Source organism: Schistocerca americana, chromosome 1, assembly GCF_021461395.2.
Source record: "Schistocerca americana isolate TAMUIC-IGC-003095 chromosome 1, iqSchAmer2.1, whole genome shotgun sequence".
NCBI lineage: Eukaryota > Metazoa > Arthropoda > Insecta > Orthoptera > Acrididae > Schistocerca > Schistocerca americana.
In genome coordinates this window covers 769,822,726-769,966,904 of record NC_060119.1, presented here as the reverse complement: position 1 = coordinate 769,966,904, position 144,179 = coordinate 769,822,726, and the positions used below count along the sequence as shown (strand labels likewise).

The 144,179-nt window shown below is 40.3% G+C and overlaps 1 protein-coding gene and 1 pseudogene across 2 annotated transcripts; both read left to right on the top strand.

Annotated features, from left to right (window-relative positions):
• The first annotated feature begins 37,264 nt into the window (after positions 1-37,264).
• LOC124545451 (differentially expressed in FDCP 8 homolog A) lies at positions 37,265-121,277 on the top strand. Of its 2 annotated transcripts, XM_047124379.1 has the most exons (7): positions 37,265-37,626; positions 37,699-38,011; positions 38,098-38,262; positions 38,342-38,386; positions 73,127-73,368; positions 91,073-91,294; positions 120,867-121,277. In XM_047124379.1, the coding sequence occupies exons 1-7, from the start codon at positions 37,429-37,431 to the stop codon at positions 121,068-121,070; spliced, it is 1,389 nt and encodes a 462-aa protein (XP_046980335.1). In that variant the 5' UTR covers positions 37,265-37,428; the 3' UTR covers positions 121,071-121,277. The 2 variants fall into 2 exon arrangements, with proteins under 2 accessions (XP_046980335.1, XP_046980343.1); XM_047124387.1 differs by lacking the exon at positions 38,342-38,386 and having other exon boundaries at positions 120,867-121,276.
• Positions 114,258-114,374, top strand: LOC124555393 (annotated as a pseudogene).
• Positions 121,278-144,179: the final 22,902 nt, after the last annotated feature.

Sequence of the window (144,179 nt, the reverse complement as noted above, 5' to 3'; positions counted from 1 at the left end):
TTAACTGGCACAATACGAATTTGTTTTAATACGTGAAAAGGGATCGTAAAACATGCTAGCAGATGGATTTTAATGGATACCAGAAGACTCAACTGCAGTCATTAGGATTGTGGAAGATATCAACGAAGAAGAACAAGACGACCAGCATCTGGTGATTAGTGAAGAGAAGAAATGAGCCATTCTGAAGCAATTCCCCGTTTCGCTGATAGGTGTGTACCAAGGAATCAGCTTCACATATGACAGTATTAAAAGATATAGATCATTGAGAGATATGAAGAAAGACGTATAAGAGTACATTAAAAATTGCGAGAGTGGTCTGAAGAGCAAGGTTACGCAGAATAAGGTGAATATGCCCTTAGGGCTGACAAAATACCTAATTGGGTATTTCTTTGCTGTGATATCGACCTAGTACGACTGCTACATATAACAGAGGAATGGAATATGAGGGACATTCAATACGTAATACAACACTTTTTTATGAAAGCAGGTTGCTTTTAATCAGTGTTTCAATACACCACTATTATTCCCCTTTCTTTTGACTATAAAACCCTATTTTTCAACATAATCTCCGCACAATGCGACGGCCTTACACCACCTTACTAGGAGGATGATAACATTCTACAGGTCGACGTCAGAGCCAAAATCTTGCTGCATCAATGACTTCCCCATCATTCATGTACCGCTTCCTGCCAAGTGCACCGCTCATTGGGCCAAACAGATGTAAGTCAGAAGGTGCGAGACCTGAGCTGTAGGATGGATGAGGAAGTCCAATCCAATGAAGTTCTGTGAACTCCTCTCGGGTGCACAGACTTGTGTGAGGCCTTGCGTTGTCGTAGAGAAGGACAAGTTCGCTTGTACTTCTGTGGTTACAAACACACTGAAGTAGAATTTTCAATTTCCTGAGGGTAGCACAGTACACATCAGAGTTGATCGCTGCACCATGAAGGAGGACATCAAACAGAATAACTCCTTCAGGGTCCCAGAAGACCGTCGCTACGACACTACAGGCTGAGGGTGCGCCTTTGAACTTTTTCTTCGAAGGAGAGGTGATGTGCCGTTTCGTCTCTGGTTTGAAGTGATGAACCCATGTTTCATCGCCTCTGAGGATATTCGAGACGTAATTGCCATGATCACCCTTATAATGCGCAAGCAATTCTGCACAGATGGTCCTTCGTTGCTTTTTATGGTTTTCTGTTAGATTAGATTACACTCCTGGAAATTGAAATAAGAACACCGTGAATTCATTGTCCCAGGAAGGGGAAACTTTATTAACACATTCCTGGGGTCAGATACATCACATGATCACACTGACAGAACCACAGACACATAGACACAGGCAACAGAGCATGCACAATGTCGGCATTAGTACAGTGTATATCCACCTTTCGCAGCAATGCAGGCTGCTATACTCCCATGGAGACGATCGTAGAGATGCTGGATGTAGTCCTGTGGAACGGCTTGCCATGCCATTTCCACCTGGCGCCTCAGTTGGACCAGCGTTCGTGCTGGACGTGCAGACCGCGTGAGACGACGCTTCATCCAGTCCCAAACATGCTCAATGGGGGACAGATCCGGAGATCTTGCTGGCCAGGGTAGTTGACTTACACCTTCTAGAGCACGTTGGGTGGCACGGGATACATGCGGACGTGCATTGTCCAGTTGGAACAGCAAGTTCCCTTGCCGGTTTAGGAATGGTAGAACGATGGGTTCGATGACGGTTTGGATGTACCGTGCACTATTCAGTGTCCCCTCGACGATCACCAGTGGTGTACGGCCAGTGTAGGAGATCGCTCCCCACACCATGATGCCGGGTGTTGGCCCTGTGTGCCTCGGTCGTATGCAGTCCTGATTGTGGCGCTCACCTGCACGGCGCCAAACACGCATACGACCATCATTGGCACCAAGGCAGAAGCGACTCTCATCGCTGAAGACGACACGTCTCCATTCGTCCCTCCATTCACGCCTGTCGCGACACCACTGGAGGCGGGCTGCACGATGTTGGGGCGTGAGCGGAAGACGGCGTAACGGTGTGCGGGACCGTAGCCCAGCTTCATGGAGACGGTTGCGAATGGTCCTCGCCGATACCCCAGGAACAACAGTGTCCCTAATTTGCTGGGAAGTGGCGGTGCGGTCCCCTACGGCACTGCGTAGGATCCTACGGTCTTGGCGTGCATCCATGCGTCGCTGCGGTCCGGTCCCAGGTCGACGGACACGTGCACCTTCCGCCGACCACTGGCGACAACATCGATGTACTGTGGAGACCTCACGCCCCACGTGTTGAGCAATTCGGCGGTACGTCCACCCGGCCTCCCGCATGCCCACTATACGCCCTCGCTCAAAGTCCGTCAACTGCACATACGGTTCACGTCCACGCTGTCGCGGCATGCTACCAGTGTTAAAGACTGCGATGGAGCTCCGTATGCCACGGAAAACTGGCTGACACTGACGGCGACGGTGCACAAATGCTGCGCAGCTAGCGCCATTCGACGGCCAACACCGCGGTTCCTGGTGTGTCCGCTGTGCCGTGCGTGTGATCATTGCTTGTACAGCCCTCTCGCAGTGTCCGGAGCAAGTATGGTGGGTGTGACACACCGGTGTCAATGTGTTCTTTTTTCCATTTCCAGGAGTGTAGATTAGAATAGATTAATACTAGTTCCATGGATCATGAATACGATATTTCGTAATGATGTGGAACGAGTCAAATTTTCCAATACATGACATAATTAAGTTAATTTAACAACATACTTAAGTTAATATAACAACTTTTTTATTTTTTTGTGTTTTTTATTTTTTTATAATTTTTTGTTCGTTTTTTTCTTAATTTATATCTAAAAGTTCCTCTATGGAGTAGAAGGAGTTGTCATTCAGAAATTCTTTTAATTTCTTCTTAAATACTTGTTGGTTATTTTGGTACTATTTGGTAAGTGACCAAAGACTTTAGTGGCAGAATAATTCACCCCTTTCTGTGCCAAAGTTAGATTTAATCTTGAATAGTGAAGATCATCCTTTCTCCTAGTATTGTAGTTATGCACACTGCTATTACTTTTGAATTGGGTTTAGTTGTTAATAACAAATTTCATAAGAGAATATATATACTGAGAAGCTACTGTGAATATCCCTAGATCCTTAAATACATGTCTGCAAGATGATCTTGGGTGGACTCCAGCTATTATTCTGATTACACGCTTTTGTGCAATAAATACTTTATTCTTCAGTGATGAATTATCCCAGAATATGATGCCATATGAAAGCAATGTGTGAAAATAGGTGTAGTAAGCTAATTTACTAAGATGTTTATCACCAAAACTTGTGATGACCCTTGTTGCATAAGTAGCTGAACTCAAACGTTTCAGCAGATCATCAATGTGTTTCTTCCAATTTAATCTCTCATCAATGGACACACCTAAAAATTTGGAATATTCTACCTTAGCTATATGCTTCTGATTAAGGTCTATATTTATTAATGGGGTCATACCATTCACTGTACGGAACTGTATGTACTGTGTCTTATCAAAATTCAGTGAGAGTCCGTTTACAAGGAACCACTTAGTAATTTTCTGAAAGACAGTATTGACAATTTCATCAGTTAATTCTTGTTTGTCAGGTGTGATTACTATACTTGTATCATCAGCAAAGAGAACTAACTTTGCCTCTTCATGAATATAGAATGGCAAGTCATTAATACATACACTCCTGGAAATTGAAATAAGAACACCGTGAATTCATTGTCCCAGGAAGGGGAAACTTTATTGACACATTCCTGGGGTCAGATACATCACATGATCACACTGACAGAACCACAGGCACATAGACACAGGAAACAGAGCATGCACAATGTCGGCACTAGTACAGTGTATATCCACCTTTCGCAGCAATGCAGGCTGCTATTCTCCCATGGAGACGATCGTAGAGATGCTGGATGTAGTCTTGTAGAACGGCTTGCCATGCCATTTCCACCTGGCGCCTCAGTTGGACCAGCGTTCGTGCTGGACGTGCAGACCGCGTGAGACGACGCTTCATCCAGTCCCAAACATGCTCAATGGGGGACAGATCCGGAGATCTTGCTGGCCAGGGTAGTTGACTTACACCTTCTAGAGCACGTTGGGTGGCACGGGATACATGCGGACGTGCATTGTCCTGTTGGAACAGCAAGTTCCGTTGCCGATCTAGGAATGGTAGAACGATGGGTTCGATGACGGTTTGGATGTACCGTGCACTATTCAGTGTCCCCTCGACGATCACCACTGGTGTACGGCCAGTGTAGGAGATCGCTCCCCACACCATGATGCCGGGTGTTGGCACTGTGTGCCTCGGTCGTATGCAGTCCTGATTGTGGCGCTCACCTGCACGGCGCCAAACACGCATACGACCATCATTGGCACCGAGGCAGAAGCGACTCTCATCGCTGAAGACGACACGTCTCCATTCGTCCCTCCATTCACGCCTGTCGCGACACCACTGGAGGCGGGCTGCACGATGTTGGGGCGTGAGCGGAAGACGGCCTAACGGTGTGCGGGACCGTAGCCCAGCTTCATGGAGACGGTTGCGAATGGTCCTCGCCGATACCCCAGGAGCAACAGTGTCCCTAATTTGCTGGGAAGTGGCAGTGCGGTCCCCTACGGCACTGCGTAGGATCCTACGGTCTTGGCATGCATCCGTGCGTCGCTGCGGTCCGGTCCCAGGTCGACGGGCACGTGCACCTTCCGCCGACCACTGGCGACGACATCGATGTACTGTGGAGACCTAACGCCCCACGTGTTGAGCAATTCGGCGGTACGTCCACCCGGCCTCCCGCATGCCCCCTATACGCCCTCGCTCAAAGTCCGTCAACTGCACATACGGTTCACGTCCACGCTGTCGCGGCATGCTACCAGTGTTAAAGACTGCGATGGAGCTCCGTATGCCACGGCAAACTGGCTGACACTGACGGCGGCGGTGCACAAATGCTGCGCAGCTAGCGCCATTCGACGGCCAACACCGCGGTTCCTGGTGTGTCCGCTGTGCCGTGCGTGTGATCATTGCTTGTACAGCCCTCTCGCAGTGTCCGGAGCAAGTATGGTGGGTCTGACACACCGGTGTCAATGTGTTCTTTTTTCCATTTCCAGGAGTGTATTAAGAACAACAAAGGACCCAAGACTGACCCTTGTAGAACCCCATTCTTGATAGTTCCCCAGTTTGAGGAATGTGCTGATCTTTGCATATTATGAGAACTGCTTATTTCAACTTTCTGCACTCGTCCAGTTAGGTACGAATTGAACCATTTGTGCACTGTCCCACTCATGCCACAATATTTGAGCTTGTCTAGCAGAATTTCATGATTTACACAATCAAAAGCCTTTGAGAGATCACAAAAAATCCCAATGGGTGGTGTTCGGTTATTCAGATCATTCAAAATTTGATTGGTGAAAGCATATATGGCATTTTCTGTTGAAAAACCTTTCTGGAAACCAAACTGACATTTTGTTAGTACTTCATTTTTACAGATATGTGAAGCTACTCTTGAATACATTACTTTCTCAAAAATTTTGGATAAAGCTGTTAGAAGGGAGATTGGACGGTAATTGTTGACATCAGATCTATCCCCCTTTTTATGCAAAGGTATAACAATAGCATATTTCAGTCTATCAGGGAAAATGCCCTGTTCCAGAGAGCTATTACACAGGTGGCTGAGAATCTTACTTATCTGTTGAGAACAAGCTTTTAGTATTTTGCTGGAAATGCCATCAATTCCATGTGAGTTTTTGCTTTTAAGCAAGTTTATTATTTTCCTAATTTCAGAGGGAGAAGTGGGTGAGATTTCAATTGTATCAAATTGCATAGGTATGGCCTCTTCCATTAACAGCCTAGCATCTTCTAATGAACACCTGGATCCTACTATATCCACAACATTTAGAAAATGATTATTAAAAATATTTTCAACTTCTGACTTTTTGTTCGTAAAATTTTCATTCAATTTGATGGTAATACTGTCTTCCTGTGCTCTTGGTTGACCTGTTTCTCTTTTAATAATATTCCAAATTGTTTTAATTTTATTATCAGAGTTGCTGGTTTCAGACGTGATACACATACTTCTGGATTTTTTAATAACTTTTCTTAATATAACACAGTAGTTTTTATAACGTTTGATAGTTTCTGGGTCACTACTCTTCCTTGCTGTCAGATAAATTTCCCTTTTCCGGTTACAAGATATTTTTATACCCTTAGTAAGTGGTTTGTTACAAGATTTCTTACGAGTATATTTAACTATTTTCTTGGGGAAGCAGTTTCCAAATGCATTTACAAAAATGTCATGAAATAAATTATATTTTAAATTGGCAACAGGTTCATGGTATACTTCATCCCAGTCTAACTGCTGTAGGCTTTCCCTGAAATTTGCAATTGTTAAATTGTTGACTGAACGTACTACTTTGGAGGACTGTTTAGTATTGCTGAATGGAGCTATGTCATATATTCTAACTAGCTGTGCACCATGATCAGAAAGACCATTCTCAACAGGCTGAGCATTTGTCTGGTTAAACTTATCTTGGTCTATAAAGAAGTTAGCTATCAGTGAGCTGCTATCCTTTATCACCCGAGTAGGAAAATCAATAACGGGTGTCAAATTGAAAGAACCGAGTAATACTTCAAGGTCATTTTTCCTATTACCCTCTTTCAGAGAATCTACATTGAAGTCCCCACAAATAATAATTTGCTTCCCCCTGTCTGACAGATAGCACAACAAGGAGTCCAAATTTTTCAGAAATAGATGAAAATTTCCTGATGGGGACCTATATACAGTTACAATTATAAATGTGCCTTTATTTAATTTAAGCTCACAGACACATGCTTCTATATGTTTCTCTACACAAAACTTTTTTGTTTCTATACTTTTTGCCCAATAATAACTTTTGACATATATGGCAACTCCTCCTTTCTCCATATTTTCTCTCATTACATGTGCAGAGAGCTTATATCCACTTACATTTACCTTATCCATATCAGTAACAATGTGATGCTCAGACAGGCATAGTATATCTATTTCATCCTCAGCTTCTAAATCTTCTAAACAAACCAGAAGCTCATCTATTTTATTCTTTAATCTCCCAATATTTTGATGAAATATACTTACATTATTTTTAATTATAGTTGTATGAGAACCTTTCCTTACTCTAACATTTGCAGTACTCTCGTGTCTGAGTTTCTCATTGTGCTTAGACCTAGTTCCTATACCAGTGGTCACATGGTGTTCGGAGAGGCAGATTATGTTAACTGGGTTGGGTGACTTTAATTCATCAATGCAATTACCTAGGACTGAGATACAACTTGGTGGAGATAAAATTTCTGGTGATTGGTGAAAATTTATAATTGACAGCTGTGATTGGTGATCCAATGTGCTAGAATTGTGCTGTTTAATTTCTTTCCTAAACTGAAGATTTATTTCAATCCTGACCTCTCGTAGAACTTGACATCTTTCTGTCTTACCTATCCTAAAAAAGGTGCTGCTCCAACACCTGTAACCACTGGTATTTTACCATTCATGGCAGTGGCTCCCCCCCTTAAATTTCCTGCTATTACCCCAGCCAGTTTCCCCTTCCCTATCCTGTTGAGATGTAGGCCGTGCCTGGTATAGTCCCACCTACTGAGAGAATCAACAGGAACCACACCAATATGAGCCCCCGCACCCGACCCAAGCAGCCGTTCCAACTCCAAATTAACTCTCCCAACAGAAGAGTTCAAATGAGGCCGGTCATGGCGTCTCAGGACAGATACAAATTCAACATTGGTGTGTCTCGATGCTGACGCGATCTTTACCAGGTCACACTCTATACTGTACCCAGGATCTCTGTCGATGCTGTTCCCTGGCCCTCCCACAATAACCACGGTGTCTTCCCTGGTAAATCCTTTACAGAGTGAACCTAAATCTTCTGTCACCTGATCCAGACAAGCACTTGGTTTGAAAAAATTTGTGACCTGGTATTCTGGTCCTAATTCCTCCTGCAGAAGTTGGCCTACACCTCTGGCATGAGAACTGCCTAACAACAAAACTTTCTTCCTTTTCGATGACTTTCCTACATTATTTTTCAATTTCCTATTGAAAGTTTGTTGTTTCCTGTCTACACCTACCTCTGCTTGAGGCTCATCAGTTTCCAACTGAAGCAACAGGTCAAACTTATTTTTGACATTCACCACAAAACTGTCAGACTTAGTTCTAGGCCTGTTCCTTCTGTTACCTGTTGCCACTTCCCACCTCTCTTTGCCCTTCTCCCTCCTTAACCTGTCCAGATCTTCCCTAGCCTGATCTAGCTCAGCCTGAAGGGCAGCAATTTTCCCCTCCTGTTCCACTATCTTCCTATCTCTGCTGCAAATCCTACATAACCACTGATGAGCCTGATCCACTTCCCCGACACCCACGCCACTGCAGTCCCCCCAGTGAAAGAAACTACTGCATCCATCACAACAAACCCCGGAACTAACAATTCTACGGCAAGTCAGGCACTTCTCACTCATGGCAAAATAATACTTTAGCTAGAATAAATCAATTAAATTACCGAAAATCAAAAAAAGACGCGTCAAGAATTAAGCCTATTCACAAATGTATATAAGCAAGTTTCTGATTTAAAATTCCGCTGTTTTTCTGAGATCTGTATTAAAACAATGAAGGTATACGCTATTTATTATATATTTCACTCGATAGAATGAAGAAAAGGACAATTAAACGAGATACTTTAAGTTTGATTCTGCAAAAACGTTACGAGAATTAGGCCTATAAACAAATGTATATAAGCAAGATTCTGATATAAAGTTAAGCTGTTTTTCTGAAATCTGTTTTAAAACAATGAAGTTATACGCTATTTACGGTAGTTTACTTATTTGTTACCGAGAAACTAGTTAAATTACCGTGAAACAATAAACAAACAGGTTTACAAAATTTAAGCCTAAGCGTGACTTCGCGAAGTTACGATCTTTTCGTGTTTTCCGAAAAAATACGCAAGGAAAAGTCAAACCTTCAACGGCAAGACTAAACGATACTCTAATGCACGTATTTAATTTTTTATCGGCGTTAAACTAAATTATATTCCTGTCTAAATCACTTAACTTTCTGGAAATAGTTTCTGGCGTCACTTACTCGGCGGCCAGGAACACAGCGGGCACACATCTTTGAGTACGCCAACTGTAGTTTGTCAGCACTACCAAGAGAGATGTCCAGTTGTGCAGAGAGGGGTCTAATTGCGATCCGTCAAATGAGAGTGTCCGCATGTTCGAAACTGCAAGAGTCACAACTATGTGCGGCCAGCTGGCGTGTGGGAAATCAGACAGGTTTGCGAGATCTTGTTGGGATGATGGCAGAGGCCTCGCTCAACGACTCATCATGCTTTTGTTCACTTCCAGGTCTCCATAGCGTTCTCCAAGCGCTTATGAATATCTGCGAAGCTCTGGCTTTCCGCCAATAGGAACTCAATGACAGCTGTCCGTTTGGATCGTACCTCTGCTACAGACTACGCTTAAAGCTGCCGCCTATCAGAACTTCATGAAACAATAGGGACTGAAGCGGGAATATTCCACTATGTCCCACAACAAATTCCGTTTTCTTCAACCGAAACGGGCTGAGAAAAAAATGTGTTGCATCTCTTATTGACCGCTACTCGTATATACATCCTATCTCTTCAGCCAGGTCTCACGAATTCGTTGTAGCAGATACTATAGCCGATTTTGACACAACAGCGCTAGTCTTAGCACAGAGAATAATTTGTAATTACGGAATACTAACAGTGTTATTGAGTGACCAAGGAACAATTTGCTAAGTGACATCTTGAAGAGGGTCTGCCGTGTGTTGAAGACGAGAAAATTCCATCTTGTGTATATGATCCGCAAACAAACAGAGCACACAAAAGGAAGCATCTACCACTAACATGATATCTACACTATTATATCTGTGCGGATGTGTTTTGCCACATTTGTATATCACACCACACCCCATAACTGTTTCAGTTCATTTGGGTTCTGGCCAAACTACGGGGATTACATAACAGAACTAAAGGAAAGGATGCACCAGATACATCAGATATCTGGTTGTTACTGTAAGGAATGCATGGAGAAGGAAAAGTAGAATTATGATCAAATTGAAAGCCCCAAGGAATTCAAGGCAGGGGATGAGGTATTATTAGATATCGAAAGTGTGAGAAGAGAGTTGGATGAGAAATAAATAATTTTATTGTTCCATAACAATGCTTGTTTTCTTTCTTTCTGTGAGACCCACGTCCTTTGCTAGTAAGTTTATTGGTTATATTGTACCTGAGACACATTCCACTGGAACTGTCTGAGGAACATACCTCAGTCTTTGAACATGGTTTCGCCTGATGAGTAAGGCTACCTGCCTCATTAATAGACGAGCTTTCACCTCACCTGTGTGGAAGCCACTCAAAGTGACAGCTCAGATGCGATGTGTCATGTACCAGCCGAGTGCCTGTGGCCACCAGACCTGAAAGTGACAGTCAGGGGCGATGCATGTGAAGGATTGTCACTGCTGGACGCAGTCCAACGCGTGGTATTCAGAAATTATTGTTTTAAAGCAATCTACCTTATAGGGATGTGCAGTGCAATGTGAATGTACCCACGCCTTGTACACAAATACATTTATCATATTTTAACAAAAAGAATGATGATTGAGTGTTGAAATAATAACTTTCGACATTTTTGTAATAAAATAAGTTAATTTATTATTGAATTCAGAATTTCTTAACTGTGTTTGCGAAATACCAGTTTATACATGCATCACTCAGTTTTCACATTATAACAGTTTACAGATACATGACTGAGATTTACATTTTTTGATGAAAAATATCAAAGTTCTGATATTTGCACATACATGTTTCAGATAAATGATTGGCATTTACATTATATATATATATATAATTTAATTGGGTAGAACTCACATACTTAAAACTATTTATGACTGGATGGCTAGCAGCAGGTGAAACTTACAACTAAAATGTGATCTATAACTACTCACACAGAAGCACATATGAAGTGCAAAAACTTGGTTTTTTTCTTCATATACAGGTACAAATGGAGTGTGAAAACTTGCTTTTTGTTCATATATTAACTAGTAATACGAATGAAAAATATTTACATTAATAGAGACTTCTGTCTAAATAATTTTTCAGTTTTAATATTTTTTTCGTTTTTATCATTTTCTTCAGCAAAATAATCAATATACAGGGTGAGTTGCGTAAGACGTAACACCCCCTTTATTCTGGTGGCGAATGCACAAATTGCATGCAGTTTTCGGCCAATCATAGAGGACTATGGGGCACATACGTTGGTACATGCACAATAATCACAACGTTTATATTGACCGAGATAATGAGGCAAGTACATGTTTTTTAAATTGGACGCTATACTTTTTTTACTGTCATTCGAGCACTCTGGAAAAGACATGTATAGTGATATAACGCATGTTGCTGTAGTGATTTAAACTTTGCTTAAAAGAGGGCGGATGAGGATTTACCTTCATAGCGTAGGCTGTGCATGTTGCATAGAGCACGGCAACATGGCCTGCAGGTCGCGCAAAGCGTGTTTACAGTCTGCAGCCGCTTCCGACCGCCTCGACCTTCAATCGTACAATATTTCCCAGCGTCTTTTAAGCGAAGTTTGAGTCACAATAGCAACATGCGTTACATCACTATACACGTCTTATCCAGAGCGTGCGAATTATGGTAAAAAAAGTATAGTGCCCCATTTAAAAAACATGTACTTGCCTCATTATCTCGGTCAATATAAACGTTGTGATTTTGAGCATGTACCAAAGTATGTGCCCCATAGTCGGCTATGATTCGCTGTACACCGCTTGTCGATACGTGCAATCGCCCCCGGAATAATGGGGGTGTTATGTCTTACGCGACTCACCCTGTATATTTACACAGACATACACTTAACAGAGGCTCCCACACTCATTCGCACACTCAGGCATACATGGAAGCATGCAGACTGATACGTACCACACAACATGCTCATCCAATATTTACACTATGATAAAAGAGCCGTACTATTTCCATGCATAGCCCCCATTCACCATATTCACAAGCCCATTCCCTCTGTCTGTCAATCAATCAGAGTCCACCACCCTTACTTTCGTTTCAAGTAAATAGTGTGAGTGTGGGAGGGTTTCCACCCCATCCTCACAAATTACTCCTTTATCATCTTGAGAAGACAATCTGACTTTAGACTGCAGCACAGTGTACATGTCATGACCTCATGATCGAATGCTAGTTTGTTGAACCATGTGTGGACGAGCACCTTGAATGCTGCGACCATACAGGCATTGCAAATAGTTCTCGACCGTAAGAGCACAAGATGCCATGCATCTAACACCCTTTGCCTGCCTCTGAGTGTATGATATGCATACCTTTTGGATGTCAATCCCACAAACTCTACAATCGGTAAGCCATTCGACTCATCTTTCATGATACTGATAACCTTATTCTTCTGAGGAACAATACCGTAAGGATTATCAGCCCCATAAGAAGACGTGTCGAATTCTTTACCATTGCACCTAATTACTTCATATGAATTGCAGTTCTTGATCCTGTCTGTGTCCGTACAAAGTAACTTTGGTTCTATAAGATGAGGTTTCGCAAACTCATAGTGGAATCAGTACATGTAGAATTTGGAGATATTCAGTATGCTCATCCCCAAACAGATAGGCTTCATAAACTCTGCTGCAGTCTTCGACATCTCCAAAGCAACTAAGTTTTCATTGAAGATTGTGGCACACTTAAAATTTGGCCTCGCCCTTCCCATTCGGTTCGAATCAAAATATCGCGTTCATTTCGTATATTCTGCATAGTTTCCCCGAAAATGGAATAATTCATTAATTTATAAAAGTCTTTTTCAAAATCATTACTCGCGACCGCCCTCTATTCGGTATTTAGTTCGATATACTCCTTCAACCACGGGGATTGCTTGAAGGAGATTGCCTGGGTGACTCTAACAAGCTTCATCCCTAATCTGAGGCATTGCTGGAGGTTACGATAATGAATAATGTACCTCTGCTTATCTCCAACAGTAGCCAACAGTTTAGGGATGGTACTTCATTGCGGAATTTTTTGCTCTGGACATAATAGCAAGTCGCTTGTCTCTCCATGAAAATTACTACGATAAGCGATGTCTGCCTCAATCACATATCCTACAACAGAATCAGCTGCAAGATCCATTATTTGTCTACCTAATCCCTTCAGTTCGTTTTCAGGTACCCATTGAAACCCACCAACCGGTAGTGGCTGCATCATGGCATGCTCATATAAGTTGTTCACGTCTAAGTACAAAATGAAACTAGAATCAGGGGATGCGTTGAACTCGACACCCATCTGCAAGTTATTTGCCTTGGCGTGCCTGTGAACACATTGATAAAGTTCCCCACGTATCCCTCGCTCAAAAAATAGAAGCATTGCAGCATCAGTCAAAAGTTCAATGCTGCGCCCCCTTTTTTTGAGCATAGCGTCCCAGGACAACCCAGGTGCCGTGTAATAAAAGACGGGGTCCAGAGAGTACATGGTCATACATACACTCCAGAACTTTTCGAAAGCATCTGCAAGCAGACGCACGTCTGTGTCCGTGTATAACCTTGCATATTCTCTCGAATTGGGGATGTTGAATTCCCGCCAGACATTCACTGCATCCTCATAATCTGCTGTAGACATGGCATCGCCTGTGGGAGTACTGGTAAATGCAGATATCTCAGGACGCCTGGTTTCATTGAGTTTCGTCATACTATCAACATATAGCGAAGTGCTTAACGAGAAAATGAGCGTCATACTCGCTCAAATTACGAAAAAAGACGGGTATGTGTCTAGGTAACTGATACTTCAAATTGCATGCGTTGTGAGCTGCACCACAGAACTTACGCGTAAGATGACAGTGGTCTCTATGAGGAGTTTCCGCTTTTCTATCTAAGGCCAGGCCGCAGGTATGAAAATAAATTTTCATACGTTTCATCATCTTCTTTTGATTTGGTCATGGAATATTGGTGCTGTAGAGTGTGTCAACTTTCCATGAGAGTTTTTCAAGCTCAGTGAGAAGCCAAACCGCTGGGTTGTTCCCTACATAAGACTGGTAGTTGTTAAGTTTAGAATCACATGCACATACAACTTGGAACACTGCCACATAAGGTACGTGTTTTCGTGTGAAATTTGTGTGTGAGGCTAAGGGGTTCCCATGACGGCGAGTAATAGATACCAGTTGACATTCGAAGTCGGCATACACTACACAAGGACATCGCTGCTGGTGGTGAGCATTTTGAAATTTAATGAAGTTATTTTCCTCAGTAGGCATAATCACATGCACCGCATCCTTTGAAGAACAATCTAATAGATGTATGGCTAATAACTCTTCAGATTAAAAATAATTTAAACACCTTAAACAAATATGCTTTTTATAGTGATTTTTTGATAGTTGGGTGGAAAGGAGTCGGGACATGTCTTTGATCCAGATGTAGTGATAATTATCGCCTACAGTGAAGAGCAGCATGTTTACATGCAACTCTCGCTCACCTGCAAATTTTGAGAAATGGAGGGGACCAACTACTGTGTGCTTCTCTTGCTCATCTGACTTGCTTTTCTTCTTCTTCTCCAGGCCATAAAACGTCAACCAATATTCCAGTATTCTGAGCCTCAAAATTATGTACATCCTGGATCTTTACGTGGAACTCAATACCATCCAAGTTATACTGTCCATGAATATCTTTAAGTTTGTAACTGCTGGGACACTCGGGATGGTCTCTGTAATGACACTTTCTCTCGAAAGCCAGAACTGACCATGCAAAACAAGCATTATCATACTGATTTTCCACATTAATGCATGCCTGCTTATTAGCTATATCTTTAGGGAGTTTAATATACCTGGACCCTCCATTTATTGGATCACAAATGTCGAAGCGTGGTATACAGCTGAGTGGTTTAGCGGACCCATGTACTGCCATCTCGGAAAATCAGGCTATAATAGTGCTCAAGGTAGATTCTCGATACCACTCAGCAATGGATGTGCTCTGAGAAATAACGCCATTATCACCCCATACATAGTGCAGAGTCGTTGTCTCTGTGTCACCTTGATGTTTAGGGTGGGTGACTCAATTCGCAGTATAATACTGCACTGCATTTAATGGCATTAAATCTCGGTTCTTCGAGGACTTTGAGGAGCTCGGTCTCCAAGACAGGGAAGCACGCCTCTAGAAACCCGACAGGGTCGCGAAACCTCCCTCCCGGATACTCAATTCTAGTGAACGAGATGCGTCCCTCAAAAGACCTTGTAACCGCTGAGTATTATTCTGATCGAAATCACTATCGATAGGATGGGCGAGAGCACTACCATAGCCACAGGATAATTACTATTACTATTGCTAATACTACTAGAACTAGGGTTCCAGCCAGTCGAAGATGGGGCCAGCGATGGCACATCATCTATAAGTAGGGGTATGCAGCTAAGCACACGAATGTTGCGTTGGCGGCGGAGGCGAGCTGGTTGAGGAGGATGCGGTGACTGGTGGCTGGAGAAACCGGGCTACAGCAATGGCCCTTGGGGTGCGTTGCTCCTGCTACTGGCCGGTGGGGTGGGAGACCGTTGCATCTGTTGTTGTTCTTCATCCTCTCGTGCCGGTTGCGTTGCCCAGGGGCGCCAGAGGGCTTGAGGTGGTGCAGGGAGCAGTGCTGGTGCAGCTTCTGCTGCTGCCGCATCTCGTGCAGCTCTGATGGGGGCTACACATGGCACCACATGTCTCTGCGGATGTGTGCCCCCTATTCCTGCGCCCACAACCACAGCTCTAGGTATACGGCCTACGCTGTGTGATATACCTGTAACATAAATAAGAAAAAAATATAAGTTTAATGATGTAGATTTAAAGGAGCGTATAAATAATAAGACTAAATAATGGTAATTATTTGCTCTAATGATAATGTTCAAAACTATTCAGCTTCTCCGATCTGGCTCCATGGTTTGAGCAACTCATTGCCACATTCAACCAGGTCTCCCACCCACTCAGGCAGATCGAGCTCCTCCTCCTCCTCCTCTAAAAACTCCATAATTTGATGGTTCTCTGGAGTGGCTGCCATTTGACCCCTGCCTTGCATGCCTTCCTCGGTGCCTGAGTATAATATCGAGTATGGAAGGAAGTCTCTGTAGAGAAAGTGCAATGACTTAAATGGTGCAGCAATCAGCGGTCCAAAACAGATATGGCACGTAACACAGAACACATAGACACAAAATCTGTTAAATGACCTAACAATCTTTATAGAGAGCGGTCCAAAACAGATATAACGCGTAACACAGAACATATAGACACAAACAATCTGTTAAAAGACCTAGCAAACTGTATAGAAAGCGGTCCAAAACAGATAAAACGCTTAACATAGAACACAGAGACACAAACAATCTGTTAAAACACTTGGCAAACTGTATAGAAAGCGGTCCAAAAGAGATATCACATGGAGACACACAGAACATACAGACACATACAATCTGTTAAAAGGCCTGACAAACTGTATAGAGAGTGGTTCAAAACAGATGTAACAGAGACACACAGAACACATAGACACATGAAATCTGTTAGAAGACCTGGCAAACTGTATAGAGAGTGGTCCAAAACAGATATAACAAAGAGACACAGAACACACATAGATATGAGCACACACACACACACACAAACACACACAAAATCTGTTAAAGGACGAAGCATTCTGTATAGAGCGCGATTCAAAAGATATGTAACATACCTACACTGAGTTAAAGGATGCGGATATCAGAACACTGAAAATGTACTTACCAGGTAATGGAACTTCGTGCACACGAGATCGTTTGCTGCTGCTGCTGCCACTGGCACAGTCGCTGGTGCTGCCTGCTCGCTTCACAATGACTGAATGCACAATCACGTCTACATACACACATGTACCGAACGAAGTATTGGAGTAGAGTTGTGTTGTGGTCTGATTTATGTAGGTTCTATGACGTATAGTCCGGTGACTAGCGCAGTAGCTAATAGGAGAGCAGCATTCTAGGGGTGGGGTGTGGTACATCATGAAGGAACACTGCACTCCTAGGGGGAACGTATGAAACTTGTCATTTGGTCACTGAATATCAAAGTGGTACTTAAAATTGAAATGGGGTGAAGTACTTCGGTAATTCATAGGTTACACACGCGATGTGAGTGTTACTTTGGTTAGAATATTTACAGAAGACTATGTCCGGCGCGAGTATAAAGGTCTCGGCTGGTGGGCTGATGCGGCGTGTCTCCAGTTATAAAGCATGGGAAAGAGAGAGCAGAAGATCTTGTGTCATCACCCGACATCCCAGCAGTGCATTTTGGTGGCCATGATATGAACTAAGTCAGTTAGGCTCTGGAGCTCACAGTGAACAGACTGGGTGCAGCCATCTTGAATATGGGTACTTGTGTCATCACCTAACTTCAGGAGAGCGCCCTCTGGTCTCATCGATATGAACTAAGCCAGTTGGAGTCTAGACCCAGTGGGGAACACACCTGATTTAAATTGGTTAAATAATAAAGACAAGTACTTTTTCCCAACATTTTCTTTGCTTAGTAGAGATAAGAGTGGTGTGATGCATTATCCTTCTGGAATTTGAATTCCGTGCCGTATTTCTGGGGGAGGGGGATGTGGCACGCCAAACTTCCTACCAAAATCCGCCATCTTGATTGACATTACAGCCGCCATCTTCGATGGCGTCATCGTTGCCATCTTGGATAATGGTACTGTGGGGTGGTATGAAAGTTGTTCCAATAATCACCTCCTCTCCCCCCTCTCTGATTCCACCCCTCCCTCCCTCTGTATGTCCACCTCATCTTCCCACCTCTATCTGTCTGTTTCCTCTACCCCATTCCCTCATGCTCTCCATCTCTTCCTTCCACTGTTTGTCCATTTACTCCAGCTCCCTCACTCTGACTGTATCTTCCTCTCCCATCCTCTGACCATATGTTCCTCCCTGTCTCTCTTTCCATCATTGCCTCACCATCTTCCATTTCCATCTGCTCACTATCACTCTACGCCAGGGAAGGCAAAGAATTTGGGTCTCGAGACGTGCCCAGCGCGAAAACACTCAGCCTTGCTTAATTTTTCCCCCACCGCCACACTTGCGCTTTCTGAGCAAGATGAGGGGGAGAGGAGAAAATAGCAAACATGCTGCAGTTAAATGGCAGTATAGTCGTAGTGCATATGACATGGTTTTTCATTTTATGTTGCGTAATCTTTACCAACTGCACCAATAATGCTGAAATACATATAAAGTTGAGAATAATTGGAATGAATCCAACCAACTGCAATATTTACATTAATCCCTGTTTCCTTGTGGGGGATATTTAGTTTGCTTTAAGTTATGTCATTAACAGTGAATGAGTAAAGCAGATAGCTTGAAGTCTTAGTTATTTAATAACGATAAAATTTATTAAATAATTTTTAAAGAAACTGTTGCAGCAGAACCAGTAAAGACAATCAAATTATAATTTTCATCAGTTATAGTAATTTCTAAATCCAGAATTCTTATATAATGAACAAACGATATTTTGGTTCTTAAATTATAAGAGTACCAAATTCTAAACTAGGTTTAAAACAAGCAATAATGTTAGTTTCTCGATGAAAATATTCATCTGTTTTTTCACAAACATTCTATCTGCCTTGGTGCCAATGATGGTCGTATGCGTGTTTGGCGCTGTGCAGGTGAGCGCCACAATCAGGACTGCATACGACCAAGGCACACAGGGCCAACACCCGGCATCATGGTGTGGGGAGCGATCTCCTACACTGGCCGTACACCACTGGTGATCGTCGAGGGGACACTGAATAGTGCACGGTACATCCAAACCCTCATCGAACCCATCGTTCTACCATTCCTAGACCGGCAAGGGAACTTGCTGTTCCAACAGGACAATGCACGTCCGCATGTATCCCGTGCCACCCAAAGTGCTCTAGAAGGTGTAACTCAACTACCCTGGCCAGCAAGATCTCCGGATCTGTCCCCCATTGAGCATGTTTGGGACTGGATGAAGCGTCGTCTCACGCGGTCTGCACGTCCAGCACGAACGCTGGTCCAACTGAGGCGCCAGGTGGAAATGGCATGGCAAGCCGTTCCACAGGACTACATCCAGCATCTCTACGATCGTCTCCATGGGAGAATAGCAGCCTGCATTGCTGCGAAAGGTGGATATACACTGTACTAGTGCCGACATTGTGCATGCTCTGTTGCCTGTGTCTATGTGCCTGTGGTTCTGTCAGTGTGATCATGTGATATATCTGACCCCAGGAATGTGTCAATAAAGTTTCCCCTTCCTGGGACAATGAATTCACGGTGTTCTTATTTCAATTTCGGGGGGTGTACATCAGGTTTTTAGACTGACTAATTTTTTCAAAATTTCTTTAACTATTTTGAGAATTAGGAATTTCTATTGTTTCCCATCATAATATCAATTATTAATTTTTGAAGTAATATTTGGAGTTAATAAAGTTGTATTAAATCAGCTATTACAACATTTTTATAAGTGTCTCTTAAAGGAACTTATTATCGTTTTCTGAAAACTGAACACTGCCAATTAAGACAAGTAATTTAATACTAATAAAAATTTATGTTATTAAATGACAGATTAGGATCCAAAAGTAAAATTCAACAAATTAAATTAATAGTGAACAATCTATGCTTTTACCAAAATGTATTCGAAATGACTTAGTGGGATACATGGATGTCAAACATGAACAAAAATTTGAGAAATTTTATAACAAAAAAATCCATAGAATATATCTTGATACATCATGCTCATCAGTTAATAGATAAATTAGTAATCATTCATGTAGAATAATTATCTGGAATTAAGAATTTTCACACTGAAATGTTGGAATAGCAAAAATGTTACCAAATCAATTTAATGTTTTCAATACCAATAATCCTAAAGAAATTCCATATTTAAGTAGAGTTTTGAACTATTTACTCTTTGCTTTTTGTGAATCAGAAAAATATGGGAAAGGATTAGTAAATACATCAATTAGCAAATTACAATTCGAAATACATATTCCTAGAAGCAATTAATGGGGTCCAGGAATAAACTTAGAAGAAAGATTATTTAGAGGAAATACAGGAATAAAACCATTAAACAAAGTTTGTAAAAATGACGAATGTGTTTATAGAGATAATATAGAATCTTTGAAAAAAGACACAAAGCGATATTAATTAAAACCAAAACAAAGGCTGTATGCTTGATTAGGAGAAAAATTAACTACTGTTGTGACTAGAGGAATATTGTTTGGAGAAATAAAATTTGGAATACGTTTGAATGAAAGTAGCTTGCACAATTAAATTTTTAACTAATTTATTTTAAGTAGTTAATTTTTAAAATGTTTATAGAATTTTAATCTGCATCAATGAATAATTTTCCAAGTGATTGTACTTTAATGATAGATGCTAAAACAAAGCCTAAAACGATTCAAATTAAACTAATTAATAAACACATAGTACTGATAATTTTTAGCTGATTATCAAAAGAGAAAGAAAGATTAAAAAATAGGCGGAAATTTGCTTTTAACATCAGTTATTCCATCTGTAAAAAATAATTATTGAGCAGCTTATAAAAAAGAAAAAAAACAGGTTCTGGATTAACAAAACACAAAGGAGACCTTCTTCCATGATTATTGGCTCCATCACATCACTTGGTGCATTACTAGTGGTACAGTGGCATTACATTGTCTGTTCACAATAACCAAAAACCAATAAAAAATTAAAAGAACAAAAAAATAATTTAGAAATACAGAGGAAAGGTTGTGCTTTAAACAAAAAATTTCCAACAAATAATAGAAAATTGTAATAATCCTGTGTGTAATTTTGAGATAGGAAGTGTTGCTGAAGAATAAAAATTAGATATTTTAGCGAAATTAATGAATTACCAAGTGCACTGGAATATCTTAAATATGGAATATAAAAATTTAGATATTTCTTATAATTTTGGTAATTATTGTAATTGTTGTTATAAAACGAAAGATATAAATTTGTTTTTGATTCATTTGGTTCAAGAATATCAAATAAGTTAGTAAATTATTTGGGAAAAATTATATATTTTATAATGCTGAAGGAATAGAAAATTGTAGAGGGTTTATTTGTCGTCTGTCATGTTTATTTGGATAGAAACTAAGATGAGATATCTGCTGGTAAACCTTCCGGGATGTAAGGTCGTGGTTACCAGAAGATATGTCATCCAGTCGTGAAAGCTTTCATATTATGATAAGATGAGATAATCATATGTTTAATCATATTTTGAATCTAATAAAGGGACATTTTCGGCAATGAGATAAATCTGAGAAACACTGAGAAAGTAAACTTAGAAAAACCAAAAAATTATTAGAAAAAAAATAAAGATTTTTCAATCAAATATTAAATAAAAATAAATTGGTATAAAATATAATATAATCAAACACTTCAACAAAAATCTAATTAATATTTAAAATGCATATGTAGAATTATAATAAAAGCTTTTCCATCGTTAATAGATCCAAAAAAATAGAAAGGATACTGAAACAGTTACAAAATTAATCAAGCGGTATTTTGAAAACAATTAAAAGCTATAATGTTTTTAAAGGTATAAGCCATCCAGATACAAAAGATCCTGTAATAATGTTGATACCAAACAATATTTTGGACAAGAATTTAATAATCTAGCTACTAAAGCTGAAAATACAAATATTTTATCGAACATTAATAACTATGTTACTAAACAATAGACAGAAAAGAATTAAAAACTATTTTTACAATTTTTTTAAAAAACAAATAAAACTGATAATAGAAGACGATCATAAAAGGGTAAATAATTTCAATTCAGTACTTCATTATACTTTATATGAATTTAATGAATTTAAAAAAATATGGTCTATGATAATCATATATTCGAATTTTCATGTATAACTGGAAAGTAACAAAAACCACATAGCTCAAATGGCTCTTAGCACTATGGGACTTAACATCTTATGTCATCAGTCACCTAGAACTTAGAACTACTTAAACCTAACTAACCTAAGGACATAACACACATCCATGCCTGAGGCAGGATTCGAACCAGCGACCACCCCTCGGCTGGCTAAAACCGAATGGTTTTGAGTGTGTATTTAACCCGAAAATTTTGTTGTTATTGGTAAAAGTATAGATACAGATATAGTATTTAATAATTTACATATTTCGTTCAATGTGTTTCATTATCTTTAAGAAATAAATACTGACAACCAATCAATACAAACGTTATATAAATTATGTTTTCTAACTGTAAAGTTAAAAGAAAAGTTAAATCTGTTCCAGTACATGTGAAAATAATTTTATTTGGTGTCTAAAAAGTAAAAAAGTTACTTATAGCCATTATTTGAATAGAACAACAACAAAAACTGGCAGACGAACAATTGTGGTCATTTATTCAATACAGAAAATTGAAAAGATTAAATTGGTTAAGTAATTTTCTGGGTAATGGTTTCCAACATAATTATTAATCAATTGCAAAGGGGATGGGGAAAAATTTTAAAAGGAAAATAATGTTTCTTTCGTTATAGGTGATTTATGACAGGCTGATGGAGTAGAAATGAATTGTGAAAATTTAATAGGAATTTGAAAAATAAATAAGGGATATTAATATTTATTAACTGTTATTGTTGTTTTCAATATTTGCTTGAGCTGTTACAGTTAAGGTTCAAACTATTAAAAATACATTTTGAAAAAATATATTTAGGCCAAGAATAGCATTAAATTTATAAACAAGTACTGGAAAAGAATTTTACAATAAAGCATATCAAGAACATATAAAAAAATATAATAGTCATTATTCTAATTTTTACAAAGTTAATAGCATCGTTTGTTCAAAGATTTAATAGAACACTAGACGAAAAATTTGCTCTTCATGTAAATTATCAATGCGTGACTATATTTAATAAATTAATTGACAATTACAATCATACACAGAATATGACAATAAAAATGAGACCTACAGAACTTAAAGAAAAATTATGAAAAGCTTACCTCACATAATTATAATAATAAAAATGAACCAAATTATAAAATACAGATAAAGGTAGAATAAGTAAATTAAATGGGACTTTTAAACAAAATGGGCAATTGGTCAAAATAATTTTTTTAATTTATAAGTCCTAATTACTATAACACAACTACACACAAATTACGTGAATATGGAAGATATTAAAGGAAATTTTTGACAATGAGCATTACAAAAACCATATTTCCGATATCTGGGTACGTCGTAGAAAAAGTTTTAGAAAAGAAAGATTGTAAGTTTTTTGTTAAATGTTTAGCAAATGATACTTCCCATAACAGTTGGATAAATAAAGATATACTTATTTTATAAAAATCATCCTCCTTAAAATATTTTTATTTTTCTAATTTTTTTTATATTATCAAAGTAACAAGTAAAAGGAATCCGTCTTCAGGCCACTAGTGGCCTACCATAAAAAAGTTTTAATGATTATTGATGAAAACATAGTACCTGGTGTAAAACTACAGGTATTGTTCAAATTTTAGAATCTGATAATCCCAAGAAAATGTTTTTGATCATATTAGTGAAAAATATCGCATTAATAATAGTTATTTAGAGATGAACAAATCATTCCCCTTATTATATGATCATACACATGCTATGTTTATTATTTAGCTGGGTCTATACTCATTAATTATGAAATATAAAATAAAACAAAATGAAGAATTTCGAGGTTGAGTTTCCGAAAATATTTTACCATTATTTCGTTAATGTGGAAAATAAACATAGAAAAAGTATTAACAAAACTATGTATGTATTACAGAGATTTATCGAAGTCAAATAACTCATCTGGAGAATTTAAAAAATGAGAGAAGACCACGTGCAAAACTTATGTGAAGTAATTGATACTACTTCAGAAATAATATAAGAAAGAAACACAGAAATAAATAGGTCATTAGCCTGTATTGTTCCTCAAAGTAACAATGAAAATTTAAGACTCACATTCGTTCTCTTAAAATTACTTGATGATGAGTGGAATATAATTATTATCTAATTACAACACTAAGAAAAAAATTTCTAAGAGACTTATATAGAATTGTAGATGGACATACAAATTGTGAATATTGTTAAGACTCATTTATGATCACAATACATGAAATTTATATCTAATAATAAATCAAACTTTAAGAATTGTTTGTTATCATAGTTATTTCAGTACTTCGATTAATTAGTCATAAGAGCAATTAATTAGCAGTATAAATAGACTTCATCAATACAAGTGAATATATAAATTTTTTATAACATTCATAACGACTTTTATAAACATTTAATAACCTGAACACACTAGGTCTATCAATTTCAAGCAGTTCTGATTTACAATTCTCAAATAATTTTTATTTACTTTATTTTCACTAACTTCCACTTGAATATGATAGTGCACACTATCTTCTTTAATATAAACTCAGCAAAATTTAATACTATAATCAATAACAACCAATGTTTTATTTTCTATAACAAACACTATTTATAAAATAAAAGAGTTGTAAACAAATAAATGTTAATAAAAATATTTTTTCGTCATGTGTTAGAGCTTCCAAATCGTAAAGTACTTAAATTTCAAAAATAATATTATTCCTTTTATTTATTTTTCATTTATTATATTTTTAAATGGCATTAGAATTTTTAAAATCCAGTAGTTATTTATTTAATAATGGTGAGTTCTATTAAAGTAATTTGTCCTTTGTGAGAACAAGAAGGATAATTAATAACTAGATTGAAACACCAAAAAACATTTACCTTCGAAAACAAGTTCTATTGACTGCATAAAAGAGAAATGACAAGAATATGGAAAAAAAGAATTTAGAACACATAAAAGGAATTATTGAAATACACAAACCAAAGTTTTATGTGGAAGTTCAATTTGTCTGAAGTAAATTTGTTTCTAGTGGGCATTTGAAAACACAACAAATTGATTCATGATGAAAAAATATCGAAACTATTCATAATTAATTTTTATTTTATAATGTTTCTAATATTATAAACATCACACATATATTCATTACAAAGTAATTAAAATTTTAATTTTAAAATATAAGTATACATATGTAAAGTACGATGTTTTAATTTTTACATTTTATCTTTTTCTGTTTTTCAGTGTTTAGATTTAATTCTTTTACTTTGAAATTTTCATTTGATGAAATATCTATTCTGTTTCCTAATATAAATCTTTTAATATCGTTGGTGGTTAAAACAGTTTTATTACATTCAACAGTATATATTCACGTTTATGAGATCTAATGACATTGACTTTTCTGAATTGTCTTATATTATCTGTAGAACATTCTTATAATCGTTGGAAGAAATTTCTTTATACACTCAAGATTTCTTAGCCAATTTAGTTCTTTATATTCTTAATCCTCTACTCTACAAGAACAAATTTTGGTTTTTAAACCTAAGTTTTCTAACATAATTATATCAGAATTTTCTTGTTCCATTTTCCATACCACTTTTTTATTAATTCGTGGGAACCCATAAACATCGGTTTCTTTAAATTCGCAAATATCAAATCCTTTGTCATTGACTTTATATCCATATAAAAATCATGTGTTCATAAATAATAGTTAAACAGATTTGTGTCCACATAAAACAAACCGATATTTTGGTTTCATAAGATTTATTGTAAATCTTTCATTTTTATTTTTGAAAATCTAAGACATTCGTTCTAATATAAATAGGTTTATTATATTTGATTTGTTTTATTCGTTAATTTTTAAAAATATTTTTCAAAATCCTTTGTTGACATTTTTCCCATTTCAGTACTGAATCAAATTCCTTTTTTTAAACCAGTCAGATTATTCAAAACACAGATACTATTAGTATTTGTTAATTTTAACCCAAGGTTTAGACATGATTTAAGATTTCTATATTGTTAAACATATTTTCTTTATTATTTAGTGTAGTTAATAATTCATTGACTCCTTCTCATGCCAAAGACAAATCTTTATGCAATTCATGTAATTTTTTGGATGTTCAAGATCGACTTCTGTAATATATCCATTTTTATAATTATCTAGTGTATAGAGTATTTTTTTGGAATTATATATTTTAAATCTGACCACTTGAAATATCTAAATAGTAAAGATTTAGACATAGTCCAACTATGTAAATTATTAGGATTTAAATACGCTAGTTGATTAGATAATTTTTGTGGATGAAAATTGTTCATATATTTTATTTGCCTTTACATATCTTTCAATACTTTGAGAAATACCTGCTCAAATTCTTGTTTCTAATATTAAAGTCGTATTGTAATCATTTAATAAATTTTGTTTGATTTTAATCATTTTTAACATTGAATACATAGGTAACTCTGGGACAGAAAAATTCCAAGAAGGGTCTAGTTTATAAGAACTAAAACAAGTAATTTTTTGAAATATTTGCTAATGTTAAGATTTCAAATATATTGTATAAATTACTATGTCCTTCTACATTTTTATGTTAAATTCCAGTAAACTAATTTTGTATTTCGATAATTTTACTTTTATACAAGATTTAGTAAGTCTCAAATAAAATTATTCTTTTTTAGATAATGTTGTTAATTTCAATTTGTCTTTAAAACACATATACATGTGGCTAAACGTCTAGTTTAATAATTATATCTAATAATTCAGCTCCAAATATTTTGCTCATCATCATCTTCTTCATTTCCCCTCTATCCAGTATCTGTCAGGTTGAGGTATCAATGGCGTTACACCACTTTATTCTGTCTTTGCACAATTCTGCTTCCACAATTTGGTTCCATAACATGTTTCTCCTCCTTAAACTCATCTTTATTGCATCACCACATCTTGTTTTCGGTCTTCCACTTGGCCTCTTGCCCTCAGTCAAGAAACTCCATCATTCTTCTTGCTATTCTTCCATCTTCCATCCCCATCACATGCCGAGACCATTTTAATCTAATCTTTTCAATTTTCTCAGGCAACTCCTCCACTCCGATTTTCTTCCTAACATCTTAATTTTTCACTCTGTCTCTCCTCGTCTTCCTTAGCATACTTCTCAGAAACTCCATTTCACTCGATTGTATCCTACTCTCCTCTCTTCTAGTCATAGTGCACGTCTGAACCGTAAATTAGTATGGGTGTGAAGCTGATACTATTTGCTGATGATATTGTGGCGTGGGGAACAAGCAGTAAGGTGGTACGAAAACAAATAGACATCCTAAATGATAAGGTCGAGAAAGATTTAATGAAATTTAGAGTGGACAAAAGCTAAACCATGGTGGTAACCAGAGGGGACTGAGAGGGGAAGGACAAATTCATATTAAGGGACAGGATATTGAAATAGTGGAAAACTTTAAATATTTGGGAAGTGTATTAATGATGAATGCTCCTTTGGAGACAGTAATTAGCAAAAGAATACAACAGAGTAGTACATTTTTCCAGTGTGTGAAGGGCTTGTTGTGGGGAAGGGAAGTGCCTTTGAGGTGGAAGCTGTTTCTCTAAATTCTTTTCTTTGAAGATTTTCAGATATGTATCGATACCTGACAGTAAAAATCTGAAAGTATCGGTAAATTTCAAAGTTACATAATTTTCAAATATTTTACTAAAAGAAATATACTTTTGTTCATTTTTTGATAGAGTGTAAGTGTCTTTATTATCTACCTCTAATTCATTAATAAACAAATGGACATCCAATTTGTTAAATTATGAAGATAAAGTGGACTAAAATTTCGATTTTTTACTATCAATATAATTTTCATCTGTGGCCAAACTACATTACCAAGTTAAATGATGATGATCTCTTACTTTTTTTCCACCAGTGAATATATTTCACACAAAAAAGATTTTTCTGAATTTCTAAAATTTATTTTATCATCTATAGTCATTATTATTGGATGATTTTGTTTATATAATGTGTTTATTTGCTTAGATTTTTGCTTTAACATTTTTGTAGATCTTTGTTGGGTGTCGTTACTAACATATTCTATGGGGGTTTATAATGTAGGTTAGAGTATTTTATATAATAACTAAAGGAAACTGGTAAATGTTTTTGATATTCACTATTATAAGCGTGATGAGGGTTTGCTTTACAAGTACTACTATTTCTAATAAATATTCAAAATCAGTATAAATTACAAAAGGTACACTTAATGAATTGTTATAACTCGTAAATTGACAATCGTTTTCGAGTTCTCTATTTTTTATAACATACAAAATTTAAAAACCTAATAAAAGTATATATTTTTTCTATATGATCAGTTTTTTGTTTTAATTAATTTTGATAAATCTTCTATCTGACAATAATGAGAGGTATTTTGCTTTTGAATTGAAAGAATATTAATAAGTTCTTCTTGTTTGACTTTTGTGTGGTAAAGAGGATATATGGTAATTTTTTCATTAACATAAACATTAATTGAACTATTGGATTTCTTCAAATTTTCCAGTGTCTGTTGACTGTAGATGACTTTTCTTTTCTTTCTCAAAAATTTTAATGTTCCTAGTCCAGTACACCTATAATCTTAAACGCTAGCCACATGACGTTTTTCATTTAAACAGATTTTATTGAATGCAGAAAATTTTTTAATATTGATTAGAACTTTTTATCATAAATTAATTTAAATAAATTGATACACAACGAATCAAAAATGGATTGTATTTAATAATACATAATTCTAAATTATTTATAGCGTATTGAGACAAATCCAATTTCTTCATTTCTATTTCTTCCATTTCTGTCATTTTATTTGTTGACCTTTTGAAATAATCATTTAAAATTCTTGTTCTTAATAAACTTACTTTATTTGTTTTAAAATTATGTTCTTGTATTTCTTTTGTCTCTTAAAACTACAATAATGTCTTATATTAACTTTAAGCAATCTTCTTTGTAATAATTTTCTTCAAATTTTGTAAATACTACTACTTTGATTTCTGTAAAAAAAAACTTGGTTCTAAAATATTATTAGTGTTCTTCTTTCCAAATATTCTAGATTCCAGGCTGTTTTGTTAACTTTTCTACTATTATATTCATTATAATCTTATTTTTAAAAAACATCAACTGATAAATTTTTCTCTTAGCTTTTTGTTTAATGTCTTGATAGTTATCTAATACAAGCTTATGAAAGTAATTATCATTTATTTTGTTGTTACTATTATGTTTAATGTTGTCTCTAATAATATAAGGATTATCATTTTAAATAAAATCAATTGATTTTTGTTTATTATGTTTTTTGACTTTAGTTTCTTAGTTTTATTCTCCAATCCATTATCATTATAATTGATATTATCGGTGCGTTTTTCAAATAAAATTTATAAGATTTGGAAAATTTTTCAAATTTTTAAATTTAGAGTTTGCTTGAACTTTTTTTAATGTTTTATTCTCCAGTTGTTTATTATTAATATTACCCTTAGAAATCACAATAAGATTGATTAAATATTGTTTATTAAGCTTTTTATCTGTTTGTTTCTAAATTTTTTGTAGGTTTTTATAGCATTATACAGCAGTTCAATATCAATATAATTCTTCATTAAATGTTTAATTATAATTTTAATTAATTTTGAGTTTTTAACTTATTAATATCAATTTAAATTATCTAATTAACAATAATCGCGAAGATCGTAAAAAGTGAAATTTTTTGCAAGATAGTTATTCCAATCTGCCAATTTTTTATTTTAGCATTCATTTATTAAGAAAAAATTAGACTTTTTTAAGCTACTTTTATGTTTAGAAATAAAAAATATTAAAAATTGAGGAATTAAAAAGTTAAAAACTAAAAGAGTTTAAAATTTATTTTTTCTTCTAACTGTGATCATTCGTAAAAATATTAAAACTAAAAATGAGTGTTATTGGTATTGATGAAAATTTAAATTCAGTTTTATATCGATTTTGCCATTCATCCTAGATCATAACTATCAATATCTACCTGAGAGAAAGTATGCAAGGTAGATATACTGCACAGTTTAAATGTAAGAAGATATGTAATTAAATCTAGAACTACCTTGTAGTTTGGTCAGTTACATATTCATGGGCACAAGGGTGCGTTCAACTGAAATGGCAAATTGTCTTGAAAACAGCTCAAAAACAGTTGTAAGATTTATAGTATTCTCACAACCTTTATCAAACCATCATTGCAATTCTAGCAAAGCTACAATGAACTCTTCAAACCTTGCACATCTTTAACGCCCGTGAGCTTAGGAAACTAGTTTGTCTTTCTCAAGATGTGTCCTTTCTACACAGCGATTTTCATTTAAATGCCTGTCCATCAAATGAGATGGAACTTACCTTGCAATGTGGGCAGTATGTCGTCAAGTCCACTTAAAGTGCGAAATCTGCAATCCATTCTGGGTGTTCTAATTTTCGTTCTGGTACTCCTTTTTCCTTCAAAAATTCAACAATAGCGATTTTTTATCAAAAACTCGTAACAGGCTTTTCAGTATAGTACAAAGTCTCCCTACTCTTTTTCATTTCCACTGAAAACTGGTGCACCTGAAAATGGAATAATGTGTGTGACTTCAGAAATTTTACTATTCATGCCACCAATTTCTTCTGCTCCCTACCTTCAGATTAAGACAAAGTGCTTCTTGATGTACAGAACAATGAATCCCATCTTTCGATTCTTGTAATTTTTTGCTCTTTCATTGCTAACTGTTTCTGCATGTTACTGCAATGTCGTTTTGTAGCAAATAGGTGGTATGCATTGCTTAAGCGAATTGAGAATTCTCTCCCTCCTTCTGTCATTCCCATTCATTTTAATGTATCATGACAATAGATCGCTAGATTTCCTCTTTTTGTGGTAACAGCCACTGGACCTGTGAATGTCCTTCATACCACAAACAGTGAAGGATAAACAGTGCTGACATCATGATTCTGCCCAAACTCAGAGAGTTGTGCGAACAGCAAAATGCCATACCACAATGCTAAATTAAATGTCACACTGTTCCGGGTTCTTATGAGGAGGACAAATCAAAGCCAATTGACAGGCTGGGCTTTGGTCCGCACACAGCCTGCATATGCTGCACACATGAAATTTGGCATGCTGCAGATGGCCCTGCTCCACAGCTTGCACTTGCCTCATGCATGTCACCTTCCTCCCTCTCTCTGTCGATTTCCTACATCCCCCACCCTCTGTCCATTCCCTCCTCTATCCATCTCAACCTTTTCCCAACCACACTCATCAGCATATATAGCCCCTAGTTCAGTAAAGCAGGCCAATACTACCCCCATCACACACCTCACATCCAGGGCAGGCTACACATCATGGACTTAATCTCCTCCCAAACAGGCCACGAAGGCCCAACGGCACCGACCGCCCGCCATGTCATTCTCAGCCTGTAGGCGTCGTTGGATGCGGATGGGGAGGAGCATGTGGTCAGCACATTGCTCTCCTGACCATATGTCAGTTTCCGACACTGGAGCCGCTGCTTCTCCATGAAGTAGCTCCTCAGTGTGCCTCACAAGGGCTGAGTGCACCCTGCTTGAGAGCAGTGCTCGGTAGACCAGATGGTCGCCCATCCAAGTGCTGACGACAGCGCTTAACTTCGATGATCAGACAGGAAACGGCGTTACGACTGCGACATGGCCGTTGGCACACATCAGGGACTTAAAACACAGTTACTAGCTGTTGACGTAAAGGCTGCCATGCAAAGCAGGTTGAATAAGCAGGCTGATACTACTTCAAGAGGTGTCATGCATAGGAGCCTACAATCGGGGCCCAGAAAACCATTTGTTACCTCTGACACTGAGACTACCCTGTAAAGCAGGTTGTTTTGGCAGGCATATACTGCTCCTATATGGCATACTTGTTGTGCAGGGAAACCTGTATGCCAGGTGGTGGAGAAAGCGTAGGTTCCCATATCTCCCCTCCTATTGGAAATGGTAGGTTGTAAGGCCAGCTGTTCTGTGCCTAATTTGGCTGAAAGTGATCCAGGAGTTTAAGAAGAGATGCAGAAAAACATAACTACACTCTGCTTTACATATATAGCGTATAATATTGTGTCAATATATTGCCCAAAACTGAGAAGCCAACAACGACACAACATTATTGTGCAATATTTATGCCCAGGGATGGATCACTTAGAACTCTGGCTTCATAGTGAACATGTCAGCGCTCGACAATTGTAATTGAATTTCTTGCCTTGCAAACCACATGCAGAAATTATGTAGAACTGGCAAATCAAGTCAGAGAACCTTTCTGTGAATATTTGAATGGATATTCGTAAACCACAAATCAAACATTAGCAGTTCTGCTGATTGAAAGCTTTCATGATCTCATTCGTGTATTGTGACAACTGTTACAAGATAAATAGATGGATATGCTCACTGGGCAGCTCTGATTTGTCAATTCTGAGAAGTACTGCAAAAAAGGTAAATAAACATTTCTACTTACTTTCATGACACTATGTTCTTCAGTTTCCTCTCCTGTTGTGGACAAAGACATATATGGCGTGTACTCGTCAATTAGGAGCTTCATTTCTTTAAAGTATCTCCCAGGGTTCTAGCCCACTTTCTGATTTTTGGCATATACTTTTTTCGCCCTTCACAGACATACATTCAGAGCAAATTAAATTTCTCTCTGTATCAACGCAAACTGACACATATCGCACATACAATCCTTGCATGGTACAATATAAAACAAAATATATTGAAGTAGTGTCAATGTTTCAAAGTTTTACAGTTTTCTTCAAGATATGCAAAACCTGTCAATACCGATCTCAGGTGGTCAGTATTATTGCACGGTACTCTTTATATGCTATAAATTTTTAGCATTTGAGCAGCCCTTAAGACTGACTGACAACACTACACCTCCAAGAATTAATAATGAAAAGAAGTGAGAGCATTTTCACCTTGTTCACGTTGAGACTGAGTATGAAACAGCCACTTTGTTGTGGATGACAGATTCCCACCTATCCACAGGTTTGAAATTTGTGTTGAGAGACAGAAACTATATCTAAAAATGATCTTGCTACCTTGTTAGGACAGACTGGCATTACATTTAAATTAAGGGTTTGTTTTTGTGTATGTGGAATGTAGTTTTGATATGCACAAGACAAGAAGTGGTTGAGCTTCCTCTTGTTTCAAATGTAGTGCCTCTTAATCATCAGAGAATTTATTTACTACTTTGTTTTGCTTGCTTCTGTTGGAAGAGGTTCAGCTTGGTTTTAGGAAAGGTAAAGGCACCAGAGAGTCAGTTCTGATGTTGAGGTTGATAACGGAAGCAAGGCTGTAGAAAAATCAGGACATGCTCATAGGATTTGTTGACCTGAAATATGCCTTGACAATGCGAAATGGCGCAAGATGTTCAAAATTCTGAGAAAACTAGGGGTAAGCTGTTGGGAAAGACAGGTAATATAGACAATAAGACAGAAAACGCGGTGTAACACGAAGGAATTATCTCACTGTGACGAAAGCACGTAGATGTGGCGTACATGTACACACAAACAAATGATTGCAGTTTCAGAAAAATCGAATTATTTATCCAATAGAAAGAGCTTCATGAACCAATAATACGTTGGTCCTCCTCTGGCCCTTTTGCAAGGTGTTAGTCGGCCTATAATTGATCGACAAAGTTGATGGATGTCCTATTGAGTGATTTCGTGCCAAATTCTGTCCAATTGGCGAGTTAGATCGTCAAAATCCCAAGCTGATAAGAGGGTCTTGCCAGTAAAGCTCCAAACGTTTTCAGTTTGGGAGAGATCTGGCTACCATAACGGACAATATAGGGTTTGACAAGCACAAAGACATGCAGTAGACAACCTCGCCATTTGCAGGTAGGCGTTATCATGCTGAAATGTAAGCCCAGATGTCTTGCCATGGAGAGCAACAAAACAGGCGTAGAATATTGTCGATGTACCGCTGTGCCACAAGGGTGCCGCGAATTATAACCAAAGGGTTCCTGCTAAGAAAATACATGGGACCCTAGGCCATCACTCCTGCCTGTCGGGTTATATGGCGGTTCACAGCCAGGTTGGTATCCCAGCACAGTTCGGGGCGTCTACAGGCACATCTGACATGGAATCTCATTGACTGGAGCACAATTATCTTTAGTGACGAGTCCCGCTTCAAACTGATCCCTGATGACCACTGAAGACTTGTCTGGAAACGCCCCAAGCAGAGGTGGGATACCATCCTGTCTGTCATCTGGCATACGATCTCACAACTAAGAATGATGGTCTGGGATGCCGTTTCTTTTAGCAGCACTACCCCTTTGTTTGTCATCCACAGCACCCTTGCAGCACAGCGGTATATCAACGATATTCTATGGCCTCCATGGCAAGCCATCCTGGACTTACATTTCAGCAAGACAACGTTTGCCTGCAGACGGCGAGATTTTCTATGGTTTATCTTCGTGATTTCCAAACCCTACCTGGGCCAGCAACGTCGCCAGATCTCTCTCCAATCGAGAACGTTTGGAACATTATTGACAGGACCCTCCAACTATGTCAGGATTTTGACGATTTAGTGTGCCAGTTCGTAAGAATTTGGAATGATTTCCATCAGGACATATGGTAAATCTATCAATTAATGCCATGCCAAACAACTGCTTGCATAAGGGTCTGAGGTGGACCAATGCATTATTGATTTGGTCAGTTTGTGAAGCTCTTCCTCTTGAATAAATCATCCTACTTTACTGAAATTATAATCATTTGTTTGTCCATACAAGTACATCACGTCTACAGATTCGGATAATTCTTTCACGGTGCTTCATTTTATCTGTGTTAGAGTTTACACTATGTATATGAACCAAGAGGGAAGAAAAACACTGGAAAATACTAAGAATGAAGTATTCAGAGAAAAAAGGCCGTAACACAGGGATGTAATCTTTAGCCAATAGTGTTCAATCTACACAACGAAGAAGCAGTAGTGGAAATAAAATTAATGTTCAAGAGTGGGATTAAAATTCAGTGTGAAAGGATATCAGTGGTAAGATCAGCTGTCGACATTGCAAGTCTCAGTGAAAGTGAATAGAATTACAGGATACGTTCAATGGAACAAACTGTCTGGCTCTGAGCACTATGCGACTTAACATCTATTGTCATCAGCTGAAACAAACTGTCTAATGAGTACAGCATATGGACTGAGTAAAGCGAAGAAAGATGGAAGAAATGAAAAGCATCAGAAATACCTGTAAGAACAACGATCAACTTATCATCAGAATTGAAGATCATGAAGTAGATGAAGTTAAGAAATTCTGCTATGTAGGAAGAAATATAACCCATGATGGATGGAGCAAGGAAGACATAAAAAGCAGACTAGCACAGGCAAAGAGTGAATTTCTGACCAATAGAAGTCTACTAATATCAAACATACGTCTTAATTTGAGGAAGAAATTTCTGAGACTATACATTTGGAGCATAGCGTTGTGCAGTAGTGAAACGTGAACTGTGGGAAACTGGAACAGAAGAAAATCGAAGTGTTTGAGATTTCTTGCTACAGATGAATGTTGAAAATTAGGTGGACTGCAAACGTAAGGAATGAGGGTGTCTCTGCAGAATCGATGAGGAAAGGAATATATGTAAAACACTGACAAGAAAAAGAAACAAGATGGTAGGACATAGTTTAAGACATCAGGGAATAACTTCCATGATTCTACAGGGAGCTGTATATGGCAAAAAATGTAAAGGAAAACAGAGACTGAAATACATCCAGCAAGTAATTGCGAAATTAAGTTGGAGTTGCTACTCTGAGATAAAAACATTGGCACAGGAGAGGAATTCGAGGCGAGCAGCATCAAAATAGTCAGGAGAATGTCGACTCAAAAAAATTGCTTACATCGCTGCTTTGCAGCTAGAGTTTTGAGTGATTTTGTTACATAGTGCTTAAACTACAAAGAATAGAGGGGAATTCTGCTCCTGTACCATGAAGTGAATAAACTAAGGGTTTGATTAAGTATCAATGCAGCCTACTGATTTATAGGCTGCAAGTTTACGCTTTTTCCTTAACTGCAAAATGGTAGTCTCTGAACTGATTAGCATATCAATTTTTTCGCTGAAATAACGTGCGTAGGAAGCAGAAAAAGAAGCAGAAAAAGTTAAAAAGAAAATTCTGATTTAATTCTGTTCAGGAGAGCTAGCTGAATGGTAGTTCCTACTACATACAAAAAAAGACAGGGGAAGAAACTGCCTAATCCTGTGGTTAAAATAACGTTTGAAAAAGAATAAAATTCAATAAATCTTAGTCTGTGGGCAGATAGCATTAAATGTTGCACGAAAGAAACTAATTAAAATAGAATAGGAACAATTACTTGACAGAAAAGGGGCTTGCAGAACTTTTTACTTTGAGTGGGTATCAAAAATAACGTTTAGTTGCGGTACAGATCATTGAACTACGAAGGAATATTTAAAATTAGTGCCGAGGGAAAATTTCTATCTGTTAATGCATTTCAATGACTGCACGAGGACATATCACCATAGAAACTACTTAACTGCGAGAGAGCCATGGAGGTAAAAAAAAAATGGAGATGGTACTATAGACTTACCATTGAGGTAAAAAGAAGAAGCGACATGACGCTATAGACTTGCGCTGAACATTGTTTTGAATCCATAGTGGGTGTGAGCCTGCCACCATCTTAAATAGCCCAAAACATTAGCATACAACTGTTTACGACTGCTTCTTGTTCGTTATTTCTGTCGTGTGCAGCCAACAACGATTTTAAATACTTCAGTGCCTAGATGAACAACATAGCCCAAGACATTAGCATGTAACTGTTTACGACTGCTCCTTGTTAGTTATTTCTGTCGTGTGCAGGCGACAACTGTTTTAAATACTAAACAATTTAGTGCTTAGATGAATAACATAGTCTCAGGAAGGCAATTTCAAACGTTTTTGGTCCTTAAATGCACATTTGCTATAGTAATACGACACATTTGGCCTCATTTTTAATTTCATTTTCATTTCGTTAATGTAACTTGTTTTTTGTTAATATATTTCGAATAACCAAGAAGGGAAGAAAGTGGTATAAAAAGCATTCATTCATAATCCACTTTTGTTGTATTTGTATCGATAGCAAATCAAATTGGAACTCGGAAGCCAATGCTTGTTTGCTCACTCCAGATTTGCGGGGAGTTACAGTCCATAGGCCCACAACTTATCTACGTGGAGGTGATCTGCGCTCACAGATCAGAACAATATTTTCCTTATACCTCTAACTTTACTTTTGCGGGCATGTAATATCTGTGCAAATTTTCGGTCTACACGCTAGGTTATATTTGCGCAGTGTGTTCATTACTTGTTGATTGGTATTTAGCAGCCAACGTACTATCTTCTTCTGCTGTTCTTTGATTCACCCTAGCAGAAAGCAATATGTTATTGTTTGCGAAGTTTGAAGTATTGCATCTGATGTCATAAAGATTGTCGTATATGCTACCTGGTGAAAGTGGCGTGGAAAACTATGCTAGTTTTACGTATCCGTACTGGATGCTTGTCATCTTTTGTTATGTGATAGCCCGTTTATGTGCATTACAAGCATGATTTGCGGAAATACAGAGTGCGAGGAAGGAAATGAGGATCCCATCAATGTCAGTCGCACTCTGGCGTCGACACCATCGTCATCAACATCAGGGTGTATATCCGGGGACGATACGTGGGATGGAAAGTCAACGATTCCGCCAAGTTTAATAAGTGTGGCGAATTGCCTTTCGATTTCAGAGGTATATGATGGATCGACTATGTTGCCTAAACATTGTTGCATTTGTGAGATCTGTAAAACATGATATTTACAGGATGGGCCTGGACTTACCTCAGTGGAAGAGTTGACGAAGGCTGTGGAGCAATGCAAGGATATGGTATTGGAAAGTCCAGAACGCTCGGAGGAGAGAAAGTGGTTGGTGAGGCGCTTAATCGAGCTGCGTTTGCGACTGCAAGAAGCACGAGATGTGGCTGAAGAATTAACCTGTAGCCCTCGGGAAGATGTCAAAGTACGCTTAGGGCATCATTTTGTATTTCAGAACCAGCCCGTTTCTGCATCAAAACAATACTGTGATAGATGTTGTGGTGCTGTCTGGAGTATGATTCAGTCATGGTATCAGTGTAGAGGTACTATATTCTTAATAGAATGTGTCTGTAAATAGAGTTCAGCTACGACCTGTTGTAAGATAAGTAGAAATTGTTTTCTTTTTCAGATTGTTTGTATGTTTGTCACACTAAATGTCTTGCACAAGTATGCAGAATTTGTGCTCATGTTATAGCATCAGAGAATCCACAATACATTAAGGACATATGCCCAGAAGTAGGGCTTTCTGCTCAGTCATACAGATGTGCAGAATGTAAAACACACATAACATTCAGTAAGTGCTAGAACTGTTTCCTCTTGGTAGATAATAAGCTAAATATGTAAATTAATTGCAGTTTTTTTTGTTAATGTAGCCTTCCCAAAAGGACTGACATGTTTTGGACGGCCGTTCACATCAGGTATAATTCAATGCCGTAAAAAAAAAAAAAAAAAAAAAAAAAACAAACACACACACACCACTTTATTGTATATATGTTCATGCACAGTAGGCTCTATGAATGGGGCTGATATCAGTTTAATTTATTTTTGCGAGATATGATTTTCATTTTGCTTCAGAAGCTCATACCTTTTGATCATCTCAGCGGTAATACTGTTACTGATGTTAGAACACATTTTAGCTTTCTGTTCAATATATTCTTCTCTGCACATTTTGGATTAAATAGTCTTATGACTGCATGCCTTAGAGAAAGCTTGTAGAAAGTAATAAGCTACTGCAGAATACTTGCCGCTGATTGAGTTCAAGACGAATGGATGATTTTACTGATAGAGTGATTAGAAAAGGAGAATGAGGAAGGAAATTGACCACATTTTTTTAAAATGGAACGTTCCAGAAATTTGTGTTTAACAGTTCAGTGAAATCCCAGAAAACCTAAATCTTTGTGGCCAGACAGGCATTTGGTATGTCATCTTCTGCTGTGGGACTTTTCTTCTTAGAGATTTCAGTGCCTTTCTGACATCAGAGTCTTTTTTTTACACTTACACACTTAATTGGGTTTTTCAGGTTTCATGGAATGACTTCTCCAGCAATTTCAGTATAGTGTGACATTTTGTTTGTGTTGTAACTTATTAGTATAGTAAATTTCAGAAATGATGCTTCAGGTTGGGTTGTATACTAAACCTACAAATGTATCTTTTGTGTGGTGAAAGACAACTATATAGTAACTCAAAGACTAGATTAGGTTGGCAGTTAATAGCTTTGAGTGAGTTGGCCAAGTCGACGAATGTATCATGACAGTCTTTTTGTTACATACGTTGCAAAATCCATGGTTACATTGAGTCCATGATCAAATCCCCTTACTTTTCCACTGTGACATGATATTTTCAAGTTTTTAATATGTTAATGATGCCAGTGGTCGATCGGTGTAGTATGACATTTTTAACCAGGCCTAATCGTGATGATAGATCACTTACAGTATTTTATCCTCACATATCTATTTGCATACTGCAACTGTTTTTTTATAGAAATGTAGCAAGTAGATAATTTCACTGCCTTGCTTTCAGGTTCGCACAAAAATGTTTGCATTATTTTTTTTATGATAAGTATCTAGACCTTAAGAGTGGTTCTTCGTGAATACATATTGATAAAGATTTACTTCTGATAGCCTTTCTTATAATGGAGGTATGGTTGTTAGCAGCGAACTACCACTACAAAGTGAAATGTTGTGGTTAATATGTGGTTCTGAAAGATATGCGGCAAATTTGAGCATTAGACAATTTTTAAAAGGGGTGTCTCGTGAGCATACATTCTAGGGGTTCACAAATTATTAGCTTCAGATAAATATAGGGTGTGAACATAATAGAATCTCCTGTACAGCAGTCATGCTTATCAATTTTCTTTTTAAGGAACCTTCCTCGCACCCACAAAGAGAGGTGGGGGCAGAGTGGGCAGGGATTGCAACCTGAGGCCTGGCCACCATGTCCAGTCAACCCCCCTGCCCCCTCCTCCCTACCCGCCAGCCCCTGCCCCCCCCCCCCCCCCCGGGAACCAAGGAAAGTTTAGGAACGTGGAGTAGAGGTACATAGAACATCAATGATTTATTTATTTAGTAGTTTTCTTTGTTTATCTTTTTAATTAGTTTCTTTGTGACCATTTGGATGACCAGAGAACAACTAGTTCTAAGAGTGGGAATGGCATGGATCCATTGCTGATAGCAATCATTTTTCTTGCCATCAGCAAACAAGTAGTAAACTGTGTTCACATATCCACTTCACAGAGTTTGTCTTCACTTGTGGAAAGTATTCAAAGTCCAGAAAGAGGAGCAGGTGAGGATTTATCTGATGAGGAGTTGTACAGCTAACTAGAGCCAGCATCAGTCGCACCAAGAACCACACAACAGGGTGTCTGTAAGGTGAATCCCATGAGTGCATGACCAGCATACTTTCTTCCCATTGACTGTAAGGTACCATGCAGACTGGACATCAGTGGCAAGATCAGGAGTGCACGCCAATCACCAGACGGCATGCCATTTGACATGGGGATGCTTTTCCTCAATCACATTCTGTGACCTGTGCTGCTGAAGAAAGCTGCAGATCACCTTTATGGATGTCAAGCTCATTGGCAGTATTGCAGTATGGATATAGCTCTGTTTGAGGGCAAATTGGCAGAAGGAAAGAAAGGATGGCAGGATATCCAAAAGCTGGATAGGTGCTAAGAGAGAAATTGGTACAAAGGATGGTCGGATATCCAAAAGCTGGATAGGTGCTAAGAGAGAAAGTGGTACAAAGGCCTGCACCAAGAGGTTGGTAAGGTTTATTGGGCAACACTGCCACAGCGCCATGTGAGACCTTATGAAAAGGGCTATCACTCTGTTGGGGACACAATACAAGCATAAACCACCCATGCACAGCAGGAAGGTGAGGGTTTGTACTGTTGTCTTGAACAGCAACATGTGGCAAACATATGAACCCAATGCCACTAGCCCAGCTTGTGGTTGGGACAGTAGGCGCTGGCAGTTGAGGTCAATTGTGTGCCGCATATCACTTGCGAAATTGAGTCCTAAGCTTCAGATGGTAGCAGCTACTCGCAGTGGAGCAGCACCGTGTGCAGGAAGTCCTGCTCATATAGCCATGGCACTCAATTTGTGGATGTTACGGCAGTTACCAGAAGTTTTGCCATAGGTGGTATCGCATGTCAGTGACTCCCTACGAAGAACAATTATGAAATCGTTCACATAAGTAGTGCAGCTGTATACGTGGCCACCGAAAGATGTCCCAGACAAGCGTTGACAGAGGCCGCAGAGCAGTGGATCCATGATGAAAGCATACAACATTGCCTAGAGGGGGCAGCCTTGATTCACAGAGTGCTGGATCAAGATGAGAGTAGTGAGATGGCCATTGTTGAGAAGACAGGGCGTATCTCCATGAAGAAGACAAACTGCGATGTAGTATGAGAGTATCTCATATTGCGGAGCATCCCTTCCAGGTAGTTGTGATCAACCCGATCAAGTGCCTGGCTGAAGGCAAGAGCTGCCAAAAATTCAGGCACATGACAAGAGCGATTGTGTTCTGATATTGACAGAGGCCAGTGTGGATGTTATTGACACCTCCCAGAGAAGTTTGATCAGGGAAACCACATACTGGGCCATCCTTTTTAGCTGTACAACCTACAGCTGGATAAAGATCTGTGTGTCACTGTAGAGCAATGTCAAGGGCTGGTAATCGCATATCTGTGAGGTAATCCATGGCTTACGGATGGGAATGATGAGACCATCGAGGAAAATGTCCGGGATCTGCGTGAGAGGTAACATATAATCCCAACAAATTTTTGTCGACACCAGCGCTGTTAGGGGATGAAATGCCCGATAAAACTCCAGTGGGAGGCCGTCGGGGCCAGGCAACTTGTTTGTAGACCCGGCTTGGTAGCATCACGGACTTCATCCTCCGTGATGTCGGCAGATAGATCTCCATCATTGCATCCCTTGGAACTGACTTTAAAGCAGTGTTCAGGAGACGGCCATAAAGTTGGCTGGGTGGTGACATTGTGCAGAGTATAGCATAACATAATTTTCATTGAGGTCAGACCCTGCATCGCAATGGCTATCTAACCACCACCCATCATCAGTCGTAAGAACATTAATTGAAGTCTTCTGATGGTGGTGCCATTCCCCTATCACATGATACATAGGTGAACACTCCTGCACTAACCCATGTGTACAGACGCTGACCATAGCTCCTTTAAAGTGACAGCGAGAGAGGGATGAGAGTTGTACCTTGGCCCGATTCACTGTTGTCTGGTGCTCTTAAGAAATGCAGCACCATAGTACTTTCCCAGAGAATGGTGAAATAGAAATCCTGGATTCATTGCTGACGCGCCATGACCTCATTCCATAACCCATCAAGGTCTTGCAGAGGGCAAGCTTTGTACGGAGCACCCAGTATGGCAGGGCAGATTGATATGTATCAAGGTGCCAATGAGAAACTGCCCATGTGGTCTCATTGAGCTGCCAGAAGTCGGGTGAAGTAAGATGTATCATGTTCAGTTTCCATGGTCCATGGCCGTGCCACACCATGTGGCAGCAGAGATTGATGGTGCATATATATGCATCATGGTCAGAGAACCCAATGGGCCAGACTTCAGCAGCCTTTACCTCACAGACAATACCGTGGTGGATATAAACAGTGTCAAGTTGGCTGCAGGAATGGTTAGTGAAATGCATAAACACCAGATGATCATCATGAACATGCTCCCAAGAATTTACAAGGTTGAATTGGTGGAAATTGTCACTAGTGCTGTGCACAGTGTGTGAGGTGACAGTTGGTCTTTGGATGGCTGGGTGGAGTTGAAATCACTGTCCATGATCAGTGCATTCTGCCAACCCAGGAAGAGAGGTGTGACTGCCTCGGAGAAGGAAGTGGAATATTCGCGGCGGCGATGCGAACCAGATGGCGAATGGATGATAATTCTTACCCAGCTAAATGTGAGAGCCAGACCTCTGGCATCATGGAAATAGGCAACTGCCAGTGAGGGTACCGTCACGTAGGAGGATCGCCACCCCACTACTAGTAGGGGTAGCATAGAAGATGTGCTGTAAAACCATAGAGAACACAAAAGGTGCACCGAGCGAGGTGGCACAGTGGTTAGCACACTGGACTCACATTCAGGAGGACAACGGTTCAATCCCGCGTCCGGCCATCCTGATTTAGGTTTTCTGTGATTTCCCTAAATTGCTCCAGGCAAATGCCAGGATGGTTCCTTTGAAAGGGCACGACCGACTTCCTTCCCCGTCCTTCCCTCATCCGATGAGGCCGATGACCTTGCTGTTTTCTCTCTTCCCCCAAATAACCCAACAAACAAAAGGTTTGTAACATGCACCTCCTGAAGCAGGGCAACGTCATTGTCTGCAGCATACAGCTTTTAGTGGAGTAGAGGCAGTTTGTGGTGTACGCGAATGGTATTGATGTTGACTGTGGCTATGCAATAACTCTGAAAAGCTGCCATCAACGGAGGAAGGATTAGCCAAACATGGGGTAAGTACAGGGAGCTCCTGGTTAGGCCCCCATGGAAGGGTATATCACTGTGAAGGAGATGGAGCCAAAATCTCCAATGGGGATACATCGTTCTGTGTACATCTCCAGAACGCCCATCCTGAGCGTCGACGACATCCACCCAGGTGACAGATGTCTCATTGGGCTTGTTCTGTAGAACACTATCAGAGCATTCGGGAGGACGACGGTTCAATCCCGCGTCCGGCCATCCTGATTTAGGTTTTCCGCGATTTCCCTAAATCACTCCAGGCAAATGCCGGGATGGTTCCTCTGAAAGGGCACGGCCGACTTCCTTCCCAATCCTTCCCTAATCCGATGAGACCGATGACCACGCTGTCTGGTCTCCTTCCCCAAACCAACCAACCAACCACTATCAGAGATGTGCTCACAGGTAGCACCAGACACAGAAAGGGAGACAGCCGCATCAGATGCAGGCAGGGGAAGTTCGGTGTCTGTAGGTGGATGCTGACTGGAGACAGAGGCAGGGAAGGAGATCACATTGTCAGGTGCAAGGGCATCAGGGGACAGCACATCATCAATTGGAGGGTCGTCATCCTGTGCACACATCCAATGGAGGCAGTCATTGGAAGGAGTACAGTTGTCTTTTCCATTTCCTTGGTGACCATTGCTTCCTAACATGTTGTTCTGTGTCGGGTGGCAGGCGGCTATTGTCAGACATGTGGCCAGATGACAGAAAAGTGGAGGTTGGTACAGCTCCGTGATCAACAACCATGGGGTAAGGACAGATGGCTTGCATCTGCTGACTGCCATCGGCATTAGTACTGCCTCTGGTGGCATTCTAGGAGAGGCAGGCAAAATGACCATCATGTCATTGAGAGGAGTGGACGCCAGTGCTGACTGAATCAGAATAGGTACAGCAGGCAGCCCTGCCATGGACACGTAAGACAGAAGTAACATTGTGGATGCCACAGAGAGAGTGACATCTCTGATCGGCATCCAAACCAATCTGTCGGAGACATTCAGAACAGACACGACCTACCCTGCCACAACCTGAACAAGTGTGCAGCTGGCCATTGTACATGACGACAGCCCTAAAGCCGGCAATTATTACATAGGAAGGCATGTGTTTCGTCAGTTCAATTTTTACCTGATGTGCACCATTGAGGACACAGTATCTTTCAAACATCTTCCATGTTTTAGCAACTTTACTGACAGCATTGCTGTAACGTCTAAAGGAGGCCACCACAACATCCAGCAACACCTCAAATGGGAGTTTGAAAACCCGCAATGTTCAGAGACCAAAAGCAGCTTGGTCAACCATGACAGCCTCTATATGTCCATCAGGGTGTTGGAACTTGAGGTCATTAGCATGGTGCTGCACAGCTCTTTCCTTGCCACCTTTACGCACACAGTGGTAATAAGGATCAAAAAATGAATGCCGAGAACATCTTGCAGAGGGATACACATTTCATCTCGTATAAACTGTTCACCTTTGTACGCTTGTGGTCGTTCACGATCCAAGGGAAATGTTAGTTTAATCATGGCTTGGTGATAGGAAAGCGACATGATGGTTGGTGAATTCGGACATTAAGACAACCCGCTATGCGGAAATAAGCAAATGCACACTCTTTCGCAAGCAGCACAACAGGTGAGATGCAAATGAGGTGTGCGTGCCTCACCACTGCCAAAAGCAGATGGAGATTTTGTCACTTTCTGTCAATGGATCTGCTCTGGGAGTCCCTAATTCCTTGGCATCTAACTTTTTTTGGCAATTTTCTTTCCTGTTGACTCAACAGAATTCACATTTACACTACACCCAAAACCAGATTCCAGCATGGTAAACAACCGACCCCAAACACAAACTGCCATTTGTGGAAATGATTAAATTCATGTAGTACCGTCTACCAATGTGGCCACATGACTAGAATAGAAATGAGGCGCTGAGAACCTTAAGGCCAAAATCACACTGTCGTCATCCCACATTTAACTGAATATCGAAGAAACGAGTGAGAGAGCTTTTCGTGATTGTTCATATATACATGGGCCTACAGCACAGATAAACCTGACCTACCATAAGATCAACAGATATCAAAAGCTTGAATAATTACTACAGACTCACAATCGATGATGATGTACTGTACGGTTCTCAGCATTTCAAACAGGCTACTGTATGATAAAATCTAAAACTTAATATATTTAACTCTCATTCATAATCCCACAAAATAGATTTTTCTGTCAGTATAGCTGTAACATGTATTGATGTCCGATCTAATTTTACTGTATAGTGAGTGAACTGGCATATCTGAGGATTGTGAAGCGTATGGAGATAAAACTCTGCTGCAGTGTGCTACCACCTGGTGGCATAGACATAAACTTGTAGTTGAGTGGTAACTGTGCACACCGTGAACTGTGCACGTTGAGTATCAAATCCATACATATTTGGTCCTTCAGGCAATTACGTCATGCCCGTTATGCATGCACAAAAGCTCCTTAAAACGTGCACAACTAAAAGTGTGCTCGCTGGCGTGTATTTCAGATTACCGCATCTACATTACGTTTAACACCATTCAAAGAAAAATTACCAATATCTGTGAGAGGTGTCAAAAGTTAGGGTGCTCTTGTGCTCTTGCACAACGGCCGCCACTGCTTGTTAAATGAATCATCAGTGCATGGTCATCATCATCATCATCTCAGAGACATTTCTAAATCGTTCTTCACACATCTGAAGCCCATGTGCATATTTATGGGATATGTTACAGTGGCAAGTGACAATCTACAATCTTTCTTCTACCAATGTTACCAACATTATCTTTCATTGTGGATGTGCTGTGCATATATAAGTTAGAAAACAGTTTTCTCTGCTTTATAGACTGTGACTCCCATTTTTGTGTTGATGAGACAGCTCAAACCCTTTGACTCTTGATATGGTTGCCATTTTAATAAATGTGAGCTGTCTCTTTTGAGTACAGTGTCACAAAGAAAAAGAGTTTGAAATCATTTCATGTTATAATTTCATTGTTATAATTTATTTGAGACCCTGCTCGGCTTATTCTCTGCACATTTGTTTTTCCCAGACTGTGAAGATCACACACCTCAATGCAGACAAATTGACACAAGACTGGAAATAATCTAGTACCACTGATGTTAAAAAATTATGAAAATAGTGAATGATGGGGTTCAGGAGACAGTAGCATTTATTTTTCTCTGTGACACATTAGTACTCCCAGAAGTTACAAGGGCATATCAAATATGAACTGGAATTTAAATCTGGCATCTTTAGTACAAGACAGAAATGTGTGCAACCTGGACAGGATGGTGTGAGGATGCCTGGAATAGCAGCATGATGCTGCAGTTTGTGTGACATGACCACTCGAGTCAGGCCACCATGTGTGAGCAAGAGGTACACATGTCTGCTGCACACTGCATAATTAAGTCTTTTGTTAAAGAAGACACTAAGCACGTAGAAATTTTGAGGAGGTTCTGCACACAGTTTATGGAAGAAACCCTTTTGAAGACCCAAGTCCAGGAATGGCATAAAACATTTGTAGAGGTCAGGTAGCTGTGGAAAATGTACCCAACCAACGATGACCATGGACAAGATCAGACTGGGACAACATTTGTGCTGTACAGGACCTTGATCCAGAAGATTAGCACATAAGCCTTGCTGAAATTGTTTCAAGTATAGGAATAAGCTGTGGAAATGCTCAAGCCATCGTCACTAACAAACACAACTTCTGGAAATTGTCTGCTAGGTAGGCACCTCGTATTCTCACTGAGGAAAACAAACATTTGTACCAGGAAGTTTGTCAGCGGCACCTGCAACAACGTGAGGAGGAAATGTGGTTTCACCCTTATATTCCATGTGGATGTATTTTTGTTTGGTTGATTCAATGAAGTTTACAAAAGCTAATTTCGGGTCATATTTGATCTCCCCTCGTATTACGGTAAGCTTATTCTACCTGATGGTATCCCACGCATATCTAACACACTGATACATTTTGGTTGAGAGAAGATTCCAAGAAATTAAAGTGTAACATATCACTTATTCTGAAAGACTTAAGATATTACAATGGTAATACTTTGTTGACTTCTTTTGCTGGAACAGTCAAAAAAACTCGTGCTTAAGTTACTGTCTCTAGACAAATACAGGCAGCAAATAACTAAAAGTAGTAGTTAGGCTCATTATAAAGAACCGTTTAAAAAGCTAGTTATTCTTACTGCATCAACATCTGCCATTCTGTTGTGCATGCAGTGTAGTATAGTGTCATACTGTCTAGTGAGTATCTCACTAGTAGATCTATATGTAACCATGAAACAGTAGCCAAGTTTGGACTTATATTTACTAAGGTAAAACAAGCCAATTATTCAAAATAGCATATTTACTAGAGGATAATTGTATAATGTGTTACTTAAGAAGATAAAAAAATATTATTAAAATATGTCTGTTTAAAAAGGCAGTAAAAACATAATTAATAACTAATGGGTACTACGCAGTTAAAGGTAGGGAGAGAACTTGGAGTAGGGGTTAATAAATATAGGGAACAACAACAACAACAACAACACCCTGTCACATTAGAATACATGATCATTGTGTAATGCTTTTTACAAGAAAATAAGGTTCTGAAGATTTACAACATGCGTAATACTAATATCTTGTCATTCTCCTGTACTCAACATCTCACTTGTTATTTGGGACACTGTTTTCCAGATGAACTTAAGGGAGGGCATGGATGGGGTATAGTAGAATCTTTGTGGTCCTAGAATCAGTTTTCCAGATAGACTGCTGTGGTGCAAGGGCATGGCTGTATGAATAAGTTATGAAGTCACCAGCAGCTGTCTGCAGTGTGTGCAGCAGTAGTGTAGAGAAATGTGAACAAACAGTATAAAACTGTTTTTGTTATATTATGTTATCTTGTGCAAATCACATATGAATAGAAAAAACATTGTGAGATGAGATCAGCTGAATGAGATGGTGCAGTTTTTAAGACTCTGACATCATTTTCAGGGAGGAAGGAGTTTGCCCTGTCTGACCATAGCGATTTCTTCTTTGGTTTTCCTAAATCATTTCATGCAAATGGTGGGATGGTATCATCAGGAAATGTACTTTGGTTTGTGCCAACACATTCTGTGTTGGTACACTTGAGCTATTTATTTTTGTTGTATAATGACAATCCTGTGTCATTATCACGTGAGCCATGTATTAATAAATAAATAGTCACTATCTCTTGCAACTGTAAGTGCCATTGCAATCCAGACTACTCCAAAAAACTTTGCTTCCCTCTAATCAATCTCCAGTGACAGAAGGAAACTGAGTTGGGAAATTTACTGCAGGAATGAAGCAGGCATGCAAAGAAAAGCAAAGTAGTGCATCCCTGAGTAGCCCTAACGGATGATAGTCAGTAATCACCAAATAAAACCAAACCATTGTTAAACCTAAGAGAATAGGCATAAAGGTGTCAAACCATGTTACATTACTTGCATTTGACAGGGCAGAGTTGGCTGTGTGAGTGCATCATGAAGACGCTAAACAAAGTTACCACCTGTCCCTATTCCACTCTGGGGCTATCTCCTCACTTTGGCAGAACAGCAGGAGTAAAAATAAAAATCGTATTATGAAGATGGTTTCCTTATGATGCATATGGGGTAGCAGAAGTTCGTCATGCAGGAAAACCCATTGTTTGTATCTGCAAGGGACCCATATGATAGTCAAATGATGTGGATTGTAGTCTTGACAGAAATGAATAATCCACTGAAGTGATGTAGCAATCTTTAAAAGTGGATACCAGACTCACTTGTGCCCCTGAACACCATATAATAACAAACCACTGCTATAGTGCACATGTGAGTAAGGAGAAAGTATGTTTCCCCTTATGTGTCTTTTTACGAGACTGTAAACAAGCATTTTTCAATTGCTGTGACACGACACATTCGTGTGTCATGAATACATATCAGATGTGTCACAATATTTTTATGTTCCTGTTGAAGAGTAATAAGTTTCTTTTGTTGCATGCATTATGTTTATGTTCAAATGTTCCTATTCAAGAGTCTTATCCAATAAATTTGCATCTCATAGTTATTCCACAATAAAAAATGTGTTACTTGTATTTTGTGTGTGCTATTTTCATGTAGGAAAAAAAATCACATGTAATGGTGCTGCAAAAGTTTGAAATGTACTTTGGTTTGTGGCACAGGAATAAAGGTTGAGAAATGTGGCTCTAGACAATGAGGCTACTTTGCAGCATTATCATATAGCTTCTCTGCCTGTACCACCTCTGTGGAAACTTTAGCTGACATGGGCCAAAATACACACCAAAGCACTTGTATGGGGTCACTGTCAACCACCACTGGGTCCTCATGATCTCCAGTCCTTTCATACATACCAATTCAGTGGGAAATAGTCATAGATCTACATTCGAGCCACTATTGCGCAGTCTGGAGACCCCTTTCATATAAAGTGTTATCTAATTGTGAGACTTTCATATAGGTTCTCAGCAAGATGAATTGGTGTGTTTTGTATGTAGTTTCTGTGGTCAGGAATGGATGAATTAAATCATCAATATCAGTTCTCAGAAAACAGCCTGTACTTCGGTGGAATGGGTATTGCTACTCTTCAATGAGAAACAGATATGTAATTGTATAGAGTGAGAACCTATGGGGTAGCGAATGCAAAATACCATTGTATAATTAAGGCTGGTGTAAAGAGATCATGATTACAGTTCCTGAGCTCAGTAAACTGTACCACTGAACTGATGTTCGGGAGGAAGAGTTGCCTTATAATACTTCAATGAGAAAGTTAATGTCCCAACCAAATGATGATGTTGCTTTCACCACAAGCAAGTAGTAATTTTAGTGTTCTCCTCACCAGCTATGTGTTAATGACCTTAGAGCATATGCCTTGGAAGGCAAGGGCAGCTTGATGGTACATAAAAGAAGCAAGAAAAGGTATTGGCATGAATTTCAAAATTCTGTAAATCATTTTGGTCATTCATCGAGTGTTTGGGAGACTGCCAGGTTATTTCAGAGACTGTGCAAGTTACACTCTATTAACAATGTAATGCAAGGTGAGATTCTCTAGACCAGCAGAGTAGACAGTGTACGTAGCCTTGCTGAGCACTTGGCTCCAGTCATCACTAGCCTTAGCCACCTTTCCACTGTCATGGAGTGGATGCTGAGAAAAGTGATGGGACTTCAGATGTACATGTGATTGCATGTGGCACAGGGCACATCCTCAGGTAATGAGAAAAGCATCTACAGTGCATTCCGAAATCTTACACAAGATTGATTTATTTAATTTCATATATGAAATGGGACAATGTCCTGGTTTGTGGAAAGAAGCTATTTTAATTCATCTCTTCAGAAATGTTGTAATTGTTGGTCAACTGCTACCCAGTCATTATCCTAGAATCTAGGCAGCTCCATAATTATTTTCAATCTGAGTTCCAGTAGACATCATTCTGCCATTACTAGCTGGATCCTGCCGAAGGCAGCTAGGCAAAGGTATACCTCAGATACATCACCTAATACGTATTTTTCTCAGCTTGGGGAAAACATACAATATTACCTGTATGCCAAATATCCTCAGGCAGCTCCATGCCTGGTTTTGAGGACATCTTTTATTTTTCTATTACCTCCACTCCCCTAGCTTCTCCCACTGCATTTTAGCTATCTAGTCAGTGCTGTTCTGTCTGCTTGCTTTAAATAAGAGAGTGGACTCCCTCAAAGCAACCTTTTGGATGCAGTGATTGTAGTAGCTATATGTATTATTGTGTCAATGATGCAGTGGCTTTTATTTGTGGATCACTTTTAAATCTTCCAGTCTCCTAATAAGCACATGCCAGATGCTGACAGAAATTTAGAGGTTATAGAAGTGGATATCAAAATCTAGCTTTAAGTTTCTGACAGGAAAATCTCTGTGTTTCTCTCTTGACTGTTCTCATAACTTTTTAGAATGAGGGGGGACCTATATAAAATTATAAAGATTCAGCGTGATTTGTGAGCCAAATTTTTGATCAGAAACTTTGCCATTTATCGCCATTGTCAAGTACATCTAGACTGATGTAATGTCCATATTATGTTGTTAGTGGACTGTCTTATAACTGTCAGTGTTTTGATAAGATGGTAAGTGGCATAAATATTTTGGAAATAATATGTTAATTGTGGTTTGAAAATTCAACAAAGCTTTGTAAACATATAATGTTGTAAGAGTTGAACTGTCAAACTAATTTCAAACCATAATTAACATATTATTTTCAATATACAGGGTATTTATAAATGAATATCGGGGTTTTAATGCTTTATAATATTTATTATATTAAACTTACAGCTATAAATGATATGTCAAAAGAAAGAGCAACTCAATTTTACCAAGAACTTTATAAATGTTCAATGTGAGCGCCATTTGTCACACGGCACACATCAAGTCTATAGCCCAAGTGCTGGAAAGGCCACAAGGGGCCCAATGACAAGGCTTGCGTTGCATGGCCTCCACGTTCACTCAACCTAACGCCGTGCGATGTTTTTCCTGTGGGGCTTCATCAAGGATTGTGTGTACGTGCCACTGCTACCAGCATACCTCCCTGAATTAAGAAACCGGATTGAAGCAGCTGTTGCTACATCACTGAAGACACACTTATCAACGTTTGGGAAGAACTCGGGTATAGACTTGTGTGCCGTGTGATAAATGGTGCTCACATTGAACATTTATAAGGTTCTTGGTAAAACTGTTTGAATTGATCTTTCATTTAACATATCATTTATAACTGTAAGTTTAATATAATAAATATTATAAAGTGTTAAAACCCCCATATTCGTTTATAAACACCCTGTATTTATGTCATTTGCTGACTTATCAAAACAGTGACAATTATAAGACATTTCACTAATGACATTATATGGACATCATATCAGTTTAGATGTACTTGACAATGGCAATAAATGCTGAAAGAGTACGTCATGAGTAAAGATTAGTTATTATAAGCAGATATTCTCGTGCATCTTTCTAATAATCATGCCATTAGTACACACACATATTCTGCTGCTGGCCCTAAAGAAGAGAAATAATATCCTTATCTTACTTAAGGGATCAGGAAACTTAGTCCCTCACAGTGCTATTTTTAATGTGGAATGGGCCAGGCTTCTGTGCTCCAGTTTTACAGAGCCTACCAGAACTGGTGAGTTGCTGTCCATATTGGGCACTGGTGCATCATGCATACAGAATATTCCTGGTGTTTGCATACGATAGCATTGCTAATTCGCAGATGGAGTACCTTTCAATAATTGTCCACAAACATTGAGTCTCTTGTGGATTATGCAATGAATTGTCTTTTAATGTTAGTTTTGGTAATTTATTTGTTAAAGGATCATTTTATAGTGATACAGGAGTTGGGGTTGGGTTTTTTCGGGGAGGAGACCAGACAGTGAGGTCATTGGTCTCATCAGATTAGGGAAGGGCAGAGAAGGAAGCTGGCCATGCCCTTTCAAAGGAACCATCCCGGCATTTGCCTGGAGCGACTTAGGGAAATCACAGAAAACCTAAATCAGGATGGCTGGACGTGGGATTGAGTGATATAGGATACAAGGGAAAACATAAGTTATATATGCATACATTACGCATGTGTTTAATGAGAGGACAGTTGGTGAGCCATGACATTGTCAAAAAAATTGCCCCCAGAATTTGCCTGAAGTGATTTAGGAAAACCTAATTCAAGATGGCAGCACAGAGCATGAACATCCATCCTCCCTAGTCTGAGTACATTTTCTTAACAAATGCATTCTCTCTTTCGGTTATACAAGTTATACATACTTGGAATAAGTTAGAAACATAACATGAAAAATACATAAACTCTATTTATACAGTCTCCAAAACATAGCTGTGCACCTTGCACACTTGCTGATGATGATAGGACCATGACTGTATTGCACTGCCTCTTTTACATCTCCCTTCTGCCTGCATGAAAAAGTGTGTCAACATCCCTTGTGATGAATGAGATGTCGTACTCAGAAAAATGCTGAGACATTAGTACTATGCACTACTAATCATGGATGGTGATTTTCCTGTAAAAAGCTTTACATTGTTACTGTATTTATAATGTGACAGGTGTTTTAGTTCTCATTTTTTTTAGGCAACCTCTACTGAGTTTCACCAATCTTCAGTTGTGTAGCATGCATTATTTAAGAAGATTGCTTTGACTGTCTCTTAAACAAATGTATTTTAGTTATGTCTTTCATATCCTTGGGCAAATTACCAAACAAGTTTTATCCTGGACAGAAAATGATATTTAGAGTTTTAAATTGTTTTGCATTGGTAAATATAATTCCAAACTGGCTTTTGTTGCATGATAATGTTTTATGCAGTGTGTCCAAAGATGGGAAAGTGAGGATACCAATTTTCTTAAAGATATTTCCTTACAGTGAACCCAACTATTGCTTTCAGTCATTATTCATATCTTCTTTTTCTGCAGTTTGAAAATTGTTGGTGTTTCATGCATTTGATTCCCAGAGGAAAATCCCATAGCTAAGAATTTAATGTACTTAGGAGTAGTGTGCTGTGATGAGACACTGGCTGTCATACAATGATTGGACCCTACGAGTGTAAAACACTGACAACATTCTCTTTGTCTGTGTCTTAATGTGTACATTCTAGATAAGTTGACAGTCAATAATCATTTATAAATACTTTGTATTACCTACACAGTATTTACATTCATCACATATGTTTCATGTGACAGAGCTGTTTTTTCCCTTTAAGCTGTAATTCAAGTTAATTTGAGTTCTTTGTGTTCAATGTTGATTTATTACGTATTGATTGATTGTCTCTTTAGGAGTTCTGGTGTTTTATTAGTGTCTGTTCGTATGTTTTGATTCTTACAATTGTTTCCTAAAAAATTATATCAGTTTGAGAGTGAACTTCATTACCCTTTGCACCTTATTTTCCAGGTATGACTGGAACTACTCATTAGCTGTTCCCCTTATACCTAATACTTCTAGTTTCTGTAGTAGTATCTTATGGTCAACATTTTTCAAAAGTCATGAACAGGTTTGAAAATATACCTTTAACAGTCATCCCTGTTCATAGTTTCAAATACCACTTTTATGTACTGTGTTATGGCTGGAACAGAAGTACTATCTTGGAAGCCAAACTGTGCTTTGTTAATAAGGTTGTTGTTTTTTTTTTTTTCCTTCTTCCAGGTAACTCATTAAATCTGCTTTCATGATTGATTGATTTTTTTTTTCCTTCCAGAAATGTGACAGTAGAGATATTGATTGGCCTGTAGTTTTCAATATTTTTTGATTTTCATTTCTTTAGTAGGTGTGCAACTTGTGTGTTATTTGGAGACCATGGTGAAATACATGAAATGAAAGGCTCACTTATTATATTCATTAAAGGAGTTTTTGTATGCTGTCTGTGCATGCCTCAAGGAAAGATACTAGCACTGCATCCAGGCCTACTGACTACTTTCCTTTAGCATTTGTATTGCGTTCCTGACTTCTTGCTCTGTTGTGGGATACATTATTGTGCTGGCTATATAGTTCATTGCAGATGCTGCTCCTATTTTAGGAAAATTTTGTTGCAGAGTCTCTCAATACCTAAAAACAGTTATTTACACAATTTGCTAGTTTTTGTCAATTTTCTATTAATTACTCTATCTTTAATTTGTATGTTATTGTATTTGTGTCTACGTCTTCTGGAGTCTCCTTCTATGATGTCCCACAGTGCTCCACTTTTATTATACACCAGCTTTTAGCCTGCAGTTTTGCCTGTGTGTGTGTTCGACACGTATACTGCACAGCTGCCTTCCTCCCCCACTAGGTCCACTTCTTCCTCCCCTCTCTCTTTCCAGCTCATCTTCCCACCTCAGCCTGTCGATATCCTTCTCCCTACACACTGTCTCTCCATCTTCTCCTCCCACTCTGTCCATCTCCCCTGGCCCCTCTCTTTGACCTATCTTCCTCCCCCTCTCTCTTTCAATGTCCTCTGCCCCCCTCTCTCTTTCCATCTCCTTCTCCCCGTCTTACTTTTCCACCAGCACACTACCCCACCCCACTACACTTTCCACCTGCCTTCTGCACCTCCCCCTCCTTCATCACATTGTCCCCCTCCTTCCTCTTCCATCACATTGTCCCCCTCCTTCCTCTTCCATCACATCGTCCCCCTCTCCGTCTGTCGGTGTCCTCTTCCCTTCTCTGCCCACATCATCCTCCCCCTATTTATCATCTCCCCCTCCCCTCCCCCCCTCCCCCTCTTCTCAGCAGTGCCCATTCACACATGTAACTGCTGCAAAACAGATTGACAAGGTGACAAGGCAAGGTTATATTGTTACTACAGCGTGCCTGTTGTGTAGGGCAGCCTTCATGTTGGGGGCATGAAAACCGTTTTTTGCCTGTGACAAATAGGGTGTTGTGCGGAGCAGATCTATAAAGCAGGCTGATACTACTCTCTGCGCCTGTGGAAGCTAGAGTTCAAACTGCCCTACAGTACTGATACACGTGAAACTTGCTGTTTGTGCGCCAAATTTGGTTGAAATCGGTCCAGGGGATTTGGAGGAGATACTTGGCCGACATAATACAGGGTGAACATGAATAAAAATGGCAGACTGCAGGAACAGATTCCTAATTGGAAATGGAGGGAAAAAGATGATAAACATGTGTCCAGAAATACATCGTTGCCATGGTCAGTGGCGCTGACAAATGAAAGTTCCTGTGAACACATACCATCTGTTCCTTGTGTTTTGCAGGCCATAGGATTGATGCAGCACAACATGAGCAGCAGAATGATCCGGTATTCATGTCGGGAACAAGCCAAGATGGTGTTTGTGTACAGACAAGCAGCACCGCTATACCACAACAGGTGCCTCTACAGACACCAACCACATCATACAACATTTCAAACCCTTTTTCAGCATTTGTGTGATCATGAATCCTTTCAGACAGATGAATGAGCAGGGAGTTGGCAGGCTGTGCGTACACCAGATTTTCAGACTGATTTCTACAGAATATTGATATGAACTGAAGTACAAGCTCCTGGCAAGTGGCCTGTCAACATCGAGTAAGCCAAAATATGATTTTATTTGTATCCTGCATGACAATCGCTGCTATCCCTATCACCTACAATGAGGATTATCAGCAGCGGATTTCCCTCTATGATAAGGATTTTGTCGATAGTTTTTGCATCAGATCATCACAATTATGGGATTTCTGACATCAGTCCTCTTCACCTACAAAGCAACCTTTACAAGAACTGGCATCATCAATCTGCATAATCGTCATCTTTAGGCTACAGACAATTCTTGGGAAATGGTTGAGGTGTCTTATTGTCAGCATCATTGTGTGGATAGGGAGCCTGGGCTGTTTAAAAATGTGCCTTTGGCAATACGACAGGTTATGTTGTTTCTGCATGATGGGGCACCATCCCACTTCTGCATTATGGTTTGCTGACACATCATCATCATCATCATCATCTTCCTCTTCCTCAGACATTGGATGGGATGCAGAGGCCCTGTAACACAACGTAATAAATGGGCAGACTTAACCCCCTGGGTTTTTATCTCTGAGGGCATCTGAAAAGTGTTGTGTATGCTGAACCAGTTTCTGATGTGCAGACCCAACAACAACGTGTTCACGTTGCCTCTGACATTGTTTGGAGAGAGGCTGGGACGTGCGAAAGAATGCGACACGACAATATATGATGCGACATGTGAACACGTGCATTGCATCCCATGAAGGCCATTTCGAAAATCTGTTGTGATGTGGATATGATGCAGTTCTGTTCTACACTCCTGGATATGGAAAAAGAACACATTGACACCGGTGTGTCAGACCCACCATACTTGCTCCGGACACTGCGAGAGGGCTGTACAAGCAATGATCACATGCACGGCACAGCGGACACACCAGGAACCGCGGTGTTGGCCGTCGAATGGCGCTAGCTGCGCAGCATTTGTGCACCGCCGCCGTCAGTGTCAGCCAGTTTGCCGTGGCATACGGAGCTCCATCGCAGTCTTTAACACTGGTAGCATGCCGCGACAGCGTGGACGTGAACCGTATGTGCAGTTGACGGACTTTGAGCGAGGGCGTATAGTGGGCATGCGGGAGGCCGGGTGGACGTACCGCCGAATTGCTCAACACGTGGGGCGTGAGGTCTCCACAGTACATCGATGTTGTCGCCAGTGGTCGGCGGAAGGTGCACGTGCCCGTCGACCTGGGACCGGACCGCAGCGACGCACGGATGCACGCCAAGACCGTAGGATCCTACGCAGTGCCGTAGGGGACCGCACCGCCACTTCCCAGCAAATTAGGGACACTGTTGCTCCTGGGGTATGGGCGAGGACCATTCGCAACCGTCTCCATGAAGCTGGGCTACGGTCCCGCACACCGTTAGGCCGTCTTCCGCTGACGCCCCAACATCGTGCAGCCCGCCTCCAATGGTGTCGCGACAGGCGTGAATGGAGGGACGGATGGAGACGTGTCGTCTTCAGCGATGAGAGTCGCTTCTGCCTTGGTGCCAGTGATGGTCGTATGCGTGTTTGGCGCCGTGCAGGTGAGCGCCACAATCAGGACTGCATACGACCGAGGCGCACAGGGCCAACACACGTTATCATGGTGTGGGGAGCGATCTCCTACACTGGCCGTACACCACTGGTGATCGTCGAGGGAACACTGAATAGTGCACGGTACATCCAAACCCTCATCGAACCCATCGTTCTACCATTCCTAGACCGGCAAGGGAACGTGCTGTTCCAACAGGACAATGCACGTCCGCATGTATCCCGTGCCACCCAACGTGCTCTAGAAGGTGTAAGTCAACTACCCTGGCCAGCAAGATCTCCGGATCTGTCCCCCATTGAGCATGTTTGGGACTGGATGAAGCATCGTCTCACGCGGTCTGCACATCCAGCACGAACGCTGGTCCAACTGAGGCGCCAGGTGGAAATGGCATGGCAAGCCGTTCCACAGGACTACATCCAGCATCTCTACGATCGTCTCCATGGGAGAATAGCAGCCTGCATTGCTGCGAAAGGTGGATATACACTGTACTAGTGCCGACATTGTGCATGCTCTGTTGCCTGTGTCTATGTGCCTGTGGTTCTGTCAGTGTGATCATGTGATGTATCTGACCCCAGGAATGTGGCAATAAAGTTTCCCCTTCCTGGGACAATGAATTCACGGTGTTCTTATTTCAATTTCCAGGAGTGTATGTTCTGGAATGATTTGTTGTCATTGCACAAACGCCATCTATTTCCAGACACACATTCATAGAACCCTTTTACCTCCATTTCCAGTCAGGAATCTCCTGCAAAAGTTCACCTTGTATGCATGTTGCTTTTGATACAGTATGCTTCAAAGCTTCATGGCAAAAGTCAGGAATGGATTCCTCCTATAACAAGGAGAAAGAAAGGTTTGTCACTGTGGATCCAGAAATACATATTTGAGCATGTTACTGTTATGCAGTGCATGCTTACAATTGTTGTTTACCAGAGGAAAATGTATGACACTAGTTACAACGTTACACAAATAATCAAATTGTGAATCAGTATGATAGGTGCCTGAATATCCCTCAACATGCACAGATGATGTACAGTAATCGCAAGTTAAATACGTAGCTGTCGGCATATCTGTGTTGGCATAATTGTGGCATGGAGTCTCCTCTGAAGTGACATGTAAGTACTAAGAGCATTAAATGTATCCTTAGCTATTAGCAGAAGTGTGTGTGTAGTGATTTGTAATTGTCCGTCCCCGTGGTTTGCAGTCTGGAACAACCAAGAGCTCACAACCACGCATTATATGTATGGTTTGGTGGAAGACAAATGCACTGGAGGCACATTGGTTGTACCAGGTACACTACCCATTGCACAGATTACCATATTGAATGGCATTTGAAAGAATTCATCATTGCCTCTGTGAATGCGGGAGGTTCACACGTCCACCAGGCAGCAAAGTTCAGCCAAGATATACAACACGAGAGGGGGAGGAAGGTCTACTTAGTGCTGTGGAGAAAAGTCCTGGAATCAGCACAAGGCAGTTAGTCTTGCAGAGGAATGTGCTGCACATGACAATCTAGAGATGTTTATATGAAAATGTCCTGTACCCGTACCGTTTGCAGCATTTACAAGCCTTCTCTCTTTCAGATTATCCTCCAAGAGTAACATTCTGCCAGTGGTTCCTGCATCAGTGTGTTATGATGCCCAACTTGGCAGCTGTTGTTTTATTCACACATGAAATGATATTCACAAGGGGCAGAATCCAAAATTTGCAAAACTAACACATGTGGACAGGCAGAAAGCGCCGTGCAACTGTCCAATCATGTCACCAACAGAGGTTCTTCATTAATGTTTCAGCAGCCATTGTTAGCAACTGCTTGTTGGAACCCTACATCCTTCCAAGCTGACTTATTGGAATACCTACACAGATTTCTTGCATACTGCATTACCCAAGTACTTAAAAGACATGCCACTTGCAACCCATCGACAACTGTATTTCGTAACTGTGTTTCATGGACTAGGGTGCTCCGACACATTTCAGCCTTTCTGTCCACAGGCACCTGAATACACACTTTCCTGCGTGTTAGGTAGGTAGAGGTGTACATGTTGCATTGCCATCTTATTCTCCTGAGTTAGACCATGGAGACTGCCACTTCTGGGGACACACACAATTTTCATGTATTCACCTGTTGTTCTGGATGAACATACTTCCCATGCATGTATTGTAGCAATCTTTCAGACAGTATGAAATGCATTAGTTATTTTTGATTGTGAGCAGAATTCAATGAGGCAATAAAGGGAAACATGCATTCAAGCAGGAGGAGGTCACATTAAAAATTTCATCTGTTGTGTAGCCAAGATTTTCTAGTTAGCCTCCGCCTGTCTCCCCCTCACCCTCTTCATTTTGACCATCTCCTCCCAGCCCCATCTCTGTACTTCTCCTTCCTGTACCATTCCCCCCTCCCCCGCAAGGGCTCGGGGTTTAGAATAGTGCAGAGGTATTCCTGCATGTCATATGAGGTGACTAAAAGAAGTCTCACACCTTTTGGCCTTTATGTAATGGTCCCCCGTATGGTTTGACCTCCATTTTACAAAATTTTCCCAAAGAGTGAACCAATTGGGGAATGGTGCCTTACATGGTACATCGTGTCTGTCGTGTATTCAGATCTTTAGCCAGCTTTCTCGTCGTGGCATTGCATTCCCCCTTATCCTCCAACTCTTGAAGGAGGACACCTTCCTGGGTGCGTTTTCCTCCACCCACTATGCAATGTTGTTTTCTGCGCTGACGAGGGCCACGGAATTCTTTGCACCTCATATCCAGCACGATAGCCAGTCCATTGTGGTGGGGCCGCCATGTACCCTGTTGGTTGTAGCCCCATGACTACACAGGGATCGTTCTGTTGATGCCTGGGCTGTTAACTCCCCACGTATGCCAAGGAGTAGATGACCGTCACCCTGGGGCATCAAGACTCCCGGCAATGGCCATCCTACCAGGTGACTTTTGCTGTGGCTGGGTGGCACCCATGGGAAGGGTCCCTGGTTGGAGTGGGTGGCATCAGGATGGATGACACGCAATGAAGTGTACTTTGTCATCACTTGCTGGTGATCAAACACCAGCAGTCTCTAAGCGTTCCAAGTCTCAGCACAATGCAAGGTAGTATGATCCTAAATCATTCCCCTCCCTGACCACACCATTGGAGGAACGCCTGGCTAAGGATGGCAGCAAACCTTATTCGCCCCGATACGAGAGCTGATGAGGACTCCTTTGTCTCGATGAAACCTCAGTTTTTTGTAGAGTGCTTAAGAGGACAAGTTTGGGGAGGTGGAGGGCTTGTCCAAAATGCGATCAGGGTCACTCTTGATAAAAACAGCATCCTCTGCCCAGTCATGGGCATTACTCGCTCGTGACAAGCTGGGGAATGTTTCCGTTACCATCACTCCTCATAAGAGTTTAAATACAGTCCAGGGTATTATATTCCACTGGGACCTTCTTTTGCAGTCTGACGATGAACTGCACAACAACTTAGAATGATGAGGAGTTCATTTCATCCGATGCATCCATCAGGGTCCGAGGGATAGTCGGGTTGCCACCGGTGCATTTGTCTTGGCCTTAAGGGTGACACATTACCTGTGATGGTCAAGGTGATGGTATACCTCTGTGATGTGAAGCCAAATATCCGTCCCCCGATGCAGTGCTTTAAGTGCTGGAAGTTTGGCCATATGTCTTCCTGCTGTACTTCCAGCATCACATGTCGAGATTGTGGATGTCCATCCCATCCCAATACTCCATGTGCCCCACCTCCCACCTGTGTCAACTGCAGAGAGCATCATTCCTCTTGCTCACCAGACAGCAGGATTATATGGCGAGAAAGGAAAATCATGGAATACAAGACCCTGGACCAACTGACCTACTCTGAGGCCAAGAGGAAATTTGAGTGCCTACATCCTGTGGCTATGACCTCCTCTTATGCCGCCGCTACGAGAACAGTTGCAGTCCCATCAGTTCCACGAGTTCCAGTCGGCTGTCAGAGCTGGAAGGCAACACATGCCCCCTTGATGATGGGGGGCACTTTCCTCCCTGTTGCTCCCGCACCACCTACCTCGGGAGCACTGTCCCCCAAACCATCGAGGACACCATTCCCCATTTCTCAGCTTGAGAAGCGCAAGTCTTCTTTAGCTCCTCTTGCTAGGAAGGGGTCCCTGGGTCACTCCCTTCCCAGGTTTCTGCTAGTGGGAAATATGACACCTGCCAGTATCTGAAGTGCCAAAAGCAGCTGGTCGTAGGGCTTCATGATCATTCTCAGTCTGGGAGACTGAATCAGTGAAGCCCTCCCAGCCAGAGAAACCCACTTACCAAGCACTTTGCTGAACACTATGCTCGAGCCTCTGCATCAGAGAACTACCCCCCAGCCTTTCACACCCTCAAATGGCGGATGAAAATGAAAGTCCTCTCGTTCACTACATGCCACAGTGAACCCTATAATGCCCCGTTTACAGAGTGAGAGCTCCTCAGTGCCCTTGCACATTACCCCGACACAGCTCCTGTGCTGGATCGGATCTGCAGTCAGATGATTAAACATCTCATCTGGCTACAAGCGATATCTCCTCATCATTTTCAACCGGGTCTGATGCAATGGCATCTTTCCATCTGAATGGCAGGAAAGCACCATCATTCCGGTGCTAAATTCCAGTAAAAGTCCACTTAATGTTGGTAGCTATCGGCCCATCAGCCCCACCAATGTTCTCTCTAATCTGCTGGAACATATGGTGTGTTGGCAGTTGGGTTGTGTCTTGGAGTCATGTGGCCTATTGGCTCCATGTCAGGGCAGCTTCTGCCAGGGTCACTCTACCACTGATGATCTTGTGTCCCTCAAGTCTGCCATCCAAACAGCCTTTTCCAGATGCCAGCACCTGGTTGCTGTCTTTTTTGACTTAAGTAAACCATACGACATGACCTGGCGACATCATATCCTTGCCACATTGTATGAGTGGGGTCTCCGTTGCCCGCTCCCAATCCTTATCCAAAACTTCTTGTCGCTCCATACTTTCTGTGTCCAAATTGCTGCCTCCCATAGTTCCCCCCATATTCAGGAGAATGGCATACCACAGGGTTCCGTATTGAGTGTATCTCTATTTTTAGTGGCCATCAACGGCGTAGCAGCAGCTGTAGGGTTGTCGTTCTCTCCTTCTCTGCATGCGGATGACTTACGCATTTCGTATTGCACCTCCACTACTGGTGTTGCTGAGTGGCGCTTACAGAGAGCCATTCATAAGGCGCAGTCATGGGTTCTAGCCCACAGCTTCCAGTTTCCAGCCGTGAAATTGTGTGTCATGCTCTTCTGTCGGTGTTCTACTGTTCATCCAGAACCTGACCTTTGTCTTAATGATGATCCATTCACTGTAGTGGAGACACATCGATTCTTAGGACTGGTTTTCGACACCTAATTGACTTGGCTACCTCACCTTTGTCAGCTTAAGTGGGAGTGTTGGCAGCACCTCAGTGCTCTCCGCTGCCTGAGTAACACCAACTGGGGTGCAGATTGCTCTATGCTGCTGCAGCTATACAGAGCTCTTGTTCAATCCTGCGACGGGAGCTTTTAGAATGAGTCTTGTGACCAGCGTCCTGGTGGCGGCCAGAGTCCCTCCATTGTGGATCTAACATGCACAATTGCTCACCAGTTATCTTGCACCCATTCATAGTTCTCCTGAGCATCTGAATTACCACCTCTCTTTCCCACCTGCGGCAGTTCATATCCCACATCGGCGGCGGAGGTCAGTGCTCATGATTGCAGTTTGTGTGCGATCCTTTCTCTCCAAACTGGAGTACTTCCCTTTACCACCTCTACTTGAGGTCCATTCACATACACCTCCATGCTGTACACCTCGGCCGAAGCTTTGTCTGGACCTTCTGCATGGCCCTTAAGGACTCCGTTAACCCTGCCGCTCTCTGCTGTTACTTCCTCTCGATTCTTGATGTGTTCTGGGGATCTGAAGTTGTTCACACTGATGGCTTGATGTCTGAAGGTAGTGTTGGCTTCGCCTATGTCCACAGAGGTCATATTGAACAGCATTCCTTGCCTGATGGCTGCAGGCTGCAGTGTATTCACTGCAGAGCTTGTGGCCATATTCCATGCACTTCAGTACATCCGTTTCTGTTCTGGTGAGTCGTTTCTTCTCTGTTCTGACTACCTGAGCAGCTTACAAGCTATCGACCAGTGCTACCCTCGTCATCCTTTGGTAGCGAAAATGCAGGAGTCCATCTTTGCCCTGGAACAGTCCAGTCATTCAATAGTGTTTGTGTGGACCCTAGGACATGTCGGAGTCCCAGGCAATGAACTTGCTGATAAGTTGGCTAAACAGGCTATGCTGAAATTGCTCCTGGAGATGGGTATCTCTGAAACTGACCTACGTTCTGTCTTATGCTGCAAGGTTTTTCGGCTTTTGGAGACGAAGTGGCATAACAGTATGCACAACAAACTGTGTCATTAAGGAGACTGCGAATGTGTGGAAGTCTTCCCTGCGTTCTTCCTCCCCCGCCCCTACTTGCCCGCCTCCCCCCGCCCCTTCACTGCCTGTCTCCCACTGCCCCTTCTCTGCACGTAACCCTCCGCCCACGCACCATGCCCTCCACACCCCCACTACCCCTACCCCCATTACCCAGCCCCCATTACCCCTACCCCCATTATCCCCGCACCCCAACACCACCACAGTGCAGCCCGTGTCGACACAGCCCTCGCGTCGCCACACCCCCCACTTAACTTGCCACCACGCATTACTGACCGCCATGAGTCACCGCCCTTCCGTGTAACCATCCCAACTCGCATCACCAACCCCAGCACATATCTGGCTCCCCCAATCACCATCCCCTCTCCTTCCCAAACCCCTCTTCCAAGCCCCCCTCTTCCAAGCCCCCCTCTTCCAAGCCCCCCCCTCTTCCAAGGCTCCCCCCTCTTCCAAGGCTCCCCCCTCTTCCAAGGCTCCCCCCTCTTCCAAGGCTCCCCCCTCTTCCAAGGCTCCCCCCTCTTCCAAGGCTCCCCCCTCTTCCAAGGCTCCCCCCTCTTCCAAGGCTCCCCCCTCTTCCAAGGCTCCCCCCTCTTCCAAGGCTCCCCCCTCTTCCAAGGCTCCCCCCTCTTCCAAGGCTCCCCCCTCTTCCAAGGCTCCCCCCTCTTCCAAGGCTCCCCCCTCTTCCAAGGCTCCCCCCTCTTCCAAGGCTCCCCCCTCTTCCAAGGCTCCCCCCTCTTCCAAGGCTCCCCCCTCTTCCAAGGCTCCCCCCTCTTCCAAGGCTCCCCCCTCTTCCAAGGCTCCCCCCTCTTCCAAGGCTCCCCCCTCTTCCAAGGCTCCCCCCTCTTCCAAGGCTCCCCCCTCTTCCAAGGCTCCCCCCTCTTCCAAGGCTCCCCCCTCTTCCAAGGCTCCACCCTCTTCCAAGGCTCCCCCCTCTTCCAAGGCTCCCCCCTCTCCCAAGGCTCCCCCCTCTCCCAAGGCTCCCCCCTCTCCCAAGGCTCCCCCCTCTCCCAAGGCTCCCCCTCTTCCAAGGCTCCCCCCTCTTCCAAGGCCCCCCCCCTATTCCAAGGCTCCCCCCTATTCCAAGGCCCCCCCCTATTCCAAGGCCCCCCCTCTTCCAAGGCCCCCCCCCTCTTCCAAGACCCCCCCTCTTCCAAGACCCCCCCCTCTTCCAAGACCCCCCCCCCTCTTCCAAGACCCCCCCCCTCTTCCAAGACCCCCCCCTCTTCGAAGCCCACCCCCTCTTCGAAGCCCACCCCCTCTTCGAAGCCCACCCCCTCTTCGAAGCGCCCCCCCTCTTCGAAGCGCCCCCCCCTCTTCGAAGCGCCCCCCCCTCTTCGAAGCGCCCCCCCCCTCTTCCAACGCCCCCCCCCTCTACCAAGCCCCCCCCTCTACCAAGCCCCCCCCCGTCTACCAAGCCCCCCCCGCCTCTTCCCAGATCCCGCCCCCCCTTTGCCGCCACGGCGCCCCCTTTGCCGCCACCGCCCCCCCTTGCCGCCGCTGCCACCGCCCCCCCCTTGCCGCCGCTGCCACCGCCCCCCCCTTGCCGCCGCTGCCACTGCCACCCTTGCCGCCGCCGCCACCGCCCCTCCTTGCCGCGGCCGCCACCACCACCACCACCGCCACCGCCCCTCCTTGCCGCCGCCGCCACCCGCGCCTCCTTGCCGCCGCCACCACCGCGCCTCCTTGCCGCCGCCGCCACCGCCCCTCCTTGCCGCCGCCGCCACCGCCCCTCCTTGCCGCCGCCCCTCCTTGCCGTCGCCGCCACCGCCCCTCCTTGCCGCCGCCCCTCCTTGCCGCCGCCCCTCCTTGCCGCCGCCCCTCCTTGCCGCCGCCCCTCCTTGCCGCCGCCCCTCCTTGCCGCCGCCCCTCCTTGCCGCCGCCGCCACCGCCCCTCCTTGCCGCCGCCCCTCCTTGCCGCCGCCGCCACCGCCCCTCCTTGCCGCCGCCGCCGTCGCCACCGCCCCTCCTTGCCGCCGCCGCCGTCGCCACGGCCCCTCTTTGCCGCCGCCGCCACCGGCCCCCCTTTGCCTCCGCCGCCCCCGCCCCCCCTTTGCCGCCGCCGCCCCCCTTTGCCGCCGCCGCCCCCCCTTTGCCGCCGCCGCCCCCCCTTTTGCCGCCGCCGCCCCCCCCCCTTTTGCCGCCGCCGACCCCCCCCCCCCCCCCCCATTTGCCGCCGCCGTCCCCCCCCCCCATTTGCCGCTGCCGTCCCCCCCCCTTTTGCCGCCGCCGTCCCCCCCCCTTTTGCCGCCGCCGTCCCCCCCCTTTTGCCGCCGCCGTCCCCCCCCCTTTTGCCGCCGCCGTCCCCCCCCTTTTGCCGCCGCCGTCCCCCCCCTTTTGCCGCCTCCGGCCCCCCCCTTTTGCCGCCTCCGGCCCCCCCCTTTTGTCGCCGCCGCCCCCCCCCTTTGCCGCCGCCGCCCACCGCCCCTTTGCCGCCGCCGCACCCCCCCCCCCCTTTGCCGCCGCCGCCCCCCCTTTGCTGCCGCCGCTGCCACCGCCCCCCTTGCTGCCTTTACAAATGTCTGCTTGTGTCTGTGTACGTGCGGATGGATATGTGTGTGTGTGTGTGTGTGTGTGTGTGTGTGTGTGTGTGTGTGTGTGTGGGCGCGCGCGCGCGCGCGCGCGTATACCTGTCCTTTTTTCCCCCTAAGGTAAGTCTTTCCGCTCCCGGGATTGGAATGACTCCTTACCCTCTCCCTTAAAACCCACATCCTTTAATCTTTCCCTCTCCTTCCCTCTTTCCTGATGAAGCAACCGTTGGTTGCGAAAGCTTGAATTTTGTGTGTATGTTTGTGTTTGTTTGTGTGTCTATCAACATGCCAGCGCTTTCGTTTGGTAAGTTACATCATCTTTGTTTTTAGATATAATTTTCCCACGTGGAATGTTTCCCTCTATTATATCAATAGAGTTCGGTAGATTCCGTAGTTCTTGGTAATGATCAGCCATTTTCTTCTAGAATTATTGAGTTGGTGTTGGTAGATATTCAGGCTGCAGATGTTCTCATATTGCGTTTAACGTACATTTCGGCCACAGTTATTCAAAGGGTAGTGTGTCCTCTGAAAAAAATAAAAGGAAAGAAGAATACATATTCAACTCTTTAAATGCTTTAAGGCTTAATTCACATGAGCAGAGTGTTAGCTGAATGTCAGCTGCACAGTAAAGTTTTGAGTAACTCCTACGTTTAAAGTTTTGACAAGTTTTGAGAAACTACATTTTTCGTATTGATGACATATTTCATTGTGCTGCTTCTGTCATGATCTAGCCAAAGCGAAGGGTTGGTTGGGAGAAGAGACCAAACAGCGAAGTCATCGGTCTCATCGGATTAGGGAAGGACGGGGAAGGAAGTCAGCTATGCCCTTTCAAAGGAACCATCGCGGCATTTGCCTGGAGCGATTTAGGGCAATCACAGAAAACCTAAATCAGGATGGCCGGACACGGGATTGAACTGTTATCCTCCCGAATGCAGGTCCGGTGTGCCGCTCAGTCCAAAGACACATAGTCATAATGAAATCTGGTAACTAGTTTTTTTTTAATCAAGCAACTAAGGACAAGACAGATCAATAGCATTTAAAAATTCAAAGTGATGTGTTCCTACAAGGTGTGGCAAAGGATATTTTTCCCACATTCATTTTGTGAACACATGACTGTTGTAGATTAGTTTGTTTTATTATGTTTCAGAATAATTTACAGATAAAACTACAATAACTGACAATCAAGATGAAACAATGATATTAACAAAATTGTACCTTTAAAGGGAATGCATATGACAGCTCGTATTCTGCCTTATGTATGACTTCAGCTTTTACTGTCCTGCCAAGGCACTTTATGGGTCTCACTTACAAATTATTAGCCATTACATGTTTATTTTTATTGCTAACACAGTTCCTCCCCTTTCGTCCCAAGTTTGTGCCAGACTCGAATATTTTTGCAGTAAATGTGTTTTCATGTTGGTGACCATCTCTCTCACATGCATAATAATTTAGAATGCAGTATGCTTTAGTTGAGTCAGTAGTAAAATCCATGTCAACTTCATTGCTCACTGCAACACATTTCATTAGTTCGAAAAAAAAAAAAAAAAAAAAAAAAAAATAATACTGAGTGTTTTGTGAATGAAACTGTTAGTACAGGCAGACAAAAGTGACATTTGCAGTATATAGCTAACTCTGCCACTGGATTTGTGAATGTCTGTATCCAGTATTAAATTGAAACGACTCTTAATGCAATGTTAAATTTGACTGTGACTGCCACTGACTTTGTAAACCTCATACAAAAGAAAAACTGACCTACAACCCTGCGTAGTGCATGGCCATAGCATCAAATGTGGTGGGTTGTAGCCCATTGCAACCGACTGCCAACATACGTCACCTATTTACTTGATACTGGAAGTGGGTATTCCTGTGTTAAAAGTAATTTTAACATATCAAATAAATTTCATACACAGCAATATAAGGCCGAAAATGCAACAAGTGCAAAGTGGCCACCAAGTCTATTTTTCACTATAAACTTTTCTAAATATATGTGGCATGCTACTTAATTACAAAATATCATAATATCTATTAACAGTAATGAAGGTATAGCTAGGTTCACAGTGAGTTTATGATGCGCAAAAGAATCAATTTATTTTATTGAATAGTTTCCTCAAAATTGAATGAGAGAGACTGCAAAGTGGAGAATACGCATGTATCCCAAACAGTGATTTTTTACTCACAGTGATTTTTTACTCACAGTGATTTTTTACTCACAGTGATTTTTTACTCACAGTGATTTTTTACTCGAATAGTGATTTTTTACTCGAATAGTGATTTTTTACTCACAGTGATTTTTTACTCAAATAGTGATTTTTTACTCAAATAGTGATTTTTTACTCAAACAGTGAAAGTGTTATTGAGAAACTAGCAATGGAGACGGATATAGCTTTGCTTCATTTATGTGAAACATTAAGTTTATTACCCAGAAGACCTTCATTGTCGGAAGCTGACTTAGTACCACGTTAGATCTGTTAGCATTGAGCCACATACATGCCACACTCTTGCCATGTCGCAACACTTGCTACGCCATGTTGGTGCGCCCCCTGCCATAGATTTATGAGGTCACTCCACTTTAAATAACTTTGGACAGATATTCCTCAAAGCTTGAAGTCAGTGGTTGACTGCAGTGACTGAATCCATTGACTGATCAAAGATTGTGTGGTTAGATGATGATGATGATGATGATGATGATTTTTTTTCTGTTATTGGCAAAACACATGAAAAATGGAATTACTTCTAACCAACACAATAAGAAGTTTCATTTTTGATGTGGTAAAGTGGATCTATCAGTGAATGGTGACAAAAAATAGGCAGTAGATTAGTGTAAGTCTAAATTATTGCCAGCTTGGATCTGTTGCAGTAAAGAAACAGCAGATGAGGGTGATTAACAGGCTGCAGAAACGATTGAACCACTGACGGTTAGCAATAAGAACAACACATGTGTAAGAGATGTTCCCACCAGTTATTCCACTGACAGTGAGGCTAAAATGATCAAGTCATCATGGCAGAAGTGCAGTTTACAGAAGAAAATGCACAAACAAGCAGAATTGTTACACTAGTCTCGATGTTTCACCTATCTTACCTTAGTATTCAGCACAAGTTTCGCTAACACAGCCAAAGTAATGCTAAAAAAGAACAACAACAAAGCTCTAAATAGAAGTGTTCAAGTGTCAAGAAAAACAAAAAGCCTTCTAATTTATGCTGATGGCCACAGAAGAAGCCACTCTGGTTCAGTTTGTGAACTTATGAACTTGAATCATTCTGTGTTTGCTAAGATCAAACCTGCAGCTATATTCAGTTCTGTGGCACAAAACTTAGCCGTAGAGATGAACAAACTGAACAAAGATGATTTTATTATGATTGTAGGTAGCACCAATTATGTATACAAAAATGAAAGCAAGTCAGCACTACAAAGTTACAGGAAATTATTGCCATAATTACACCACACCAGTGTTCTCATAACAAACGTACCAATACAGTACGATCTTCCAGAGTCGTCTTGTGTCAATAGAGATATAGACACACAATTCAGTGCTACAAAAACTACATGAAAAATTCAGGTGTGTAAACTTAATAGACGTTAGCAATGTGAGCTAGGATGAACAGACCCAGCCTGGACTACATGTTTACAGGAAGGACAAAGTAATTTAAGTGAATAAAATAAATGGTCTGTGTACCCTCTTCAGCATCAGGAATTAACTAGTCACTCTAGATCATAATCATGAGGGTTTTTAGAGAGAGAGAGAGAGAGAAGAAGAAGAAGAAGAAGAAGAAGAGAAACATTACAGCAGTGATCAACCAGACACCTTAGATGTGTGTGTGAACGCTGTGCACTTAATGATGTAATCATATTTAACTGAAGAAAAAGTAGAGGTACCATTAATAGGTATAGGTAATATTACTGAGAATAAAGCATTTCAAAGTAAATGAAACAGAAATCATGACAAGCAGGAAATGTCTAAGTTGGGTTCACCAGAACTGCATAATAGATCTGTGACCTGATACCACCTGAATGTACAGCTCTGGTTGGTGATATTCATAACAAAATATTTTTTTAAATATTGTGTCCGAATGAACGCTGGCTTAAGGAAGAAGAATGTAACTTATACACCCTAGCTGACCACACAAGCTTAATTGGTTACTATAGATCTCCGAATATGAAGGGTGACAGTGTAGCAATATTAGCTGAAGAACAGTTGTCCTGAAAGCCAAAGCTATAGGTATTAATCATTTAACTGTAGAAGGAAAATTTGAAGCTGCTGCTATCCAATTCCATGACTGCAAAGTGATTATAATGTCTGTATACTATCCATCCAAAACAGACTTAAGGATTTTATAGAGTTAATGGAAAAACTTTTACTATTATTACCTAAATATGAGACAAATAGAGTATTAATCATTGGTGATATTAAGCCGTTCGGCAAAATCAAATGGAAACTCCACACAGGAATATCAGCATTTTAGGAAAAGATAGATTGCTGCTTACTGTAAAGAAGACATGTTAAGTTGCAGTCAGGCACAATTAAAAGACACACAAAGCATTCAGCCACAGTCTTCGTCAGCTAAAGAGAAAGAGTGAGAGAAACACCATTCATACACACAATAACTCTGGCCTGAGCTGCCAGAGTTGGTGCTTGGTGTGTGTGTGTGTGTGTGTGTGTGTGTGTGTGTGTGTGTTTTTCTCTTTTGCTGATGAAGGCAGTGGCTGAAAGCTTTGTGTAAGTGTCTTTCAATTGTGCCTGTCCGCAACTTAACGTGTCTTGTTTTACAGTAAGTAGCAGTCTCTCTTTTCCTACAATATTGGGGATAATAATTTAGATGTGTTAGTGAAAAATTCTAGGACTAGATGCTTTCTATAGACTTCGTTACCAAATTTTTTACTGCATCATTGATAAAAATATCAGACAAAATGATTCCCTCTAATATCATTTCAGGTATACGTAAACAGGAGACTCACTTGAATATCATTGAGCCATTGTTATCTGACCATGATGGCCAACTCCAGAGACTGTCTGGAGTTGGAAACATTCACAAACATAAGGCTGAATCTGGGACAATGAGACTACTGCTTGATATACACACAACAAATTTCAGATATTATCTACAGACTTTTGACTGGAGCTCCATTGTCAAAGTGTATCAGTCATCTTGTGAAGCATATGAAAATTTCTAATGTACTATAATAGCCACCTTTTTAATAAATGCTGCCCTACTAAAATACCCAGAGGCCATGTTCAATGAAAAACAGGAAAGGATGCATAACTAAGTGGTATGTTCCTTATCTGTATAAGCTAAAAATATTGCTAAAATCATACTGTGAAATGTCATTTAGCAATAGTACATACAAGCCAGTGCATCTTAAGCTGAAGTCATATTATAGAAATGATATAAGTATAGCTAAAAAAAAAGAACTAATTGTAACATCATAGATCAGTCAAGTAACAAGTGCAAGGCAGCATGCAAGATGGTAAAACTGTAACCTGAGATGTCCGCAAAATGCTGGCTATTCCATTTACCACAGATCAACATAATCTCACCTTTTTCTACTCAGGGATTCTGCAGCTAACTGATGTTAGGAATACTCGTCTGAAATTTTGCAGATCCATTCTGTTGCCCTTCTTACACACAGACGTCACGCCTGCTTTTTTCCAGTCACTTGGGACTTTGAGCTGGGGGTGAGATTCATGATAAATGCAAACTGACACCAGTTAGTTTTTTCCTTTACTACTGTAATGAACAATTCCAATAGATGTGAGTATATTTATTTTACTCTTGTAAAAAAGATGGGTTCAGAAAACATTTTATTTTCTTTGGTAATGTAATATGCAAATTTTAGAATGATTGTCAGGTATCCCGTGTTTTGATTATTGATGTACACTTGCATACTTGGAAATTAATGAAGCTTGAAGATTGCCTACAAGAGCATTTTATCTGTATGTTAAAAACATCTGTGTGTGAAGTAGTTAGCATAGTATGCTGTGTAAGTTAACTTGTGCAAAAGATTCAATAATGTTTCAATTTCTGCATAGAGTTTGCTGCTTTAGTGTTGAGCTTTTTCTTTTTTTTCAAAGAAATAAAAAAGTTCCTGTATTTTAGTTTCATGTATTACTTTATGCCTCTTGAATGCAAACATTAATATAGATGCACAAATTATATCTTTATTAAACAGAATATGTATTGTTAACAGAAAACAGCTGGGTGGAGCCACGTCTGTGTGATTATGATGGCTGTTATTACTGTCCAAGCTGCCACTGGAATTCCATGGCTGTAATACCAGCAAGAGTTATCCATAACTGGGACTTTGAGGAAAGACCTGTGTGTCGCGCTTCAAGACAGTTACTCCAGCTAATGACTAAGCGGCCTTTGTTGAATCTGGAAGAACTGAATCCAAGATTATTTGGTTTTGTTGAAGAACTTGGTTTTGTGAAGGTAATTTCATGATCTGTGTTTCATTAATGAAAAGAAATCCCAGGGAATTTTAAAGAGTTAATTCAGGAAAAATTTATGAAAGGCTGTCATATATTCATCCTCGTAACATGGAGTTCCCTCTCAGCAAAGGCTGTGAGTGATATAATCATACTTTCTGTCCTTCACCATATTTGGCCAAAAACTGTTGAGTTAGAACAAAATGCTGCTGAGACGTAACACATTGAAAAATTGTTTTATCTCCATTTTGCCAGATGTAGTGCCAAAAAGCGTGTGTTAAAAGAAAGAGTAGAATGAAGTTTATTCGTCTCACAACGTACAGTTACAAATCAAAGATTTTTGTACTGGAGACACGTCAGATTACTTTTAAAAAATAAGATTGTAATAATTACCATATTTAAGCAGGTATTTCTGAATTTTTAGACATGAACAATTAACAAGAACATATATAACACTTATGGTCATTTTGCAGCTTGCAATACAATTTATACAATATATTAACAACTTATTATACAATACATATTTTTTTATGTTTCTTTTCTTTTCAAATGGCCAAACTGTCCTGCATGAATTCTTCAGTTGAATAACAACATTTTTCCACTAGTGTATTGAATAATGATCTTTTTAATGGGACAAACTCCATATTTAACAGATATGTGTTATTTAATTTATAGTAAATTTTTAATCCCTTGTACAATGGTATTTGAGCTGAAGTTTTAAGTTATGAGAGGGAAGTTTGAAACTGTGTCTGTGACAAGTACTGTAATTGTGGTTGAAACGAAAATTGTCAAGTGAGTTTTGATTTTTATATATGAAAATAAAAATTTTGTAAATGTAGTCTTAATTTTTTAAATAATGGCTGATATGATGCTCTTTTTTGGACTAAACACATGTTTCTTATGATTCTCTTTTGAAGAGAGTAATCTCAGGCTGTTTGTTGAGTTCCTCCAGAAAATTATTCCGCATCAAATTATAGTCTCAAAGTGGCTGTGGTAGACTGTCTTCCTGATATCCATAAGGGTGGAATCAAATAAGACATTCATCGCGTAAGCTAGGATATTTAGCTTGGTTGCTAAGTAGTCTACGTGTGCCTTCCAACTTAAATTTTTGTCAAGATTTAGACGTAGAAATTTTACATAATTTGCTTCAGTCATTTCCTGATCATCATGCACTATTTTTGTGGGAGATGCTGATGTTTTAGCACTGAACTGCACTAATTGTGTTTTTGTGACATTGAGTTTTAATCCATTATGGTGAAACCATAATTCTAAGTTTCCCATTATAATTTCTGCAGTACCATGAATTTGTTCTAAATTGTCATTTTCAATGAAGACTGAGGCGTCATTTGCAAATAAAATGGAGTGAACATCAATGCTTAAAGGTAAACCATTTATGTACAGCAGAAAAAGATAAGGCCCTAAAATTGAGCCCTGTGGGACCCCTGTACAAATCTTTTTCCAGTCTGAGAATGATTTTTTTTCCATTTGAATTTAGAATAACTCTCTCTTTTCTTTCTGACAAATAAGATTTGAACCACTGCAATGCCCTGTCCACAATCCCATCTCACTCTAACTTGTGTAGAAGTATAATGTTACAGTAAAATCTGTCTTTCCAATTTTCTTGAGGTGATGCATTAACTCCTGATTTTTTTAGTTTCACTAATATTTTATTACTTTTTAAAAAATCTTTTGGTATTATGTGAATTTGTCTTGTGTAATCTTAACCGTGAAATAGAGTTTTCGACACTTTCCTTACTCAATATTTTTGACTTCCAGTAAGTAATTATTCTTATTCGAATTAAAACTGTATACTGGGCGGTGTTGCAAACCTGGTGCCTTGTTTTTTATGAGTAACACTGTTGCCAGTTGAGTTGCCAATCATGGATTGTGAGATGCTTTCACAACTTCAGACCTCTCCTGTCAACAAATGTATGACCCAAATGTGAGATAGTATTTAGTTTTACTAAATTTGCTTCATACTGATTTTTCAGTGTACGCCTTTCCCTTCTGAACTACTAGAACACATTTCTTCATCTATTTTTTTAAAAAGTAATTACTTAAAATGTTAATATTATTTTATCAGTTGAGCGTCTAATTTCAGACAAAACATGCATACACCAGAGATATTTGTACAAATTTTTGGAATATGTAACAGGACTGTTTGCCATACAAAAGTACTTTTGGATAATTGCTTATTCTGGCTAAATTTTGGGTGCCTATTCTTCTTTCTTAGGATGTGCTGATACCTGCCATAATACAAGGTTTCTCTGATGCTTTCCTTGTATGACACTTCATTAGTTATTTGAACAACCATTTTTACACTTTCTCCATTTTCCTGTTTCTTTTCATTAACTTTAAACGTAGCATCACTGTTTTGAACATTACACGGGGCGGCATTATGTGAGGTGTCAGACTACAGGCCATCATCTTACAAGCTAAGCACTAAATAGTAGGCATTTGTTTGCCTAACTTCACCTTAAAAAAAAAAAAAAAAGGAAACAGAAAAGAAAACGCATACAATGATTTTCTCCCAGAAGTTTCCAGTATTAAATTGTAGTTGTACAAAGACATTATCTATCCCAAGTGTTCTGTTTTGAGCAATTATAGTAGGGAAATTTATGAGGGATGTTAAATTTTAAGTAGCTGGCAGCAGTTGTAGTTTATGTGCATTCTTTTTACCTCTACTAAATGGTAGGCATGTGTTGGCATTTCACCTTAAAAAAATGAGAAAAAGCACACATTGATTGTCACCCAGAAGTTTCCAGTATTAAATTGTAATTGTACAAAAGCATATCAAACATAGGTGTTCTACTGTATTTTGTGCAACCTTGGTAGGGAAGTTTATGAGTGATGTTAAATTTTAAGTAGTTAGCAGCAGTTGTTGTTCATGTGCATTCTTTTAACCTCTTGGTTCCTGATTGTCATGTTATAATAATATAAAATTTTAGTCAATCTCCCACATTTTGTGTAGAAGTCTCATATGCATCCATCTTAGTGCAGTCTTAGAAGCCTAGCTCCATCAGAAACAGCTGCCTGTAAAATTTATGATTCCTTTGTATTCTTTTCTTAATACAGGATAGCAACTGTTATGAAGAACTGCTTTATTGTCAGTGCAAATATTAATATATCAGACTTTCAGACTTTTACGTATCCATCCACAACACAAACCACAGATCAAACTGTCAGAATAAGAGGCACTTCAAAGATACGAATCAGTTTTACGCTCCATGTCTTAACTATCCAAGTGTTACTTCTTGGTGAGTCTTCAGAGACCCTCTTCTGTATGACATACAGCAGTTGCCAACTGTGGTTACCTAACTGCTGGGGATAACAAGTGTGGCTGCTGTCATTGGGTGCAAATGGCTACATTATCTTGGAAGAGCCTTAAAAAGTATTCAGATGGAAGTGTTTTAGTGAACACAGACTTCAAACACAGTCTTCTGTACCTCAGCAGAAAATGATGTGTTTATAAGCAACCCAGGACAATATTTAATTTTACTCTTTTTATGTTTTGTAAAGATTTCGTGTAGATCTTTTTTGTTTGAATTCAGTTCCCCCAAATATGCCACCCCTATAAACATATAAGTCTTGCTTGTATCATTTATGCATGGAAACTACATGGTCCAGTTACTACCTGTGTTTGACATCAGTGTGCAATAAGCACACACAGACAGCAGGTAGCAGCACTGGCAGTTTAGGGTGTATAAAGCATGTTGTGAGGACACACGGAACAATGCAGCTGTCATCATAATGTGGAAACACAGTAATTTATCTGATATCCAGAAGGGCATGATCATTGGCCTTTGGGCCACGTGTGAAAACATTTCTGAAATGGCTAAGTTTGTATATACTGTTTGCATGCCACTGTGGTTAAACTATGATGTGCATGCCAAAATGGGACTATCCAAAACCTGCACTGAGGCAATTTTAGTGCACTATGAGCCATAAATGACAGGTATGAATGATGTCTTTGGAGATACGCAAGGGCTATAGGCGTGCAACTGTTGGGCAACTGATTACCCACACAAGCCAAGGGGCTACCAACAGTGTCTCCTCAGTGACCCTTCAGCAAACATTGCAGCAAATGGGCTGCTGCAGCTGGTGCATGGTTCATGCACCCATGCTGACTGCCGTTCATTAGTGACAAAGGCTGGAATTTACAATGCCAATAAGGCAACTGGACACCCAGTGAGTGGTGACAGGTGGACTTTTCAGATGAATCATGTTTTATGTACCTTTGGACCTGAAGGAAAACTCTTGCAACAATTGTCGAAAGGATCCAGGTCAGAAGAGGGAGCAGTGTGGTCTGTGGAATGATTTTTTGGCATTGCCTTGGGTGATATAGTCATTCTGGAAGGCACAGTGGATCAATACAAATACGCTTATATTCTTTGGGGACCATGTCCACCCCTGCATGCAGTGTGTCTTTCCTCAGCACAATGGCATCTAGTGCAGTGCAGTGCAGTGCAGTGCAATGTGTCACACAGCTCGCAGTGTGTGTGCATGGTTTGAAGAGTGCCAGAATGAGTTTACCTTACTCCCTGGATTTAAACCCAATTGAGAATCTGTGGGAATACCTTGATCAGGATGTATATGCCATGGATCTTCATTTGATATGCCTAGCACAGCTGGCCAAAGCATTGGAGTTGCCATGGTTCTACATCCCTGTCGGTACCTCCCAGAACCTCATTGACTCCCTTCCTATATATCTCACAGTGGTCCGCACTGTTAAAGGTGGTTATTCAGGCTTTTAACGGGTGGTCACAGTAATGTGACCGGAAAGTGTAGCATTGCATACCAAATTTAAAGATGCTTACTTCTTGGATGTACCACATTCAGCTCATTATATCAAGTTCTCATTGTAGTCTTATAATAATTATATTTCAATTATATCATTATCATCTACTTTTGAAAGCAAATATTTTTATTGTTCTTTTAACATCTTTTAAATATAATTATTATAATACTTGCTTATGTTCTCAATCAGGTAAGTATCCTACCACTGTGGTTCTTAAACCAAACAACTTGATTTACCTTTTATTGTTTTTTTAGGCACCAAAGTACATATCTATCTCTTTGATGCAGTATCTGATGCTCTGTTTTAAATGAATGTTGTAGAACTCTGAAACTTTTGGTCTTTTGCAGAACATGACGAGAAAAAATAAACCTTCATTTTCTTTATTTTTAAGTGTTATTTCTTAGGTTTTTGATCTTTCTAAAGACATGTTCCATTAATTTGAATAACTCTGATATCTCCTTCAATTATATCCTCTCGAGGAGTTTTGACTATTCCAGAAACATCTGTCCAAGAATGACCCTATTGAAAGACTCTGAACAACATTACCTATCACGATAATTCAGGGATCCTGCGATTAATGGAAACTGAGAAGAATTATTGTTGCACACAAATGAAGATGATAAGAAGGTTGATAGACTGTTTTATTGCCAGGAAAGTTGATAGACTGTTTTACTGCCAGGAAAGAAAGGATGCTACAGGTCATGCAAGTTGAAACAAAAGAGTGAAAGAAGACAGCTACAGAGATAGGTAAATTATCTCACATCCCATTTCAGAACAACAGTGCAGAAGGAACTTGTCCCCACACCCTGAAGGAGTGATGTTTGTTAATCATACAGGAGGGATTATGGGAGTTCTTCCTTCTTCAGCCCAAAAAAAAAAAAAAACGATTATAACTCCAATCGTACCTATTTCATTAGTGCCACTAAGGATAAATATTTCTCTCATTTCTTTCCTATGCAAAGATACATTATGTTCCAACTCTATGAGTCAAGGAGGTGAGCTGCTACTGGCTCCCACCTCCTAAAATTATCAATTAACTGACTACGAGCCACATACACGGAGGTGACTTAAAGTAAAGGATCTTCAGTAGCCCTTTGGAACCCCTCAGCAACCAGTTGGGACACTTTCAACGATCAAGTTCAAATAAATTGTTCCAACATATTACATGCCGTAGGTCCTTGACACCTTATCTGTATCACTTATGTGCCTGTGCTAAGGCTGAGTTGATTTACCTGAACCACCCCCTGCCCAACCAGGGCTTACGAGTTCAATGACTTGATTCTTGGTCTCAGCACTTGCTCCTTTCAGAGTTCACCCTGCTAAAACAATCCTTCCAATACCTGTTCCCAAGACTCCTTGTAGCCCAGAGTTAATTGAAACTCTGTTCCATTGTGAACATCTTTAGACAATTTGGCTTTCTCTGTGGTCAAATGTGCCATCAATGCTACCTATAGGTGTGTCAGGTTAACAATTACAAAAGAATTTCTTGGTCAGTTATTTGCTCCAAGCACTTGTAGCTTTTAACTAAAACAAAATCCTTCGCTTTAATATCACAGGATTTCCTCTATTCCATCTTTTTCACTACTCACATCTCCAAGGAGGTCACACTTTGTAGGGATAAGAAATGGAATGGCCACATAGGCTCAGTCGTGGGTAAAGCAGGTGGTAGACTTCAGTTCGTTGGTAGAATACTGGGGAAATGCAATCAGTCTATGGAGGAGATTGCTTACAAATCACTTTTTCTAGAGATCGCTCAAGTGTGTGGGACTCGTGCCAAATAGACTTAATGTGGGCTGGCGAACATATACAGAGAAGGGCAGCACGAATGGTCACAGGTTTGTTTGATCCATGGGTGATTGTCACAGTGATATTGAAGGAACTGAACTGGAAAACTCTGGAAGGTGGATGTAAACTATCCTGAGAAAGTTTACTAACAATTTCAGTGTGTCACTGGTGGAGACTGTGGACAATATTGTAATCATAAATGTAATATTCATTCTCTGCAAGAGATTGTGACTATGCCTTTCATAAAATCTTAATTTCTACAGTCTTTTTCAGAAATTCTGTATTTTCTGCTTCTCTAATTGAATCAACACTGTAAAGAAGTTAAATAGAAATTAAATATTGATATTCACACATTGGTATGATTAATGCATTGTCTCTTCTTTGTATGCATCGTATGCAACATGATTTGCATTTTGGATGCTTCTGGGAATAGGCTGCTCACATGGCTCATTGCGAGAAGTACCCAGTCTGACAAAGCAGTATACATCCTATCCCACGTTGATTTCCAGTTGTGTTTCCTAGGCCTCTTTTGAGCAGATAGGACTAAAGAATAAATATAGCTTCATATCAAATAACTACTAGTGAAATAAAACACTGGCACTTGGAAAGGCAGTTGATCAGAATGATCACTCATTTAGTATCATCCTTTGAAACACAAGAAGCCTCTTAAAGAAAAGAATGAACTTCCAATGTCTATACCTGAAAATAAGAGGGCAGATGAAATGTCGGAAGATATATTGTGCTTCTCAGAGCACCACACTGAATACGAACAGATGTGTCTTCAATACAAGTTTTTGTCATACGTCTGTAGGAAGAGGAAAGAAGAAGTTATATCTACAAAAAATTGTAGTCATCCCCCCCCCCCCCCTGCCATGAACCATGGACCTTGCCGTTGGTGGGGAGGCTTGCATGCCTCAGCGATACAGATAGCCGTACCATAGGTGCAACCACAATGGAGGGGGGGTATCTGTTGAGAGGACAGACACGTGTGGTTCCTGAAGAGGGGCAGCAGCCTTTTCAGTAGTTGCAGGGGCAACAGTCTGAATGATTGACTGATCTGGCCTTGTAACACTAACCAAAACGGCCTTGCTGTGCTGGTACTGCGAATGGCTGAAAGAAAGGGGAAACTACAGCCATAATTTTTCCTGAGGGCATGCAGCTTTACTTAACGGTTAAATGATAATGGCGTCCTCTTGGGTAAAATATTTCGGAGGTAAAATAGTCTCCCATTTGGACTACTCAGGAGGACGTTGTTATCAGGAAAAAGAAAACTGGCATTTTACTGATCGGAGCTTGGGATGTCAGATCCCTTAATCGGGCAGGTAGGTTAGAAAATTTAAAAAGGGGAATGGATAGGTTAAAGTTAGATATGGTGGGAGTTAGTGAAGTTCGGTGGCAGGAGGAACAAAACTTCTGGTCAGGTGAATACAGGGTTATAAATACAAAATCAAATAGGAGTAATGCACAGGAGTATGTTTAACAATGAAGAAAAAAATAGGAATGCGGGTAAGCTACTACAAACAGCATAGTGAACACATTATTGTGGCCAAGATAGATACGAAGCCCATGCCTACCACAGTAGTACAAGTTTATATGGCAACTAGCTCCGCAGATGACGAGGAGATTGATGAAATGTATGATGAGATAAAAGAAATTATTCAGATAGTGAAAGGAGACAAAAATTTAATAGTCATGGGTGACTGGAATTCGATAGTAGGAAAAGGGAGAGAAGGAAATGTAGTAGGGGAATATGGATTTGGGGGAAGAAATGAAAGAGGAAGCTGCCTGGTAGAATTTTGCACACAGCATAACTTAATCATAGCTAACACTTGGTTCAAGAATCATAAAAGAAGGTTGTATACATGGCAGAAGCTTGGAGATACTGGAAGGGGTCAAATTATATAATGGTAAGACAGAGATTAAGGAACCAGATTTTAAATTGTAAGACATTTCCAGGGGCAGATGTGGACTCTGACCACAATCTATTGGTTATGAACTGTAGATTAAAACTGAAGAAACTGCAAAAAAGTGGGAAATTGAGGAGATGGGACCTGGATAAACTGAAAGAACCAGAGGTTGAAGAGAGCTTCAGGGAGTGCGTCAGGGAGTGTGTCAGGGAATGATTGACAAGAATGGGGGAAAGAAATACATTAGAAGAAGAATGGGTAGCTTTGGGAGATGAAATAGTGAAAGTAGCAGATGATCAAGTAGGTAAAAACACGAGGGCTAATAGAAATCCTTGGGTAACAGAAGAGATATTGAATTTAATTGATAAAAGGAGAAAATATAAAAATGCAGTAAATGAAGCAGGCAAAAAGGAATACAATTGTCTCAAAAATGAGATCAACAGGAAGTGCAAAATGGCTAAGCAGGGATGGCTAGAGGACAAATGTAAGGATGTAGAGGCACGTATCACTAGGGTTAAGACAGATACTGCCTACAGGAAAATTAGAGAGACCTTTGCAGAAAAGAGAACCTCTTGCATGAATATCAAGAGCTCAGATGGAAACCCAGTTCTAATCAAAGAAGGGAAAGTAGAAAGGTGGAAGAAGTATATGGAGGATCTATACAAGGGCGATGTTCTTGAGGACAATATTATAGAAGTGGAAGAGAGTGTAGATGAAAATGAAATAGGAGATATGATACTGCGTGAAGAGTTTGACAGGGCACTGAAAGACCTGAGTCGAAACAAGGCCCTGGGAGTAGACAACAATCCATTAGAACTACTGACAGCCTTGGGAGAGCCAGGCCTAGCAAAACTCTACGATTTGGTGAGCAAGATGTATGAGACAGGCGAAATGTCCTCAGACTTCAAGAAGAATGTAATAATTCCAATCCCAAAGAAATCAGGTGTTGACAGATATGAAAACTACCGAACTATCAGTTTAATAAGCCACTGCTGCAAAATACTAACATGAATTCTTTACAGACGAATGGAAAAACTGGTAGAAGCCGACCTTGGGGATGATCAGTTTGGATTCCGTAGAAATGTTGGAATATGTGAGAAAATACTGCGCCTACGACTTATCTTAGAAAATAGATTAAGGAAAGGCAAACCTACGTTTCTAGCATTTTTAGACTTAGAGAAAGCTTTTGACAATGTTGACTGGAATACTCTCTTTCAAATTCTGAAGGTGGCAGGGGTAAAATACAGGGAGCGAAAGGCTATTTACAATTTGTACAGAAACCAGATGGCAGTTATAAGAGTTGAGGGGCATGAAAGGGAAGCAGCGGTTGCGAAGGGAGTGAGACAGGGTTGTAGCCTGTCCCCAATGTTATTCAATCTGTATATTGAGCAAGCAGTAAAGGAAACAAAAGAAAAATTTGGAGTAGGTATTAAAATCCATGGAGAAGAAATAAAAACTTTGAGGTTCACCGATGACATTTTAATTCTGTCAGAGACAGCGAAGGACTTGGAAGAGCAGCTGAACAGAATGGACAGTGTCTTGAAAGGAGGATATAATATGAACGTCAACAAAAGCAAAATGAGAATAATGGAATGTAGTCGAATTAAGTTGGGTGATGCTGCAGGAATTAGATTAGGAAATGAAAAGCTTAAAGTAGTAAATGAGATTTGCTGTTTGGGAAGCAAAATAACTGATGATGGTCGAAGTAGAGAGGATATAAAATATAGACTGGCAATGGCAAGGAACGCGTTTCTGAAGAAGAGAAATTTGTTAACGTTGAGTACAGATTTAAGTGTCAGGAAGTCGTTTCTGAAAATATTTGTATGGAGTGTAGCCATGTATGGAAGCGAAACATGGACGATAAATAGTTTGGACAAGAAGAGAATAGAAGCTTTCGAAATGTGGTGCTACAGAAGAATGCTGAAGATTACATGGGTAGATCACATAACTAATGAGGAGGTATTGAATAGAATTGGAGAGAAGAGAAATTTGTGGCACAACTTGACTAGAAGAAGGGATCGGTTGGTAGGGCATATTATGAGGCATCAAGGGATCACCAATTTAGTATTGCAGGGTAGCGTCGAGGGTAAAAATCATAGAGGGAGACCAAGAGATGAGTACACTAAACAGATTCAGAAGGATGTAGGTTGCAGTAGGTACTGAGAGATGAAGAAGCTTGCACAGGATAGAGTAGCATGGAGAGCTGCATCAAACCAGTCTCTGGACTGAAAACCACAACAACAGCATATGTCATGTTAGTCAGGTCAATGATTATTATGTTGAAGTGCTCTTTGAATGCTGTGTCACAGTAGTGGATCAGGAAACACAAAAGGTAGTAGTACTGAAACTTCCTGGCAGATTAAAACTGTGTGCCCAACCGAGACTCGAACTCGGTACCTTTGCCTTTCGTGGGCAAGTGCTCTACCATCTGAGCTACCGAAGCACGACTCACGGCCGGTACTCACAGCTTTACTTCTGCCAGTACCTCGTCTCCTACCTTCCAAACTTTACAGAAGCTCTCCTGCGAACCTTGCAGAACTAGCACTCCTGAAAGAAAGGATATTGCGGAGACATGGCTTAGCCACAGCCTAGGGGATGTTTCCAGAATGAGATTTTCACTCTGCAGCGGAGTGTGCGCTGATATGAAACTTCCTGGCAGATTAAAACTGTGTGCCCGACCGAGACTCGAACTCGGTACCTTTGCCTTTCGCTGGCAAGTGCTCTACCAAGGTTCGCAGGAGAGCTTCTGTAAAGTTTGGAAGGTAGGAGACGAGGTACTGGCAGAAGTAAAGCTGTGAGTACTGGCCGTGAGTCGTGCTTCGGTAGCTCAGTTGGTAGAGCACTTGCCCGCGAAAGGCAAAGGTACCGAGTTCGAGTCTCGGTCGGGCACACAGTTTTAATCTGCCAGGAAGTTTCATATCAGCGCACACTCTGCTGCAGAGTGAAAATCTCATTCTGGTAGTAGTACTGTCAGTATCTTAACCTTTATAAAGCAGCCAGATGCAGTTTTAGTAAGGCTCTCTTTATTTAACTGATGAATCATTGTTTGTAGAGACTTTAATGTTGATTTTGTGCCAAATAATTCCGATCAAGGAGACCTAGAGTTTTTGTGTGCAGTTTTGAATAATTACCCAAAGTAAAGTTCTTGCAAAGGGCTGAAGGATATCAAGCAATATCCATCGACAGTTTGCTTTCAGACCCAACTACCTTCAGTGATTTAGATGTAAAAACAATAGTCAATGGTTTGTCTGACCATCATGGTCAATTGTTAATAATAAAATGTGATGATGAGTTAGGCTAAGAAAAAGAAGAAAAATCCCATTTTATTGAATCGTAAACAATGATTCGATCATGGTGTCATGAGAAGGACGCTATGGAAATATCTGTAAAGCAGAAGTATAGATGAAACATATAACTCTTTCTTAAACATGTTCTTATAGACCTTTGAATCTTGTTATGCCCTAAAACAAAGAATGGTAAAATTAAACAAAGTAGGACCAAGGTATGGATGTCTCCTGGGACTAAGGTATCTTGTAGCAAGAAGAGTGTACACTACCTCATTCAGGGGACAAGATGTGGTGAAAAGCTGAAACTATGTTGCCAACAGGATTGTAAAATCCTACTGTCTTCTATCGAATAGTTGAAACTAATACACTAAGCACAAATCATAAAACAGTCATACGTAAAAAAAGACGATGGAACAAAAAACAAAATTGCAATGCAAATGCAACTGAATTCTGAGAAAATAGCTGTGACAGAAATAATGACTAATAGAAATCAATAGCCATCAAATTAAATGATTTCTTCCTTACAGTGGCAGCAAACATGTGTACTAGTGAACAATCAAATAAAGATGTGTTATATTTACTTTGACACTCACTGCATACACCATCAACAGATATTAGTTTCAGATGTAAAACTTCTGAAGAGATTAAAAAATTCATTAGATTACTAAAGAGTGGTAATTCTTGTGACTATGATGGTGTTTTTTAGGAGAGTCTCAAAATCTTATGCAAAGTTGCTAGGGTAGCCATAAGCTGTTTCTGAAAGCAGCCAATGACACAGGGCGTATTTCCTTGCAGACTTAATGTACTGTACTAATCATGTATATAAAACTGGAGATAACTAAATACCTTCTAATTATATATCATTTTCCCCTACTTATAGACTTTTAAAATGTTTCCAATTAAGTGGCCCATGGCAAGAATATTCTACAAGACTTATTAACTGCCTCCCAGTCTGATGTTTGTAAAGGATCATTGACCAAGAAAGTCACAGGAAACCTTACAAATGAAATCCTGAACTAGACAGGAAAAATTAGCCTGTTGTTATATTTAGCGAGTTTTCAAAAGCCTTTGATTGTATGGATCACAAAATTCCACTTGGTACACTAAACTGTTATAGTGTTTATGGAGTCCCCCTTAGAAGGATGGAGCCTTATCTTCTACTTCTACATCTACACTCCGCAAACCACCATAAAGTGCATGGCAGAGAGTATGTCCCCTTGTATCTATTATTAGGGTTTCTTTACATTCTATTTATTTATCGAGCACAAGAAGAATGATTCTTTGAATGCCTGTGTGCGTGCTGTAAGTATTCTAATCCTATCATCACAATCCCTATTTGAGTGATATGTAGGGGGTGTAGTATATTCCTAGATTCATCATTTAAAGCCAGTTCTTGAAAATTTGTTAGATTTTTTCAGGATAGTTTACGGCTATGTTAAAGAGTCTGCCAGTTCAGTTTCTTCAGTATCCCTGTGGCACTCCCTCACAGGTCAAACAAACCTGTGACCATTAGTGCTGCCCTTCTCTGCCTTCGTTCAATATCCCGTGTTAGTCCTACTTGGTGCAGGTCCCACACACTTGAGCCATATTCTAGAACGGTCACACAAGTGATTTGTAAGCAGTCTCCTTTATAGACTGATCGCACTTCCCCAGTATTCTACCAATAAACCAAAGTCTACCACCTGCTTTACCCATAACTGAGATGACATGATCATTTCATTTCATATCCCTACAAAGTGTTACACCCAGGTATTTGTATGAATTGGCTAATTCCAGCAGTGACTCATTGATATGATAGCCATAGGATACTATGTTTTTTTTCCGTTATGTGAAATGCACAGTTTTACATTTTTGAACATTTAAAGTAAGTTGCCGATCTTTGCACCACTTTGAAATCTTATCAAGATCTTACTGAATAATTACTCAACTTCTTTAGGACAGAACTTCACTATAGATAACTGCATCATCTGCAAAAACCCAAAAGGTTGCTGTTAATATTGCCTGCAAGGTCATTAATATACAGCATGAGCAGCAAGGGTCCCAACACACTTCTCTGGGGCACACCCCAAGTTACTTTTGCATCTGACGATGACTTTCCATGCGAGATAACGTGCTGCATCCTTGCTACCAAAAATTCCTCAATCCAGTCGTAAATTTCACTTGATACCCCATATTATCATACTTTTTACAATAAGTGTAGGTGTGGTACTGTGTCAAATGCTTTTTGAACTCGAGAAATACTGTCTTGATCCGATTTTTTCAGTATTTTATGTGAGAAAAGTGTGAGTTGGGCTTCAGAAGATCAATATTTTCAGAATCCATGCTGGTTGTCGTGGAGGAGGTCATTCTGTTTGAGATACTTCATTATGGTTGAGCTCAAATATGCTCTAAGATTCGACAACAAATCAATGTTGACCTTTGCCTTTTTCCTTGAACTTGGCACAGTTTTTTGTTTGAGGGATCCATGATAGATTACAGTTAGCCACTTTTCTAACTTGCCCCCAAATTCAGTATAGAATCTGTTAGAGATTCCATTGGGCCCTCGAGATTTATTCAGTTTTAAAGATTTCAGCTATTTCTCAGCATCCTGAAACTAATACTTATTTCAAGCATCTTTTCAGTGGTACAAGGATTAAATTGGGGCAATTATTAAAGGCTTTCCTTTGCAAAGGAAAATTCGAAAACAAAGTTAAGCATTTCAGCTTTTGCTTTGCTACCCTCAGTGTCAGTTCCTGTCTCATTTGCTAGTGACTGGACATAAACTTTGGTGCTGTTAACAGCCTTTACATACGACCAAAATTTCTTTGGGTTTTGTGAAAGATCATTTGCCAGTAGTCTGCTATGGTATTCATTGAAAGCTTCATGAATTACTCTCTTGACAGCAAAACACATTTCGTTCAGCCTCTCTAACCCTTGCTGCCATTTCCCTAACAGGTGCCATCATTCGCCATACGTTTGAACTGCCAGTGATTAATAGACCCTGCTCTTTTGTGTTTGCCTTCTCTTGATGCCAGACAAAACAGGTGTCCTCAAAACAGGTGAAGTGAGTCCCATTGGCTCAGTTTCAGTTCCGTTGAAAGACAGCATCCCTAGCTTGTTGGTTAGGGGGATCGGTACAACACCCTGAGTCCTCCCTGGTCACCATTCATCCTCTACAGGACGCCTAGCTGTATTGTTGAAACACCACTTGCAGTAAAGTGGGCAAGTAATGACAGATTACATACTTCCTGCAGGGGAGACAGGATCTACAGGAGCTGAAAGCACCTTTGTTACTGGTACCACAGGTACATGACTCTCAAGAGCTCTCCAAACACACTGATTCACAGCAGCCACCAGTCACTTGACAGTATTCAGGGCAATTTCCATCTGCTTATGAATGTCAACCAACTCATTCTGTGTTCAAGAACAGGGGCTGCATTTTAACTGGTGCAATGTATTACAGTACAAAGAACAAGTAACTTTAAATTAAGCCCACTGATTATCTCTTGATCTCTTAAGCCACGGAGTTGATATTTCACTATGAGAATTGAAGCAAATACACATAGATTTCTATTAAAAACGTGTGGTAAAAATTACTAATTTCGCACCACTCTTTGAGGTTAATTTTTATTTGCCTCTTCAAGGGAAAATTAGATGTGAAAAAATAAGTTAATAGGAAACATTACCTTATGGGAATGTGGTGTTTTATTTGATGTAAATGGCAACTATTCTAATTAAATGGCAACTATTCTAATCTGCAATAAAGACATCGAGAAGAATCTGACTATTAAGTATCACTGAAAGAGTCTCGCTATGTGTCTGCTTGAAAGTTGGCTATGCAGGACACACAGTATATAAGTCACTGTTTTCTCAGTCTGCAGATACACATTACCTTCACTACTGATGCCATAGCTGAAGTCTGGAACAGTAACAGTCATAAATGGTAACATTCACATCTTCTCATTTGTGTCTTGTGCATTGAAATTGAAATTTCACAGCATGTTTGAACGTGCTTGCCCAGCTGGTCGTGCCAGCGTGGTTCACGCACTTAAGTCTCACGAGTGGGTGTTGGTATCTGCATGTAGGTTGAGGCAGCGCCACGTTGAGTGTCACAGTGATTGACAGTTTGGTGTTACGATGCAAAAGCAGGAACATCCTGAAACCAGCACAGGGTCCCGTGGGCAGCAGCAACGGATGAGACTCTGCGTACGATACAGGCCAAGAAGGGTGTTCTGCCGGCTCTTAGATTCCATAGTTGTTGACTCTTTGAGACAGTCACCAAGCAACAGAGCCTGGGCAGTCAGCTGTAGGTTGGCTGCGGGCTATCTGTGCCTGCATTATGCAGTAGAAGTGGCCACATCAACTTGATCCGGTGCCAGATGCTGCTGCGGGAGCAGTGTACTAACCTTGGATTCAAGGCTGGGCCTGAAATGGCATGTTGGCTGTGCTTGTCTTTAACAGCATGGCTGGTAAAGGGCTTTGGTACAGTCATCACCCAAGGGTGCTGCAGTGAGTGGGGTGGATTTACATTAGCAAAATAAGACATACCTTAGAGAAGCAGTAAAGTGGCATGGAGCCGGAGAGGCTGGTGGAGGTAGCAGAGCAGTGGTACTGCAGCAGTCATCACGGATTGTGGTCAGCTGTCATGCGCACATCATTTGCTGGGGCAGCAGACTGTGTTTGCACCTTATGTTCAGAAAATATAGCAGCTGGGAGCCAGGGAGAAATTGTAGAAGTGAGTTTTTGTTATGATGAGCAGAGTAAGAGTGATTTGTGCCATCGAGTGTACCTGCAACTGCTTGTGTCCTGGCATTAGTGTGCAAGAAGAATTTGAATTGTCAGAACACAGTGGGACCAAGTTCTGCCTATATTGGTAGAGCAGTGCTTCAATGGCACTTGAAAAGGAATAGCAAGGGTGTCGTGTGCTCTGATTGTATTGTATTTGTAATGCACTGAAATGGTATGAAACTGTGGTGTGTGTAATTGTCTCATAGAAATATGAGTTTTCTAATCTTATCACCAGTTGGTAATTACATGTTAGCTTGTTGTGGCTTGTAGATTGCATTGTTTGTGTGATATCTGTCCACTGTATGGTGAATGTGTTGGTTGTAGATGTGTGTAATTGTATTTTCCAGTAAGGTAGCATTGTTGTGCAGTTTTTTTTTCTTTCCTGTGGCCCTTATAAAGTTAGTCTGTGTAGGCTGAAGCCCTATTTCATATGAATGATATGTACACATTTATCTTATGTTAAGCAAATTTGTATGTTCTTAGCACTCCCTCCCCCCTTTGAAGCTTTTATTATATATAACTGTGGGAGGTTTGTTTGTGTGTGTGTGTGTGTGTGTGTGTGTGTGTGTGTGTGTGTGTGTGTGTGTCACTTGAAGTTAACTAATTTCAGTATCGAGTGCAAGTGTTTGTCTTGTTCATTTATGTGTGTACTCTGGTGTTATAAACTGTTGTTAATAAAACAAAACATTTGGTCAGAAGGCCATCGCAATTCCCATGTAAATACCTGTCCCAATGAAATTCTGTCAGAATCTATAGGTAAACAGTCCTATTTTCATTGTACAGTTTTGCAGAAAGATTTCCCATCACGTAACAGTACTAGCATCATGCAGCATGTAAACATATAAAATAAATGGGAAAGGAAAAAAAAAACATGAAATGCTTAGAATGTGAGGTTGAAAGAGACGGGTAACACACAGCATGTATTTGGAAAAGTAGAACAGTGAAAAGATGGCAGATTGAAAACTTGTCTCGGTCTATGACACACAGTTACGTGACTGAGGTGATACAACACTGCTTAAGGCAATGCCATAGCCTTTGTTTGCAGCCAGTTTTACCCATGTTCTAAGTATTTTTATATGTGTACACAAACACTGCTTGACACTATGAAGTTTGTCATAGCTTGATACTAGCTACATTTAAAACTTTTTAAAATTTTTGTTGCAGAAAATGAGGGAGGACATAATGATTATGAAGAAGTACTTCATTTCTTGCAAAGACGCAACTGAACAGCGACTGTTGTGGCAACTGAAGGATTACAATCATTTCATTGATAATGTGGACACATACAGTTTACAGGATCTTATTGACACTAATTCAGGAAGACTGCCTGACAGACTAAGTAAGATCCATGGTGAATTCACAATGCACATCAAGGAGGAATGCAAGGTAGAGTATTTAAAAGTCTATTATCATTATTATAAAAAGTGATAACCAGAAATATCCTTAATGACTACTGGAAAATCTTGGGAGATATACAGGGCATCCAGAAACAGTCTGAGAAACTTGTAAAGGTGTTGGAGGGTAGGTTATGTTGAGAAATAATTGTTTAGAAAAAAAAATTGATATGGTGCACTATTTCCGAGCTAATTAGCATTGTAGTTAGCCAATCAGGCCATTGCACACACAAATTCATAGAGTAGATGATAGCGCACAAGACTACTCACACTTTGGCTCAGGATCGATCCTCACTACCATCACAGTCCAATTTTTGTGTCGCTCTCTTGTTTGATTTTAGGACACTAAACAAAGAACGCATTTGGTGGCACCAACTATAGCAGGCCACTTGAATTTGCACACGTGATGGCCTGATTGGCGAACTTCAGTACTAATTAACTCTGAAATGGCACAATGTATCAAATTTTTTTCTTATCATTTATTTCTTAGCACAACTTACTCTCCAGCACCCTTAGAAGCTTGTCAGAGTGTTTCTGACCACCCTATATAAACAATTGAATGATTTTAGGTAGCCACTCACTGTCTAGTGCAAGGTTCAGTTTTCTGAATGTTGTGTGGGTGGCACTTCCTTCACACTCAACCCCATAATCAGATGTCATCTACATGCCAGAAAATAAAAACTGCTTATGTTTTGCATGCTCTTTATTTGGACTTTTGTATGCCAGAAAACATGAATTCCATTCATCCAGTGTCTCTATTTACCTTTTGTTGACATGTTTGTTGTTGATAGATGTGGAGCATAGCGCATGTTTCAATTAGGTTGAAGGAAAAAATCTTGGTTGTCAGTTGCTGAAGCCAACAAATTTGTATGCTGAAACCTAGTTGTGTTGATAGTTCCATTTCAATCACAGTTCAGTGTCCTTCAGACTGTAGAATTTTTTTATTTGGTTTGACTGTATCTGTATATTTGGCGATGTCATCAGGCTTGCTTTATGTATCTTATTTGAATCATGCTGGATCTCATCATTGATGTGTGCACCTTCCATGCAATAATTCCTCTTCACCTTGGTTATGTCCATTCTACACTACAACTTTTTTAAATGAAAGCTTTATTCATGTTTTACTGTCTATAACATATACTTTTCGTTGTATGTACAAACGATACACGGTAGGGTGACACCTTTATTTCACAAAATTTGATTACATTGTTCTCTTAATATTTCTTCTGGGAAGGTCAATGCCTTTCTAGGGTAGTTGCCTCATTCACTGACATTATATTACCTCATCAGAGTAGGTATTTTCATATTGTTGTGGCTTCAACATTGTGATACCCTCATGTCAGTCCCCACTTACATGAAAAATAAGACGGACAACAATCTTTTCTGGAAAAATGTACAACAACACAGAATTTTTTGTGATATTTTGTGCTATAAAATATTGTCTGTCTGATAGTGAAGAGGTACAAATGTTTTGCTTCACCCACAGAAGAGTTGTGCAAAACACCACATATTCTCACACAGAGACAGAAGATCTTTTCATTATTTAACTCAAATTACATTCTGAAGATGTTTTTGAAACCAATGAAACAGTGTATCAACTAACCTTAAACCTTAAAACCTGATGGAACACCTACCAGACATGTAATTATCATTGCTCACTACCACCATTTTAAGGACAAGTTTCCTTGCGCCACTTTCTCCTGCAAAACATAACAAAAGTTCTCTACATACCAACTCTCACACTTTTTGTTTTAAAGCAGAGGTGGTATCTTTTCCATCTACCTTCTCCAAATCACATTCAAGGAAGTGGAGGTCCTCCTCTCTTGTGTTCATCTACTATTAGTTTAACGTATTCTCACTTAATATGTACATAAAAATTGACGTCCCCTCCTTTCCATTACACGCAAACTTTTTATACTATCGCTATGCATGAGTATACTTTTTTCCATACTTTTGTATACTCCACACAATCCACTGTTATTTGGTCAACAAGCTGTATCACCCATTTACCTTTTACTCAACTCTCAGCTTATTCTTGCATCCGAAGTGTTACGTTATCAAACTGTTCTGTTGACTTACCTATCTTCATATTTTCACACATATTACAAAAATAGATCCCTCTCTATAGATCCCTCTCTATTGATACTATTATATTTTAGGAGTAAAGGAGACTACTCACCAAATACGAGGGCTATCCACAAAGTCAATTACGTTTTGGAATTTAAAATAAATAAAGTATTGGAATTTTTTTTATTATATACAGATGAAAGCCACACTTCAATACTACTTTTCTACATAGTTGCCATTTAAATTAAGGCACTTATCGTAGCGATGGACGAGCTTGGAAATTCCTTCGTCGTAAAATTTGGCCGCCTGCACCTTCAAGCACGTGGTTACCTCTTTTGGCACAGAAAAGGTGTGATTTTTTGTGGATTTCGTGGAAAGAGGCACTACAATAAACTCTCAAAGGTATTGCCAAACTCTGGACAACCTCAGAAGAGCAATACAAAACAAGAGCAGGGGAAAGTTGGGCTCAAAGATCTTGCTGATTCATGACAACACCCGGGACACACGGCAAATGCCAGGCGTGAAGTTCTCGAAACTTTTAAGTGGGAGTTGTTTCCTCGTCCGCCGTACAGTCCTGACGTGGCACCGAGCGACTTCCACTTATTCCCAGCAATGAAGAAGTGGTTGGCTATGCAGCGTTTTGATGACGACGCATAGCTTCAAGAAGAGGTAACCACATGGTTGAAGGCGCAGGCGGCCGAATTTTATGACGAAGGAATTTCCAAGCTCGTCCATCGCTACGATAAGTGCCCTAATTTAAATGGCAACTATGTAGAAAAGTAGTATTTAAGTGTGGCTTTCATCTGTATATAATTAAAAAAAAATCCAATACTTTATTTATTTTTAATTCCAAAACGTAATGTACTTTGTGGATATCCCTCGTAGAAGTGTTAAATCATGGAAAGACACACAAAAAAGAATGGACCTTTGAAAGCTGGCAAGTTTTCATTCTTTCTTGTTTGTCTGTAACCAACTCAACACTTCTATTATTTAATGAGCCATCTAGTTTACCCCTAAAGTATTTACATTCAGTCAGAACTTTCCTTACCATATACACAGGGTACGGCAGCGTTCATAGTAGGATACTAAAACACACCATCAGGCAGTAACAATAATTTATTTATTACCTCCCATGTCAATTAATAGTTAAAGGTATGCCATTTGCTAATGTGTAAGTCATTGTCCATTGCGTGGATTACTATTTGAATATGTTGTTGTTGTTGTGGTCTTCAGTCCTGAGACTGGTTTGATTCAGCTCTCTATGCTACTCTATCCTGTGCAAGCTTCTTCATCTCCCAGTACCTACTGCAACCTAAATCCTTCTGAATCTGCTTAGTGTATTCATCTCTTGGTCTCCCTCTACGATTTTTACCCTCCACGCTGTCCTCCAATACTAAATTGGTGATCCCTTGATGCCTCAGAACATATCCTACCAACCGATCCCTTCTTCTGGTCAAGTTGTGCCACAAACTCCTCTTCTCCCCAATTCTGTTCAATACCTCCTCATTAGTTATGTGATCTATCCATATAATCTTCAGCATTCTTCTGTAGCACCCCATTTCGAAACCTTCTATTCTCTTCTTGTCCAAACTATTTATTGCCCATGTTTCACTTCCATACATGGCTACACTCCATACAAATACTTTCAGAAACAACTTCCTGATGCTTAAACCTATACTCATGACTCGTGTCAAATGATGCCCCCTCTGCACAACACATTCGTCTACATCTACATCTACATTTATACTCCACAAGCCACCCAACGGTGTGTGGCGGAGGGCACTTTATGTGCCACTGTCATTACCTCCCTTTCCTGTTCCAGTCGCGTATGGTTCGCGGGAAGAACGACTGTCTGAAAGCCTCCGTGCACGCTCTAATCTCTCTAATTTTACATTCGTGATCTCCTCGGGAGGTATAAGTAGGGGGAAGCAATATATTCGATACCTCATCCAGAAACGCACCCTCTCGAAACCTGGCGAGCAAGCTACACCTCGATGCAGAGCGCCTCTCTTGCAGAGTCTGCCACTTGAGTTTATTAAACATCTCCGTAACGCTATCACAGTTACCAAATAACCCTGTGATGAAACGCACCGCTCTTCTTTGGATCTTCTCTATCTCCTCCGTCAAACCGATCTGGTACGGATCCCACACTGATGAGCAATACTCAAGTATAGGTCAAACGAGTGTTTTGTAAGCCACCTCCTTTGTTGATGGACTACATTTTCTAAGCACTCTAGGCATCTAGGCGGCGTTGGAAGCTTTACACAACTCGGCGTAACGTATTCCTGGGACATTGCCGATGGCAGTTCTGATGTGATCCTTCAAATCACGAATGGTGGCCAGAATTTGCATGGATTTCTTGCGGCAGACATTTCCTGGTAGAGTAATTTCCCGTTTTGTGACATTTCGTGGCAGCCTCATTTACCTGATCTTTCATGTGCAGACTTTTTCCTTTGGGGCTACCTAAAGCAAGAAGTGTTCTGAACACGTGGCACCATTCCTGAGTTGAAGGGTCATATCAGAACTGTCATCCGCAATGTCCCAGGGAATACATTACGCCGAGTTACGGAAAACCTTCAACACTGCCTAGATAAATGTGTTGTGCAGAGGGGGCATCATTTGACAGCTGTCATAGTCCAAAAGTAATCCGCACAATGGACAATGACTTACACATTAGTAAATGGCATACCTTCAACTAGTAATTGACATAAGAGGTAATAAATAAATTACAGTTACTGCTTGACGGTGTGTTTTTAATATCCTACTATGGACGCTGCCACACCCTGTACTACTATGTTTTCTTTTCCTGTAATGATATTGTTGGCAGGACATTACTATTTTATTAGTTTGTTCAGTGTCAATATTTGTTTAGCTTCTTCTCTCCTCACTGTTTTTTGTGATGCAATTATAGTACATATACTCTACAATTATGAATCTACTCAAGTTTTTTTAATGTTTATTATTATATACAGGCTATTTCTTGTTAGAGAAATTTATGTTTGGTGGAAATAAGTATTCATTATGAGACTTCATATCTTTATATAACTGTGTATTCCTAAATTCCAACTGCAAGAGAGTAAATTATTGATGTCAAACAACAGTACAGCCTCTTCCTTCTACATTTGTAGATTGCATATTCATGATATTAATCTTTATCTCCAGGAGGTATAATCCTTTTTGACTGAGGCAATATTATACAATACCTTACTCTTCCAGATTCAGGATCAATTTAAAAAAAGCTTTAGGATACAGAAAATCTATACCTTTGTACAGATCATTCTATTTATGGAAAACTTTATAGCTCCTTTTCGTAAATTAGAACTGTGATGTCACTAACACATCACGTTCCTTGAACTCAGGATTTACATTCTTAAAATTATATCATTTCATCCTCTATGGTGTGTCTTCATGTAAGGGTTGACTTGTATGCCAGTCTTCTGTTTGTTATTTTCTTTTGCCCTTCTAAATAATTTTTAATAATAGTTCTCATATGATTTATTTTCTAAGCTAATCCAGTACATAACAACTAAACATTGTACAAACATCATACATATTGCATTCTGAAGAGAAACTCGGAAAGTTTTTTCTTTTCTTCTCCTCTCCTTTTTTTTCACACACACATTGTGGTAGAGTCGGTACATACACCAGATCTTTAATGTGTCCTCACAGAAAAAAAGTCACACGAAATGAGATCTGGTGATTGGGAAGGCCATTTCATAAAACAGCTGTCCCCTTCTGTAGCAGGGCCGATCCATCAATGCGGCAATGTGGCAGCTCCCATGTTCAGTTACCCACAAACTTCACGATGAAAATGGGGTGGAGCCCCATCCTGCTGAAAGATGAACAGAGGGGGGGGGGGGGGACCAACAACAACTTTCAGGATTTCTCTTCAAAATGACATATGTATGATATCTGTGCAATGTTTCGGTCTTCTGCAATAAATAATTGAAAGTGTTCCCGGACTTTATTTACACCCTGTATATTCAGTGCACATTTGTTGGTTGGTCGTTGGTAGGTTTGTGGGGGTTGAAAGGACCAGACTACAAAGGCCATTGGTCCAGTGCACATTTGTATCTCAACTGTATCAAATAAAGTCCCTTGAAAAACTTCAAAGCCGATATTTTTTCCCCCCTTTTTTCCCCCCTGCAATTTTCTGAAAATGTTACTAACAACCTATTTCTCGGAACTTCTTAACCGTATTCCATATGTTTGTTTCACTACGGAGCAGGAAGTAGCCTAAAGTATTTTCATACTGCGTAATAACAGCATGACAATCAGAGCACAACAGTACAGAGACTGAGACTGTAACATGATTTTTACAATAAACACTACGTAGCTAAAGCGTGATTAAGGAAAACGTAGATGCCTGTTAATACATTAGAGTATCTTGAAGTTTCATTCACTGTAACTAAGTAATAAGATATCTGTCTAATACATATGGAGGACCTACTTCCAAGAGCATTAAGAACACCAGTGTACATGTGCTACAGCATTTGACCAATCATCAGGTTTGTGTGTGTTGACATCAGGTTTATTCTTATGATGAACAGTGTATAGTAAGGATGGTGTAAGAACTGATCCTAGGTTAGTACAAGCAGTGTAAGATTTTCCAGTGCCATGAGCAACCAAGGAGTTACAATTGATATGAGTCTCATGAATTATTATTGGAAGTCCATAAAGGGATTTGCATATATTGCAAGGTCGCTCACACAGTTACTGAAAGGGGTATTAAGTTTGTGTGATTGGAGGGATGTTAGGGAGTGTTCCCGAAATTAAAAAGGGTATTAATATCAAGTCTGCTGTTGGTGTTTCCAGACTTTCAGAAGTAGTTTATATTTTCATGTGATGCATTGAAACATGCTCTTGGATGCATGTTAAGGCTAGAGGTCAGTGGTCAAGAAAACTGTAATGCCTTTGCATCAAGACAGTTAAACACAGTGGAGAGGAATTATTCTACAATGGAAAGGGAAGTGCTTAGCTTGGTGTACAAGGCAACCTACTTACAGCAGTACCTCTATGGAAGGAAATTCAAGATAGTAACAGAGCATGTTGCTTTGAAGTGGTTACTATTTTGAAGGACCCATGAAGTATTAAAACTCAGTGAATTTGAATAGGAAGTGATGCAAAAGCCAGGCATGCAGCACAGAAATGAGGATAGGTTAAGCAGAAAAATAGCTGTAGTACAAGTTCTGTGTCAGGCCCCTGAGGAACAGTTGGCTGCAAAGTGAGCCGACAAAGAGTGTAGACAATATGGCAACCGACAGTGGTTTAGCGTACATGACAGATTATTATGTAGAGAAACAAAATTAGGACCACAAGTGGTGGTGCCAGCCAAGTTGAAGCAAGAAGTATTACATGAAATGTGTGATCACATTTTATCAGTCCATATGGGTTGCAGGTCAATGAATTGGAGAATGGCGGAAAAGTATTAGTAGAAGGGAAGAAAGAATTGTGTCAACCAGTCCCTCAGGAATGGTGTGGATTGTGCACAGTGGACAGATTTTAATCAGAAGTAGGTACTATTACAGAGACTGTCGGAACCAATAGGACACTTTAATTTCATTGGGGTGGACGTGTGAGACCCTTTCTGCTGAACATCAGCAGACAATTCTTTTGCGCTGATTATAATGTTGCATCGTGAAGGTGCCCACACTGCGCTGGATCAACAGGCAGTCACAGTTGCGCAGGCATTGGTTATAGGTTGATGTTGAAGTTTAGGGTGCTTGAGACAATTATTACAGTCCAACGGATGAACCTCATGTCAGACCTGAAGGAGGGTTTTGCCAGTTTTTAAAAGTAAAGAAGTTGAAGACTAATCTGCTTCATCCACAAGCTAACAGATGAATGGAATAAGTTCATCAGACAGTTGGGAAGTTGTTTAATTATTATGTGAATGGAACAATTCAGATTGGTATACTATCTACCCTTCATAGTAAGTGCATACAACTCCAAAGAACACATTAGCACAGGGTTGTTGCCATTTGAGGTGGTGAATTGGAAAAACATGTCATTGCTGCTTGACATTATTAGTCAGAAAGGAGATAGGGAAGGGGAGAGTTTGCAGGGATGGTATGGGAAGTGCGGAGAAAGGTCCAGTGTGCAGATGATAAGACATTGGAAAAGCAGGAAGAGACAGATGAAATACCTCATGCTCCTTATGCATTGAGACCAAGGAAGTAATTGATATATATTGTGAGTTTGAGTTTTCTGTGTACTGTGCTTTTGTGTATAGTTTAGGGCATTAACATAAGTTATATGTTTGTATTATGGGAGGATTTATCATTAATGTGTTAAGACATGCTGTTCAGAGATAGCAGGCTTCTGAGAGGGGAGAGGAAGGGAGGAGATACTGATCCTTGTCCTCAGGTTGCCGTATGGGAGAAAGACTGAAATATAAGAATGTTAGGTTTGGCAGTGCTGTACCTCTTCGCTGGTGGAAGAGCGGGTGAGATGCAGGCTTGTTACTTGAATGAAGGAGTTAAGTTTTCCAGGCAACCAGACATGGTGTCATCCAGTTGCAAATGGTAATTAAGTTTAGTGTTTAATTTGTGGGAGTTGCAGAATGAAATTAGGTGGAGGAGATGGTTTCAGAGATACAACAGTTAGCAACTAGTAACGAGAGGCTGTGAGAGGTCTTAAAGAAGCACAGAAATTTGCTCAGGGCATATGCAGGATTAAAAGAGAAGATGCCGGAGGTAATTGAAATGGTACCACAGAGTCCAGGAGAGTGAAAAGGGGATGGATAACTGCTGTTTGAAAGCGGCATGTTAAACAACAAATGCGTGCTTTGACAGCTTACTAAAGAAATCATGGATTCTGCCAGAGCTTCAGCTAGCACTCTAAACTGGGATTTAGAAGTAGTGCAAACACAAATGCAAGTACTAGGTGCAAGAATAATGATGACAAGGCTATTGCAATCACTAGACGATAGTATCTGGGACTCAAGAGTGATCACGAATTCGCAGGAAACCGTCCATCAGATGCTACATGGGCAGTTAAGTCTGGTCTTGCTGTCACCTGAGCAGTATCTGAAAGAGTTGAGGAAGGCTCTAGGAAAATTACCACCGGAATTGCAGTTAGTAACAAAGCCTAGCAGCCAGAACTTCTACTACCATGGTGCTACAGTGAGTGTAACAAAGGATGTGAGGTTGTATGTATCAGTACGGATTCTGGTATCAAGCAAGCATGCAGTATTTAGATGTTACACAGTGCACTCTTAGCTGGCAGAGTTAGCAGAAGTCGGGAAATTTGTGCAAGTGAAAGAGGAAGGGATGCTACTATTGGCAGAAGACTAGATCGACATGTGATAATGACCAAAGGTGAGTGCAAACAGTGTCAGAGTGGGGTAGTCACCATGAGCCCAACTCGTGAAATTGCAACAGATGGGAACACTTGCATCACACAATTCTTCAAGGGTAAAACAGAGAGACGTCCTCATCTAAAAGAGGTGATAGAACCAGAACCTTATTTTCAAAGAAGAGGATTACAATGAATATATTCAGTGTACAGTGACATAATGGTGGCTGCCAGTTGCTATGAGCAAGAGTAATTCATGATGGCAACATGATTAGAATTGCAAGGTAGTGGAGTGTTAATAAATGGGACTCTGTGTGGTATTATGAGACTAATATTTCATTTACCAGCGGCTATGGCAGGATTTCCTCTGTGGATTGTGACACAGCCACAGCTGTATTGGCGAGATGAATCTCTAAAGATGTTGTGCAAACATAACCTTACCTTCCTTAACTACACCTGGGAACTGAGACTGGACTATTAATTAAGTCACGTGATAGTTGCACAGGAGGGGTAGATCATTGTGGAGCTGCTGTTGCAGCATGTGGAACACTATTAGGATGGTAACGTCAGGTAACCATAACCTTAAATTTCAGTTTCTGGTGCCCAGCCCTCCTCTTATGTATTTGAGGCAATGAACAGTGTTAAAACCTGATCCAGGGGTAATTCAAGTTCCCATAGACTGGATCACCAGAGCAAGAGATGAAAGATAGATTTACGAAGTTGCAGATTAATATAGCAATTGCTTAGTAGTTTAGAATAGTCGCTATAGTATTATGTACTTGTTTTACAGATTAAGGTCAAACATAATGACAGTAGGAGGAGGGAGGAGGAGATTAGTGTTTAACATTCCATTGACAGCGAGGTCATTTGAGACAGAGCGCGATCTTGGATTTGGGAAGGACAGAAAAAGAAATTGGTCATGCCCTTTCAAAGGAACTGTCATGGCATTTGTCTTGAGCGATTAAACAAAATCACAAAAATTATAAATCTGGATAGCCAGACGCATTTGAAGCATTGTCACCCAGAATGTGAGTCCATTGTGTTAACCGTTGCACTACCTCACTCAGTGGTAATCACAGTAGAGAACCAGGTCGGAGCAAGACCTGAGGGCACAGGTCTTCTCCATAGAGGGTGGAGGAGGGGGGGGGGGGGGGGGGGCAGTGTAGTGCCGTTATCCAGTCTTGGAGAAAAAGTTGTGTCTTTAGCAAAAGTAAGAAGAAGTTGTGAAAAAGCTGCCATAGAGCATTGTGTTAGCAGCTGCGAGCCAGTTGTCACATTTGTGGCAATGTGGCTCACAATAACAGATAAGCAAAGGATTGCAAGGCAAGGATAGTTGGGCGCAGCTGTAAAATGCACCGCACATCAGAAATAATGTAGTAAGTGGGACGATGTCACCACACCAGGACAAGTCTTGTTGTTATGGACATCGTGATTACCGTATATGCCAGGTTTTAGTGTAAGAAATGTGCACCAGAGGCACAGAAATAAGATTTTCAGGCAAGGGATCACGTCTTGTTGCTGGAAATCAGATGCACCACCACAGTGCCAGAGCTACACTGGACAGCAAAACAACTGGGTATCTCCGGCAACAGTCATGGGTTCGAGACTGGGCTGTGCTTGCTGCCAGCACTAAGTCCTTCATGGGATTTGATACCACAGCCCTGCTGAACTATCATTTGTGCCTGGTGCCATCGATGCTGAGTTCATAGTGGGACTTGGTGCCACAGCCCCAGTCACCATGTGACTCCTGCTAGAGGGCAGCGAGTTGTACCCCACAAACTGCCATCTTCATGCAACACTGAGATGATACGAGTGTAGCAAGGGGCCACCGAGGCTCCACAATGCTGAGAGGAAAACAGCATGCCACTGATGTCAACAGCCGTTGCCACTGAAAGCTGCTGGCTTAGCAACCAAGGCGGAGGAAGTTGCTACCTGTATGATAGCGCCACCCAGGGGCAACAGAGATAGGCACATTTGCTTTGCTATGTCATTTATTGGAGTTAATAAAAGTCGTTCTTAACTGTCATCAGTGTTTCCACTGACACCACCACTCACCCTACAGCCCATTCAGTATGTTGTACTACATTTCACTGTATATGATATCTTGAGGTTTTGAGAAGTCTTACTATTTTTTTTAATAAAGTCCTTAAAATTATGACTAGTAAACTGCAGGTCTTATTGGTTAGTAGTCAGCATGGCTTTCCCTCATCTTGAAAATATTCTTTGCTCTAGATTATCACAGTTGCTTGTTTCGTAGGATTTAACTTAATAACCTGACCAACAGTCCATGACTACAAAAACATAAATACTCTTAAAGTTGGCAGATAAGAGTATAACAATAAAAGATACAAAATCCAATTTCACAATGTGAGAATTTGTATTTCTGTGCTATATAGCAGGAATTCAAGGAATGCAACCTGACCCTGAGCATATACCAGCTACTGAGGATTATCCGAACCTGGGAGCATTAAATGCCTGCATTTCTACACTTATCTGGATTTTACAAGATATTAAATAAAGATCAAGTAATGAATTATCCACGGTTATAAAGCTTGTTAAGGAAAACATTCATCCGCATCTGCATCTACAGCTACATGCGTACTCAGCAATCCGCCATTGGTGCATGGTGGCGGGTACCTACTACCATTACTAGTTATTTCCTCTCCTATTTTACTCGCAAATACAGCAAGAAAAAATGACTGTCTATATCCCTCCATACAAGCTTTAATTTCTCTTATTTTATCTTTGTGATTCATATACAGTGTGCGCATTGACAACAGTAGAATCATTCTGCAGTCGGCTTCAAATGACAGTCCTCTAAATCTTCTCAATAGTGTTCCATGGAAATAACGTTGTCTTCCCTCCAGGGATTTGCACTTTGAGTTCATGAAGCATCACCATAATATTTGTGTGTTGATCGAATCAATCAGTAACAAATCTACCAGACCACTTCTGAATTGCTTTGATGCCTTTCTTTAATCCGACATGATGGAGGTCCCAAACACTCAAGCAGTACTCAAGAATGGGTCACACTAGTGTTCTGTATCTTGTCTTCTTTACAGATGAAAGACACTGTCATAAAATACCCCCAATAAACCAAAGTCGACCATTCGCCTTCCCTTCTACTATCCATATACGCTCGTTCCATTTTATATTGCTTTGCAACTTTACACCTAGATATTTAATCATTATGACTGCCAAACAGACTACTATGTATGCTGTATTGGAACATTACAGGAGTGTTTTTCCTACATACCTGCATTAACTCACATTTTTCTACAGTTAGAACTAGCTGCCAAATACACCAACTAGAAATTTGTCTGGTAAGTCTCCCCTGGCTCAGGGTTCTGGGTGACTTTTTCTAAACTATACCCCTTTCCCTAAACCTCTCCATTCCTTGTCCTTCACTTCTCTTCCTTCTCCTTCAACTCTTCTGCCAGAAGGAGGAGCCTCTGGCTCTGAAAGTTTTATGCTTGGTGAGTACATTTTTTATCTATCCATTATATCATCATCATCATCATCATATCATCATCATCATCATCATCATCATCATCATTTAAGACTGATTATGCCTTTCAGCATTCAGTCTGGAGCATAGTCCCCCTTATAAAATTCCTCCATGATCCCCTATTCAGTGCTAACATTGATGCCTCTTCTGATGTTAAGCCTATTACTTCAAAATCATTCTTAACCGAATCGAGGTATCTACTCTTTGGTCTACCCCGACCCCTCCTACCCTCTACTGCTGAACCCATGAGTCTCTTGGGTAACCTTGCTTCTCCCATGCGTGTAACATGACCCCACCATCTAAGCCTGTTCGCCCTGACTGCTACATCTATAGAGTTCATTCCCAGTTTTTCTTTGATTTCCTCATTCTGGACGCCCTCCTGCCATTGTTCCCATCTACTAGTACCTGCAATCATCCTAGCTGCTTTCATATCCGTAACCTCAGCCTTATTGATAAGGTAACCTGAATCCACCCAGCTTTCGCTCCCATACAACAAAGTTGGTCGAAAGATTGAACGGTGCACAGATAACTTAGTCTCGGTACTGACTTCCTTCTTGCAGAAGAGAGTAGGTCGTAGCTGAGCGCTCACTGCATTAGCTTTGCTACACCTCGCTTCCAGTTCTTTCGCTATGTTGCCATCCTGTAGAATATGCATCCTAAGTACTTGAAACCGTCCACCTGTTCTAACTTTGTTCCTCCTATTTGGCACTCAATCCGTTTATCTCTTTTTCCCACTGCCATTACTTTCGTTTTGGAGATGTTAATCTTCATACCATAGTCCTTACATTTCTGATCTACTTTCAATCAAATCTGCCATCACAACTAAGTCATCTTCATATGCGAGACTGCTTATTTTGTGTTCGCATATCTTAATCTCACCCAGCCAGTTTGTTTTCAACATATGATCCATAAATAATATGAACAACAGTGGAGACAGGTTGCAGCCCTGTCTTACCCCTGAAACTACTCTGAACCATGAACTCAATTTACCATCAACTCTAACTGCTGCCTGCCTATCTATGTAAAGACCTTTAATTGCTTGCAAAAGTTTGCCTCCTATTCCATAATCTCGTAGAACAGACAATAACTTCCTCCTAGGAACCCGGTCATATGCCTTTTCTAGATCTCTAAACCATAGATACAATTCCCTGTTCCACTCATAACACTTCTCCATTATTTGCCGTAAGCTAAAGATCTGGTCCTGACAACCTCTAACAAGCCTAAACCCACACTGATTTTCATCCAATTTGTCCTCAACTAATACTCGCACTTTCCTTTCAACAATACCTGAGAAGATTTTACCCACAAAGCTGATTAAAGGGATACCTCTGTAGTTGTTACAATCTTTTCTGTTTCCATGTTTAAAGATTGGTGTGATTACTGCTTTCATCCAGTCTGATGGAACCTGTCCCGAATCCCACGCCATTTCATTTATCCTGTGTAGCCATTTGAGACCTGACATTCCACTGTATTTGATGAGTTCCAACTTAATTTCATCCACCCCAGCTGCTTTATTGCACTGCAATTTATTGACCATTTTCTCCACTTCCTCAAATGTGATCGTATTTCCATCATCATTCCTATCCCATTGTACATCGAAATCTGAAACATTACTCATCGTATTTTCACCTACATTGAGCAACTCTTCAAAATATTCCCTCCATCTGCCCAACGCATCAACAGGATTCACCAGCAGTTTTCCTGACCTGTCCAAAATACTTGTCATTTCCTTCTTACCTCCCTTTCAAAGACTGCTAATTACACTCCAGCAGCTTGACCCAAAGTCTCCAACCTGTTTCCAAAGTCTTCCCAAGATTTCTTCTTGGATGCTGCAATTATCTGTTTGGCTTTGTTTCTTTCTTCAACATACCTTTCTCTGTGTACCTGAGTTCTAGTCTGTAGCCATTTTTGATACGCCTTCTTTTTCCTTTTACAGGCTGCCTTGACTGTGTCATTCCACCAAGCTGTTTGCTTCATCCTACCTTTACACACTACTGTTCCAAGACATTCTTTAGCCACTTCTAGTACTGTGTCCCTGTACCTTGTCCATTCCTTTTCCAGTGACTGTAATTGACTACATTCAACTAACTGGTACCTTTGTGAGATCACTGTTATGTACTTGTGCCTGATTTCCTTATCCTGAAGTTTCTCCACTCTTATCCTCCTACATATGGACATGACCTGCTGCACTTTCGACCTCACAATACCAATTTCACTGCAGATTAAATAGTGATCCGTGTCATCAAAGAATCCCCTGAATACGCGTGTGTCTCTCACAGCCTTCCTGAATTCCTGACCTGTTATTATATAGTCAATGACAGATCTGGTTCCCCTGCCTTCCCAAGTATACCGGTGAATGTTCTTATGTTTAAAAAATGAGTTTGTGATTACTAAGCCCATACTGGCACAGAAATCCAAGAGTTGTTTCCCGTTCCTGTTGGCCTCCATATCCTCTCCAAATTTTCCCATAACCTTTTCATACCCTTCTGTTCGATTTCCAATCCTGGCATTAAAATCACCCATGAGCAGAACACTGCCCGTGTCCTTTACTCTAACAGCTATGTCACTGAGTGCGTCATAAAAACTATCCATCTTATCTTGGTCTGTCCCTTCACAATAGGAATATACTGAAACAATCCTAATTTTCTTGTTAGACACTGTCAAATCTATCCACATCAGTTGTTCGTTTACGTATCTTACTGCAACCACACTGGATTCCATTTCTTTCCTACACCCCATTGTGCTGTTCCTGCTTTGACTCCTGACAGGTAAACCTTGTATTCTCCCACTTCCTCTTCTTTCTCACCCCTTACCTGAATGTCACTAACAGCTAAAACGTCCAACCCCATCTTACTTGCAGCCTCTGCCAACTCTACCTTCTTCCCAGAGTAGCCCCCATTGATATTAATAGCCCCCCATCTCGTTACCATTCGTTTGCCGAGTCGTATCTTAGAAGTCCCTGGTCTGTCAATTGGAGGTGGGGCTCCGTCACCTCCAAAGGTCCGAGGCATTTTGCTCTGATTGTTGCCAGCATCATATTTAAAGTACCAGGGAAGCAGGTTGCTAGCCTTACTTGCCCCGGGTCCCATTGGGATTTACCCCTAACTTTTAAGGGACTAACCGGTGGATTTGGTAGTCTTTGCCATCTGAGCACAAAGGTGACCACGACTCAGAATATGTCCGAGATGCCCACCCTTATTCTAAAGTAACTAGTATCCTGACTGTCAGGACCACTTACTTGGCCACTCATACGTTGCCCGTGGTTCATGAACTCGGACATGACAACAGGAACCCACACCATGAACCACCATTATATTATCAACTAGATATTTTGTCTAAGTCATCTTGTATCCTCCTACAGTCATTCAATGATAACACTTTCCCATAGACCACAGTGTCATCAGCAAACAGTCACAGACTGCAGTTCAACATGTCTGTCAGATCATTAATGTATACAAAGAAAAACACGGTCCTGTCATACTTCCTGGGTTACTCCTGGCGATACCCTTGTCTCTGAAGAACACTCAGCATCGATGACGACATACTAGGTTTTGTTGCTTAAGAAGTTTTGAGCCATTCATATATCTGGGAACATTTCCTGTATGCTCATACTTTCATTAACAGTCTGCTGTATGGCACCATGTAAAACGCTTCCCAGAAATCTAGGAAGATGGAATCTGCCTGTTGTCCTTCATCCATGGTTCACAGTGTATCATGTGAGAAAAGGGCAAACTGAGTTTCACATGAGCAGTGCTATTACATTTGAACTGAAGATATGTTCAAGAATTGTTCAGCAAACCTATGTTAAGGATATTGGTTTGTAATTTTGCAATTTATTCTTTTACCTGTTATTCCATGGAACTTCCACTACTCCAATTAAACTTGGAAAATAGGCACAGAGTGACATCATTAAAACACTAAATTACAGTCATCTAATATGTCACCAAACTCTTCATAGAAAAGATAATACCACTAAGTTCTGGAGCAAGAACAGTTTACAAGCAATAAGCCATTACAGAAAGACAAAATACATGGTGCTTCAACTCCACTTAAATTCAAAAGCAACACCACACAGGTTCCTTAAAACTTATTCTTACACTTATAAGTTAGCCCACATCTCACAGTGATAACCCTATAGTACTAAAAGGACATATGTGACTCCAAAACGAGCACAGCTCAGAATTATTCAAACACAGATTTTAATGTGAACCTTTCATGTACTCCCAATCATTGTATATCCTCACATCTGTATATTATAATTTTCTGGAGAGGGTCCCACGCACTCTAATTTGAAAATTTTCACTGAAAACCAGTAATAGCACTACTAAAATGTGAAATGAACAATAGCATAATTAAAAACCAAAACTAAAATCTAACTCATTCACTAATAAATTTAAAAGGTAATTAAGGATCATAAAGATACAAAACAAACATTTACATAACTTGCAAACATCAGCGAAAAGCCTCATGCAGTTGCATTTTCTGTCACCAGTGTGGTACATTTCCACTCATCTAACCACTGTTACTTGTTTGCCCTTTCAGTTTACTGTCCACACATAACAGGTAGTTACCATACCTAAGGTTCATCTCAAGTAGATACTATACGATATAGCTCCTGTTGCCCAGCCCAATACAGAAATATTCATGATGTCTGGTAACACAGTTAGCACTTCACAGAGGGTGAAAATGATTTGATATCAAAAATCCACTATGACCTAGTTCCTGTATCACCATACTGTGATCTGTATACTCACACCACAGCATACACATTACCTCAATAGGCTAACAACCACCAATAATGTCTGTTCTGTTATGAGAGTTCTGTACAGTGTAGAGGGCCACAAGGCAGAGACCAACTATACTGTCCATGAATTTGTGGCAAAACACACTGACAACAAGCAATGAATGATGTCAGTTCAAAGCAGCAGATTTCCTTCCATACAGAATTACTCAGAAGTCCTACCAATAGCTTGGCTTATCCACACGACAAAACAGGAAGCTGCTCCCATCTAGCACGTTCCATGAAAAGAATCATTCCATCATGTCCATGCTATATGGGCCTCATCCCTCTCTGAAGGCAGTGACTCAATCGCTCCACAGTCTTAACACCAGTAATCACTCTTAAGTTTCAACATCGATCACAGGATAATGAGTAGCATAGCCCCACCTTTTACACACACGTTCTGTTACGTACTGCCCCATATACAGTTTTGCTGCTTATTGCTTCTTGGCCCCCTCATGTAACAACCAACATCACTACTGCCAATGTCTTCCCAGTGATGCACAACATGCATCTCACTGACCGCCACAAACCTATCGATAGGCAAAGATGTGCCAACCAGCACATCTTCTTGCAGACAGGAGTTACCTGTGCTTTTTTGTCACTTGAGACTTTACGCTAGGTGAGAGATTCAGAATAAATGCAAGCTAAGTAAGAGGTCCATGGCATAGAGAATGCTCTGTAAAACCAAATTGGGATTCCATCTGTATCTGGTGACTTGTTTGTTTTCAACTCTTTCAGTTGCTTCTCTACGCCAGGGATTTCTATTACTATGTCCTCCACACAGGAGTCTCTACAAAGGCAGAAGCAATTCAAAATATTAAAAAAGATCTGTTAGAAGGAAAAATCTTTTCATTCAAGGATAAATATGAAACTTAAATTAGCTTGTTATGTTTCAGAATGCAGGGTAGCTTATGAGGAGTTCCAAGGAGCATGAAATCCATAAAAGGGTGAACACCAAACAGTACTGTGTGTTAGTTATAGCTCAAACAAACACTAGTGAAATTATTCAGCACTGGAAAAAGGAATTGCTGGCTTTCATATGGAGTTCACGAAAGTTTCAAACATGAATATGGGAATTTAAAATACTTCCATATGGGATGAAGTTGACAGATTTTACACTTTAAACTTAATAAAACCAATGTAATATATATTGACTTTTCCTTCATAGCTTGGGTATTCAGCTGTAGTAATGAAATGGGTGGTGTTTATTACCTTTTGCTCTTACAAATTAGGGGAAAGTGGGGGGGGGGGGGGGGGGAGGGGGGGGGACTGTGTTGGTCAAAAATGGGGGAGGAGCTGATTGATTATCTTTTATGCTACAGTTGTGGATATTTTATTACTCTAAGCTGACTTTAATTGTTCTGAAACTTTATCAGTAAATGAAAGATAAGTCTGGCATAATAATTAAATTTTATTTTTAATTTGATTGTGGCACCATACACAATCATTAACCAGGCTCCAGGGAGGTAGGGCCCCCCTTCGCTATTTCTCCACTGGGGTAATTCCTGTCTGGCGCATCCACATCGCGGGGGTGGGCATCCTACACTTCATTAGGCCGAAGTGATAGGATGGCTGAGTTCAGGCAGGGACCCAATCCTGTGGGGTATAACATGGAACCCATGCCCAGGGTTACGGGTGAAGACCTTAATGGCAACAACGGTGGAGAAGAAAGACTTCGAACGGCGTAACTGGCAGATGAGGCAACCCTCCTTTCTGTGGATTAAATGAGAAAGGAACCACTCCCTTGTGGTGGAGGAGAAACTCCAAAGGCTAAGAGAGAGAACCCCAACAGAAAATCCTTTCTTGTGTTAGGCCTAGCAAGCCAGTAGGAAAGTCTTCATATATTGCTTTCAAAACACAGACGCGCCTCGGAACGAACCTCTCAGGATTTGACTCCACTGCTTCTTCAAGTACTAGTGCGAATGATGGGAGACCTGATGATATTCATTAGTACAAGAAGATGAAATCAAATGGGCTAAAAAATAACCTAAATATTGGCACCCTTAATATATTAACCCCCAACGGAAAAATAGAAGAAATGACAGGTGTACTAACAGAGAGAAAGTTGGATATTTTGGGATTAAGCGAAATGAAGTGGAAGGAAAAAGGTGAGAAGAATTCGAGAGGAGGAGGAAAACTGTGCTGGAGTGGGAATAACAGGTTTGGAAGAAATGGTGTGGCAGTGATGGTGGATAAGAATGTACAAAGCTGTATTGGAAGTGTGAGACATATATCAGACAGTATCATATTCTTAAACCTGAGATACTAAAAAGAAACACTAATAGTTATACAGATTTATGCACCTCAAGTGGGATGTAGCGAAGAATAGAAGATGGACTTTGAAAATGAGTGAGAGAACCATATAGAGAGTGCTAATATAGTAATGGGAGATTTTAATGCACAGGTAGGCAAAGACAGAAAGGGATTTGAGCAAGTGTTGGGATATTTTGGATATGGAGGCAGAAATGAAGAAGGGGGAAGATTCCTGGATTTGTGCCAGAGGGATGGAATGAAAATAGCAAACAGCTGGTTTATGAAGAGAGAAAGTCATCTTATCACCAGATACAGTTGGGATGGAAGAACCAAGAGTGTAATTGGTTATACTCTAGTAGATATGAAATGGGGAGAAAAAGTAACGAATGTGAAGGTAATTCCTAGTGTGAGTGCAGATAGAGATCATAGATTAATGGTGGGGCAATGGAAAATGTATCAGTGTGTGAAAAATAGAAAACAGAAGAAAGTGATGAGGATGCGGAATTGGAAACTGAAGGAAAGTGAAAGTTTCAAAAGAAGTTTTCTGTGATGTAGAAAAAGAATGGAGTTCATTCAAAGACACTTTAGCCGAAGCAGCACAAAAAGTATGTGGTAGATAATCTGGAAAGGAAAAAGTAAGACAGACAAGTTGGTGGGATGATTACCACAATCCAAGCAGTTAGAAGAAAAAATGGAGCATAGAGAAAGTGGTGGAAAACCAAAAATGACAAGGGCCGTAAAAGATACAGTATATAGGGGAAAAGAAGAAGTGCAAAGAAATAGAGGAAACAGCAAAGAAAAAGGCATGGGAAAAGTTTACAAAAAAACTTAAAAAAGATGTGAAGAGCAATAAGAAAATGTTTTATAAAATGATGAAAAATAAAAGGAAGGCTTTTAAAGTACCAGTAAAGATGGAAACAGAGGATGGTACTGTGATTGAAGATCTAGGGAATATAAAAGATCTCTGGAGAGAACCTTTTAAGAAACTGTTAAACGCTGAGGTGCAGGTACACGAGGAAACAACAATTAATGGAGAAATTGAGAGAAGTTGGGAAGCAGAATTAGGACAAATTACACGGGAAGAAATGGAAACAGTTGTGAAGAAGATGAATGGGTGGAAAGCCCCAGGACCTGATGAAGTATCAGTGACACGATAAGAGCAGCAGGTCCAGTGGGAATGCAGTGGCTGTTTAGAGTACTATCAAGTGTGTGGGGAAATTGTACAATACCTGATGATTGGAGAAGAGGAGACCTTGTTCCCATCTTCAAAAAAGGCAATAAGACTTTTTAAAAACTGCAGAGGAATAACTCTTGTGAGTCATACAGCCAAGATTTTAGAAAGGATTTTACTAAATCGAATAAGTGAAAAGATAGAAAAGGAGCTGAGTCAAGAACAGTATGGGTTTAGGAAAGGAAGAAGTACGATTGACCTGATATTTTCTGTCTGTCTACTGGTGGAAAAAAGTTGGGATTGTAACAAAAGGGTGATGATGGTTTTTATAGACATAGAAAAGGCATATGACTTATTTAACATGGAAAGACTCTGGGAAGAAATGAAGAAGACAGATATAGAAGATGGATACATTAATGTAATAAAGACACTGTACAGAGGACACTATTGTAGAATTAGAACACCATTGGGGAACTTAGAATACTTCAAAATAAGACAAGGACTTAAACAAGGAAGTATTCTATCTCTTGCACTTTTCATGTTGTGTTGGAGGGAATGAATATGGCAGTTAAAGATATAGTGAAAAAGAAAGACAAGAAGATGATTTTTGCAGATGATATGGTAATATGGGACGATAAAGAGGTTGATGTACAGTTACAACTTGATGAGTGTAAGGAAATAATGAAAAGGTATGGATTAAAAATAAATAAAGATAAGAGTGAAGTAATGGTATTTGGAAGAGACAAAGGGATCAATGGAAATATTACTTTGAATGGAGAACCCCTCAAAGTGGTAGATAGTTTCATTTATTTAGGGAGTGAAATATCTAGTGATGGAAAAATAACCAACAAAATTTATATGAGGTTACAGAAGAGAGGCAATTTCTACCAAACAATAAAACACCTGATTTGGAATAAGGAAGTTTCCGAAAAAGCAAAACTTCTTATGTATAAGAGTTACTACTTCCCTATTGTCACCTGTGGAGGAGAAACATGGACAATGACAGAAAGGGACTGGAGCAGACTGCAAGCAGGGGAAATGAAATTTCTCAGAGCAGATCCGGATATAGATAGATTATTAATTTCAGAGTAACATACTAAGAAATTTCAAGGGCATAAAAATTTGATTACAGATTTGCTTCATGAAATTCCGATGAAATACACACACACACACACACACACACACACACACACACAGTTCACTACACTCTAAACCCTGAAATGTCAATTTCAAAAGAAAAAAAAATCCCCTTTCTTCTTTTTAGACAACATTTGAAACCTTTTTTAAATTTTCAGTAATTATGGTAACATTCAATAATAAACACCCCGGCTATATTTCTCCAATTCAGCTGATTTTTGTTTTTACATGCACACCTCATTTCCATACTGACAAGTCTTCAACTCTTAGATACTGTAAAATCAAATGGCGGAAAATACAGAATGGAATATGACAATATTATGAAAAGGATAACTGCTGCTCACCATAAGCAGAGATGCTGAGTCACAGGTACGCAGAACAAAAAGACTGTCAGAAAGCTTACTTTCTGACAGTCTCTGTTGTGCCTACCTATGACTCAGCATCTCTGCTATATGGTGAGTATTAACTATCTGTTCCATAATATTGTCATTATCTCTACTGTAGGATACAACAAACAGAATTGGGGTCTAAGTAGAAAATTCATAAGTTAACTTAGAAACATTTGCAACAATGACTTCCTCGTTCCACCACTAGACTGTTACGGGCAGTTGTTGCAAACATTGTGCAATATTGTTGCTGTGTTCATTAGGCCACATTCTTGTTGCATTCATGAACGTTTGTTCATAAAAGAACCTCTCAACAAAAGACGGTCAATTTCAACCCAAGTTTCTCAGGTGGTCGCCACCGGCCTTGCCGCGGTGGTAACACCGGTTCCGTCAGATCACCGAAGTTAAGCACTGTCGGGCTGGGCTAGCACTTGGATGGGTGACCATTCGGTCTGCCAAGTGCTGTTGGCAAGCGGGGTGCACTCAGCTCTTATGAGGCAAACTGAGGAGCTACTTGATTGAGAAGTAGCGGCGCTCCGGTCTCGGAAACTGACATAAGAGCCAGGAGAGCGGTGTGCTGACCACATGCCCCTCCTTAACTGCATCCAGTGATGCCTATGGGCTGAGGATGACACAGCGGCCGGTCAGTACCATTGGGCCTTCATGGCCTGTTCAGGAGGAGTTTACAAAGCATTATGTGTGTCCAAATAGGTTAGAATAACAGCTTAACTTTTGTTATTGCTCTAGTTGTTGTTGTGAAGGTTCAGTGCACAACATACATCAAACCTAGACACATTAATTGTTTTATGTCAGTCACATGAATAAAAGTTTTAGCACTTTAAAAAAATCTTTAAAAAATCATTACTCCTGAAAATGATTAGTTTTCAGGTAGAGTTTCAGAATACTATATATTTAACCATTGCCTCAAATTCAGAATGTTGGAGCAGTAAAATAATATTTAAAATAACAGAATTTTCAGCACCAATGTGCAGTTATTTAACATAAAATGTTTTTTGACTTTTCGCTCAACTTCATCCACTTTGATGGTAATAATATATACTGACCACAAAGCACTAGTTTTCATAATGGAAAGGTGATTGTTACAAAGCAGGCTTATGAGGTGGGTTCTGTTTTTACAGGAATTCAAGTTATATGTTCAATATGCCAAAACCTCACAATGTTTGTTCTGATGCACTTTCTCATTTACCATTAGGTGTGGAATTCCATCTTCTCTTTCACTTCTTATTGACTAAGAAATTTTGCTCAGTCAAGTTATAAATGTGTTCTTCTAACAGCAACAAGGAATTTTCTAACAGCATAATCCCATTTGACAGTTTTAAATTTCCAAGACCTTTAAACATTTGTATGTATCCGATAAATGTTTCATAATGGCTGTAAATTCTTGAACATTCACCTCTGTAAGCTGTTCAGAGTCAATTGACATTACCAATAGGTGGGGAAGTAGTTGCTGAATATCATTGGTTACTTCCAATACCTGTTCATTTGGCTCAGTCCTAACTATGTCACACTGTTTTTCTGTCTCGGAATGTTTTTTGTTTTTTAATCATATACCTTTTGACATCATTCAGCTGTCTCATTGATTATTATTTGATTCTTTACCTATGTAGACTCAGTAATATGTTCCTCATACTTATGTCCTGAGTGTCTATAATATAGAATTAGGATCTTCTATATTACAGTATTATGAAAAGGATAGCTACTACTGCTCACCATATAACAGAGATGCCGAGACACAGATATGCACAACAAAAAGACTGTCAGAAAGTGAACTTTTAGCCAACAAGGCCTTGCGCCGCCCCCCCCCCCCCCCCCCCCCACACACACACACACACACACACACATACGTGACCAGCCTCTGGCTGGCCACAGCAGCCAGTGACTGTGGTCATGTGTGTGAGAGTTACGTTTGCATTTGTGTGTGCGTGTGTGTTTTTGTTGTCTATTTCCAATGAAGGCCTTGTTGGCCAGAAGCTCACTTTCCGACAGTATTTTTGTTTTACCTATCTGCAACTCAGCATCTCTGCTATACGGTGAGTAGCAACTATCGTTTTCATAATATTGTTACATTCCATCCTAGATTTTTCATTGTTTGATTTTACCTCTATATCTGCATTTAGTTATTCTCTACACTTTTTCAAAAATTCCTGAAACCATTCCCCATTTTCCAAGTTATTACTGGCATATGGTTCAACTGAATTAATTGTAACACCCAACAATAACTCAGCCACCTCTTTCATCAGAAAAAATTTTGTACATCACCATTCCACCAATAATCACCAATTTATTGTCTTATTTAATAGTGTTACCATATCCTGCAGCCACCCAGTAGGTCTTGCCAAACCAAGTCCCACTAATGGTTAAGGAAGACAACATGGTGAGAATGGGCCATCCCCTTGTCGAGCTATGTCGTGTTGTGGGAGTGTGGCGGAGCCAGAGCTAATGGGTGCTTTCACTGTGCTGTGAAGTGATGCTCACGTCACTTGAAGAGTGGTAGCTGTTTCACTGAGAAATGATGTTGTTGCTGCAAACCTCAAGATAAACTACAACCACCACTCAAAAACTTTCTTCAAATACAGTTTGTTGGTGGCTTGTTGTGCTTGGAAAGTCAGCAACAGATAACTTCATAACATTTCTCATTTTCTGGTACATTCTACATTACTCTTGCTAATGATAGATGATTCTTGATTAAATAATAGTTTGTACAGCAAAAAACAATTTATAAGTCTACTAGCGGACCCGACAGACGTTGTCATGCATTTTTTTGTTTGATATTTAAATGATACCCATCTTCTCCATCTTCCCAAAATATCAATGGATATTGCAAAGCGTCGTTATCTCTGCATTGGATTCGTATATCTCAACGTTCAAATGCGTCGCCAACCATAGCAACTGCTACTTCATTAATGGTCGGTGCATTATATCGGCCTGCATGCTGCCCAGATGGTACTTCGTCTGCTGTATAGTTGTCGTTTTGCAGTATTTTTGAAACGGTATTGAACAACTCAACCAACTGGTTGTGATTCTGTAAAAATGGTTCTAAAATACCCACAATTTCTCGCTCCTCCATCTGCTCGATATGGTTGTACTGGCAGCGTGTGTTTATTTGCTGCTCCTCATCACCCATGAAGTAGATTTGCAGAAATTGGTATCAGGCATCGGCATTAAAGAACCAATTTGATGATACACTTGGCCCTGAATCTTAAACGTTGAGTGAAAATTGCGACCATCCTCATTCTGAACGATTTTTGTTGCTCCAAATGATGTCACTTGAAAGCATGAATTGAATTGTTCCGGCAGCGAATTCAGTGGTGGCAATACAACTTTTCCAGACGCGCAGCAGAAACCGGCCAATTCACTTTTGTATTTGAGTGCATGACAGTGTTGGCACTGTTTGTTCATAGCGCCGATTACAGTTTGTGAATGTGACGAATAGTCAATGTCCGACTCATATTCAAACGCAAGGCGAAGAAGCGATGCACGTGTCAATGCACGATACACATGCAAACGCTGTTGTTCACGTGTTCTGAATGTGTCGGTGACTCGTTGACAGGCTAGTCTTTGTCTCAATGCATTAGCTCGAAGACGTTTGTTGCGTTGCTCTTGACTTTCATTAGCAAGTCTGATTGCAGCCTGGTTTCTTAAATTTTCATTATCCGTCAATTGATCTTCTGCCGATCTATTTAACTGATGGCTCTGGACTAATTGTGAATTCCGAGTCCGTCGACCAATATTTCCTCCTCGTCCACGAAGACATGGCATTGTTTTATGTATGTAACTTATATGTGGATATAATACACTTAATATTCACTGAAATGCGACACCTGAAATATCAAAAGACACTGTAAAAAAAATGAAAATGTCAAAATAACGAAACACACATAATATAATACACTCAAATTGAAATGTCGAAAAATAAATGAAATACTATGCACGTAACTTATATCTGAATATAATACACTCAATATTGCACACAAAAATGCAACGCCACCTACCGTGCTGATTTAAGAATGTAAATTTTCCAGGCCCCCACTTGAATGCATACACAAAAATTGATTCAAGTCGATCCAGCCGTTTTGTTGCAGTATGGATAAATAACCTAGATACCAACTGCAGTGCCATCTGCCGGGCTGATTTGTGAATCTATATCTTCCAGGCCCCCACTTGAATGCATTCACAAAAATTCATTCAAATCAATCCAGCCGTTTCGTTGTGTATAGATAAATAACCTAGATACCAACTGCAGCGCCATCTGGCGGGATCATTTGTGACTTTCTTTATGTATCTTACGTGGATATGACTAGGATCTTATTGCCACTGTGGGCACCTTCCAGGCAATCAGTCCCCTTCACCTAATATTGATTATTCCTCATTGACACTACAAGTTGTTTAAATAGGGGTTCATCATATTTAACTGTCTGTAATGTGTTCTCTTTTTTTCTCTTCACAGTATGTACAAATGACCCACTGCAGGTTGACAGCATCTGAACCCTAGGGGAACTCAAATAAAACAGAACTTTAATAACATCTGCTTGGTTTACAACCCACATCACTTCAAATAAACATTTGGGCTTTTTATAGCTGTCTGCCACCATTATCAGTAGTTGAAATCACTGGCTGTTGAGGCTGGCACGGTTTTCTTCTTGTAGAGATGTAATGGCAGCATGTGGAACCTTCGAGAAAGGGCTGGAGTGGTGCCATGCACGGAAGGCAGATTTGGCACAGCTCCGTGAAGTAAAGCAGCTTGTAAACTGAAAAGATTTTACAGAAGCATGCCACCTTGAAAAACTCTGAGAACACAGAATGGAACTCTATTTCATAAAACTTGTTTACATTGTTGTCTTAATACTTCTTCCGAGGATGTTGGCACTCTTCTAAGGCTTCATTGATGGAACCTCTGTAGCTGCATCCAAGCTGATATTTTCATCTCATTGCAGTCTCTAAAATTGTGTCTGCTGATCCATGCTGAAGACTTGTTTTGTCCCCCATTTACATGAAACATACAAATGCAACATCCTTTTGCAGTAGTGTTTATAGAAAGACAATGCTGTTTCCGAAAAAACTCGAGCCTTGCTGGTGAATAATTTAAGTTCTTATATCCTATGCTACAAGAGTGCTCAGACCGTACCTGTACAGTCTGCGAAAAAATGCAATTTTATGTACCTCTCAGACTAATTGTACATGCTATTTGGTTGACGTAACATTTTACCAAGCTACTTGTGCTGAAGGTCAGCTTCCGTATTTTCAGTACCTTAAGGAATATGTTGGTATAATCAGGGGGATACATGTAGCCTCAAATGACTTTGTGGTATTATTTATCAAGGTGCAGAAAGCACACATGTTGGATCTTTTAGTTGGCCTTTCACACCTCACATCATGAGTCTTCCAGCACCTTATTATGAGAATCACTTACTTTCTGTATATTGGAAAATATTACAAAATTACTGGCAGCATAGCTCTAGACTCACCTTTATCTATTGCCATTGCTAAGTTTTAAGGTTACACTCTGTTCTTTCCATCCAACCTGCTTTTAGTTCCCTCCATCCAACGTGTTTTTATCAATATGTGGATGACAAGTTTTTAATCTAGCTCCGTGGAACGGATGTGCTAAAACAGTTCTTTGAGCATATGTATTCTGTACACTTGAACATCAGATTTACAATTGGAGTAAAAACAGAGAACAAGTTGCCCTTTTTGGATCTATTGGTTGAACAAAAGCTGGACTGCTGGCTGGGCCATTCCATGTATAGACTCCAACACATACTGGTCTCTATTTAAAAGAATGGAGTTTCCACTACCCAGCCCAAAATAATTCTATCATAAGCAATTTACTATACAGAACTCAGACGGTTTCAGATCACAATATTCTGCAATCTGATTAAAAAAGTTTATAGCATGTGTTCAGAATAAAGAAACAGAAATAACTGCTCCAAATTTGACCTGTGTTCAAAAGTAAACAAAGGCCAACACCTACTCAGCTAATGAAAAAAGATAATCAAATACCATGCCTTCATTTCTGTAGAGCATCTCCAACAGAAAATTAAAGATAAACTGCATTCAATAGAAGATAATCTTGGGATAAGAGTACCTGATGTTTACAACATTCTGTCTAAATGTGCTGAATATTATATAGGGCAGACAGTCTTCACTGGGTACGAGAACTGTACTGAACATAAACATCATATGTAGTTCAGAAACTTGATAAAGTCAATGTGAGTGACACAAAGATCTTCACTGAAGATACAAAGATCTTACCTCATGCTTCATCTTACTGAGACATTGTAATAAAAGAAATTTAATTATCACTAGTAAATTTAACAGAGAAATTGGCTGCAATCGTAGTGGAGCCTGTGGTGAGACACTAAAATAAGAGTTTTTACCAAGAGCCAAAATTAAAACTTGATTCCCATTTCCATCCAATAATCCTTACCCAGTGATATGGAGGGATTAGGGGCCTGCAGTCTCTTCACTAACCACTTCCCACCTGTCACTTTACCAGATCATTGCCATTTAATAAACACAGCAGTCAGTCAGCACCTGATGAAGAAGACAGAATACCTTCAAAAGCTTAACTTCTCCACTTGTGATAGGGATGATCAACTAACATGACCCTCCATTGACATTAAGCTTGTCAACAAATGATATTTAATCATTTTAAGTGTTTCTAGTTCTGTGCACTCACAGCTATAATTCTTTCATTTAAGGCAACAGAAGCTTGAAATTTTTAGCACATGCAATCGAAGATCTTGGCAATATTCTTTCTGGCTCATTGAAGTTATTGTTAAACGATCCATGTATTTCAGTCACATTTTATGGTGCAAAGATACTCTGTAATAAAATGAGTATATAATATTGTGAAGAAATATTTGAAGAGCACTTATTGCTATGCTCAAAGAATTAAATGTGTTGTTTCGAGCATTTTTTAATTTATTTTGTCCATTACAGGTATGTTATGGTAGAGGCTATGTATGTGAACTTTGTGAAGAAGACCAAGTGATATTTCCTTTTGACTCTTCTGCTGTAAGTTGCATAAAGTGCTCTACTGTTTTCCATCGCAACTGTTGGAGCAGAAAAAATCAGCAGTGTCCTAAGTGTTTACGACTCGAAGAGCGTGCAAAGCAGAAGGATGCTTCGAGTGACAGTGATTAAGGCTTAAATCTTTTACATCAATGGAAAGTTTAACAGTCTTCATTATCCTTTGTTTTCCATGTGTTCTGTGAACCCTTGTAATAATTAATATTAACGATTGCTTAAAGGTTTTTGAAATTTAGATTCTGATCGCCAAGAAAAGAATTGAATTGTTTCTATGTCATTTGCATTGTATGTAGTTTAAAAAATAAATGTATAATTTGTTTTGTATAAATTGCTTCTATAGTCAGAAAATTAATGTACAATATCTCTCTCTCTCTCTCTCTCTCTCTCTCTCTCTCTCTCTCTCTCTCTCTCGTGTGTGTGTGTGTGTGTGTGTGTGGGTGGGTAGGTGGGTGTGGGGGGGGGGTGCACTTTGTTGCTCAAATTCTGAATGAAGTCTTTTTATTAGTTTAAATGGCAAGAATTCATTGCTACCAAAATATTTGTTTGTATCTTGCACTTGATGGATGACATTATTTGTATATGCATAGACAAGGCTCCTTGTTTTGTTGTTTAAATTTATTTCTGCTAGACTGGTACTGGGCTACACATAAATCTTCAGTAGTCTTGCAGACAACATGCAATAACACAGAAAATACATAATACCATGTGCTACAGGACGTTTCACAATTTGGATAGATTTTTTGGAAATTTTAATCTAATTTTTAATTCATTTTTAGCTGCTCCTCGCTGTGCTATAGGTGAGGCAATGTGCTTTACATTACCAGTGATGTATTTTCTTGTACAATATTATAGGTTCGTGTGTGTTATTTTCTGTGACTTATGTAATGTGGATATTTCCTTTGTTTAAGTGCTTTGGTAGTTTTGGTTATTAATAGTAAAATATATATAATACAATTAGTACAAACACAGATTGTATAACAAAGAGATATAGTTAGCCCATACCCTGATCTTTGTTAATGCTCAGTGAAGTCAAGATGGAAGCTAAATATTTGCGACGTTAGTTCTGATTGACTCGTCAACATGAGCAGAAACTACTTCACCAGATTTTGATAGCTTTTTGCCAGTACACTCAATTGAGTGCACATGTGACACTGGTACTTATTTGTACACTTATTTAGATTATTTTTCCTTTGTTTTAATGTTTGTGTCAACCTTTTCAAATAGCTTTTCAGTTCCTTATGAGCTTCCAGCTCCACTGATGCTGTATCATGCAGCTGTTCTTCTAGGCTGTGCAGCTGTAACATCAGGTTGTGCACAGAGCACAGCTGGCTGCCAAAGTCCTTTGTCTAGGAAGACCCCTGTTTGAATTGTTGTCCGGAATGTATCATGTGCTCTAATAACATCATCCAAGCCTTCTGTTTGTTACACTTACTTGATGAATACCTCGCAGGAGCATTCCAACACCTTAAACAGTGTTTAGTGTTGCACCTGATGCTCAAAATGTTCCATTTCAGAGGTAAGGAAATGTAATCTCCACGGTAAGGGTTTTATTCCAGGTAGGCATCTCGTCTGCTTAGCAGCTATTGGTTGTTGCCTGATGGCCAGGCTTAGTGTGAATTTAGCTCACCAAAGAGCATTTAACAGCATCAAGTAGGATGACATGTTCACAGCAATAACCATTCCTACTGGATCTACAACATGTGAAAAAGTTTCAGCCAGTATCTCATTTTGACATCTGAAGTAAGCTCACACCCAGTCTCTGAAAAATATCTGTACAGTGGGCATTAGTAGAACAAATGGCAAGATCATGAAACCCAGATAAACAGTGATGATACAACAGTGAGGCAGATTTTGCCACCTCTGGTGCAAATAACTCTGTAAGATGTCTGAAGCCACAGCAGGATGTACCTCCTTACAGCTTGTAGATGGCCCATAAATTTGTACTGAATGTTGAGAACATCAAAAATGTGACAAGACTTTTCACAGTAAGCTTGTTCTAGCATTGCCCACAGCTCTCCATGCTGGTCCTCAACAAAAAGTGCTTCCACATTGGTGCTCACCAAATGAAAATTGAAGGTTTCATGACATTTTATGCGAGTGTAATCTTGGCACACTTCATGAAGGAAGTTGATGCTTTTGCCCATATAAAGAATTTTGTGAGCTTGTGCCAAAGATATGAAACTTGGTGGGAGAGCTTCCTGAACATAATATTTATCATGCCATAAGCAGTCTCTTATTTGCAGCTCTGAAGAATTTATTGCAGGGGTCCTCCAATTGCCCATCCAAAATCCAATAGAAATTTTTACCTACATACTAATTATATTTGATATATGTTACTATTAATAATCAAAATAACCAAAGTAATTAAATAAAATGCATGTGCACATGTTGTAAGTCGCAGAAAATAACATGCACGAACTTACAATACTGATCAGTTTGATGGCAAACTAAATCGCAGCTAATGAAAAGTCCTGCTGCCTCATCTGTTACACAATGAGGATGTGCTGAAAACTAATTAAAAATTACAGTAAAATTTCAAAAAATCTACAGAAATTCTAGGGCAGCACAAAAATAAATTATATGTGCCTGAACAACTTACCCCAAAATTTTGAATGCATCCCACAGCTTACAGTATTATTCATAATTTATCTTCAGCAGGACTACTGAAGATAGGCACATAGCCTGATACCAGCCTGGCTAAAATAAAAATAGACACTTAAACAAGCAGCTTAACCTATTAACATACAAGCAGTGTCATGCTTCAACTTCAAACAGGCTGCATAACGCTATGGATATAAAATGTCTTGCACTTGTTTCCATTTCTATATTTTTAATATATATTAGCAATATTACATAATTTTGTGTATTGACGAAGAGAGAGAGTACAGCTGTCACTAATCAAATGGTTACATAAAATTTTAATTAATAACAAATTTTTGTGAGTTCTTAATCATCCCAATTTTATTTCGTGTGAGACATTACAAAATATAGTTTATTATATATTACTTCTAGTATGATATTCATTATTGGCATGAACTGACTGATTCATGATCGTCCGATATACTTAAAATCCTTAATTACTCCTTGAAACATTACTCCTGAAAACCTCTTTTATGTATCTTACTCATCGACACCCAACTATTTTTCCCTTTTATGAAGTTAACCATTCTTGGATGCCTGTAAATGTGTTACTGATATGGCCCTTCTTCCTGTTATGGTTTTCCATTCACTTCTGTCCTAAGCTATTCTTTCAAATAATTTTGTAGTTTTCACTGTGCATTCAAATTCTGACAACGTTGTACAGCACATGCCTCTTCATTTCAAGTTTCCTTGTAGTTCATGTATAGATGCCAGTATTCATAACACAATTCACTAATGCAGTACTTACTATCCTATAGTTGCGTGAACAGAAAACTTCATCCTGTTTTTATTTTGCTTCATAAACCTCTGCTACTAAGTCTGATTTCAGCTCATCTGTTTTTCTCTCTCCATTTTACATAAATTATCTGTAACATACAATTAACCTATCTAATATTTCACCTCCTTTTCCTAAAACTTTAGTATTATTAATCCCCCTTGTGATTGCCCCTCAGCATAAGCTGTCCAGACTGCAATGGGGGCTTCGCAGAGTTCATCGAGCCAGTTCTGTAATGGAGCAAGCTTATAAATGGTTCACAGCAAAAAGATTAACCCTTAATCAAACAAAGACTCATATTGTGCAATCCCCCCCCCCCACACACACACACACAAAAAAAGCAAAAAAAGAAAACCTCACAGGTCCCAGACATAGCACACCCACTACACGAGGCTCCATATACACAGTTCTTAGACCTAGATGTATAACAATTTGAGGTTGCATTAGCACTTGGATAAGTTAACCAGAAAGCTCAGTTTTGCACTTCTGCTGGCGTTGACCAGCAGATGGGATTACTAACAAACATTCACTTACTGTTCTGGGGCAATGTAGCTAAGGTCCAAAAAGGATTTGTTAAACAGAAGTGTGCTGTAAGAATATTGTGTACAGCAGATCATCTTGAAGAAGCCTCTTTAATGATCTAGTGATTATTGCACTTACATGGCAGTACATATAGTGCATACTGGTATTTGTAGTTAACAACTGTGAAATAATTAAACACTTCTCAGTATAGAATGACAATATTAGGAATAAAAATAAATAATTCAGGGGCGAAGGAGACCACTCACCAAATGGTTGAAGTGTTGACTCATTAACAGGCACACACAAAAGAGAATGGACACTTTGATAGCTTTTGGAAGAAATCTTTTGATCAGCTACACACACATACACACACACGCAATTACTGTGTGTGTAGGCGCACAGGTGTGCGTGTGTATGCTGAGTATAAATGCGGTTAGACGATATATGGTATACAGTTTGAATAAAATAACCTTTTTATTGACAGACTGCAGTGGCATGGAGGGGGGAGCAGTGTTGTTGCAATGCAGCCAGCCACACTAGACAAGGCTCTCTGCATGCACCTACAGAACAGGCAGCACAACGAGCATATGGTGCTCAAGGAAGAACTACAATTATTTTGTGACAGGCCACTACCACTGAGCCTGCTGAAATGTCCATCACAAAGTTATTTTAATCAGAGTACAGCACAGATGCTACTCTTTATTATTCTACATTTCATATGAGGTTCCAATATGTCACTGTTACTAACATTACTCTTGTACAACTAACTTATAATTTTATAATACTATTTTTATTCTGTTCTTACAACTGGTCAATTTTTTATGCAACGTATTGTAATAATTTTTGACACTTTATGCATGAAGATGCATTAGTTGTAACTTTGTTCATTTTTCATAACAAAAATCTGTGGTTGGATGCTCTTTGATATGTTTATGCTCAGCTGGCAATAAGTTACAGCCATGATTTCAAACTGGGAACATGGCCTCTCGTGCAAGGATAGCTGCTTGGGCTTTTTGTATCTGCACAGGCATGACAATGCCACAAAGCTGTCCAATTGGCAGAAATGTCACTACTCTAGCCAATGGTGGAGGCATTACCTAAAAACAGTGGATTTGGCTCCAGAAAGGGAAAAACACTTGAGATGTGGTCAATCTGTATGTGCACTGGAGAGGACACAATATCCCTCCCACCTGAAAATCCCACGTAGGGCCAGAAATGACCAGGGCTGTATGGTGACCGCCTTCACAAAACTGGAGAGAGCAAAAGGTTCCCCGGCACGTGTCCATCACTGAAGCAGGCAAAAGTGACTCAGCTTATTCTGGAGGAATGGTGGAAGAAGTCATACGCTGGTGTAACAGCCAGCCTTCTTGCACCAGCAGGGGTGAGGACTCATCCATGGGCAAGTGGTGACAGGAGGGTGAGGCTCCAAATCCGTATGGGCTCAGTGACGGGGAGCACAGGGGTGATTGCTGCTGGTACTATAGCCCGCTGGCAAAAGGAGGCCAGTGGAGAGTGCAGCAGGAGAGCAGTGAGTATGCATGCTGCCAAAAGTGGGAACTTCCCACCAGAAAAGTGCCATGACAGACCATGTCACCTGGCTGCAGGCCACATGGGTGGTGGTCACAGCTGACTGGAATGATGTACCAGCTGCCCCCAACCATCGTCTACCACAAGCAAATGCTGATTTTTGTGGGCCACAACAACACTTGGCAGCTACACCTGTTGCCCGCCAAAAGACCAGACCCAAACAGTGGCCCCACAAGGGAAAACATGGCAGGCAGTGATGTTCTGGGGCACAGGACTTGGGAGTAACAAATCTAACAGGCTCCATTGCTAGCAGCCATGCAGTCATTCTTCGAACTGCAACTGTAAACTGGTGTTGGTACATGGCGAGCGGACTAGACAGTGTATCATCACGTGACAAGGTGGACATGGCTTTCAGCATTTGTGTCTTGAAAGTTCACACAAACCACTGCACCTGGGGTAGAAGCTAGATGGAATGGGGCAGTAGCCGATACTGTATAATGTTGCAAATGGAGAAAGCCTCTAACTCCTGCAACACAAATTGCTGTCACTATCAAATCAAAGTATCCGGTGGGAACCCTCAATAGCAAAAATGACTGAAAATGCTCAAACAGCTGCAGTCAGTGTAGTGGATGATAGTTTGGCTACATGCAGCAAGTTTGACAGCACACCTACTACCAGAAAACATGTGCTTCCTAAAATGGGGCCTGTGATGCCAATGAGTACCCTATTCCAAGAATGCTCCAGGACTGGTCAAGAGGAAAGCTGACATGGTGGAGCAGATTCTGTGCACAGACTGCACAAGACTGTGCAAGATGTTCAGTGTCAAGATCAATCGCCACTACTGTGAATGTTGTCACAGGATGTAGAATGACTCTTCAGCAGGTTTACCATTTGACAGATTGTACAGGCCTGATCTTGCATTATATTCACTGGACCACATTGTGTGTCCCAGCAAGGTTATTGGGGGGAGGGGGGGGGGGGGTGAGATGCATCTAGAACCATGACACACAAAATCTCCAACATTTCACATTGGATAATATCAGAAATCATCCAGTACTGTGCTCTCTAATCTGCACATGGCTGTCAACCACCAAGTGCAGCGGTACACCCATGTGCTTCCCAACAGATGTTCTGTGCTTGCCCCATTGCGATGAATTCTGCCTCGATGATTCAACGTTTGCCAGAACCAAGACATTGCATAGAGGCACCAGCGCATCTGCTGGACACACATTCGATGCAGGGGCAAGAGTGGAGGTGATCGCGTGATGAAATGCACAGTCAGATCAGTGTGCTGATTTAGCTACCCAGTCCTTCTTACTGAAGGTGTTTATGAAAATCCAGGCAGGCGATGTCAGCAATGGTAAAGTTCCACTTGAAACCTGTCTGCAAGCCTAGTTTTAGTTTTAATGTCATCAAGCCCTAGGTTGTTGGGGGAGAACTATTTGCTGCTGTGAGACTGAAATGTGTTGAATGGCATCTGCTGCAACAAGAGTACCCACAGATATATACGTCAGAGCATGTGGCAACAAAAACTGTACCTCAGCAGTTTTATCTGTCGCCACCAGCTGTTGTGGTTGTTATCTGGATTGCTGCTATTTGCAGACTCGCCTGTTGGCTGCAGGGGATGCACTCATGTTTCGTGACCAGAAAAACAGTGATGTGCATGCACATGTCCGGCATCTGGATTGCCTGTGGTAAAACCATTTCTCTTGGTCAGGTGTGGATGAGGATTGAATGCTGCCAGATCTATTTGAAGCAGTGCATTTCATTTTCCTATGGGCTGAGGGTGAGATTCTCCATCCTTCATGTGCTTCGAGAGTTGCCTGCTAAATTTTGGTTTTGTGTCCTCAGATCCTCCTTGTAAAGCAGCTGAGAGAGAGGGGGGGGGAGGGTGGTTATAGCCACTTGTCTCTGTCTGTCACTAGCGGTTTCATAATGAAATAGCTCACTTTGAGATTGCTTCAGCTGTCTAAAAGTGCTGTGATATAATTATATTTTGTTGCGTACTTTGTAATGCCAGTAGCGGTGAAATGGCTCTTGACGTGACACGGTCTAGAGCGGCAATGCTTCGATAGCCACACAATGTACTTCTGCGCCTGGATGCCACAAATGAGGTGGGCTTATCTTTGCAGGGAGGTAGAAGCTAACCCACACTGTCCATTGTTACAGCGACTGGCCTTTCTTTGAACGTAACTCTGTGTTGCTGGCATAGATGCAGTGCGCTTTGCTGCACTGTAGCAGTTTTACCATGGTAGTGGTCTAGTGTTAATTGCAGCTGCTCATGGTATTTCTTTTGTAAGGTGTTAACCTCCTACAGGTGCAGATGCTCTTAATCATGTAGGAATTCTTGCTTTTGGTACAGCAGCTGCTGCTACTCTTGCAGCTGAAGATTCTGCAAATGGCACTGAGCTAACTGTTGTAGCTGCACTGTTAGCTGCTTCAAATTCAATCTAATGATAGCAGGCTGTTGGTGTCATGTCTTGCACCCTGTTGGCACTTACAGATTGCTGGTCTTGCAACTCAAGAATTTTTGGTGGCTACCCATTGTATTCACAAAATTTCTATCCTCGTGTCGGGGTCACAATTTTTTTGAGAGTAAATACATGTACAGAAAAAGCTAGCTCAGCACCCACTGCTTTGTTCGCGTAGACTGTATGGTCTGCAAAGATTTTTTTAATGCCCATTGTCCATATGTATCTAGTCTAAGCAAATCTACGCAAACTAAGCTGCAGGTAGGGTATTAAAATTTAATAAAACGACACATTGTATAAAAATTTAATTGAATTTATATACTCTTATGCATGTTGTTAATGTACAAATCAGCAATCTAGAAACAGTACACCTGGTCCTCTCGAACAGATATTCCTGTACACAGAATCACATTTAAATGTGGTTATCTACTTTGTCATCCGTAATAATTAGTTTATCAAAAAACAAAGATGATGTGACTTACCAAACGAAAGTGCTGGCAGGTCGAAAGACACACAAACAAACACAAACATACACACAAAATTCAAGCTTTCGCAACAAACTGTTGCCTCATCAGGAAAGAGGGAAGGAGAGGGAAAGACGAAAGGATGTGGGTTTTAAGGGAGAGGGTAAGGAGTCATTCCAATCCCGGGAGCGGAAAGACTTACCTTAGGGGGAAGTCTGTATATGTGTGGATGGATATGTGTGTGTGTGCGCGAGTGTATACCCGTCCTTCTTCCCCCTAAGGTAAGTCTTTCCACTCCCGGGATTGGAATGACTCCTTACCCTCTCCCTTAAAACCCACATCCTTTCGTCTTTCCCTCTCCTTCCCTCTTTCCTGATGAGGCAACAGTTTGTTGTGAAAGCTTGAATTTTGTGTGTATGTTTGTGTTTGTTTGTGTGTCTTTCGACCTGCCAGCGCTTTCGTTTGGTAAGTCACATCATCTTTGTTTTTTGATAAATTTTTCCCACGTGGAATGTTTCCCCTCTATTATATTAATATCAGTAATAATTAGTTTGTTTAGTAATTACAATGAAAATAATTTTATAAATATAGGCCTACTGAAAAGTTAATGTATCGAAGTTAAATTTCTTTTTCTATACAATTTTGCCAAAGCTGATTTGCCATCATGACTGTTAAATAGTGTTCTTTATTTAGTTCACAAATTGCATCAATTTCTAAATTTTTCATGGCAATTAAGGCCATAGAAGTGTGGTCTTTTTCAAATGTACTTATGACGAAAAAGTGATTCCAGTAGCTGAAGTCATAAGTTTTCGTCAGTCCTGCCTTTTGAGTTCTTGTGGTGATATTTCCATAGAAATTTTCATCCCCCCAACATATATTTCTTTATTTCTAACCGAGATGTCAAGTATCAGTTTTCATACAAGCAACTTTGAAAATTCTTTCGTAGTTCTTTAATAATGATTTATTTTTTAAAAAATTTTCACTCACTATTTCAAGCCATAAGGGACTGACTTTCCAAAAATACTGAAACACATATTTTTTAATTCTGACCAAGAACTAAATACCAATTTTGGTAGTCCTAGGTTGAAAATTGTCTTCATAACAACATATTAAAAAAACACCTTTCATCCCCTACTTCACCCACTGAGGGATGGAATTTCACAAAAACCCCTTCTTAAACAACACCCACAGTGTCAAATCTCTACTCTCTCCAAATTTCAAGTTTCTATCTTTAGCAGTTAGGGCTGGACAATGATGAGTGAGTGAATCAGTCAGGACATTTCCTTTTATATATATAGCAGCACACAGTTTATTTGTATAACCACATACACATTTACAAATCCCATTTGGCCAGGTCACCAGCTGGATGCATACTGACCTTGCCTCAGGTTGTTTCCTATGGTTCCCGGCAGATCTCTGCCACAGTGTTTCCAGATCCCTAGCATGGAAGCATTTAGAGCTGAGACTTCCACATAGCAACTGGTCTTGCTGACAAATTTTTCAACAGAGTAGATGGAGCTGATTGCCAATAAATGCTTCAGCTTTCTGTCTTAAGCTAATATGTTACTTATAGCTTAGCTCTTTATGGCTGCTGCCTAGTTAATGAAAATGTGTGTACTTGAATAATGAGCTGCTTTTAGGATCAAAGTACACCATCTGATCAACAGTACCTTATTAGTGGGGTGTGTCCACTCATCGTCTTTATGATGGCCTGAACTCTACTGGAGACACTTTCAGTGAGGAGTCTTAATGTTGATGGAGGAATGGCACCTCATTCCTCCTCAACAGCTGAAACCAGAGAAGGTAAAGATGGATGCTGGGGTCTGGAGTGAAGGCAACATTTTAACTTGCACCAAAGGAATTCCATTGGGTTCAGGTTGGGACTCTGGGTAGCCCAATTCATTTAAAGAATGTCATCATCCACAAATCATTGCCTTACAGATATTGCTTTAAGACAAGGTGCATGAAGCTGTAAAATATGTTCATATCCTTCCACATTTACTGTGTTCTTAGACACAATGAGGGGACCACACCATAACCCCAAACAAACATCCCCCCCCCCCCCCCCATACTGTCACACCACCATCTCAGTACTTCACTGTTGGCACTACACATGATGGTACCTAACGTTCATACATTTGCCATGCCCAAATCCTTCCATTGGATTGCCACAAGGTGTACTGTGATTTATCACCCATTTCCAGTCATCCACTGTCCAGTGGTGTGTCTCTTTACATCACCTCAAGCATCGGTTAGCATTGACAAGAGAAATGTTGGCATATGACTGTAGTCACTCGACCATTGTACCCCACTCCCGTAACTCCCTATGCACAGTCACAGTACCAGCTGATTGGGGTCATACAGAGATGATGTACCATACTTCATTGCAGGTCATCCGCCCTGATGCCACCCACTCCGACCAAGGCCCCTCCCCATGGGTGCCTGCAGAGAGGTAGTGATGTCGGTTGCTGAGGCCTGGCACCAAGTTGGCGTTCCAAAACGTCCCAGAGGTGTTCTATAGCATTTAGGTCAGGACTCTGTGCAGGCCAGTCCATTACAGGGATGTTATTGTCATCCACCACAGGCTGTGCATTTTGAACAAGTGCTCGATCCTGTTGAAAGATGCAATCGCCATCTCCAAATTGATCTTCAACAGTGGGTTATGAGATGGTGTTTAAAACATCAGTGTAGGCCTGTGCTGTGATAGTGCCATGCAAAACAACAAGGGGTGCAAGCCCCCTCCATGAAAAACATGACCACACAATAACACCACCACCTCCAAATTTTACTGTTTGAACTACACACACTGGCAGGTGATGTCCACCGGGCATTCGCCATATCCACACCCTGCCATCTGATTGCCAGATTTTGTACCATGATTCGTCACTCCACACAATGTTTTTCCACTGCTCAATCATTCATTGTTTACGCTTCTTACATCAAGTAAGGTGTCGTTTGGCATTTACCAGCATGATGTGTGGCTTATGAGCAGCCGCTTGAAAATGGAATCCAAGTTTTCTCACCTCCAGCCAAACTGTCATAGTACTTGCAGTGGAGCCTGATGCAGTTTGGAATTGCTGTGTGATGGTCTGGATAGATGTCTGCCTATTACACATTACAACCCTCTTCAACTGTCAGCGGTCTTTGACAGTCAACGGACGAGGTTGGCCTGTACGCTTTTTTACTGTAAGTGTCTCTTCACGTTTCCACTTCACTATCACATCAGAATCAGTTAGACCTAGGGATGTTTAGTTGTGTGGAAATCTCGAGTGCAGACGTATGACACAGGTGACACCCAATCACCTGACCACATTCAGAGTCCATGAGTTCTGTTGAGCTACCAATTCTGCTCTCTCAAAATGTCTAATGACTACTGAGGCCACTGATATGGAGTACATGGCAGTAGGTGGCAACACAATGCAGCTAATATGAAAAACGTATGTTTTTGGGGTGTCTGGATACTTTTGATCACATAGTGTAGATGAACGACACCAACCATACTCTACACTGTCTGACATCTATGCTTGTCCCACTCCCACTGCACACCTTGCTTGTTACCACTGATGCCACCTTCCTCTATACCAACAACCCCTCTGTCTGCTACTGAACATTTCCTCCATCAGCATCCACCTGATTCCAAACCTATGCGACCCTTTCTGCTCATCATAATCAACTTTATGCTTACCAACAACTACTTTGCCTTTGAGAGCCGGATATACAAACAGATCAGGGGTACAGCCAGGGAATCTGGATGACACCTTTCTATGCCAACCTTTTCATGGGTCACTTGGAGGGGGTTTTCCTGGGATCCATCAGCCTTCATCCCACAGTTTGGTTTAGATACATTGATGATATCTTTGCCACATGGACTCATCATGACTCATAGAACTCCAGATACATTCTCCCAACTAAATTTCACATTGCCTCCCATGACATTTTCCTTGACATTGATCTCCCCTCAAACGTCAGCTACAGACTTCTGTTCACATTAAACTTACTAACGAACAACAGTACTTACATTTTGACAGTTGGCATCCTTTCTGTGCCAAATGTTCCCTCCCATACAGCCTCGGCATTTGCGGCATACATATTTATCCAGATGCAGACTCTACAGCAGTACACCACCATTCTCACCTGAGCCTTCATTGGATGTAATTACCCCACCAGCCTAGTTCGAAAGCAAATTCCCCACACCATCACATCCAGTCCTGATACTCTTGATCCCTCCAAAAAACAACTTAGGATTATACTTCTTGTCACTTAGTATTATCTTGGCCTTGACTGTATTAATCAGCTACTTCAACAAGTATATGACTCCCTAAAATCATGACCGAGCGAGGTGGCGCAGTGGTTAGACACTGGACTCGCATTCGGGAGGACGACGGTTCAATCCCGCGTCCAGCCATCCTGATTTAGGTTTTCCGTGATTTCCCAAAATCGCTCCAGGCAAATGCCGGGATGGTTCCTTGAAAGGGCACGGCTGACTTCCTTCCCCATCCTTCCCTAATCCGATGAGACCAATGACTTCCCCAAACAACCCAACCCCAACCCCCTAAAATCGTGCCCTAAAATTAGGTCCTTTCTGTCCAACATTTAGCCCATCACATATAGAATAGCTTTTCATCAACCTCCCAATCTCTGCAATATCCTTGTCAGACTCTATGCTCCTTTGGCACCCATTTCCTACCCTCTGGCTCCTACCCCTGTGACTGTCCCCACAATAATACTTGCCCTATGCACCCTCCTACCACCACCTATACAAGGCCTGTAAGTGGTAAAAGATATTCTACCTGTGAACCGACATGTCATATACAAGCTGTTATGTAAACACTGTTCAGCCTTTTACATCAGCATGTCTACCAGCCAGTTATCAGTTAGGATGAATGGGCATAGGCAGAAGGTGTATACTGGCAACACACAGTATTCTGTTGCAGAGCACGCTCTACAACATGACAGTCGTGACCTTGGTACCTGTTTCACCATATGTGCCATCTCGATTCTTCCCCTGCACATCAGTTTCACAGAACTCTGTCGGTGGAAACTGGCATTTCATGTCGTTGTTTCTCACCACCCACCTGACCTTAATTTACTTTAATTTCTTTGGTCTCAGCCTTTCTTCACAGTAACTATTCCTTCCTTCAGTCCCATTTAGTTTTCTATATCTTTCATTCTCTGACTTGTCAGTTTTACCCACCCCTTTGCCCTTTCCCCTCTGTCACATATAATGCTTTTAGCTTTCCGCTTTTATAAATTCATGCACATTTTGGCAGCAACAGCTTTCTAGCACGTTGCCCTATCTTTCATCTTTAAGCTCTTATGTTTTCAAATCTCATTCAGGACAGCACCAACAATCTGAGTTTCCATCTCATCCTACCCATTAAGTCACCATCTACCCCGAATTCTGAGCAACTTTTCCAAACCCCCCCATTTTCTAAACCTCACCAGTCCTTTACCTTGCCACCATTTTCTTCTCATTCAACCCTTCTGCCAGAAGGAGCCACTGGCTCTGAAAGCTTTATGTGAGGTCTGTTCAAAAAATTCAGGGACATTTGTAATTTCATGCCAATGGTGTGTTGGAGTGAAATGCGGTTGGCAAACATCTGTGTTTGATGTGTAACTTCCAGAAGTTTCATTGTTGTATGTCTTTTTATTATTGTTCAGAGCTGTATTGAGTAGAACATTCTGCGCACAGTTTGTGAACTTTAAGATGACAGAGTTAAAGGAGCAACACGTCTGCATTAAATTTTGCATGAAACTCAAGAAAACCTCTGCAGAAAGACACCAAATTATGTAGGAAGCCTACAATGATGAGTTCTTGAGCCATACTTGGTGTTACAAATGGTTCACAGGATTTATGAACGGCTGGACAGAAGTTAAAGATGTGCCTTGTTCAGGATGACCTTTGACATGTACCGATGATGCTCATGTTAGGAATGTCAACGGAATTGTGCATGCCAACCGAAGACAGACAGTCTCAGACATTGCAGAAGAACATAACATTTCAGTTGGATCTTGTCCTAAAATTCTGACACAGAATCTTTGAATACATTGTGTTGCCATCAAGTTCGACCCACGGCTCATGAGTCAAGACCAGAAAGACCTTCACCTCGCAATCTTTGAAGAGCTTTTGGATTTCTTAAATGACAATGAGATGTTACTTAAGAGAATCATAACTGCTGAAGAGACGTGTGTCTACGGTTATGATGTTGAGACCAAGGTTCAGTCTCCACAATGGGTCAGGATTCTCCAAGACCCAAAAAAGCTCATCAGTCAGGTCAAATGTCAAAGCCATGCTGACACTTTTCTTTCACTTTGAAGGATTAGTTCATCATGAATTTGTGACACAGGGACAAAATGTTAATTGATAGAACTATCAGGACGTGTTGTGATGCCTGCTAGAAACTGTGAGAGGGAAATGGCCTGAAATGTGGTGAGACATGTCATGGCCCTTTCATCATGATGATACAGCCACACATTCATCCCTGTTGGTGCATGACTATTGCACATAAAACGAAGTGACTGTGGTGCCTCATCCTCCATGCTCTCCAGACCTGGCCCCTGTAGACTTTCTCTTATTTCCAAAGTTGAAAACCCCATCAAAAGAATGAAGATTTGCAATGATAGACAAGATAAAAGAAAATCTGGGGACGGCACTTTGCGCAATCCAGCAAGAGGCATACCAAGACTACTTCCGGCAGTGGAAATGGCATTGGGAGTGGTGTATCAATTGCGGAGGAGAGTATTTTGAAGGAGAGCATGCACAATAAGTAAAAGGCATGTGTAGAGAAAATTTGTGGACAAAGTTGGAATTTTTGAACAGACCTCGTATTTGTGTTCTGTCGCCACTGCCCGGTGAGTACACTTTTTTATTTATACAGTTACATTTTATTTTAAAAAATCTATTATTTTCACTGATATATTAGAACTCTATACAAGTATCATTTACAGCATTGTGTACAGGTGACATTTGATCTCCTGCCACAAAATCGAAACAATTAGTGTTATGACCAATTCGATCATTGGTGTTGCCACACTTATCCTGAATCACGCATATGACTATGAAACACTTTTTCTTCAATAAATTCCCACTGAAAGACATGTAATGGATTCAAGTACTGTGATAAAGATGGCCATGGTGTATGTCTGCCTTTTCCATTTTAGTTACAAGGGAAAAATGTGGCAGAATAAGACTCTGCACTGCCATGCTAAGAAAGTTTTGAACAACAACTACAACAGAAATTTTTCAGTAATCCTGTGTAAACAAGATTGTTCAGCTGGTCTAGTCTTGTGGTATCTGTATTTTCATTTCCACAAACTCTGCAATTATGCTAGTTCACCTTAGCGCGCGCACCCACCCACCCACACACACACACACACACACACACACACACACACACACACACAAATTGTGGCCTCAACTGGAAAGGCTATCATAATGCACAGTGTTCTTGGAACACTGCAGCATATGTTCAGCAATCTGTTTTGTGATAGGTTGATATCAGAGAGAATGGCATGAAGTAGCTGCTGTTTCTAACACCCAAAACACACGTATTTACGTACTGAAATGTTATGGTATTTTTGATGCTTTTTCTGATATATGGTTGATTATACTTGTTTCAGTTTCCTTGTTCTTTCCTCTGGAACGTTTCCACCATGAACTGATTCTCCTTAGAAATAAATAATTTAGCCTAAATTTCAGTGTAGTGATTCCGTAGAAACTGATACTTACAATGCCTATTTTCCAATTCAATGAGGTCATTTGCTGATCCACCAGATAAGTCTGGCTGAATATTAAAATTAGTTTGTGTCACACCAAACAATAATTTTTTTGTGTAATAAAGGCCTGTTCTCTCTTAATTTGGAATTCCATCAGGGGGCCACAACTGTTTTGTGGGTATGGAAACAGGGAGCATTGAGCCCCAAACTGTTAAGGTATCTTTTTGGTGCTGCAATCTTACTCTCTGACTATATCTTTTTTCAGACTTGAATGACACCCTAGCTTGGCTGTAGAACACAGATTACACCCCTTTCCACTCCCCTTTCCTCCTCAACATTATTTTACAATACTCATTTCTGTTAACTCATTTTTGGTCCCCACATCCACGTTTGACCCCAAATATTTCACATCTTTTTTACGGAAGTGCGGGCCATATGAGGAAAGTTGCCAATACACAGCATGTTTAGTCAGATCATGTGGAAAGTAATCAGGTACCTGCACTACTACCCTCTGACTATGCAGGGATTGCACTAACGATGCCTGAGTGGCAGTTAAGGAATATGTGCCTTGACCCTTTAGAACATGAACACTTAGGGCAGTAGCCATGAAGACAGGTGACCATTGGTCTTGCTGGATGGCATTATGAGGTGAGCTCTCCGCCATAGGAAGTGGCATCAAGGCAGATACCTTGCTTAGTGAAGAGACCAAAATTATCAGTTGTTGACTAAGAAACTGCAACAGTCTCTCCAGACAAACATGAATAGACATTATGACTCAGAGAACTCTCCCTTCTTGGCCACACAATGGGGGGAAAAACAAAATGAAACTAACTATACAGACTTACTCACCTCAGTATCTGGCTTTCACCTGGACTGATGGAGGGTCCTTTTCAACTGCCAAGCCTATGTATGAATATAATATAAAAAATGAATTTGGAGAAATCTCTTTGCACAATAAATTATGAAGTGCTTTTGTCTTAACTCTTTGACAGGCGGGCATCATTGTAACCTTACACATTTGTAGAAGCACTGAAAGGGCAATGGTCACTTTTGCTAACCATATATTTTTCTTAGTTTACTGCTCAGGAGTTGTAGTTCTCTAAACTAACCAACTAATTGATGACTAAGGTTTCACTAGATGGAAGGAGAATCACAGAACAGTACTTTTGCCATATATTTATGACATAAACTCATATTTCATGCATTGTTGGTGTTGTTCGCGAAACTGTCATGCATTTTTGGTAAGTAACTGTTTATATTTTCAAATAGAATTTTCTATACTTCACAGATACATTTCTTTGTGGTTAGTGGCTCCATTCAGTATGTTTTCTTCTCGATCCAATATGTCTCACCAAAAGAGAATAACAGAGAAAGAATGTCACCAAATATTAATTGATGAAATCCCTCCTAGAGACCACAGTGTTTGTAATGTTATGTGAGCCTCATTGCCCTTTTTTAACTAATTTGTGCCTGATTTTATTCTGAGAAGCTCAGTAATGTATGTAAATACTGATTCAAAAAGTACTTGAAGTGAAATGAAGCGCAGATGAAAATTACTATTTCAGTGATAAAACTGAGTAAATTATATGTAATAGTTGCCAAACATTTATGTATACAAATTTTCTGGAAGTGAAGAATAGAAATATCTTGTTTTTGGAAAAGGAAGTAAAATTCATTGTTGTCACTGGCTACCAATCAACAGAATTGTAAGTGTACAAAGTTCACTAAAATACAGGAACGGAAGTGCATTCTCTATAGTTTTCATTCAATACGTAACAACCTCTCATTATTTCTTAATTGCAGTAACTGTATTATGTTCTTGTGTAACAGTATGGTGCTGAACTCTACTGACCAATTTTGATGTGGCAGGACGTGTAGTTTGAAGGAAGTTTGTGTGCCACAAAAAGCAGATTGCTGTTTGATCTTATTTACTTAACACCAGTGGTCCCTTAGGTATGAAAAGCTACAAAAACTTGGGCTCAAAACTATCCGCAATACGGCCAAGTAACCAACAGAGTCGTACTTAAAATCTTAAAGAACAATTTCTTCCTCCAAATTATGTCACTAACTGGTGCAGAAGCTGATCATTTAAGGAGGCAGCAACCAAAATTCAGGTACCAGTTATGACTTAAAGTAAAATCTCAATCAAAAATCAATCTCTATCTCTCCAAACACATATATAAATATTCATATTATTAAGATAAGTCATTTTATATGTTGACAGTGATAAAGGTGATGACAATGATCTGACATTCACTACAGATTGTGCAAGTTTTAGTCTTACTTACAGTCATGTGTCAAGCAGTAGTGATCCTGGGGACAACATTGAAAGTGATGAGACAAGTGAAAACAATGCAGTGTCACTTGCTGTTCCATCAACAGGCACGATAAACTGGAGTCAGGAAACAAGTGTTTATCACTTGCCATTATTCACTGGACAAGATGTTGTGGCTGCATAAATAAAGAACAAACTGCACGTAAAGCCACTTGACTTATTTTTGATTTTTTTGATGAAATCTGCTAAAGCCACTAAAAAGGTTTAGTTGGTTACCGAGTAACACACCTCAATGATAAAATCCTGTAGGTCCTGACAAAAGCAATGAGAATTACGACAAATTATGTCCGTTGCTACAGCATATGAACAGGAAATTCCAAGATTGCTATACACCAAAAAATAGATCTCACTATTGATGAGGAAATGGGCAAATTCAAAGGCAGATCATCTCTCAAATAGTACTCGAGAGATTAACGTATAAAGAGAGGAAACAAAGTATGGATGTTATCTGATGAACTGTCATACAACTTGAAATCCGATATTTATACAGGATTGAAAGTGGTTCTAAATTAAACCAATGACCTTCACGCAAAGAATCATATTATTTTTATGGACAATTATTTTGTCATATGATCTGTTTGAGAACCTGGTCTGTACACTTGTGGAACAATAAATCCCAATAGAAAAACATGCCAAACTCAAGGAGGAAAATGAACTTGAGAGAGAGGAACTCGATTGCAGAATAAGCAATGACGGCGTAGGTATCTATAGGTGGAAGGATAATAGGACAGTCAATATGATTCCTACACATCATGCACCATCAGATGTGTTCACAGTAAGTCACAGGATGAAAGACGGAACAATAACCACTGTCCCTTGCTCTCTTGCACTGAAAGTTTACAATTCCAGTATGAACTATGTGGATAATTTTTATTGAATGAAGTCAGACTATGCTCCAGAAAGAAAGCAATTATGGCTGAGATTGTTCTTTCACTTTGTAGACTGCTGTGTAACAATAGTGAACATGAAGTAGCAATTAATCAATGTTTTATGAGTATCATGTTAATATATAGGCGGCTTTAGGTTTTTTACCTGTTAAATGTTTTCCATTATGTAGAATGGTTTATTGTATACAAAGAGAGGCAGTAGCTATCAATATCTTCAATACCTTTAAATAAGACCCATTGTACGCCTGTGTGTCAATTTTTTGTAATTACAGAAATACCTTCTTCTGCCAAATAAATAACTGACTGACCAGTTTTTCTCACTCATCTGTCTAGCAACTGGTTTCATATCAAAAGTTATGTTGGACAATGCCAAATGACTCTCAGTTGTATTTTTTGATCCCCTCACAGCAAGAGGTCACGAAGTACGTAATTTTATCACTTTCAACAATACAGAGAGATTGAGTTGCAGACAGGCACAATAAAAAAACTGATTTTTCATTGTGCCAGTCTGCAACTTAATGCCTCCTCCATGTAGTGAGTAGCACTCTTTTTTATATTGTTATTATTCCATCCTAGACTTTCCATTGTTTTATTTTAGCACTTTCAGTTGTATTTCTGTGTTTTTCCTTTATTGTGGACTTACTGATTAGTTTTGATATTATGTCAAATGGTGGATTCACTGCATCTTATCAGAAATAGATTTTTGGTATGACAAATAGCATTGTTCACGCAAACTATATCCTTAATACACTTTTTATTTAAAACGTTTTTCAACAATAAAATGCTGCTGCCATTTAGAGCCCCTTGTATTAGAAACTAAATTAAAGAGACACTCATTTTTATTAAAGAGAGGGGCTGCCATCCTTTGCTTAGGAATGTAACATGCATACTACACAGTTATTAAATAGACATACTGCGTAAATGTATTTGGACATGACAATTTGCGGACTTATGTAATCTAATATTTAATGAAGAACACATGTAAGAACAAAACAGAAAGATGAGAGGAAACAAATGGAATGGCCAAATACCCTTCTGCATATAGATTCACAAACTGCATGCACAAAATTTGGGACAGTACTGTGTTGTTAATGATACAACAACAACAATAAAATAGTTAACAGAAAGCCTCTGTGCCTGTGACCAAATAATGAATCACCCTAGCAATCATCTGAAGTGATTTAGGAAAAGCTTGAGGAACATGAATCTTAATGGCTAAGTAGGGACGACGAAACTCATTCTCTCTGAATGTGAGTTCAGTATTCATGCCGCAAAGTGTGAAGAGGAAGCTCAATGAGCGAAAAATTAATAGTTCCGAAATCAGTACTAGATGGGTCAGTACACAGGGCAGCACAAATTTTACTTGAATAGAATTTATAATACAGTAATCTTATGATGATTTTAAAAAATGCATCAACAACGGTTCTACTAGTAATCATCTTTTGGATGTTACAGCTTTTCTTATTTTCTGTACTTGCTAAGAAAAACTGGACAGAAATTCCACTTTATGGAAGTTACCACTCTATAGTTTTGTTATTACCCAAATACGTTACAGCACTTTGTCCTATCTTCTGTGGGACTTCTTGTTTATTTTCTGTCCGAAAAATTGTTATTTCATGTAAACTTCATGTGTAGGTTATAGAAATTTTTGGCTAAACGGTATTTTTACATGTACAAAGGAGCAATTATTAGATGTCAGATATTTTACATTGATTTACATATACAGTTAAAGATATATCACTGAATTAAGGGGTTATGCATGGCTAAACCAAACACTGTGAAGCCTCCAGTAGAAATGGTAAAATGTCAAGGTAACTTTGTAAATGTACGCACCAGTGGTGCGTTTGTAAATTGTTACAGTTGCAATTCTCTTTGACAAGTGGAACTGCCTCCAGAGTTCATTTGTCTTGAGTGTGTCTATTGTTGTTACCAGGCTGGTTACAGTATGTAAGGGTCATGAACAATGTCCGATGTTGAGTGATCACTGTGAAGAACACAGAGATGCTGCATACCCATATGAGAGAGCACTGTCAGCACCTGACGGTTTGAAAGTGGCCTCATTGTAAGTCCACATTTGGCCAGGCATTCAAATCGTACAATATCCAGGTTTGTAAGGCATTCGGCCCTGGTGTTGGATTGCATATGAATATGAGGGAAGGCATACTCTTTGTCACAACTCCAGTCAACATTTGACCACCAGGGAAGACCGTTGTAATGTGCTTCATATCATAACCCCTTCACATCTGTACTTGTCAACCGAGAACACATAATGGACTCCCTGCAGCATTCTACGTCATCCCACACCATTGATTGGAGACGATCAACAATTGGGCTTAGAACCACCACCACCACCACCCCATGCCAAGACTTTCCTTAACAAAACAACACAAACAGCTGCATTTGAAGTGGTATCATAACAAGGAATAATAGATTGCTGATGAATGGCATCACATTCTGTCCAGTAACGAATTGCAGTTCTGCCCAACCCCATTTGACCATCACCAGCAAGTATGGCAGTCATCTGGGGAGAAGTCCTATTCTTTGAATGTTTTGGTTAGGCACAGCACTGGGTATGGGGAGCCACTGGGTATGACTTGAGGTCACGAATGGTAGTCATTGAGGGAATTCTGATTGCACAGCAATATGTCACAAACGTTCTGCATCCTAGTGTGTTACCAGGACAATGCTCATCCACATATGGCACATGTGTGTATGAACAGTCTGTGTGATGCCCAGTTACCAGGTCCCCCGATTTGTTCTCAGTAGAACCGGCCTGGGCCTCAGCTCCATCCCAGAGGCAGCACATCGAAACAAGCTACAGCAGTTGTGGATCAGCTTGCCACAGGAGAGGGTACAACGGCTTTTGGCGACCAAAGTAATGCATGCATCCAGGCCAGAAGTGGTGTAAGTCATACTGAGCTACAAATTGTTTTGTAAATCTGACTTGATATTCTAATCAATGAAACAATATCACATATCAGCCAACCTGTGAAATTTCATTTCGTTTCCTGTTCTCCTTTTGGGTGCTTCATTTTTTGTCAGGTATTATATTTTGAACACTCATGCTGTGCTGGAAGATATAGCTCTAGGATAATAAGATTGAAAATAATATGGTTATACATTTGTCACAGATCTCACGTGATGCTATTGCTGGTATTAGTTGTGTATGCTATCATAAAACATTTTGCAGCTTTTATCTCTTAAACACCAAAACGTTTACTGTTTTTGTGCACTTCACACTATGAATCGCTATATCTCGCATTATTCGGGTTTTTCGATGCTGTGGTCTTGCTTTCCATGTTTGTGTCGTGTTAAAGCAAGAAATGACAACACTAAAAGAAATTAGTACTTTGACTCAACATAAACACAGGACGCAAGAAATGACAATTGTTCAAGAAGCGCTTTAACACGGGAATTATTATCAATCAAGAACAAGCATTTCTTGCATCGACTTTATAAAGAAGAAAATAGTCCCAAATAAAACAAGGAGCTGGTTCAGGGCATTGTTTAAACTGAGGGATAAATGAACCGTACCTATACTACGGAAAATACTGCATTCAGAACCTGACAATTACATCAACTTTCTGGAATGGACTACAAACTTTTTGCCCCTATACACACGCACCAACTTATCAACCGACCGACCAACTTCGTTGCAGTGCACAGTCTCCATTCTAGCACTCTCCAACCAACTGCACACTGCGATTACAGCACCGCTCTGTCGTGATTCGTTCGGCTAAAGTTCATTGTGTGTATGTTCTATGAGATTCCGGATGGTTTTCATAAACACCACCCTGTTGTGAATCGTTCGTCTAAAGTTCATTCAGTTCATTGTGTTTATGTTCTACGATTCCGCATAGCTTTCATACGGTAGAAATATCTCTGG

What these genes read in the sequence shown, in the direction of transcription:
- LOC124545451 (XM_047124379.1), top strand. Translation starts at nt 37,429, where the DNA reads ATGTGCATTACAAGCATGATTTGCGGAAATACAGAGTGCGAGGAAGGA. An exon ending in GTCATGGTATCAGTGTAGAG is followed by an intron (nt 38,012 to 38,097) that starts GTACTATATTCT and finishes TTTCTTTTTCAG; the next exon opens with ATTGTTTGTATGTTTGTCAC. An exon ending in TGGACGGCCGTTCACATCAG is followed by an intron (nt 38,387 to 73,126) that starts GTATAATTCAAT and finishes TATTGTTAACAG; the next exon opens with AAAACAGCTGGGTGGAGCCA.